General features: G+C 49.6%; 5 protein-coding genes, 1 non-coding gene and 1 pseudogene across 11 annotated transcripts in view; 6 read left to right on the top strand and 1 right to left on the bottom strand.

Moving 5' to 3' along the window:
* Positions 1-8,171, top strand: part of LOC112426908 (small integral membrane protein 30-like) — a 14,067-nt gene extending 5,896 nt beyond the window's left edge. Inside the window, exon 2 of the mRNA XM_071083688.1 lies at positions 7,874-8,171. Within this exon, the coding sequence (XP_070939789.1) occupies positions 7,874-8,071 (198 nt within the window). The 3' untranslated portion in view covers positions 8,072-8,171. The remainder of the gene's footprint in view (positions 1-7,873) is intronic.
* Positions 8,172-14,828: 6,657 nt separating this feature from the next.
* Positions 14,829-37,667, top strand: LOC105482921 (zinc finger protein 135). Its single transcript, XM_071083687.1, has 8 exons — positions 14,829-15,698; positions 16,009-16,122; positions 17,857-18,375; positions 26,159-26,284; positions 26,430-26,662; positions 30,264-30,549; positions 30,690-30,800; positions 32,427-37,667. The coding sequence occupies exons 1-8, from the start codon at positions 15,503-15,505 to the stop codon at positions 33,341-33,343; spliced, it is 2,502 nt and encodes an 833-aa protein (XP_070939788.1). The 5' UTR covers positions 14,829-15,502; the 3' UTR covers positions 33,344-37,667.
* Positions 37,668-65,105: 27,438 nt separating this feature from the next.
* Positions 65,106-66,194, top strand: LOC112426910 (ribosomal protein uL30-like; annotated as a pseudogene).
* A 2,091-nt stretch (positions 66,195-68,285) lies between these two features.
* LOC105482919 (zinc finger protein 747) lies at positions 68,286-73,253 on the top strand. Of its 5 annotated transcripts, none has more exons than XM_071084406.1 (3): positions 68,286-68,670; positions 69,363-69,476; positions 70,535-73,253. In XM_071084406.1, the coding sequence occupies exons 1-3, from the start codon at positions 68,307-68,309 to the stop codon at positions 71,182-71,184; spliced, it is 1,128 nt and encodes a 375-aa protein (XP_070940507.1). In that variant the 5' UTR covers positions 68,286-68,306; the 3' UTR covers positions 71,185-73,253. The 5 variants fall into 5 exon arrangements, with proteins under 5 accessions (XP_070940507.1, XP_070940506.1, XP_011741693.2 ...); XM_071084405.1 differs by having other exon boundaries at positions 70,532-73,253; XM_011743391.2 differs by lacking the exon at positions 68,286-68,670 and adding an exon at positions 68,749-69,222 and having other exon boundaries at positions 70,532-73,253.
* LOC139355281 (zinc finger protein 768) lies at positions 71,202-79,590 on the top strand. Of its 2 annotated transcripts, none has more exons than XM_071084404.1 (2): positions 71,202-71,404; positions 77,537-79,483. In XM_071084404.1, the coding sequence occupies exon 2, from the start codon at positions 77,542-77,544 to the stop codon at positions 79,069-79,071; it is 1,530 nt and encodes a 509-aa protein (XP_070940505.1). In that variant the 5' UTR covers positions 71,202-71,404; positions 77,537-77,541; the 3' UTR covers positions 79,072-79,483. The 2 variants fall into 2 exon arrangements, with proteins under 2 accessions (XP_070940505.1, XP_011741692.1); XM_011743390.3 differs by lacking the exon at positions 71,202-71,404 and adding an exon at positions 77,007-77,252 and having other exon boundaries at positions 77,537-79,590.
* Positions 79,591-80,424: 834 nt separating this feature from the next.
* Positions 80,425-133,927, bottom strand: LOC105483005 (integrin subunit alpha L). The gene is made up of 31 exons (XM_071084403.1): positions 133,714-133,927; positions 132,278-132,380; positions 131,220-131,314; positions 131,040-131,107; positions 127,984-128,101; positions 127,732-127,862; positions 125,326-125,471; positions 122,915-123,047; positions 122,611-122,761; positions 117,298-117,371; positions 117,067-117,199; positions 111,799-111,950; positions 111,318-111,455; positions 109,870-110,067; positions 109,598-109,728; positions 106,469-106,629; positions 106,212-106,363; positions 99,906-99,995; positions 98,525-98,578; positions 98,363-98,436; positions 97,270-97,411; positions 94,058-94,168; positions 93,569-93,648; positions 93,393-93,479; positions 89,705-89,780; positions 86,802-86,915; positions 86,180-86,236; positions 85,990-86,088; positions 85,170-85,265; positions 83,924-84,034; positions 80,425-82,112 (listed from the first exon to the last, which is right to left on the bottom strand). The coding sequence occupies exons 1-31, from the start codon at positions 133,772-133,774 to the stop codon at positions 81,939-81,941; spliced, it is 3,510 nt and encodes a 1,169-aa protein (XP_070940504.1). The 5' UTR covers positions 133,775-133,927; the 3' UTR covers positions 80,425-81,938.
* On the top strand, positions 123,675-123,735 carry LOC112426918 (U7 small nuclear RNA). The gene has a single exon (XR_003018307.1). It is a non-coding gene; the product is annotated as a U7 small nuclear RNA (small nuclear RNA).
* Positions 133,928-140,251: the final 6,324 nt, after the last annotated feature.

Raw genomic sequence — 140,251 nt, 5'->3', positions numbered from 1 at the left:
ATGCTGGTCTCGAACTCCTGATCTCAGGTGATCTGCCCACCTTGGCCTCCCAAAGTGCTGGGATTACAAGCGTGAACCACTGCTCCCAGCCCCACCCCATCTTTATTTATTTATTTATTTTTTTTTTGAGGCGGAGTCTCGCTCTGTCGCCCAGGCTGGAGTGGCGCGATCTCGGCTGCAGTGGCGCGATCTCGGCTCACTGCAAGCTCCGCCTCCCGGGTTCACGCCATTCTCCTGCCTCAGCCTCCCGAGTAGCTGGGACTACAGGCGCCGCCACCACGCCCGGCTAATTTTTTTGTATTTTTAGTGGAGACGGGGTTTCATTGTGTTAGCCAGGATGGTCTCGATCTCCTGACCTCGTGATCCGCCCGTCTCGGCCTCCCAAAGTGCTGGGATTACAGGCTTGAGCCACCGCGCCCAGCCAACCCCATCTTTAAAAAGGAAAAAAACAGCAGGAGCTTCTTGTTCCTCCCCTTTGATGCAACTCACTATGTGTCTAGCATCTATCTGGGTACATCTCACGTTGCCCCTGCAGGGGGCAGAAAGGAACCAATGCAGGCATGCTCATGCTGCCTGTTGTGCCCTGAACAGTAAGGTCTTTTGTCTCTGTTTTCTGACAGCATCCATGAACAGACCCATTTATTAACCTATAAGTAGGGCAGCCTCAAATTCCAGATCTGACAGTATGTATTGTTTTCCTTGACCAGATGAGGAAACAGGCACAGTGACATTAAATAGCTTGTCGACTGGGCACAGGGGTGCAGGCCTATAATCCCAGCACTTTGGGAGGCCGAGGTGGGTGGATCACCTGAGGTCAGGAGTTCGAGACCGGTCTGATCAACATAGTGAAATCCCATCTCTACTAAATGCAAAAAATTAGCTGGGCATGGTGGCACATACCTGTAATCTCAACTACTTGGGAGGCTGAGGCAGGAGAATTGCTTGAACCCGGGTGGCAGAGGTTGCAATGAGCTGAGATTGTGCCATTGCACTCCAGCCTGGGCAACAAGAGCGAAACTCCGTCTCAAAAAATTAAAAAAAAAAATAAATAAATAACTTGTCCAGGATCACATATCTGGATGATTGTAAAGTCAGCTGCTATGCAATGTTTTATTCTAAGACTGTCCTTTAAGATAACTGATGACCTACTTAACAAATCAGTGCTTCAGTTTTTATCTTATATACCTGAGTTTTCCTACTTAAACTCTCTTCTAACTTAGCTTTCATGCCCCACATTCTTCTAGTCTTCCTGGTGCCTCTTGTGGCTTCTGCTAGTGTGTACATGTGAGAATTCCTTCCCAGCAAGAATGAGTTTCTCTGTGGCCCAGGCTGGAATGCGGTCATGCGATCATGGCTCACGGCAGCCTCGACTTCCCTGAGCTCAAGTGATCCACCCACTTCAGCCTCTTGAGTAGTTGGGACCACAGGCATGCGCCACTACACCCAGCTAATTTTTTTGTATTCTTTGTAGAGATGAGGCTTCTCCACGTTGCCCAGGCTGGTCTTGAACTCCTGGGCTCAAGCCCTTTAATCCTCCTGCCTTGGCTTCCTAGAGTGCTGGGATTACAGGTGTGGGCCACCTCGCCTGGCCTTATGTTTTTTCCAAATCCCAAGAATAATCAGTAAAGAAATTGGGAAAATGCAGAAAAGTGATAATTATTTATCATTTGTTTGTTTATTCATGTATTTATTTATTTTTGAGATAGAGTCTCACTCTGTCACTCAGACTGGAGTGCAATGGCAAGATCTCAGCTCACTGCAATCTCTGTCCCCTGGGTTCAAGCAATTCTCCTGCCTCAGCCTCCCAAGTAGCTAGGATTACAGGCGTGCGCCACCATGCCCAGCTGATTTTTTTTTTTTTTTTTGTATTTTTAGTAGAGATGGGGTTTCGCCATGTTGGCCAGGCTGGTCTTGAACTCCTAATCTCAGGTGATTCACCTGCCTCAGCCTCCCAGAGTGCTGGGATTACAGGCATGAGTCACCACACCCAGCTCATCTGTATATCTTCTTTGGAGAAATGTCTATATAAGTCCTTTGCCTGCTTTTATCTTTTTTTTTTTTAATTCTTTTTTTTTTTTTTTTTTTTGAGCGGAGTCTTGCTCTGTCACCCAGGCTGGAGTGCAGTGGCGCCGTTTCGGCTCACTGCAACCTCCGCCTCCCAGGCTCAAGTGATTTTCTTGCCTCAGCCTCCTGAGTAGCTGGGATTACAGGTCCGTGCCACAGTGCCTGGCTAATTTTTGTATTTTTAACAGAAATGGAGTTTCACCATCTCTGTTGGTTAGGCTGGTCTTGAATTCCTGGCCTCAAGTGATCTGCCCATCTTGGCCTCCCAAAGTGCTGGGATTACAGTGTGAGCCACCGCGCCCAGCCTCTTTGCCTGCTTTTAAATTGGGATTTTTATTTTTTAGTGGTTGTTGAGTTACAGGAGTTCTTTATAAATTCTGAATATTAATCCCTTATTAGACACATGATTTACAAATATTTCCTCCCATTCTGTGGGTGTCTTTTCATTCTCAATAGTGGTTTTTTTTGTTTGTTTGTTTGTTTTATCTTTTGAGATGGAGTCTCACTCTGTTGCCCAGGCTGGAGTGCAGTGGTGCGATCTCGGCTCACTACAACCTCCACTTCCTGGGTTCAAGCGATTCTCGGGCCCTAGCCTCCAGAGTAGCTGGGATTACAGGCATAAGTTACCATGCCCAGCTGATTTCTGTATTTTAGTAGAGATGGGGTTTCACCATGTTGGCCAGGTTGGTCTCAAACTCCCGACCTTAGGTGATCCGCCCGCCTCAGCCTCCCAAAGTGCTAGGAGTACAGGTGTGAGCCACTGCGCCTGGCCACAATCCATTTTAAAAGTTTTGAAAGATACAATAAAGTTAAAGGACTTTTACAGAGAACACACATATACTCACCACCTATATTCTACAATTAACATTTAGTATATCTGGCCGGGCGCGGTGGCTCAAGCCTGTAATCCCAGCACTTTGGGAGGCCGAGGCGGGCGGATCACGAGGTCAGGAGATCGAGACCATCCTGGCTAACACGGTGAAACCCCGTCTCTACTAAAAATACAAAAAACTAGCCGGGCGCGGTGGCTGGCGCCTGTAGTCCCAGCTACTCGGGAGGCTGAGGCAGGAGAATGGCGTAAACCCGGGAGGCGGAGCTTGCAGTGAGCTGAGATCCGGCCACTGCACTCCAGCCTGGGTGACAGAGCAAGACTCCGTCTCAAAAAAAAAAAAAAAAAAACAACAACAACAACAACAACAAAAAACATTTAGTATATTTGCTTTATCATGTAACTATCAGTTTCTCTACCAGTATACTTTGTTTCTGGGTGCACGTAAAAAAAATTGCTGAAATCAGTACACTTCACCTGTAAACATTTCAACATGCATGTTATTAATTAAAGCTCCACGTTTATTTTACATGTTTTTTGAGTTAAAAGTACATAAAATGCACAAACTTTAAGTGTATATTTGCTGAATGTTGACAAAGATGTATACATCTGTAACTCAAACCCCTATCAAAATATATAACATTACCATCATCCCAGAAAGTTCACTCATGTGGCTGGGTGCAGTGGCTCACGCCTGTTATCCCAGCACTTTGGGAGGCCGAGGTGGGCGGATCACGAAGTCAGGAGTTCGAGACCATCCTGGCCAATATGGTGAAACGCCATCTCTACTAAAAATACAAAAATTAGCTGGGCATGGTGGTACATACCTGTAATCCCAGCTACTTGGGAGGCTGAGGCAGAAGAATCACTTGAATCAGGGAGTCGGAGATTGCAGTGAGCCAAGATCGTGCCACTGTACTCCAGCCTGGCGACAGAGTAAGATTCTGTCTCAAAAAATAAAAAAAAAGAAAGAAAAGAAAGAAAATTGCCTCATGCTCCTTCCTAGTCAATTCCCATCCCCGCTCCACCAGAGACAACTACTATTCTAATTAGTGTTTCTTGTTATAAAACTTCATATTATTGGAATCATACAGTGTGTATTTTTTTTGTCTAAAGCTTCTTTTATTCAGCATAATGTCTTTGAGTCCTGCTTCTTTTTAGACTTTCTTGAGTTCAGAGCTGGGAGACTGCTCCTACATCAATAGAGTAGTTGACAAAGCTCAGAAATAGCTCCTCAACAATGTTACCTGTGTTCATTTGTTACTGTAAGAAATTACTACAAACTGGTGGCTGAAAACAACACAAATTTATCATCTTATAGTTCTTCAGGTCTAAAGTCTGAAAATAGGTCTTATGGGACAATCAAGGTGTTGGCAGGGCTACATTCCCTCTCTAGAGCTCTAGGGAGAATCTGTTTCTTGCCTTTTCCAGCTTCTAGAGGCTGCCTACATTCCTTGGCTAGTGGCCCCTCTCCAGCAACTGCATCACTCCCACCTCTGCTTTTGTTGTCACATCTCCTTCTTGGACCTTGACCTTCTTGCCTCCCTTTTATAAGGACCATTGTGATTACACTAGACTCAACAGGATAGTGTTCTTAACTCAAAATCCTTAGTTTAATCACATCTGCAAAGTCCTATTTGCTAATATAAGGTAACACAATCACAGGTTTTGCAGATTAGGACATGAAATATTTGGGGTCCATTATTCTTAATTCATACATAATAACTGTACATAAATATGGGGTATATGGTGATGTTTCTATACATACGATGTGTACTGGTCAAATTGGGGCATCCATCATCTAAAACATTTATCATTCTTTGTGTTAGGAACATTCAATATCTTCTCTTCTAGTTATCTGAAAATATATAGTGTATTATTGTTAACTATAGTCATTCTACAGTGTTGTAAAACTCTAGAACGTATTCCTCCAATATAGCTAATAATTTTGTGTCCATTAACAAATTTTTCCCTATCCCACCCTTGCCCCTACCCTTCCCTTTCTAGCCTCTGGTAATATTTGTTCTGCCTTTTTTTTTTTTTTTTTTTTTTTTTTTGAGATGGAGTTTTGCTCTTTGTCCCTGGCTGGAGTGAACTGGCACAATCTCGGCTCACTGCAATCTCCAACACCTGGGTTCAGGCGATTCTTGTGCCTCAGCCGGCTGAGTAGCTGGAATTACAGGCATGTGCCACCACGCCTGGCTAATTTTTGTATTTTTAGTAGAGACAGGGTTTCACCATGTTGGCCAGGCTGGTCTCGAATTCCTGACCTCAGGTGATCCACCCACCTCAGCCTCCCAAAGTGCTAGGATTACAGGCATTAGCCACCACACCAGGCCTTCACTAACTTTTGACTCCCCAAAACTTAACTACTAATAGTCTACTGTTTACTGGAAGCCTTACCAATAACATCAATAGTGAATTAAAACATATTTTGGGGTTGGGTACCATGGCGCATGCCTGTAATCCCAGCTAAGGCTGAGGCAGGAGGATTGCTTGAGCTTGGGAGGTGGAGGTTGCAGTGAGCCGAGATCTCACCACTGCACTCCAGCCTGGATGACAGAGTCAGATCCTGTTCTGAAAAAAAACAAAAAAATCAGATAGTAAATATTTAAATATATATATATATATATATATTTTGGGGCCCATACCTGTAATCCCAGCACTTTGGGAGGCTGAGGTAAGAGGATTTCTTGAGCTCAGGACTTCAAGACCAGCCTGGAAAACAAGGTGAAACCCCGTTTCTACAAAAAATTAAACAATTAGCCAAGCATGGTGGCGTGTACCTGTATTCCCAGCTATTTGGGAGGTTAATGTAGGAGGAAGGCTTGAGTTCAGGAGGTGGAGGTTGCCAAGATGGTAGCCACTGCACTCCAGCCTGGGCGACAGAGCCAGACCCTGTCTCAAAAAGAAAAAAACAAAAACATATTTTGTATGTCATATACATCATATACTGTACTCTTTCCCCCTCCTCCCCCTGCTTTTTTTTTAGAGATGGGTCTTGCTCTGTCACGAAGGTTGGAGTGCAGTGACGTGACCATAGCTCAACTGCAGCCTGAAACTCAGCTCAAGGGATCTTCCTGCCTCAGCCTCCTGAGTAGCCAGGACTACAGGCGCATGCCACCACGCCTGGCTTATATAGTGTATTCTCATCATAAAGTAAGCTAGAGAAAAGAAAATGTTACTAAGAAAATCATAAGAGAAAATATATTTACTATTCATTAAGTGGAAATGGATCATCATAAAATTCTTCATCATCACCTTCACGTTGAGCAGGCTGAGGAGGAAGAGGAGGAAGGGTTGGTCTTGCTGTTTCAAGGGTGGCAGAGGCAGAGGAGGTGGAGAAGGGGGAAGGGGAGCAGAAGAGGCAGGCACACTGGTACAACTTTATGGAAATACATCATAGTTTCTGTCTGATTTTTTTGCTGCTTTTTCATTTCTCTAGACATTTCTATACAGTACCGATCCTTCTTCTACTGTTTACTTTAGTTTCAGTGCCCATATCATAGAAGGCTGTAAGTCATAAAAGAAGTCAAAAGCAGTCTTAAATGACGGAAACCCTCCTGCCAGATTGTCTAATGTCCATTTGTTTTCTGGCACTGCCCCTTTTCCATCTTCCTCATCATCTGACACTGGTTCAGAAGCACTCATCTCTACCAAGTTGTATTCTAATTCCTCTGGTATGGTGTCTGTTACCTCTTCAATTTCTCCAAAATCCATGTCTTGAAACCCTTCACCCTCTGCCTTTTTTTTTTTTTTCCATATCCACAGTCTCTTTCGTGATTTCCTTGATTGACTCTTGTCATAATTTCCTATGAAGTAATGCATAATATCTGGGTATAGTTTTCTCTAGTAGTCACACTATTGGATATAGTTTTCTCCTGTAGGAATTTGTTTCAGGTTTAATGGCTTTCACAGCTTTTTCTATAACAATGATGGTGTCTTCAATGGTGTAATCCTTCCAGACTTTCATGATGGGGTTCTTTTCCGTAGGGTTGACCATCCTTTCCATAGAGCACCATGTGCAATGAGTCTTAAAGATCTTTATGACAACCTGATCTATAGGCTGAATTGGAAGTGTTGTGTTTGGGGGTAAGTAGGCCACTTCAACACCAAAGGTGTTGAACTCATGGGGTTCTGAGTGGCCAAGGGCATTGTCCAACATCAAAATAACTTTAAAAGGCCGTCCTGGCTGGGCACAGTGGCTCACACCTGTAATCCCAGCACTTAGGGAGGCTGAGAAGGGTGGATCACCTGAGGTCAGGAGTTCAAGACCAGCCTGGCCAACATGGTGAAACCCTGTCTCTACTAAAAGTACAAAAATTAGCTGGGCATGGTGGCGTGCGCCTGTAATCCCCGCTACTCGGGAGGCTGAGGCAGGAGAATTGATTGAACCCAGGAGGTGAAGGCTGCGGTGAACCAAGATTGTGCTGTTGCACTCTAGCCTGGGCAACAAGAGCGAAACTCCACCTGAAAAGAAAAAAAAAAAGCTTCCAGATAGGTGAACATGTGAAGGTTCCTGGAGGGGTAGCATGCATACCCAAGGAGGGCGTGGAATCTCTGCTCCGCTTCCCCCATATCTCACCCACAACATCTCTTCATCTGTGTCCTTTGTGATATCCTTATAATAAACCAGCAAATGAAACGCAACCAGAGTTTGATAAAATTTGTCCAAATTGGGCAGAGTTGAAGTGACATGCCAGTGGCTTGTGCATCTCACCATCTGAGGGACCCCACCTGATAATGGTGTTGTGAGGAGCACAACAACTAGACTCTCTAGCTGCAGGCAGTGGATGCCTGGGAAGGAAGATCTGTGGCTGCAGACAGAAATCTACTGGCTCTAACCTGCCAGTCGTGGTCTGTATTTCCTTGTGCCTTCATTTCCCTTTAATCAAATAGGATGGTGGGCCGGGTGCAGTGGTTCACGCCTGTAATCCCAGCACTTTGGGAGGCCGAGGCAGGCAGATCACCTGAGGTCAGGAGTTCGAGACCAACATCATTACCTCAGTTTCAACACAGTTGTCCTTGGTCCTCATGTCACTGCTTTTGGTGCTGCCTGTTGTGGAAGCAGTAGAAGCCAGTGATGCAATCGCCCTTTTGTTAGGTGTGGTTCTCAGCATTACAGGCATTTGTGCCTGCTTGCAGGTATATGCACGAAAAAGAAATGGACGAATGTGATTTTGAAAGGCCTACTGAGTCAAACTTCACCTTGAAAACCTTTGTGCTATAGAGGCTAAACTTGAGCTCTGGTGTGTGAAAGGTTCCAAGGATCAGTAAATAAGGGAGTTTCACATTTTTCATTGTTTCCATGAAATGGGAACAAACATACATTTACAAATGGAAAAAAAAAATGTTTTCTTTACAACAAATAATGCACAGAAAAATGCAGCCTATAATTTGCTAGTTAGAAAGGAGGTCAAAGAAGTAAAATGCCTGAAATTTACAGAAGTAATATTTCATAATCTTAGAATTCTCTCAAAGCATGTGAAATAGGAAGAAGGAAGTTCTTGCCCAGAATCTTAGGAAATCACCACTGTTCGGTTATAATCACTGCCTCCTGAATCGCTGAGGAGTCTTTTCTCCTTTTTTTTTTTTTAATTAGATTGTTGTTTTGTTGTCTCCCAAGTTAATATTATATTTAGATATCAGAGAGTCAGCCAAAAAGGAAAACTTTTATCTCTGGGGAAAAAACATTTAGAAAAATGTATTCAGTATATCTAATACTGAAATGCAGAAAAAATTTAATGTTAAAAAAAAAACTATAAACATTGACATGGAAGAGATTTAATGTTTTGAAAAAAACTTTATATTAACTGAGTAACATCCTCCTGATGAGAAGTACTATATTAAATATAAACCCATTATGTTATTAAAAAAAAAAAAGACACCAAGAGCAGTTTTTTGTTGTTGTTGTTTCTTGAGACAGGGTCTCACTGTAGCCTAGGCTGGAATGCAGTGGCACAGTCACAGCTCACTGTAGCCGCAACCTCCTGGGCTCAGGTGTTTCTCCTTCTCATCTCAGCCTCTTGAGTAACTGGGACTATAGGCACATGCCACCATGCCCAGCTAATTTTTGTATTTTTTGTACAGATGGGGTTTTGCCCAGGCTGGTCTTGAATTCATGGGTTCAAATGTTCTGTCTACTTCCGCCTCCCAAAGTGGGTAGGATTACAGGTGTCAGCCACTGTGCCCAGCCAATTTTTATATTTTTATAATGAATGGCAGGAAAAACAACACATCAGCTACTTGGGATGGAACACTTTTAGTCTTACTTGAAAGTTTGTTTCAGGCCTGGCACTATGGCTCATACCTATAATCCCAGCACTTTGGGAGGCCGAGGATGGTGGATCATTTGAAGCCAGGAGTTTGAGACCAGCCTGGCCAACATGGCAAAACTCCATCTTTACTAAAAATACAAAAATTAGTAGGCTGTGGGCCGGGCGCGGTGGCTCAAGCCTGTAATCCCAGCACTTTGGGAGGCCGAGGCGGGCGGATCACAAGGTCAGGAGATCGAGACCACAGTGAAACCCCGTCTCTACTAAAAATACAAAAAAAAATTAGCCGGGCGCGGTGGCGGGCGCCTGTAGTCCCAGCTACTCAGGAGGCTGAGGCAGGAGAATGGCGGGAACCCGGGAGGCGGAGCTTGCAGTGAGCCGAGATCGCACCACTGCACTCCAGCCTGGGCAACAGCGTGAGACTCCGTCTCAAAAAAAAAAAAAAAAAAAAAAAAAAAAATTAGTAGGCTGTGGTGTTCCCAGCTACTTGGGAGACAGGCATGAGAATTGCTTGAACTCAGGAGGCAGAGGTTGCAGTGAGCCAAGATTGTACCAGTGCACTCCAGCGTTGGCCACAGAGTAAGACTGTCTAAACAAACAAACAAACAAACAAACAGGCCAGGCGCGGTGGCTCATGCCTGTAATCCCAGCACTTTGGGAGACCGAGGCAGGTGGATCACAAGGTCAGGAGATCAAGAGCATCCTGTCTCTGCTAAAAATACAAAAACTAGCTGGGTGTGGTGGCATGTGCCTGTAATCCCAGCTACTCAGGAGGCTGAGGCAAGAGAATCGCTTGAACCAGGGAATTGGAGGTTGCAGTGAGCCGAGATCGCGCTACTGCACTCCAGCCTGGCGACAAAGTGAGAATCTCAAAAAAAAAAAAAAAAAGTTTATTTCAATCTGTTTATTAACATTTTTATTGTTCAGCTTCATCTTCTAAAGTCTTCTGCTGCATACTTAGTTCAAAGAGAAGTGATTTACAACATAGGATCTGAAGAAACAAAAGTATTTTTGGTTCAAGTTGCTGCTCTGTTTAAAAGGAGAATCCAAATAGCCACTCACCTGTAGTCTTAGTTACTTAGGAGGCGGAGGTGGGAGTATAGATCACTTGAGCCCTAGAGTTCCAGGCTGCAGTGAGCTTTGATCGTGCCACTGCACCCCAACCTGGGTGACAGAGTGAGACTCTGTTTCAAAATAACAATAATAGGCTGGGCATGGTGGCCCACACCTGTAATCCTAGCACTTTGGGAGGCTGAGGTAGGAGGCTCACTTGAGCCCAGGAGTTCCAGACCAGCCTGGGCATCATCGAGAGACCCCATCTCTACAAAAACGAAAATTAGGCATGGTGTTGCACGCTTCTAGTTCCAATGACTTAAAAGGCTGAGGTGGGAGGATCACCTAAATCCAGGGAGGTTGAGGCTGCAGTGAGCTGTGATCATACCACTGCACTCCAGCCTGTGTGACAGAGTGAGAACCTGTCTCAATAATAATGATAATTAATAATAATAATAATATAAGGAGAATCAAAAGAAAACATGCAAATGGTTAACAGGTACATGAAAAACTGCTCAACACCACTAATCATCAGGGAAATGCAAATCAGAACTACAAGGAAGCTGGCATGGTGGCTCACGCCTGTAATCCCAGCAGTTTAGGAGGCTGAGGTGGGCGGATCACCTGAGGTCAGGAGTTTGAGGCCAGCCTTCTCAACATGGCAAAACTCCATCTCTACTAAAAATACAAAAATTAGCTGGGCATGATGGTGCACGCATGTAATCCCAGCTACTCGGGAAGCTGAGGCAGGAGAATCGCTTGAACCCAGGAGGGGGAGGTTGCAGTGAGCTGAGGTTGCGCCACTGCACTCCAGCCTAGGCTGCAGAGCAAGACTCTGACTCAAAAACAAAAAACCACACAATGAGATATTATCTTACCTTAGTTAGAATGGCTGTTATTAAGAAGACAAAACATGACAGGTATTGGCAAGGATGCTAAGAGAAGGCAACTCTTGACTGGGCACGGTGGCTCACGCCTATAATCCCAGCACTTTGGGAGGCTGAGGTGGGTGGATCACCTGAGGTCGGGAGTTCGAGAGCAGCCTGACCAACATGGAGAAACCCCATCTCTACTAAAAATACAAAATTAGCCAGGAGTGGTGGTGCATGACTGTAATCCCAGCTACTCAGGAGGCTAAGGCAGAAGAATCGCTTGAACCCTGGTGGCAGAGTCTGCGGTGAGTCAAGATTGTGCCATTGCAACCTGGGCAACAAGAGTGAAACTCCTTCTCAAAAAAAAAAAAAGAGAGAAGGGAACTCCTACACACTGTTGGTGGGAATGTAAGTTAGTACAGCCACTATTGAAAACAATATGGAGATGTCTCAAAAAACCCAAAATAGAACTACAATAGAACTACCATGTGGGCCGGGCGGTGGCTCACACCTGTAATCCCAGCACTTTGGGAGGCCGAGGCTGGTGGATCACCAGAGGCCAGAAGTTCACGATCAGCCTGGCCAACATGGTAAAACCCCGTCTCTACTAAAAATACAAAATTTAGCTGGGCCTGATGGAGGGTGAGGCCCACATGGTAGTTCCTACTCGAGAGGCTGAGGCAGGAGAATCACTTGAACCCGGGAGGCAGAGGTTGCAGTGAGCTGAGACCCGGGCATTGCACTCCAACCTGGATAACATAAGCAAAACTCAGCCTCAAAAAAACAAAACAAAACAAAACAAAGAACTACCATGTGATCCAGCAATCCCACTACCTGGAGTTTATCCAAAGGAAAAGAAATCAGTATATAAAAAAGATAACCTGCATCTCCGTGTTTACTGTAGAGCCATGTTTGCAATAGCAAATATATGGAATCAACCTAAGTGTTGATCAGTGGACAAATGAATAAAGAAAACATGATACATATACACAGTGGAATTCAGCCATAAAAAAATGAAATCATGTTTACAGCATGGATGGAACTGGAGGTCATTATGTTAAGTGAATAAGCCAGACACAGAAAGGCAAATATCACATGTCCTCACTTACATGTGGGAGCTAGAAAAGCTAATCTCACGGATGTGGAGAGTAGAATGATATCAGAGATTGGAAGGGTGTATGTGGGTGGGAGAGGTGGATGAAGAGAAGTTGGGTAATGGGTACAAACATATACTTAGGAAGAAGGGATAACTTGTAATGTTCAATAGCAGAGTAGGGTGACTGTAGTTAACAAAGTACTGTAAATTTCCATAGCTAGAAGAGAGGACTTGAAATTTTCCCAACACATAGAAATGTTAAATACTCAAGGTGATTGATACCTTAAATATCCTGACTTGATTACTGTACATTCTATGTATGAAGCAAAGCAAAACATCACATGAACTCCATAAATATGTAAAAATTTTGTGTATCAATACATTAATTTTTTTTGTTTTCCTTTTCTTTTCTTTTTTTTTTTGAGACAGAGTCTTGCTCTGTCGCCCAGGCTAGAGTGCAATGGCGCGATCTCGGCTCACTGCAACCTCTGCCTCCCAGGTTCAAGTCATTCTTGTGCCTCAGCCTCCTGAGTAGCTGGGATTACAAGCTTCCAACTCCACACCCAGCTAATTTTTGTATTTTTAGTACAGACGGGGTTTTGCCATGTTGGCCAGGTTGGTCTTGAACTCCTGACCTCAGGTGATCCTCCCACCTTGACCTCCCAAAGTGTTGGGATTACAGGCGTGAGTCACTGTGCCTGGCCCAATTTTTTTTTTCTTTTTGGGACAGGGTCTCGCTCTGTCGCCCAGGTTGGAGTGCAGTGGCATGATCTTGCTCACTGCAACCTTTGCTTCCTGGGTTCAAGAAATTATTATGCCTCAGCCTTCTGAGTAGCTGGGACTACAGGTGTGCACCACCAGACCTGGCCAATGTTTGTATTTTTAGCAGAGATTGGGTTTCACCATGTTGCCACACTGGTTTCTAACTTCTGGCCTCAAGCAATCTGCCCACCTCAGCCTCCCAAAGTGCTGGATTACAAGTGTGAGCAACTGGGCCGGGCCTAAATTAAATATTTTCAAAATTTAAAAAATACTGATTTCTAAGGGTATATTTTTCCTTATTCAATTTCTACACTATTCACCACGTGGAGTGCAGTGAAGCAGTTCCAGAACTCAAAGTAATAATATAAGCATATTAATATTTAATTATTAACAATTAATAATTAATTTGTGCATATGAGATCAGCAGGATCTCAAAAAAAGTATTTCAGGTGAAAAACAGCAAGGGTAAGCCAGAAAATACAAAGAAATCTTGACTGGAAAGTCAGCAGTAAAGAACACCATTGAATAAAAAGGAAGGCTTGATATACTAGGGCGGGCAGGGGAGCCAAGCAAGTAGATCCAGGGCCAGAAGGACAGCAGGGACCTGGTAGGCCTTGCTTGTTATCTCCAGCAAGCAGCCCCATGCTTAGCAAACAGTATTCTGCATCCTGTGTGATTGCAGGTATATTCCAAATGTGGGGATGAAGGCAACTAGTACTTATAGTCCAACGCCACGAGCCATGACGATGACCCATCTTGGCTGAAAAATAAATACCTTAAATCTAGGAAGCAGAGGATACAACCCAGGACAACAGGAAGGGGAGACCTCGTATGAGAAGAACTAAGGCCCAATCCAGTTTAGAGAGAAGACTGAAGGCTAAAGGAGGAAGGTTTCCAAAAAAAATTAGGATTCGAAAGTTGATGCTATCTTTGGTAATCTAGAACAACGTAAAGAAGTAGAAATGGCGGGGCCGGGCGCGGTGGGTCACGCCTGTAATCCCAGCACTTTGGGAGGCTGAGGTGGGAGGATCACCTGAGGTCGGGAGTTCGAGACCAGCCTGACCAACATGGAGAAACCCCGTCTCTACTAAAAATACAAAATTAGACGGGCATGGTGGCTCATGCCTGTAATCCCAGCTACTTGGGAGGCTGAGGCAGGAGAATCGCTTGAACCTGGGAGGCGGAGGTTGCGGTGAGCCGAGATTGCACCATTGCACTCCTGGGCAACAAGAGTAAAACTCCTTCCCCCCCCCCCAAAAAAAAAAGAAAAAGAAAAAGAAAAAAGTAGAAATGGCCGAGAACGGTGGCTCATACCTGTAATCACAGCACTTTGGGAGGCCGAGGCAGAAGGATTGCTTGAGGCCAGGAATTCCAAAGCAGCCTGGGCAACATAGCAAGACCCTGTCTCTGTTTTAAAAATTTAAAATTAGTCAAGCATGGGGTGTGCGCCTGTGGTCCCAGCTACTCGGGAGGCTGAGGTGAGAAGATCGCTTCAGCCCGGGAGGTCGAGTCTGCAGCGAGCTAGGATCGCACTGCTGCATTCCACCCTGGGCCACAGAACAAGACCCTGTCTCAAAACAAACAAAAAATAAATTTATGTATGTTAGCAACAACTACAATGTAATTTAAAACTTCCCCATTCCGATTCCATCCTCACCAAGCACGTTCTTTCGCCTGCAGCTTCAGTCTAGAGCCTGAGCGAGCCGAGCTGCGGATGCCAGGGGCTGGGTGGACTCCGCAGCTAAACTCCTATTGTAAAACACACACCTGCTTCTACCGCGGATGTACACATGGTTTGCCAGGTTGTGCGCGTCTTCCCAAGGGATCTGGGGACCAGATTCCAGCTCCTGCCATTGGGAGGCACGGTAAGAGCCCGTAGGGGACACAATTCTGAGCACCGCAGATACCGAGGTCCCCGCTGCGCTCCAGTCTGTCAACAGAGGCTTCAGGACCGCGGAGTCCTTTCAAACGCCCGCCAGTCCCAGGCCAATCACTGCGCAGATTCTTCCGGGATCGTCGCCAATCATCGGCCGTTGCGTCTTGCGAGTAAAGAGGGGTAAGTGAAGCTTCGGGCCCGTCCATCTTTCTTGAAGGCAAGAAGCCTCTCTTCTACTTCCCAGACATCCCGCCTTGCCCACCAGAAAAAGCATCCGAAGCAGGTTTATTTAAGGGCAAGTGGGACGATGAGGCCAGAGGAGTCAGAAAGGCTCCATATTTGATATGGTCAAAGAATGGCGCCCTTAAGAGCAGCCTGTGACAATTGAAGCTAGGTGGTCGCCATATTTTCTGAAGGCACCTTCCGGGTCCCTTAACCCGGGTGTCTATGTCCAAGCGGCCATGAAGTGAATAAACACTGAGGAATTATATTTGTCCCTATCAGAATCCTCGAATCCCTAGCAGCCAGTCCCTGCTAATTCGGTTGCCTCGGCTGCGTTCGGACGCCACGGCTGGGCGGGGCCGCCCTTCCTGTGGACAACGACAGCTGAGGCCGGGAGCGGGGAGACGGCGGCCCCAGGGACCTGGCGGCCGCCGATCGGGGCTGCAAGGCCCCATGGCGCCGCCCCCAGCCCCGCTCCTGGCGCGGAAGCCTGGGGAGACCCGGCCTGGTTGCAGGAAGCCCGGGGCTGTGAGCTTCGCGGACGTGGCCGTGTACTTCTCCCCGGAGGAGTGGGGCTGTCTGCGGCCCGCGCAGAGGGCTCTGTACCGGGACGTGATGCGGGAGACCTACGGCCACCTGGGCGCGCTCGGTGAGAGCCCCGGGTCCGAGCCCCCTCCTCCTTTACTGGGTTCACAGGGGAGATGATGTGGAAGGGCCGAGAGAACTGTGAGCCCTAACCCCGCACTCTTGCGCCAACACCAGCAGCCACCTCCCGTTCCCAGGGCTTCAGGTACCCCCTCGGGAGTGTTTTCACCCGCATCCACTTCATTCAGGCAGCAGCACTGCACCCCGGTCCAGGTTGAGTATAAGCTCCGAGGGGGTGCCCTCAGCCTGGAGGGGAATGCCAACTCCCCACGATGGCCTCTCAGGCCCGTGCTGTGATCCCTGTTCTCTCCCAGGATTCCCAGGCCCCAAACCAGCCCTCATCTCTTGGATGGAACAGGAGACTGAGGCTTGGAGCCCCGCCGCCCAGGATCCTGAGAAGGGGGAAAGACTGGGAGGAGCTCGGAGAGGTGAGGGATAGTCCCGGGTCCCCCCCCCCCCCCCCCACTTGATTTTCCAAGGCTTCCTGTCTAGCAGAGTTTCCTTTCAGGCCCCCACTTCCAGCATCCTTAAAGAAATTCAACTGTGTTGGGTACTAGAGGAGTAAAGAAGGCAGACCTGGTACAAAGTTTTCAGAACATAGGACAGCGGTCCTGTGGGGACTGGGAGCCCAGTCCAACACGCTTGTGCTTCCAGATTTCTCTCATTCTCTCTCTCTCTCTTTTTTTTCTTTTTTTTTGAGAGGGAGTCTCACTCTGTAGCCCAGGCTGAAGTGCAGTGGTGCTATCTCGGCTCATGGCAACCTCCGTCCCCTGGGTTCAAACGATTCTCCCACCTCAGCCTCCAGAGTAGCTGGAATTACAGGCACACGCCACCACGAGCAACTAATTTTGGTATTTTTAGTACAGACGGGGTTTCATCATGTTGGTCAGGGTGGTCTCGAACTCCTGATCTCCTGTGACCTGCCCGCCTCGGCCTCCCAAAGTGCTGGGATTAAAGGCCTGAGCCACTGTGCCAGGCCAGCTCATTCTCTCTCTTTCAGGAATAACTAAAACTCCCCAAGATTGGAAGTGCCTTCAGGTCTACCTTTCACATTCCTCAAGTGAGGCAAAGTGGCACGAGAAAAAATACCCAGTCATTGACAAGTTGGCTTTTCTCCCTTCACCATCCCCCAGTAGAGTGACCTTGAGCAAATGTTTCCTTATCTATAAAAGAGTCTTACCTTACAAAAAATGGAGAAACCACACTAATAATAGCCACTGCTTGGCCAGGTGCGGTGGGTCATGCCTGTAATCCCAGCACTTTGGGAGGCTGAGGCGGGTGAATCACCTGAGGTCAGGAGTTCAAGTGCAGCTTGGCCAACATGGTGAAACCCTGTCTTTACTAAAAATACAAAAATTAGCTGGGCGTGGTGGTGAGCTCCTGTAATCCCAGCTACTTGGGAGGCTGAGGCAGGAGAATCACTTGAACCTGGGAGGTGGAGGTTGCAGTGAGCTGAGATCTTTCCACTTCACTCCAGCCTGGGTGACAGAGTGAGACTCTGTCTCAAAAATAAATAAATAAATAAATAAATAAATAAATAAATAAATAAATGCCCCTGCTTCCTGAGCACTTACTAAGTGCTTAACATGCATCTACTAAGCTAACCCAGCAATGCTGTGAAGTGAAAAGCCGTTATTATTCCAATTTGATGCATAAGGAACCAAGGCTCAGATAAGTCACTTTCAGGAGATCGAATCCTGTTTACCTTGTTCTAAAGCCTGTGTGTTAATCACTGGACAGAACTTCTCTGGCACTGCCTTAAGTGAAAAGCATTCTATAACCTGAGACAGTCTGTGCAGAAGTGTTTGGTTTTTTTTTTTTTTTTTTTTTTTTTTGAGACGGAGTCTCGCTCTGTCACCCAGGCTGGAGTGCAGTGGCCGGATCTCAGCTCACTGCAAGCTCCGCCTCCCGGGTTCACGCCATTCTCCTGCCTCAGCCTCCCGAGTAGCTGGGACTACAGGGGCTCGCCACCTCGCCCGGCTAAGTTTTTTTTTTTGTATTTTTAGTAGAGACGGGGTTTCACCGTGTTAGCCAGGATGGTCTCGATCTCCTGACCTCGTGATCCGCCCGTCTCGGCCTCCCAAAGTGCTGGGATTACAGGCTTGAGCCACCGCGCCCGGCCCAGAAGTGTTTGTAAGTGTAACTTAATTCCGGTTTCCCAGGAGATGCCCCAAACAGGAAGGAAGAGGAACCCGAGGAAGTTCCAAGAGCCAAAGGGCCTAGAAAGGCTCCTGTGAAGGAGAGTCCTGAAGTGCTGGTGGAATGCAACCCTGACCCAGCTATCAGCGTGGCCCCGGCACGGGCACAGCCACCCAAAAATGCTGCCTGGGACCCGACCACAGGAGCACAGCCCCCGGCACCCATGCCCAGCGTGGATGCTCAGGCCGGCCAGCGGCGCCATGTGTGCACGGACTGCGGCCGCCGCTTCACCTATCCCTCGCTGCTGGTCAGCCACAGGCGCATGCACTCGGGGGAGCGGCCCTTCCCCTGCCCCGAGTGTGGCATGCGCTTCAAGAGGAAGTTCGCAGTGGAAGCGCACCAGTGGATCCACCGCTCCTGCTCTGGGGGGCGGCGGGGCCGGAGGCCTGGGATCCGGGCTGTGCCTCGGGCCCCCGTCCGAGGTGACCGGGACCCGCCTGTGCTCTTCCGGCACTACCCAGACATCTTCGAGGAGTGCAGCTGAGCAGCACCGCAGGCTGGAGTTGAGCCTGACCTTGGCACGAAGGACTGACGGAGCCCTGAGGTGGGCCACTGAGTCGGGGACTCCGAAACTGAAATTCATGCCCTGGACTTTCCTCAAGGATCCCTCAAGTTTCCAACTTGTAAAAAGAAAAGTGCCTGTAAAGATTCGAATAGATTAGACTTGCCACCCCTCTCCCCAGTCTTTTGTAAAAAAAGAAAAAAAAAAAAAAAAAAAGAAGAGAGTGAGATCCTGGACTCATTTCAAAGTGTTATCTGAAGATCAGGTGCAACAGAGACCTTTCCCCCATCTGAGGAACTAGCCACTCCTTATCTACTTCAAATGCAGACGCTGAGGGGGGACCAAGACCTGGGGAGGGGACCTACATGGAGGGCGTTGTCAAGCCCTGGCTAATTGTCATCAGCAGGGGACCCAGATACTGGAGTGGATGGGAATAGAATAAATGCAGGTGGCACAAGTCCAGCCTTTGTTGGGAGGCCAAGGTGGGAGGATCGCTTGAGGCCAGGAGTTCAGACCAGCCTGAGCAACATTGTGAAATCCTATCTCTAGGGAAAAAAAAATGAACCAGGCGTAGTGGCACATTGTGCCTGTGGTCCCAGCCACTTGGGAGGCTGAGGCAGGAAGACTGCTTGAGCCCAGGAGTTCAAGGCTACAGTAAGCTATGATTGTGCCACTGTACTACAGCCTGGGCAACAGAGTAAGACTTCATTTCTTTTTTTTTTTTTTTTTTTTGAGACAGGGTCTCACTTTGTCACCCAGAGTGGAGTACAGTGGTGCCATCTCAGCTCACTGCAACCTCTGCCTCCGGGGTTCAAGCAATTCTCCTGCCTCAGCCTTCTGAGTAGCTGGGATTACAGGTGCGTGCCATATGCCACTGCGCCTGGTCAAGACTCCATTTCTTAAAAGAAAAAAAAAAAAAAAAGCTGGCGTGGTGGCTCATGCCTGTCATCCTAGCACTTTGGGAGGCCGAGGTGGGCAGATCACCTGAGGTCAGGAGTTCAAGACCAGCCTGGCCAACATGGTGAAACCCCATCTCTACTAAAATACAAAAATTAGCTGGGCATGATGGTGGGTGCCTGTAATCCTAGCTACTCAGGAGGCTGAGATGGGAGAATTGCTTGAACCCGGGAGTTGGTGGTTGCAGTGAGCCGAGATTGCGCCACTGCACTCCAGCCTGGGCAGCTGAGTGAGATTCCATCTCAAAAAAACAAAACAAAACAAAACAAAAACTAGTCTCTGCAACTTCCCCCAGGCACAGCCGGTAAGACACGTGACCTCCCTGAGTCTCAGTGCCTCCTCTGTAAAATGAGGATGAATAATATCTACCTGAAAGGGTTACCGTGGAGGCTGACATTTTAACAAGATGTATAATATAGTAATTGTGCAATATACATTTGTTGAAAAAGTGAATTACTGTGGATGGTCTACACTTTAGAAAGTGTAAAGAGGCCTGCCAAGGAGCCAGGGCATGGATATCAATAACCATATTTGCAGATAAGTAAACTGAGACTCAGAGAGATGACGTGGTACTCTCAAGGTTTCACGGCCATATGGCAGCATGGCTGGAAATGAAAACAGAGCCCAGATGTCTCTACCACTTCCTCTGAGAAGTCAGATTTTGACAGAAAACGGGCTGGGAACTTAGGATGCGGGTCCCAGCCCAGCCTGGTCGGGGGAGTGTGAGCAGAAAACTGAGAGTCCCAGCAAGTGCCCCTTTTCTTGTCCTTTCCTTTTCTCTGTCCTTCTCTTTTCCTGAGATAGAGTATCACTCTGTCACCCAGGCTGGAGTGCAGTGGTGTTAACATGGCTCTCTATAGCCTTGACCTCCTGGGTTCAAGCGATCCTCCCACCTTGGCCTCCCAAAGTGCTGGGATTACAGGTGTGAGGCACCTCACCTGGCCAGTTTTTACTTAGAAGGCACAGTCAGGCTGGGTGTGGTGGCTCACGCCTGTAATCCCAACACTTTGGGAGGCCGAGATGGGAGGATCTCTTGAGCTCAGGCATTTGAGACCAGTTTGGACAACATAGTGAGGCCCCCATCTCTACAAAAACAAAAATCAGCCAGGTGTAGTGGCACGTGCCTATAGCCTCAGCTACTTAAGAGGCTATGGCAGGAGGATCACTTGAGCCAGGGAGACTGAGGCTGCAGTGACCCATGATTGCGCCACTGCACTCCAACGTGGGCGACAGAGTGAGACTCTGTCTCAAAACAAACAGAAAAAAAAAAGAAGGGCAATTGGCAGTTAGTGACTGTGTGTTGACTGCCTTCTGTTGAAGGGACTGTGCTAGGTAATAAGAGAATTCCAAGGTGAGGAAAGCTGACCCCATTCATTCATTCATTCAGTCATTCATTCAGCAAACACCCTCTTCAGGCTTCTGTGGGTTTTTGTGCTGGGCTCCAGTGATACAGCTGTGTCAGGGCCCACATTCAATGTGGGAAGAGAGTAACTGGAGCTATGACAGAGGAAGCCCAGAGGCACCACCTCACCCAGGCTGGTTGGTGATATGCCAAGAAATGCTCCTGGGAGGAGATGGCTGTGCTTCCCATAGCCTACAAATTGGTGTTAAGGGAGATTTTCAGGCAGAGGAAACAGCAAAGAAATCTTGCTTTATGGAACAAAAGACACTTTGGGAGGCTGAGGCAGGCGGATCACTTGAGGTCAGGAGTTCAAGACCAGCCCAGCCAACATGGTGAAACCCTGTCTCTACTAAAAATACAAAAATTATCTGGGCATGGTGGTGGGCACCTATAATCCCACCTACTCGGGAGGCTGAGGCAGGAGAACCGCTTGAAACCAGGAGGCGGAGGTTGCAGTGAGCTGAGATCGGGCCACTGCACTGCAGCCTGGGCAACAGAGTGAGACACTCTGTCTCAAAAAGAAAACAAAGCAAAACAAAAAAACAAAGAATGGGAGACAGATGCAGCCGAGAATTGGGGTCAAATATGGGAGGGCCACAGATTCCAGCAGAGGAGCTTGAGATCCATTCTGTAGCACTGAGGAGCCACAGAAAGTTCTTGAGCAAGTGCAGTGCTGTTTGCCAGGTGCCATCAGAAAATATCTTTGCAAAGCAATGTGGGTGTGACCTGGTTGGGGGACAGAGCTAGACACTAGAGATCTGTTGGGCATTTTTTCCTAAGTGAGGGTCATCAGGAGCTGGGACCAAGGTGGTGACCTCGGAATTAGGAAGAAAGACACTCATGAGAGCCTTCTGACATAGAATCTGCAGCTCAGTGACTGACAATATGAGCCAGTAAGACTCAGAGGTTCCAGTATGGAGAGCCGGAGCCAGGGGGCTCCGGTGCCCACCAAGGGGCTATCAAGGTGAAGGCCAAGGGTGACCCATTCTGGGGAGCAGTGGGGCCAAGGAGAAGGTGCAGCTGGAGAGAGGAGGCCCTGCCAGTGAGGGAAGAGCAGAACCAGGCGAAGTGTGTCAAGCAGGGTTCAGAGGCTTGGGGCTGGGGTTGGGGACAGTAGGGGGTAGAGACGTTTCCAAAGAGAGGAAACAGCAAGTGGGATGCTCCAAGCTAGGGATGAGTTCCCTCAAGGTGCAGAAAGGACATCTGTGGCTGTGCAGAGACACCAAGTGGAGAAGATTGACAGATGGGCTTAGGGAGAGGGAGGAGCTTCCATAAGGCTCTCGCTTCCCATGATGCTAAGTTTCTTTACTTTCTTCTCTTTCTAACCCCTGACCCCACACCACATCTTCTTTCTTTCTGATAGGGTCTTGCTCTGTTTTCTGGGCTGGAGTGCAACGGTGCAATCATGGCTCACTGCAGGCTTGATCTCCCAGGCTCAAGTCATCCTCCCACTTCAGCCTCCCAAGTAGCTAGGACTACAGGTGCACACCACCGCACTCAGCTAATTTTTTTTCCAGACAGGGTCTCACTGTGTTGCCCAGGCTGGTCTCAAACTCCTGGGCTCAAGAAGTCCTCCTGCCTCGGCCTCCCAAAGTGCTGGGATTACAGGTGTGAGCCACCGCACCCGGCTCCATGATTCTCAGTATGTTGGGACATCACTAGGTTGTCTTTGTTTTTGTTTTGTGGTCAAATATACATAATATAAAATTTATTGGCCAGGCATGGTGGCTCACACCTGTAATCCCAGCACTTTGGGAGGCTGAGGTGGGCGGATCATGAGGTCAGGAGATCGAGACTACCCTGGCAAACACATGGTAAAACCCTGTCTCTACTAAAAATACAAAAAAAATAGCCGAGTGTGGTGGCGGGTGCCTGTAGTCTCAGCTACTTGGGAGGCTGAGGCAGGACAATCGCTTGAACCTGGGAGGCGGAGCTTGCAGTGAGCTGAGATCGCACCACTGCACTCCAGCCTGGGCGACTGAGTGAGACTCCATCTCAAAAAAAAAATATATCTTTTAGACTATTTTTGAGTATACAGTACAGTTCAGTGGCAAAATGTGTAATAGTACTGTTGTAGAACCATCACAGCCCTTCATCTCCAATTTTTTTTTCTTTCTGAGACAGAGGAGTCTTACTCTGTCACCTAGGCTGGAATACAGTGTTGGCATCTCAGCTCACTGCAACCTCTGCCTCCTGGGTTCAAGCAATTCTCCTGCCTCAGCCTCCTGAGTAGCTGGGATTACAGGCGCTCGCCACCATGCCCAGCTAATTTTTTGCATTTTTAGTAGAGACAAGGTTTCACCATGTAGGCCAGGCTAGTCTCCATCTCCTGACCTTGTGATCCACCTGCCTCGGCCTCCCAAAGTGCTGGGATTACAGGCGTGAGATACTGTCTGGCCCGGAAAGATTTTTTAAATGTGAAAAAATTATTTTAGAGATGGGGTCTCACTGTCGCCCAGGCTGGAGTGCAATGGCATGATCGTAGCTCACTGCAGCCTCAAACACCTGGGCTCAGGCAATCCTCCTGCCTCAGCCTCCCAAAGCACTAGGACTACAGACATGTGGTACAGACATGCGCTACCGTGCCAGGCGGACTACATTTCTTTTTTTTTTTTTTTTTTTGAGACGGAGTCTCGCTCTGTCACCCAGGTGGGAGTGCAGTGGCCGGATCTCAGCTCACTGCAAGCTCCGCCTCCCGGGTTCACGCCATTCTCCTGCCTCAGCCTCCCGAGTAGCTGGGACTACAGGCGCCCGCCACCTCGCCCGGCTAGTTTTTCGATTTTTTAGTAGAGACGGGGTTTCACCGGGTTCGCCAGGATGGTCTCGATCTCCTGACCTTGTGATCCGCCCGTCTCGGCCTCCCAAAGTGCTGGGATTACAGGCTTGAGCCACCGCACCTGGCCTACATTTCTTTATTGAAGGCTGCCCTGAACCTTAAATTTGCCAAAGGGGACCGTCAAGGGGAATAGAGAATGCTGCTTTTTCTTTCCCCCATAGAGCGTTTCATGGGAATACTGTTCTGCAGAATACACCCTGAGAATGCTGAAGCCAGACATAATTTTTTTTTTTTTCCCAAGACAGAGTCTTGCTCTGTCACCCAGGCTGGAGTGCAGTGGCACGATCTTGGCTCACTGCAACCTCTGCCTCCCAGATTTAAGCAATTATCCTGCCTCAGCCTTCAGAGTAGCTGGGATTACAAACGCACACCACCACGCCCAGCTAAGTTTTGTATTTTTAGTAGAGACGGGGTTTCTATTAAACCCCATCACTGCACTCATGGCTAACACACAGTGAAACACACGGTTAGCCAGAGTGCAGTGTTGGCCAGGCTGGTCTTGAACTCCTGACCTTGATCCACCCACCTCAGTCTCCCAAAGTGCTGGGATTACAGGCATGAGCCACAGCACCTGACCCAAGGAGGAACATAATTAAGATCATGAAGCTGAGTCAGTGGCAGAAGTAGACCTGGAACCCAAATCTCCTATTTCCCAGGCACTGCCCTTCCTGTTTACAGTACACCAGGCTGCAGTGACAGATGGACGGCAAAGGCAAAAGGCTGGAGCCCCACAGGGCAGCTAGGAGGCCCCCGGCCTAACTCAGCAAGGGCCTGAGCAAGAGCGGATAGTGGTGAGAGATGCTACAGGGAACCGTTTGTGAAATGCCTGTCACCCATCCCGGACAATTTCATACACTTCCTAGATACCTGAACGACCCCCCATTACATGACCTCTAAACAACCTTCTTACTTATGTTTAGTACTTACCATCATCTGTCATTTATATTTTTCTTCTTTACATTTATTTATTTATTTATTTAGAGACTGAATTTCACTCTTGTTGCCCAGGCTGAAGTACAATGGCACAATCTCGGCTCACTGCAACCTCCGCCTCCCAGGTTCAAGCAATCCTCCTGTCTCAGCCTCCTGAGTGGCTGGGATAACAGGTGCATGCCACAATGTCCAAAAAAAATTTTCGTATTTTTTGTATAGACGGGGTTTCATCATATTCCTCAGGCTGGTCTCAAACTCCCAACCTCAGGTGATCCACTGGCCTCGGCCTCCCAAAGTGCTGGGATTACAGGTGTGACCCACTGTGACTGGCCTTATTTATTATTATTGTTTTTTGAGATGGAGTCTCACTCTGTGGCCCAGGCTGGAGTGCAGTGTGCAATCTCTGCTCACTGCAACCTCTGCCTCCCAGGGTCAAGCGATTCTCCTGCCTCAGTGTCCTGAGTAGCTGGTACTACAGACACATGACACCATGCCCATCTAATTTTTGTATTTTTAGTAGAGACAGGGTTTCATCATGTTGGTCAGGCTGGTCTCAAACTCCTGACCTCAAGTTATCTGCCTGCCTCGGCCTCTCAAAGTGTATATTTATCCTCTTTACATTTATGTGGCAGTGTGGTAACCTACCCTAAAATCCTACCTCTCTAGTTGATGAGGTTTTGCCTTCAATAATTTGAGGCATTCCAGCCTGGCTTCTGGGGTCAGTAAGCTGAGATCGCACCATTGCACTCTGGGCTGGGGGACAAGAGCAAGACTCCTTCTCAAGAGTAGAGAGTAGCCGGGCGCGGTGGCTCAAGCCTGTAATCCCAGCACTTTGGGAGGCCGAGACGGGCGGATCACGAGGTCAGGAGATTGAGACCATCCTGGCTAACACGGTGAAACCCCGTCTCTACTAAAAAATACAAAAAAAAACTAGCCGGGCGAGGTGGCGGGCGCCTGTAGTCCCGGCTACTCCGGAGGCTGAGGCAGGAGAATGGCGGGAACCCAGGAGGCAGAGCTTGCAGTGAGCTGAGATCCGGCCACTGCACTCCAGCCTGGGTGACAGAGCGAAACTCCGTCTCAAAAAAATAAAATAAAATAAAATAAAATAAAAAAATAAGAGTAGAGAGTAGAGGCCAGGTGCAGTGGCTTATGCTTGTAATCCCAGCACTCTGGGAGGCCCAGGCAGGTGGATCTCCTGAGGTCAGGAGCTCGAGACCAGCTTCGCCAACATGGTGAAACCCTGTCTCTACTAAAGATACAAAAAATTAGCCGGGCATGGCGGCAGGTGCCGTATTCCCAGCTACTCAAGAGGCTGAGGCAGAAGAATCGCTTGAACCCGGGAGGCAGAGGTTGCAGTGAGTCAAGATCGCGCCATTGCACTCCAGCCTGGACAACAAGAGCTAAACTCTGTCTCAAAAAAAAGAAAAAGAAAAAAAAAGAAAAAAAGAGAGCGAGAGAGTGTAGAGTGGAATAGAATAGAATCGAAAAAATTAAAAATAAAATAAATAAAACACAATAATAAAATAAAGACTGGGTCACTGAGTGGGCCTCCTCGAAGGGCCTCCTCTAAGGGACTGGGAAGGGGACGTCAAGCCCTTGGTCGAGAATCTTGGACCGGTTTCCCCTCCCCTGCAGCCCTTGCTGACAACTGCCTGAGCCCAGGTCGAAGCGGCTGCATCCATCTTAACTACGGCAAGAGGCGCTGCCAAGGCCGCCTGAGAGGAACAGCAAGAGGAGACGTTTCCAGCAGGAACAAACCAGGTCAGCAACACCAGATCGATATTCAAGCTATTCAATGCCTTTCTCTAAAATGAAGAGAAGCTGGACTATCGACAGCCATCTCTTCTAAGAGGGCCTTCATTTTTCTGGACTCTGGAACCACTGAGTTGCTCGCTGTCCTCTCTAGTCCCCACACGAAGCTACTTCCGGTCGTCGAGGCGTCCGTGGAGCCCCCTGCACCCCACTCCCAGGGCAAATTCCCAGTGTCCCTCCAGGAGCCGCCCAGTCACTGGCCACGCTCATGGCTCCAAGCCAATGTACCTGGGGAGGCGGAAGGGACGAAGACTGGGAGAGTCCGCGGGCCGAGAGCTCTGCGGAAACGGCCGACTGCCTCTTCCTGGCACAGTGGCGGTGTCTGCGGTATAGGGATGTTTGCGTCCTGATCCGGGATGCGATGCCGCGACCTGCGGCCTCCTAGATGCGCTCAGCGGCGCCCGCCCCACCCGGATCCCCGAAAAGGGAAAGAAGTGGCTCTCCTCACTTATGGGGCAGGTTAACCCGTTTCTTGAGATCCCCGCCAGATCACCATCCCTCCAGGCTCCTCCACAGGGCCTCCCCCGGACCTCCTGTAAAACGTTCACAGCCTGGTATACTGATATATTCTGAGTTAAAAACAGAGAAATTGTAGTTTCAGACGGAGCAATCCGACCTGTTTCTTCTGCATGCAGCATGCCAGAAACCTTACTCTGGGGGAATATCCTTCTGTACCAGGGCAAGAAAACAGCCTTCAGAGGCCACAAGGGACCAGAATAAACATACGTAACAAAGTAGTCTGTATGTTGCACCTACTTGACACCCCCCCATACATATTCTAGCTACTCACTGCCCTAGCTAAATTTTCTTTGTCCTGTCATTTATTTTTTTCCTTTTATTACTTCTTTCTTCTGAGAGGGAGTCTCGCTCTGTAGCCCAGGCTGGAGTGCAGTGGCAGGATCTCAGCTCACTACAACCTCTGCCTGCCAGGTTCAGGCTATTCTACCTCAGCCTCCTAAGTAGGTGGGACTACAGGCACGGGCCACCACGCCTGGCTAATTTTTGTATTTTCAGTAGAGATGGGGTTTCACCATGTTGGCCAGGATGGTCTCGATCTCTTGACCACTCATGATCCGCCCGCCTCGGCCTCCCAAAGTGTCGGGATTACAGGTGTGAGCCACCGGGCTGGCCCTCTTTTCTTTTTTTTCAAACGAAGTCTCTCTCCCACCCAGGCTGGAGTGTAGTGGCGTGATCTCGGCTCACTGCCACCTCTGCCTCCCAGGTTCAAGTGAGTCTCCTGCCTCAGCCTCCCGAGTAGCCGGGATTACAGGCACCCACCACCCCCTCGCCCCCAGCTAACCTTTTTAAAATTATTATTAGTAAGCACGGGGTTTCCTGACCTCAAGTGATCCACCCACCTTGGCCTCCCAAAGTGATGGGATTACAGGCATGAGCCACCACATCTGCCCACTTAAATTTTATTGTTCTTTGTCTAAGAAACATAAAAGCACCTGGCTTTGGGCACTTTTTCTGACTTCCCTCTCTTGTGAAGATCCCCATGTACATGTAAAACTAATACAATTTGTATAATTTTCTCGTTTGTCCACTGTCAATTCATTTTTTCTTATTTTACTTTATTATTTATTTATTTATTTATTTTTGAAGATAGGGTTTCACTAACTTGCCCAGGCTGATCTCATACTCCTGGGCTCAAGGGATCCTCCTGCCTTTGCCTCCCAGTAGCTAGGATTACAAGCGATTCTCAATCTGGGCCTAGATTCAACTAAAGAGCCCACTAAGAGCTAAAAGGCGGTTAGAGGCGACTCTTACTCCCATACACAGTAAGGGAGGAGACCACCCCTCATACTGTCTTATGCCCAATTTCTGCCTCCAAAGAATGAAGAAGTAAAAACTAAAAGGCAGAAATGAAATCCATAAGCAGACAGCCCGGCGCCAGACCCTGGGCCTGGTAGTTAAAGATCGACCCCTGACCTAATCGGTTATGTTATCTATAGATTATAGACATTGTATAGAAAAGCACTGTGAAAATCCCTGTCCTGTTCTGTTCCATTCTAATTACCAGTGCATGCAGCCCCCAGTCCTGTACCCACTGCTTGCTCAATTGATCATGACCTTCTCACGGGGACCCCCTTAGAGTTGTGAGCCCTTAAAAGGGACAGGAATTGCTCACTCGGGGAGCTTGGTTTTTGATACCTGAGTCTTGCTGATGCTCCTGGCCGAATAAAGCCCTTCCTTCTGGGCCAGGCGCGGTGGCTCAAGCCTGTAATCCCAGCACTTTGGGAGGCTGAGATGGGCGGATCACGAGGTCAGGAGATCGAGACCATCCTGGCGAACACGGGGTTTAGTAGAAACCCCATCTCTACTAAAAAATACAAAAAAACTAGCTGGGTGAGGTGGCGGGTGCCTGTAGTCTCAGCTACTGGGGAGGCTGAGGCAGGAGAATGGCGTAAACCCGGGAGGCGGAGCTTGCAGTGAGCTGAGATCCAGCCACTGCATTCCAGCCTGGCGACAGAGCAAGACTCCGTCTCAAAAAAAAAAAAAAAATAATAATAATAAAAGCCCTTCCTTCTTTAACTTAGTGTCTGAGGGGTTTTGTCTGCAGCTCATCCTGCTACATTTCTTGGTTCCCTGATCCCCCTTTGAGTTGTGAGCCCTTAAAAGGGACAGGAATTGCACACTCGGGGAACTTGGTTTTTGAGATGTGAGTCTTGCTGATGCTCCCGGCCGAATAAAGCCCTTCCTTCTTCAACTCGGTGTCTGAGGGGTTTTGTCTGCAGCTCCTCCTGCTACAACAGGACATGTATGAAGTCAAATGGAGCACAGAATAGGTCATCAGGAAGTGAGAGGGTGGTCTGGGGGAGAGTTGGCAACATTTACTGAGATAAAGACCCCAGGGGAAGCAGTTTGGGGCAAGAAAGGGATGAGTTGGGCTTGAGCAGAGGAGCCTTGGGCCATCCGCCCAGCGGCAGGATGTGAGGGGAGCTGAGAGCCCGGCTGCAGCTAGAGGGAGACCGGCGACTGGGAGACGTCCTGCACAGTAAATGGGAGAGGCTCCTAGAAGAGAGGACCCTCTGACTTTCTCAACCTTACCCTACTCTCCCCACTGCCTCTGCCATCAGGAAGATTCCAGAATTTCAGGCTCCAAGAAGCCTACAAGAGAGGAGGTTCTCCTGTATCCACTCCTTTTTCTTTGTTTCTTTCTTTTCTATTTTTGAGTCGGAGTTTCGCTCTGTCGCCCAGGCTGGAGTGCCGTGGCGCAATCTTGGCCCACTGCAAACTCCGCCTTCCGCGTTCAAGCGATTCTCCTGCCTCAGCCTCCCCAGTTACTTGGATTATTTAGTCGAGACGGGGTTTCACCATGTTGGTGAGGCTGGTCTCGAAGTCCTGACCTCAGTTCCTCCGGCCTCGGCCTCCCAAACTGCTGATTACAAGCGTGAGCCACTGCGCCACGCCCACTCCATTGGTTTTTACACTCAACATTAGGAAGAGACTGCTGTCGCCCTGTTTCAGAGATAACAAGGACAAAACGAGAGAGTGATGAGCTGGAGACCAATTATAAAACGGTCTAGAGACGAAAACTAATGCCTGAGTTCAGTAAGGCCGAGAGGCCAGCTCCCTCCCAGGAGGCGCTTTCTTGTTCTTGCAGACCCGGGCGGAGCTCTCTGCTGCACCGCCTCGCTGGGCCGGGGACTAAACAAACGCGACTAGTTTTCAAGGCCGGCCCCTGTAGTCACCGTGGCCATTTTGGATGAGGGTACGGAGAGAACGCCGCCTGTACATACCGGGGGCGTTGTCTTGGGCACGATTGCGTAGGGGCAAAGGTCAAGTACCCGCACCGCCGCCATTTTTTATGAGGGCATATTCCATTTCTGATTATACACCCGCTGCCATCGGCACCGTTAGTTTCCATGCTCTCTAGTGCGCCCTCGGGGGGCCCTAGAGACCTTCCTCCTTCCCTTGGGCCTAGCCGCGTAGGCTTTCTCGGACGCAGGAGGTTCCGAAGGCCCAAGCCAGGCCAACGGGAGGCAGCCGATCCGTAGTCGGGTTGACAGTCACCATGGTGCCGCCTCTGGCCCCGCTCCCTCCCCGGGACCCAAATGGGGCCGGACCCGAGTGGAGGGAGCCAGGGATTGTGAGCTTCGCGGACGTGGCCGTGTACTTCTGCCGGGAGGAGTGGGGCTGCTTGCGACCCGCGCAGAGGGCCCTGTACCGGGACGTGATGCGGGAGACCTACGGCCACCTGAGCGCGCTCGGTGAGAGCCCCACCTGCTCACCTGGGCCCTGCGCCCCCACAGGCCCTGCCGCGCTTCTGGGAGCTGCGCGTGGAGTTGGGGACCCCGGGGCCGGGCAGGCGGCTTCCCCTCAGTGTGGGGTTTGCGTTCTTCTCCCCTAGGAATCGGAGGCAACAAGCCAGCTCTCATCTCCTGGGTGGAGGAGGAGGCCGAACTGTGGGGCCCCGCTGCCCGGGATCCGGAGACGAAATGTCCGACAGAAACAGACCCAGGTGGAGTATAGGGTGCTACTTCTCTGTTCCTGTCCCATCCCGGTATCCTCTGCCACCTGCAGCTACCTGCTTAGCAGTTTCCTCTCTCAACTGCCTTCTCAACTGCGACCAGGAGGCTGAGCCCCTGCCTGGCTCCCGGATGCAGTCTAGAAAGGAGCAGTGATGGGGTTCTGGCCCTGCCATAACCCGCCCCTGAGTCCTCACCTCTGTGTGGTCACTACACTCTTGGGGCTTTTTTTGGTGTTTTTGTTTTAGAGACAGGGTCTCGCTCTGTTGCCTAGGCTGAGTGCAGTGGCAGCCTCATAGCTCACTGTAGCCTGGAACTCCCAGGCTCAAGCAGTCCTCCCGCCTGGGCCTCCAGAGCAGCTAAGACTGTACAGGTGGTCACCACGAAGCCTGGGTAATTTTTTTTTTTTTTTTTAAAGACAAAGTTTTGCTCTATTGCCCAGGCTGGAGTGCAGTGGCGCCATCTGAGCTCACTGCAACCTTCCCCTCCCAGTTTCAAGTAATTATTCTGCCTCAGCCTCCCAAGTAGCTGGGATTACAGGTGCCCACCACCACGCCTCGGTAATTTTTAATTTTTATTTTATTTATTTTGTGACGGAGTCTTGATCTGTCGCCCAGGCTGGAGTGCTGTGGCGCGATATAGGCTCACTGCAAGCTCCGCCTCCTGGGTTCACGCCATTCTCCAGCCTCAGCCTCCCGAGTAGCTGGGACTATAGGCACCCGCCACTACGCCCGGCTAATTTTGTTTTTGTATTTTTAGTAGAGACGGGGTTTCACTATGTCACCCAGGCTGGTCTCGATCTCCTGACCTTGTGATCCGTCCGCCTCGGCCTCCTAAAGTGCTGGGATTACAGGCATGAGCCATGGCGCCCGGCCAATTTTTTGTATTTTTAGTAGAGACAGGGTTTCACTATGTCACCCAGGCTGGTCTAGAACTCCTGGGGTCAAGTGGTCCGCCTGCCTCGGACTCCCAAAGTGACCCACTGCGCCTGGCCTAATTTTTAAAAATTGTCATGTAATATATTTTAGAGACGGGGTCCTGGGTCTTGGTGTGTTGCCCAGGCTGGTCCTGAAATCCTAGACTGATGCTCCTTCTCTGCCTCCGAAAGCGCTGGGATTACCGCCTTGAGCCCCCACGCCCAGTCTCTTAAGCTCTGTTGACTCTACCTCCACCTCAGGACCCACCCCTGCCGTTCACCTGCAGGCTGGTTCCTCTCTCCCCGCCCGCCCCCCTTTTTTTCCTTCATTTCTTGCCCTCAGCCTTTGCGGAGTGTCCAGCCCCACTGAAATTGGCCATGCCCACCTGGTTCTGCCTTTCTTGGTGCTGTTCCTGATGCCTGGAACATCCTCAGGTGTCCGCTCCTCCTTCTGGATCAGGCCCAGATGTTCATGTCATCTCTGCCTTTCCCCCGCAGTGACATTTCCCCAGCCCCAAGGCCGAGTGGACTGTTCCTTCCCTCCCTCCCGGCTCTGTCTGGCTCAGCAGCCGAGGAACAGGTGTCACTCCTCCATCTCCCAGGGGCAGCCGGGGGTCCAGCAGGCCTGTCCCTGCCCACGCGGGCTGTGGGATTCAAGGACCAGGATGAGCTGAGCCTGAACTGTCCCGTCTTTATCTCCTAGCAGATTCCAGAAACAAGGAAGAGGAAAGACAAAGGGAAGGGATGGAAGCCCTGGAGAAGCCTGTCCCTGTGGCCACCGGGTCTCCTGGACTGAAGGCTCCCCAAGCCCCCTTGGCCGGGCCCCCTTATGGTTGGGAGCAGCCGTCCAAGGCACCGCACCGAGGACGCCCCTCGCTCTGTGCCCACCCCCCTGTCCCCCGAGCGGACCAGCGTCACGGCTGCTACGTGTGCGGGAAGAGCTTCGCCTGGCGCTCCACACTGGTGGAGCACGTCTACAGCCACACTGGCGAGAAACCCTTCCACTGCACTGACTGCGGCAAGGGTTTCGGCCACGCTTCCTCCCTGAGCAAACACCGGGCCATCCATCGCGGGGAGCGGCCTCACCGCTGTCCCGAGTGTGGCCGGGCCTTCACGCAGCGCTCAGCACTGACTTCGCACCTGCGCGTCCACACCGGTGAGAAGCCCTATGGCTGCGCCGACTGTGGCCGCCGCTTCAGCCAGAGCTCTGCCCTCTACCAGCACCGGCGTGTGCACAGCGGCGAGACCCCCTTCGCCTGCCCGGACTGTGGCCGCGCCTTCGCCTACCCCTCGGACCTACGGCGCCACGTGCGCACCCACACCGGCGAGAAGCCCTACCAGTGCCCGGACTGCGGGCGCTGCTTCCGCCAGAGCTCAGAGATGGCAGCCCACAGGCGCACCCACAGCGGCGAGAAGCCCTACCCCTGCCCGCAGTGTGGCCGCCGCTTCGGCCAGAAATCAGCAGTGGCCAAGCACCAGTGGGTTCATAGGCCCGGGGCCAGGGGCCACAGGGGCCGGGTCACTGGGGGTCTGCCTGTGACCCTGACCCCTGGCCCTGGAGATCTGGAACCGCCCGTGGGCTTCCAGCTGTACCCAGAGATATTCCAGGAGTGTGGGTGACGGCCTTAAAAGTGACTATCTAGACATTACAGAGGCCCGAGATGGGCTCAGGGGCCCGAACCTCTGCGGCGGCCTGCAGGGAGGTCCCAGAATCTACAAGACCTGGCCCCGGGGTGCGGACAGTCTGATCTTGGACCCTCAGCAGCCTCCTCTGCCAGCACCTTGCTCTCAACTGCCCAGGGGTCTCCAAGGCCCCTTTTACTGAGGCAGGGCTGAGGTGAGAACCCCCAGACCTACATAAGGGGAACCAAAAGGTGTTTCTCAGCCCAGAGATGCTAAAAGCACTGAGGTAGAGGAGAACCTTGTTTTACCCATTGTTTTTTTAAAAAAATTTTAAATTATTTTTTATTCTTGTGACCCTCCCAGAACACAATACTCATTGTCTTTTTATTTATTTATTTATTTATTTATTTATTTATTTATTTATTTTTGAGACAGCTTCCTGGCCTGTCACCCAGGCTGGAGTGCAGTGGTGTGAACAGGGCTAACTGTAGCGTCAACCTGCTGTGCTCAAGGAATCCTCTCCCCTTAGCCTTCCAAATATCTGAGACTACAGGCGGGCAACACTACGCCCAGCTAAGTTTTAAATTTTACATAGAGATGAGGTTCTCACTGTTGTCCAGGCTGGTCTCAAACTCCTTGGCTGAAGCAATCCTGCCATCTCGGGCTCCCAAACTGCTGGGATTACAGGCGTGAGCCACCACCATGCCTGGCTTCCATTGTGTGTGTGTGTGTGTGTGTGTGTGTGAGATGGGGTTTTGCTCTTGTTGCCCAGGCTGGAGTGCAGTAGCGCAATCTCAGCTCACTGAAACCTCCACCTCCAGAGTTCAAGCGATTCTCCTGCCTCAGCGTCCCAAGTAGCTGGGACTACAGGCACTCACCACCTCCACTGTCTTTTTACTGCCCAAGTTAAAATCCTGTGACTCTACTGGATCTGGCCTGCAGTTGTCATATTTATTGACCTGAGCCCAGGCAGTGTTTTTAAGTGATATGAGTTAGTGGTGAAGATTGAAGAGGATATTTTGCACCCAAATACAGGTTTTCTGGCGTCTTTTGAAAAATCCAAAGATTTGGCAACTCCACCTAGGCTCCCACAAAACCACAGTTGTTGGAAGCTGAGCCAGAACTCACAATTCACCGTGGCCCGGCCACCCATCCCCACCACTCTCATGGGCTCCTGACCAAGCACCACGTGCCATTCATCATGGCTTGCTTTTAGTGTTTTTGGTGTTTATCTTAAAGTACAGCAAAGAAGAAAGGAAAGTATTTCTTAGACCCATGTCTCTGTCCAAACAGTCCTTTCCATCTGGCATTTCCCGTTCATTTATATGACTTGCTGAGCTCCTAAGGTCATTTGAGTTTGCAAACAGTGGTCTGTAGCACTCAGGTTTTCTGGAGTTGGAGAGAAAGGATGGCAGGAGAGAAGTCAAAGTCGGCTTTGTTTTAGATCTTTGCTTGTATTGCATTTTATGGTTTACAAAGTACTGTCTCCTCCATTGACTCATTGCACCTTCATAAGTGCTGAGAGAAGCCCCTTGGTTGAAGAGGGCAGCCTGGTCAGGAAGAGGCAGTCAGGACTGCCTTTCATCCCAAACCAAGGGGTGTGACCGCCATCAGCCAAAAGGCAGTTCCTGTTTTTGAATGGGAAGGTTTTGAGAGCTCCCTCCAGTCTTCTTTGGGCCTCCCTGAGACGGCCACGTGCCTCAGGCCTTCTTAACCCTCCTAGACCCTGCCAGGAGGGCCTCATCACAGTTTTGAACTGGAAGAGATCTTCACTTTCCCAGGCTTTTGCAGTTGGGGGCACTGAGGCCAAGGAGGGCTAAGCAGCCTGTCCAGGATCACACAGAGACCCCAGGGTTCTTAGTTGACTGCTGACTTTCCCCGTCACTCCTGAGACCTTCACTGGTGTCTCAGCCAGGGTTCTGCAGGCATCTGCCTCTCCCTGTGATAACACTCAGCCCTGACCTGAACGAGGTCAGACTAGCCCAGCATCAGTGAAGCCCACGTACCAGATGAGTTCTGACAAAGCAGCCATGTGACAGACCAGGTCAACTCAGAATCCAGGCAACGAGGAGAGTCCCAAGGCACACAGACCTTGCATTTTTCCTCTGTACCATCATGGGCAGGGGTGGGTAGACCAGGAACACCAGGTGTTAGGTTTGTAACCAGGGATGACTACCCATCTGTATCCGCAAGCTCTGCAGAGAATCCATCTACCACTAATTCCTTTGTGGGCAGAGTCTAGCCATGGGCAGCCGCTGCCCTGCTCCTGGTCAGGATATCTCCCCGAGGAGAGCAAGGGCCTGTGATCTCTGCTGGCCTGTGCCCCCTTGCCTGTCACCCAGCTCAGCCCTGTGTCTGGCCTACCCAGGGAGGAAGAAACCAGATTTATCAACCTGGAAGGAGGTAGAAGTTTTGGAGACAAGACACTGTTTAGGTGTCAAGTGAAGTAATGAACTGACTTTATTCCAACCTCATCTCCAATCCGACCCCACCAAAATCTCTCTCTCCTTCAGCTTTTCTGGGGCAGGTTGACTCGTGTACCATCTTTTTTTTTTTTTTTTTTTGAGACGGAGTCTCGCTCTGTAGCCCAGGCTGGAGTGCAGTGGCCGGATCTCAGCTCACTGCAAGCTCCGCCTCCCGGGTTCACGCCATTCTCCGGCCTCAGCCTCCCAAGTAGCTGGGACTACAGGCGCCCGCCACCTCGCCCGGCTAGTTTTTTGTATTTCTTAGTAGAGACGGGGTTTCACCGTGTTATCCAGGATGGTCTCGATCTCCTGACCTCGTGATCCACCCGTCTCGGCCTCCCAAAGTGCTGGGATTACAGGCTTGAGCCACCGCGCCCGGCCGACTCATGTACCATCTTATCACAGGGGCATATTGGGGTCAGAAGAGGCACCTTGGCAGTAGGAGATACCTTTGTACCAGGTTTTTTGTTTTTTGTTTTTTGTTTTGAGATGGAGTCTCTCTCTGATGCCCAGGCTGGAGTGCAGTGGCACGATCTCGGCTCACTGCAACTTCTGCCTCCTGGGTTCAAGTGATTCTCCTGTCTTGGCCTCCTGAGTAGCTAGGATTACAGGCGTGTGCCACCACACCCGACTAATTTTTGTATTTTTAGTAGAGACAGGGTTTCAGCATGTTGACCAGGCTGGTCTTGAACTCCTGACCCCAAGTGATCTGCCTGCCTTGACCTCCCAAAGTGCTAGGATTACAGGCATGGGCCACCGCGCCCTGCTATTTTTTGTATTTTTAGTAGAGATGGGGTTCCACTATGTTGGTCAGGCTGGTCTACATTTCCTGACCTCACGTGATCCTCCCGCCTCAGCCTTCCAAAGTGCTGGCATTACAGGTGTGAGCCACTGCGCCCGGCTTTTGTACCAGGTTTTAATTCCCCATGTACAACCCAGTTCCCTCCCCTACCCCTCAGCACAGCCTTGGGGAGGCCCAGCTTGCAACACCAGTTCTCAGCCCAGACTGACAGCCAGATCTGGGCCCTCCGCTTGCCAATTAAAGGTGCCATGATTATTAGCTGGAGGTCTCTGAGTGCTTTGAAGTTTGTAAAGTTATTTAGGCCCTAGAAACCAGACCTGACTCCTCTGCTTCCTGCCTTCATGACCCAACTTTCCAGCATCTCATCAATTTTTTTTTAGTGTCCTGAAACCCTTCAGCCTCAGCCCCACCCCATTCTCAGCTCCTCATTTCTTTTTTTTCTTTTCTTTTCTTTTTTTTTTTGAGACAGGGTTTCACTCTTGTTGCCCAGGCTGGAGTACAATGGCATGATCTCGGCTCACTGCATCCTCTGCCTCCCGGGTTCAAGCAATTCTCCTGCCTCAGCCTCCTGAGTAACTAGGATGTGCCACCACACCTGGCTAATTTTGTATTTTTTGTTGGGAGCAAACTTCCCAAAATCTGGCCATAAACTGGCCCCAAGACTGGACATAAACAAAATCTCTGCATCACTGTAACATGTTCATAACAGCCCTAACGCCTGTACTGGAAGGTTGTGGGTTTATGGGAATGAGGGCAAGGAACACCTGGCCCACCCAGGTCAGAAAACCACTTAAAGGCATTCTTAAGCCACAAACAATCACATGAGCGATCTGTGCCTTAAGGCCGTGTTCCTGCTGCAGTTAACTAGCCCAACCTATTCCTTTAATTTGGCCCATCCCTTGGTTTCCCATAAGGGATACTTTCAGTTAATTTAATATTTATAGAAACAATACTAATGACTGGTTTGCTGTTAATAAATACGTGGGTAAATCTCTCTCTGGGGCTCTCAGCTCTGAAGGTTGTGAGACCCCTGATTTCCCACTTCACACTTCTATATTTCTGTGTGTGTGTCTTTAATTCCTCTAGTGCTGCTGGGTTAGGGTCTCCCCAACCGAGCTGGTCTCGGCAAGTGGCATCCATCGTGGGGGCTCGAATCCAGGTCGAAGGGTCGCCGGAGCAACAGTTGGAACAGAAAACCAGCTGGAGGACACCCGAGTACTCTTAAAGCAATCCCCCTGGTGAGTAAGAAGGGGATCTCGGAAGCATCAGGGTAACAATGGGACAGGTATGGGGTCTGGTTCATTTCACCTTGGAGCTTTTTCACACTGATAATGAGGAGGAACTAGTATAGCGAAGTAACGCAGGAGGTTACAGAGCATGTTTATTTACCAGCTAAAGCTAAAGTGGCAAAGGAAGGAGAGGTTCATCCCTACCCTTCTGTGCCCCCTCCTTATTATTTTGAAGAAAATGACCCTCCAGATCTTTCTTTTCTGGAGTACACTGGGCGAAAAGTAGTCGCCCCAGTGACTGTTCAAGCAGTGCCTCAAGCGACCGCTCTTAGTTCTATTCAGGCAGGAATTCAGCAAGCTAGACTAGAGGGTGATTTGGAGGCTTGGCAATTCCCTGTTAGAACACCCCCCAGGTCAACAGGGAAATATTATAGCTACATTTGAGCCTTTTCCTTTTAAATTCAGGAAAGCACATTTAGTTGATTATATCAAGGCCTGTGATGGTATCGGAGGTAATCTGCATAAAGCTACTTTGTTGGCACAGGTTATGGCAGGACTGAGAGTGGATAAAGGAAATACTCCATTTCCAGGAGCTTGTTTTTTTTTTTTTTTTTTTTTTTTTTGAGACGGAGTCTCGCTTTGTCGCCCAGGCTGGAGTGCAGTGGCGCGATCTCGGCTCACTGCAAGCTCCGCCTCCTGGGTTTACGCCATTCTCCTGCCTCAGCCTCCTGAGTAGCTGGGACTACAGGCGCCCGCCACCGCGCCCGGCTAATTTTTTTTGTATTTTTAGTAGAGACGGGGTTTCACCGTGGTCTCGATCTCCTGACCTTGTGATCCGCCCGCCTCGGCCTCCCAAAGTGCTGGGATTACAGGCGTGAGCCACCGCGCCCGGCCCAGGAGCTTGTTTTAACTGTGGGAAGCATGGTCATACTAAAAAAGAATGTAGAAAAAATCAGCGAGTCAGGCTGCCAGATAGGCGAAAAAAGAAAACTGTTGAGCCTGAAATATGACCAAAATGTAAAAAAGGAAAACACTGGGCTAGTCAGCATCACTCTAAGTTTGATAAAGAAGGGAACCCGATTTCGGGAAACGCCGTGAGGGACCCGTCCCGGGCCCCATTCTAAACCGGGGCATTTCCAGCTCAGGCCATTCCCTCACCCCTGTACAATGTCTGTCCCCTACCACAGCCAGTAGTGCCGCAGTAGATTTATGCTGCACAAAAGCTGTGAGCTTCTTCCTGGGGAACCCCTGCAAAAGGTCCCAACAGGAGTCTGTGGACCCTTGCCAGCAGGGACAATAGGATTACTTTTAGGAAGGTCTAGTGTAAATTTAAAAGGGGTACAAATACATACAGGAGTCGTTGGTTCAGATTACAATGGGGAAATTCAAATTGTTACATCTACTTCTGTTCCCTGGAAAGCAGAGCCAGGAGAGTGCACAGCACAGCTCCTGATTGTGCCGTATGTGGGAATCGGGAAAAGTGAAATTAAATGAACAGGAGGATTTGGAAGCACAAATAAACAAGGCAAAGCAGCTTATTGGGTGAATCAAATTATTGATAAACGTCCTACCTGTGAAATAACTATTCAAGGAAAGAAATTTAAAAGTTTGGTAGATACAGGAATAGACATTTCAATCATTTCTCTACAGCACTGGCCGTCCACATGGCCAATTCAACCTGCTCAATTTAACATAGTTGGAGTTGGTAAAGCCGCTGAAGTATATCAAAGTAGTTATATTTTGCATTGTGAAGGGCCCGATAGACAACCTGGGACTATTCAACCAATTATAACTTCTGTACCTATAAATTTATGGGGCAGACATTTATTATAACAATCGGGAGCACAAGTTCTAATTCCAGGGCAATTATATAGCCCTCAAAGTCAACATACAATGCATGAAATGGAGTACGTCCCTGGTATAGGACTAGAAAAAAATTTGCGAGGTTTGAAAGAACCAATTCAAGCGGAAAAACAAAGTTCCCGCCAAAGATTAGGAAATAGTTTTTGATGGCGGCCATTGTTAAGCCTCCAGAACCTATACCTTTAAAATGGTTAACAGATAAGCCAATTTGGATAGAACAATGGCCACTAAGTAAAGAAAAACTGGAGGCTTTAGATAAATTAGTTGCTGAACAATTAGAAAATGGGCACATAGCTCCAACATTTTCTCCTTGGAATTCTCCAGTTTTTGTAATTAAGAAAAAATCAGGTAAATGGAGAATGTTAACTGACTTAAGAACCATCAATTCAGTTACACAACCTATGGGAGCATTACAGCCAGGATTGCCTTCTCCTGCTATAATTCCAAAAAATTGGGTAAATAGTCATAGATTTTGTTTCTTTACTCTCCTTTTAGCTGAGCAAGACTGTGAACAGTTTGCATTTACAATTCCTGCAGTAAACAACCTGCAGCCTGCTAAGCATTTTCATTGTTTTACAGATGGGTCTAGTAATGGTAAAGCTTCTTATTTTGGCTCAAAAAGTTTTTCTAGGCCGGACGCGGTGGCTCAAGCCTGTAATCCCAGCACTTTGGGAGGCCGAGACTGGTGGATCACGAGGTCAGGAGATCGAGACCATCCTGGCTAACATGGTGAAACCCCGTCTCTACTAAAAAATACAAAAAACTAGCCGGGCGAGGTGGCGGGCACCTGTAGCCCCAGCTACTCGGGAGCCTGAGGCAGGAGAATGGCGTGAACCCGGGAGGCGGAGCTTGCAGTGAGCTGAGATCCGGCCACTGCACTCCAGCCTGGGCGACAGAGCGAGACTCCGTCTCAAAAAAAAAAAAAAAAAAAAGTTTTTCCAGATGTCCTATACTTCAGCTCAAAAAGCAGAGCTTGTAACTGTAATTGAGGTATTGACTGCTTTTGATATACCTATTAATGTGATTTCTGATTCTTCATACGTGACTCACTCCACACAGTTAATTGAAAATGCTCAGTTATGATTTCATACAGATGAACAACTGATGACTTTATTTACCCAATTGCAAACAGCAGTTAGGAGTAGAATGCACCCTTTTTACATCACTCACATTAGAGCTCATACACCTCTTCCAGGACCTTTGACTAAAGGGAATCAAAAGGCTGATCACCTAGTTGTTAATGCAATATCTAATGCTAGACACTTTCACAATTTAACCCATGTTAATGCCTCTGGTCTCAAACGCAGATACGGCATTACCTGGAAAGAAGCTGAAGCTATTATCCAGCAATGCCCAACTTGCCAAATGGTACATTCCTCATCTTTTACAGAAGTAGTTAATCCTCCAGGACTGGAACCTAATTCTATTTGGCAAATGGATGTCACACATGTTCCCTCGTTTGGGAGACTAGCTTATGTACATGTATGTGTGGGCACCTTTTCTCACTTTGTTTTTTTTTTTTTTTTTCTTTTTTTGAGACGGAGTCTCGCGCTGTCACCCAGGCTGGAGTGCAGTGGCCGGATCTCAGCTCACTGCAAGCTCCGCCTCCCGGGTTCACGCCATTCTCCTGCCTCAGCCTCCCGAGTAGCTGGGACTACAGGCGTCCGCCACCTCGCCCGGCTAGTTTTTTGTATTTTTTTTTTAGTAGAGACGGGGTTTCACCATGTTAACCAGGATGGTCTCGATCTCCTGACCTCGTGATCCGCCCGTCTCGGCCTCCCAAAGTGCTGGGATTACAGGCTTGAGCCACCGCGCCCGGCCACCTTTTCTCACTTTGTGTGGGCTACAAGCCAAACAGGAGAGTCTTCTGCCTGTGTTAAATGTCATCTTTTGCAGTGTTTTGCAGTGATGGGCATTCCAGCTTCTATTAAAACAGATAATGCCCCAGGCTATACTAGCCTAGCTCTAGCTACATTTTTCTCTATGTGGAATATTTAATGGTAGCTATGATAGTGGTTATCACCACTGCCATGAGTATTCCTTCAATAAGGGCTGGTAATAATGCCTGGATGCAATCACTCTATGACACAGTTATACACGCTTTCTGATCTCAGTATTTACCATAATAAATCTGCTCCTATAATTGAGGCATACTGCCCTCAAAAACCTATTTGTAAACAGGATTGGACCCAGTTAGAAAAAATGAACGTACTTGTTTAGGAAGATTGCTTTGCAGAACAGGCAGAGGTGCTGCACAATGATTCCTATGGAATCATTATTAATTAGTCCCCTAAGGGGATGATTAGCTTAAATTGCACCTCTCAGTCTGTGTACCACGGTCACACTATGTTCAGATGATCTGAACAAAACTGTCAGATGGTAGAAATGATAAGAAGTACGGCAAAAGTTCCTATTATCTGGAACCATGGTGGTATAGTGGCACCTCAACCTCAAATGATATGGCCTGCTCTAGGAGCTAAACATAAGGATTTGTGGAAGCTATTAAATGCTCTTAATAAGATCAAAATTTGGAAAAGAATAAAAAAGTGTCTAGAAGGATACTCTACAAACTTGTTTTTGGATATAGCAAAATTAAAAGAACAAATATTTAAAACATCCCAGGCACACCTGACATTAATGCCAGGAACTGGAATGCTTAAAGGAGCTGCAGACAAATTAGCAGCTAGTAACCCATTAAAATGGATAAAAACGGCCGGGCGCGGTGGCTCATGCCTGTAATCCCAGCACTTTGGGAGGCCGAGACAGGCGGATCACGAGGTCAGGAAATCGAGACCATCCTGGCTAACACGGTGAAACCCCGTCTCTACTAAAAAATACAAAAAACTAGCCGGGCGAGGTGGCGGGCGCCTATAGTCCCAGCTACTCGGGAGGCTGAGGCAGGAGAATGGCGTGAACCTGGGAGGCGGAGCTTGCAGTGAGCTGAGATCCGGCCACCGCACTCCAGCCTGGGTGACAGAGCGAGACTCCGTCTCAAAAAAAAAAAATAAATAAATAAATAAATAAAATGGATAAAAACATTTGAAAGCTCTGTGATTTCAATGATGACTGTGCTTTTAATCTATGTTGTTTGTCTTTGTATAGTCTGCAGATGTGGATCCCAACTCCTGCTAGAAGTAGCTCACCGTGACAAAGCTGCCCTTGCTTTTATCGTTTGCAAATCAGAGAAGGGGGACATGTTGAGAACAAGCTCCCCAAAATCTGGCCGTGAACTGGCCCCAAGACTGGCCATAAACAGAATCTCTGCAGCACTGTAACATGTTCATAACAGCCCTAACGCCTGTGCTGAAGGTTGTGGGTACCGGAGTGAGGGCAAGGAATACCTGGCCCGCCCAGGGCAGAAGACCGCTTAAAGGCATTCTTTTTTTTTTTTTTTTTTTTTGAGACGGAGTCTCGCTCTGTCGCCCAGGCTGGAGTGCAGTGGCGCGATCTCGGCTCACTGCAAGCTCCGCCTCCCGGGTTCACGCCATTCTCCTGCCTCAGCCTCCCGAGTAGCTGGGACTACAGGCGCCCACAACTGCGCCCGGCTAATTTTTTGTATTTTTAGTAGAGACGGGGTTTCACCGTGGTCTCGATCTCCTGACCTTGTGATCCACCCGCCTCGGCCTCCCAAAGTGCTGGGATTACAGGCGTGAGCCACCGCGCCCGGCCTTAAAGGCATTCTTATACCACAAACAATAGCATGAGCAGTCTGTGCCTTAAGGCCATGTTCCTGCTGCAGTTAACTAGCCCAACCTATTCCTTTAATTCAGCCGTCCCTTCGTTTCCCATAGGGGTACTTTTAGTTAATTTAATATCTATAGAAACAATGCTAATGACTGGTTTGTTGTTAATAAATATGTGGATAAATCTCTGTTTGGGGCTCTCAGCTCTGAAGGCTGTGAGACCCCTGATTTCCCACTTCTCACCTCTATATTTCTGTGTATGCATCTTTAATTCCTCTAGCGCTGCTGGGCTAAGGTCTCCCCAACCGAGCTGGTCTGGGCAATTTTTTAGTAGAGGTGGGATTTCTCCATGTTAGTCAGGCTGGTCTCAAACTCCCGACCTCAGGTGATCCGCCCTGAGCCTCAGCCTCCCAAAGTGCTGGGATTACAGGTGTGAGCCGCCGTGCCCAGCCAGCTCCTTGTTTCTTGGCACAGATATTTCCTCCAGCGGTAGGGCCTCCTTTTCTCTCTGCTACCCCAGGTGTTTGAAGGTCAGCCCCAGAGGCAATTGAAGCCAGGAAGGGGCTTTCCTAGGCTTCACTGTGCATTGGGGATATGCTTGTCTGCATCAACAGAATAAGCCACATCCAAGTGGCCAGCCAGAGTGAGAAGTAAAGGCCATGGCCACATGCCCATCCCTCTTCTGTCTAGGCCATTTAAGGGTAGGACACCGGGCACAGTCGCTCACACCTGTAATCCCAGCACTTTGGGAAGCCAAGGCAGGTGGATCACCTGAGGTCAGGAGTTCAAGACCAGCCTAGCCAACATGGTGAAATCCTGTCTCTACTAAAAATACAAAAGTTAGCCAGGCGTGGTGGCGGGTACCTGTAATCCCAGCTACTCAGGAGACTGAGGCATGAGAATTGCTTGAACCAGGGAGGTAGAGGTTGCAGTGAGCCAAGATTGTGCCACTGCACTCCAGCCTTGGTGACCAGAGTGAAACTCCATCTTGGACCAGGTGTGGTGGCTCACCCCTGTAATCCCAGCACTTTGGGAGGCCGAGGCAGGCAGATCATGAGGTCAGGAGATTGAGACCATCCTGGCTAACATGGTGAAACCCCGTCTCTATTAAAAATACAAAAAAATTAGCTGGGCAAGGTGGCAGGTACCTGTAGTCCCAGCTCCTTGGGAGGCTGAGGCAGGAGAATGGCATGAACCCGGAAGGCAGAGGTTTCAGCGAGCCGAGATTGCACCACTGCACTCCAGCCTGGACCACAGAGCAAGACTGTGTCTCAAAAAAAAAAAAAAAAAGAAAAAAGTAAAACTCCATCTCAAAAAATAATAATAAAAAAAAAGGGTAGGTGTTGATCTGAGCTCCAAGACCCCTAGAACTCTTTGGAATGTTTGTGTATGTGTGTCTCTAGGAATAGGACATGCAAAGATGTGTATGACCCAAAGAAGCGAATACTCGGCTAGTTTTTCAAATGAGGCCTCCCTGATGCAGAGTCACTAGGTTATCTTTTATTGTCATTATTATTACTTAGAGGCAGGGTCTCCGTGCCACCCAGGCTGGAATGCAGAGGTGTGATTTTAGCTCACTGTGACCTTGAATTTCTGGGCTCAAGCTATCCTCCCACCTCGGTCCTGCATAGCTGGGACTACAAGCATGCACCACTACACCTGGCTAATTAAAAAAAAATTTTTTTTTAGAGAAAGGGTCTCACTATGTCACCCAGGCTGGTCTTTCTTTTGTTGTTGTGGGTTCTTATTTTTGGAAGCTGTCTCAGGAGCCCAGGCTGGTCTCAAACTCCTGACCTTGAGTGATCCTCCCATCTCAGCCTCCCAAAGTGCTGGGATTACAGGTGTGAACCACTGTGCCTGGCTGAGTGTCTTTTAAAAATGTAGGTTGTACGCCGGGCCCGGTGGCTCATGCCTGTAATCCCAGCACTTTGGGAGGCTGAGGCGGGTGGATCATGAGGTCAGGAGATCGAGACCATCCTGGCTAACACCGTGAAAACCCATCTCTACCAAAAATACAAAAAAAAAAAAATTAGCCGGGCGTGGTGGTGTGCGCCTGTAGTCCCAGCTACTCGGAGACTGAGGCAGGAGAATGGCGTGAACTTGGGAGGCGGAGCTTGCAGTGAGCCGAGATCGTGCCACTGCACTCCAGCCTGGGTGACAAAGCGAGACTCCGTCTGAAAAAAAAAAAAAAATGTAGGTTGCCAGGTGCAGTGGCTCACGCCTGTAATCCCAGCACTTTGGGAACCCAATGGGAGCAGATTAGTTGAGCCCCAGAAGTTTAAGAGCGGTCTGGCCAACATGGCGAAAACCCATCTCTACAACAATTAGCTGGGCACGGTGGCTCACACTTGTAATCTCAGCACTTTGGGAGGCTGAGATGGGTGAATCACGAGGTCAAGAGATCAAGATCAGCCTGGCCAACATGGTGAAACCCCATTTCTACTAAAAACACAAAAATTAGCTGTGTGTGATTGCAGGCACCTGTAGTCTCAGCTACTCGGGAGGCTGAGGCAGGAGAATCACTTGAACCCAGGAGGCAGAGGTTGCAGTGAGCCGAGATCATGCCACTGCACTCCAGCCTGGGCGGCAGAGCAAGACTCCATCTCAAAAAAAAAAAAAAAAAAAATGGTAGAGGCATGTCAGGCCAGGCAGTGACTCATGCCTGTAATCTCAGCACTTTCCTGACTGACAGAAGACTGACCCTGTCTCCAGAAAAAAACGGGCATGTTCAGAGAACAGATTCCATCTGTTTAGCTGGAGCTAAGTGGGATCGTTTTCCTGTAGGAAAAGATGGGGGGTTTGACTTTGAGAAGGTTGGTTTGTCACGGGCCTGGAAGGCCATGGGTGTACTAGCTATGAATGCTTTTTTGAGACAGGGTCTTGCTCTGTCCCCTGGAGTGCAGTGGCATGATCTGGGCTCACTGCAGCTCAATCTCCTGGACTCAAGTGATCCTCCCACCTCAGCCTCCCAAGTAGCTGTGACCACAGGCACTTGCCACCACGCTCAGCTAATAGAGCCCATGCCTCTATCTTAATGAGTCTTTGTTCTAGCTATTCTGTTCTATATAGGCTACACTTCCAAATTGAATTCATCTGTCAGTGCCCTTTGGCGCTATCTCCAAGAAATTCCTCCAGGAGCCTGTCTGTCCCATGTTAGAAGCCTCAGAATTGTGCCTCTGTGTTTTTGTCCTGGACACAATCTGCCTAGAAGGTCTTCCCCAAACTTGTGTCAGCTGAATTCATACTTGGTATCTCTCTCCCCCAGCCTAGTGTAAACTTAGTGCAGGGACTTTATCTTGCCTCAACAATGTCTTCACCACCCAGAACATCTAGAATAATGCTTGGCACACGAGGGGGCCAATACATTTTCATGAAATGAATGTAGTCGTAGGATATGTGTCTATTTTTTTATATGTTTCCTGAGTGGTCAGTATTCTTCCCCAGGATTCCCTGACTCCAAACCAGTCCTTTGTTAGGGACAAACTGCCCAAGAAAGCTTCTTGGTGCTGCCCACCCTTCCCCCAAGCCTCTTTATATTTCTAAGCCCTTATCTAGGTGCCACAGTGAAGCCAGCAGACTTCACTTATCAGACCTTGCTGCAATAAGCAAACCCCAATTGCAAACCACCCACATCGGACAGGGGAGTTCGTGGGAACATAAACAAACTTTACCTGCACCCTCCTGTAATAAACATCACAAGGTAATACGTAGCGAAATTAACCAACAAACAACCCCGGGATGTGGCCATACGAAAGAACTCCCTCAAACTCCCCTCCCCAATATAAACCCCTCATTCTGTAAGCTTGGGGCTGCTGCTTCTCTATTAGGGGAGCAGCTGGCAGGTTAATAAAAACTTGCCTGCCTAACTTTGGGTCTATTTTTGCATTCTCTTGGCTGACCTTACATTCTGGTGCTGAAACCCGGGAAGGGGATAGACCCTCCCCCTCCTCCCTCTCTCTCTCTCTCCCCCCCCCCCCACCCTATCACCCCTCTCCCGGCCAATCTTCCCTTCCCCAAACCTGCCAAAGACCCAGAGAATCTCCTAGACTCTGCCATTGCTGGCAACTTCATCCACCATCAAAGCCTCCACCAGGGTGAGTAAAAAGAGACTGTTGCCATTCCCTGGAACCCTTGACTGCCCATCTCTCCATTTCCAAAAGACCCAGCGCTGGGCCAAGGTCTTCCTCTGGCCTCTGGCTCTTCCATTTCAGGGATGCCTGACACGGCAGTTACCTCCTCTATTCCGGACAAGTTCCACAAGAAAAGGGATGCCCGCTCCTGCCATTCTTGTCACTGGCAGTCTCTTCTTCCTCTACCCCCACCTCCTCCATTCCACAATCTCAGTGCTCTTGGGCTCTGTTCAGAGGTCCCTTCTAAGAGGCTTATCTTTTACTGTAATACCACATGGCCTCAATACCAACTGGACAATGGTTCCCAATGGCCCCAAAACAGCACTTTACAACTATTACCATCACAATGGGAAATGGTCTGAGATTCCTTATGTTCAGGCCTTAAGGGAGGAGACCACCCATCACATTGTCTTATGCCCAATTTCTGCCTCCAAAGAAAGAAGTAAAAACTAAAAGGCACAAATGAAATCCACAAGCAGACAGCCTGGTGCCACACCCTGGGTCTGGTAGTTAAAGATTGACCCCAACCTAATTGGTTATGTTATCTATAGATTACAGACATTGTATAGAAAAGCACTGTGAAAATCCCTGTACTGTTCTGATCTAATTAACGGTGCATGCAGCCCCCAGTCACATACCTCCTGCTTGCTCAATTGATCATGACCCTCTCATGTGAACCCCCTTAGAGTTGTGAGCCCTTAAAAGGGACAGGAATCACTCACTCAGGGAGCTCGGTTGTTGGAGACATGAGACTTGCTGAAGCTCCCAGCTGAACAAAGCCCTTCCTTCTTTAACTTGGCATCTGAGAGGTTTTGTCTGCAGCTTGTCCTGCTACATTTCTTGGTTCCCTGACTGGGAAGCGAGGTGATTAACGGAAAGTTGAGGCAGCCCCTTAGGTGGCTTAGGCCTGCCCTGTGGAGCATCGCTGTGGGGGACTCCAGCCAGCTTGAGTGACTAGGATCCTGAGAGTGCCCCAGGGTAGGCAATTGCCCCGGTGGAACGCCTTGCCAGAGTAGTGCATGACAGGTCCCCATGGAGGATCAACGCAGTGGCTGAACACCGGGAAGGAACTGGCACTTGGAGTCTGGACATCTGAAACTTGGTAAGACTAGTCTTTGGAATTTGCCCACTGCATTTGAGTGGAAGTGTGGCCTGATCACCCATGACGTGCCTGTACCGGCACTTTGGTTTTTGTTTTTGACTTGACTTGGATTGCTTAATACTTTGGTTTTGGTTTTGACCTGGCTTGGATTTCTTGATACTCTGATTTTGGTTTTGATTCTGGTTTGGTGTAAACTGTAAAAGTGTGTGTGTGCCCTTTTTACCCGGTCTTTGTTTTGTGGTGTGTGTGTGTTGTGAGTGTGGTGTTCTGTCTCAAAGAAGCATGGGTGAGGCACAAAGTAAGCCCACCCAACTAGGAACTATGTTGAAAATTTTCAAGAAAGGATTTAAGGGAGACTACGGAGTACTATGAAACCAGGAAAACTTAAAACTTTGTGTAAGATAGACTGGCCCACATTAGAGATGGGTTGGCCATCAGAAGGAAGCCTGAACAGGTCCCTTGTTTCAAAGGTATGGCACAAAGTTACCTGTAAGCCAGGGCACCCAGCACAGTTCCTGTATATAGACACTTCATTACAGCTGGTTTTGGAAACTGACCCCCCCTTCCCCCACCACAGTGGTTGAGAGAACAGCAGCATAAGCTGTTGGCAGAGGCAGGAAAGACCAGCAGAGAGAGAGAGAAAGAGACAGAGGCAAAAGGAAAGTCAAAGAGAAAAAGAGACAGAAAATCAGAGAGAGAAAGAAAGAAAGTGATATACAAGTAGTTAAGAAAAAAAAACAGTGTACCCTATTCCTTTAAGAGCCAAGGTAAATTTAAAACCTATAATTGATAATTGAAGGTATTCTCCATAACCCTATAACACACCAATACAACTTTGTTATCAGTGTAAACAAGGGCATATCCCAAAAGCACTGAGGCCTTCCTATCAAAAATCCTTAACCCAGTAAACCACAGATGGCCCAAATGCATTCAATCTGTAGCAGCAACTGCTTTGTTAACAGAAAAAAGTAAAAAAATAACTTTTAGAGGAAACCTCATTGTGAGCATACCTCACCAGTTCAGAAGTATCCTAAGGGCAAAAAAACCGAAAAGGATGATTTAACATTAAGCACTGAAAATTCCCTTTAACCCAGCAGGTTTCCTAACAGGGGATCTAAATCTTAATTACCATACAAAGGTCAGACCAGACCTAGGAGGAACTCCCTTCAGGACAGGACAATCGATGGTTCCTCCCAGGTAACTGAAGGACAAAAAAATAGCCATCTCTACCAATTGTCATGTGCCTCCAAGTGAAGAGACCACCAAACAGGCTTTGTGTGAGCAACAAGGCTGTTTATTTCACTGGGGTGCAGGCAGGCTGAGTCCAAAAAGAGAATCAGCAAAGGGTGGTGGATTATCATTAGCTCTTATAGGTTTTGGGATAGACAGTGGAGTTAGGAGCAATGTTTTGTGGGCAGGGGGTGGATCTCACAAAGTTCATTTTCCAGGTGGGGAGAATTACAAAGAACCTTCTTAAGGGTGGGGGAGATTACAAAGTATACTGATCAGTTAGGGTGGGGCAGAAACAAATCACAATGGTGGAATGTCATCAGTTAAGGTTATTTTCACTTCTCTTGTGGATCTTCAGTTGCTTCAGGCCATTTGGATGTATATGTGCATGTCACAGGGGATACCATTGCTTAGTTTGGGCTCAGAGGCCTGACACCAATTCTAAGTTAATTTGGACAAAACAAGGTCTCATTAATAGCAAAGGATAATTAAAAAACCAGACTTACAAGGTTTTCAACAAAAGTAAAGTTTGCTAAAAGTTAACAGTGTAACATGTATTATAGTAACTTCTAATCTTGTGGCCCTAGACAGTCTAGTCCACAGACATAAAAGAAGTTCGCTTTGGAAAATAATAGTTATCATCTTCGGGAAAAAAAAAGGAAAAAAGGGGGGGAGCAGAATTTATGTCAAAAGAGTGTTCTATGGTAAATTTTTGACCTGAAATAAATTAACTGGTTGTTTAAAGAAATAAATGTTTGTAATAAGTCAGAAAGTTGAGGCACGTTGGAGAGTTGTCTGTGAAAGTCGTGAAAGAGAAAAATGTTATTAAAAAAAGAGTTTATGCAAGAAATGTTGTATAATTTAAAAGTAACTAGGCCTCCTGAATGTAAAACTACTGGAAAAAAAAAAACAACAGTTTATGTGCAAGGTGTATAAAGAAAGTAAAATATACGTTTGGTAAAAGGATTTTAAGGAGGTTTAAGAACGTAAATTTTTACCTACATTAAAAGGTTAAAAATTTTTTTGTTTTGAAGGTTTAAACAAGTTTTAAAATGTTAATTATATTTTTAAAAATTCTGTGTGTAAACACATTAGCTAAAGTTAAAGGAGTATCATCCAGTTTTTCTGTGAACTGGACATTAAAATAAAGACACAGCAGATTTTTCTTAAATCACTAATCTGCTCTTTAACAAAGATTATAAAAAGTTAAAAAGAGTCTATAAAAATCTTACCTTATGGTCTGACATTAAAAATTGAATAAATATGTAAACAAAGTTTTATTAAAACTAAGTTTAACATTAATAGCACACTAATATAAAGGTGAAATTTAGTTTGTCTGGTATAAAAATCATAGAAGAAGCATTATTAAATATAAAATGGTGTTTGGCTTTCTTTGGTCTAAAAACTAATAAAAATCAGTGCTAAAGGAAACTTCTCAGTAAGAAGGCACCAAAGACTACAAAGTCCACTGTTGATGTCCCCACATTTAAAACAAAAAGTCAATTTCTTAGAAATTATATACTTGGTTTATCTTCCAATTTCCTTTCCCTCAAAACTAAAAGTCTTTTAGCACAGGTACTTCCCCTAGAATTTCCAGTAAACCAGCACCAGCCTGAACATCACCTTCTTATCAAAGGGTAGAAAGAAGATAAACTCGAGCCAGCCTAGGAAAGACCCTACCTTGTGCTGCTAACCACCAAGACTGCTCCTTGTATAGCAGAAAAAGGATGGACTCATCACACCCAAGTCAAAGCACCACGCTCTCCAGAGTCTTGGGCCACAATCCCAGAGAAAAACCCTACCAAACTAAAGCTAAGAAAAATTTAACTCTTTCATCTATTCTATTATTCTTCCTTCTTTCCTCACTCTATTGCTGACCATCTGGTTATTAACATAACCAAGTCAATTTTTGCCTCAAACTATCGCATTTAATGCTTGCCTTGTTGTACCCTGTGCAGGCTTGCCAAGTCAAAGACAGCTCTCCACTTCAGAAATGTACCTCTGTCCTTCCTGACTCTCCTCAGACTGGGCATTATTAAATTAGGACCATTTAATCTGGGGAAATTTCACTAAAGACTCCAGTGTCAACCAGGAGTCTTGCTCCCCAATGTAGAGATTTTATGCTGTAGTTGGTCCAACATTCTGTGGACCACTAAAGAGCAAGGATGGACTGCCTCAACTGGTTTTTATAATTTCCCAAAATCATACATTCATTTTACTAGAGGATCATAGAAGTTAAAGACTTAAAACAAACTTTGACAATTAAGACGGCACACCAAGATGCAAATGCCTGGTTAGAACGGATCAAATATTCCATCTGCAAGTTAAGCAAAAGCAATTGTTATGCTTTGCACGTGGCAGGCCAGAGGCCCAGATTGTCCCCTTTCCACTAAGGAGGTCCTCCAGTCAACCAGGCATGGGCTACATGGTAGCTGTTTTCCAGGATTCTACAGTCTGGAGTAATAAGTTGTGCCAAGCTCTCTTGGCTATATTCTGAAGTCTGGCACCCTGCGGGTCAGCCCCCAAGGGCCATCCAGCCTTCGTCTCCCAACACTTAAGTTCATTTTGTGTCTCTCATGACAGGGAGGACAGTTAGCATTCCTTGGAGACCTGAAGGGATGCAATGAGCTTAAAAATTTTCAAGAGGTTTTCAATTAGTCAGCCCTCGTTCATCCCCAAGCAGATGTGTGGTGGTATTGTGGTGGACATTTACTGGGCACTCTGCCGAATAAATGGAGTGGCACTTGTGCTTTAGTCCAATTGGCTATCCCTCTCACCCTGGCATTTCATCAACCAGAGGGAGGAAAAATAAGACGTCGTAAAGTGAGAGAAGCCCCTTATGGGTCTTTCAACTCTCACATCCATTTAGACACAACTGGAGTCCCATGGGCAATACCAGATCAATTTAAAGCCTAAAATCAAATAGCTGCAGGATGTGAGTCAATATTTTGGTGGGTAACAGTTAATAAAAATGTAAATTGGATAAACTACATCTATTACAACCAGCAACAAGCTTTTCATGAATTAAAAGAAAAACTCATGTCGGCCCCAGCCCTGGGGCTACCTGACCTGACAAAATCCTTTATGCCCTATGTGTCAGAAAGATAAAAAATGGCAGTTGGAGTTTTTTTTTTTTTTGAGATGGAGTCTCGCTCTGTCACCCAGGCTGGAGTGCAGTGGCTGGATCTCAGCTCACTGCAAGCTCCGTCTCCCGGGTTTACGCCATTCTCCTGCCTCAGCCTCCAGAGTAGCTGGAACTACAGGCCCCCGCCACCTCGCCTGGCTAGTTTTTTGTATTTTTAGTAGAGACGGGGTTTCACCGTGTTAGCCACGATGGTCTCGATCTCCTGACCTCGTGATCCGCCCATCTTGGCCTCCCAAAGTGCTGGGATTACAGGCTTGAGCCACTGCGCCCAGCCTGCAGTTGGAGTTTTAACCCAGACTGTGGGGCCCTGGCCAAGGCCAGTGGCCTATCTCTCAAAACAACTAGACAGGGTTTCCAAAGCCTGGCCCCCATGTCTAAGGGCCCTAGCAGCAACGGCCCTGTTAGCACAAGAAGCAGATAAATTAACCCTTGGGAAAAACCTGAATATAAAGGCCCCCCATGCTGTGATAACTTTAATGACTACCAAAGGACATCATTGGTTAACAAATGCTAGATTAACCAAGTACCAAAGCTTGCTATGTGAAAATCCCCACATAACCATTGAAGTTTGCAACACCCTAAACCCTGTCACCTTGCTCCTGGTATCAGAGAGCCCAGTTGAACATAACTGTGTAGAGGGGTTGGACTCAGTTTATTCTAGCAGGCCCAACCTCCGAGAACATCCTTAAACATCAGTAGACTGTGAGAGGTATGTGGACGGGAGCAGCTTCACCAACCCCTGCAAAGTGACTCTGAAGAAGACAATAAGCCATGCTCCAGTCACACCTGGAAGCTGACTGGTCCACACACAGCCGAAGCATGAGAAAAGTCATCGCAGGACTCATTTTCCTTAAAATTTGGACTTGTACAGTAAGGACTTTAACCGACCTTCCTTAGACTGAGGACTGTTCCCAGTGTATACATCAAATCAGTGAGGTAGGACAAAAAGTTGCTACAGTCCTATTATTTTATGATTATTATAAGTGTATCGGGACTCTAAAAAAAAAACTGGTTGTGAAACCCCGTCTCTACTAAAAAAATACAAAAAACTAGTCGGGTGAGGTGGCGGGCACCTGTAGTCCCAGCTACTCGGGAGGCTGAGGCAGGAGAATGGTGTGAACCCGGGAGGCGGAGCTTGCAGTGAGCTGAGATCCGGCCACTGTACTCCAGCCTGGGCGACAGAGCGAGACTCCATCTCAAAAAAAAAAATAAAAAAACAAAAAAACAAAAAAAACCCCAAAAAACTTGTTTGTATAATGCTATTCTATGCAAGGTATGTAGCCCAGGAAATGACCAACCTGATGTGTGTTATGACCCATCTGAGCCTCCCATGGCCACAGTTTTTAAAATAAGATTAAGGCCTGAGGACTAGTGGGGGCTCATAAATGAAACGAGTAAAGGGTTAGCGAAAACAAAAGAAAAAGGGGTGTCCAAACAAGTCACGTTGAAGTTTGATGCTTGTGCTGTCATTAATTGTAATAAGTTAGGAATAGGATGTGGTTCTCTTTAATTAGGAAAGAGGCTATATGGCAGAAAATAAGTACATTTGTCATGAATTAAGACTGTGTGGAAAAGAATGTGGATAGTGGTCTTGTGTCATTTAGGCTACTTAGATAAAAAATAAAAAAGATCCTGTCCACCTTCAGAAAAGGAAAAGTAGCCCTTCCTGTACCAGTGGTCAGTGTAACCCCTTAGAACTAGTAATAACCAACCCCCTTGATCCTCACTGGAAAGAAAGGGAGCATGTAATCCTAGGAATGGATGAGGCTAGACTAGATCCTTGAGTAAATATCGTGGTTTGAGGAGAAGTTTACAAATGCTCTCCTGAGCCAGTATTTCAAATCTTCTATGATGAACTGAATGTGTCAGTACCAGAAATTCCAGGAAAAACAAGAAATTTGTTTTTGCAATTAGTTGAGCATGTAGCCCAGTCTCTCAATGTCACTTCATGTTATGTATGCAGAGGAACTGTAATGGGAGATCAACGGCCATGGGAAGCCTGAGAATTAGTATCTACAGACCCAGTTCCTGATGAATTGCCAGCTCAAAAGAATCACCCTGATAACTTCTGGGTCCTAAAAGCCTCAGTCATTACACAATACTGTATAGCAAGAGTAGGGAAGGACTTCACCCTTCCTGTGGGAAGACTCAGCTGCCTTGGGCAAAAACTGTATAATACTACTACAAAAACAGCCACCTAGTGGAGTTCAAACCACACTAAGAAAAACCCATTTAGTAAATTCCCAAAGTTGCAAACTGTGTGAACCCATCCGGAGTCCCACCAGGACTGGACAGCCCCCACTAGATTACACTGGATATGTGGGCATAGAGCTTACACCAAATTACCCAACCAGTGGGCAGGTAGTTGTGTTATTGGCACTATTAAACCATCTTGCTTCCTACTGTCCATAAAAACAGGTGAACTCCTGAGCTTCCCTCTCTGTGCTTCCCGCAAAAAGAGAAGCATAGCTATAGAAAATTAAAAAGATGATGAATGGCCCCCTCAGAGAATCATACAATATTATGGGCCTGGTACTTAGGAACAAGACGGTTCATAGGGATACCCGACTCCCATTTACATGCTCAACCAAATCATACGGTTACAAGCTATCTTAGAAATAATCACTAATAAGACTGGCAGAGCCTTGACTATTCTGGCCTGGCAAGAAACTCAGGTGAGAAAGGCTATCTATCAAAATAGATTAGCTCTCGACTACTTGCTAGCCCTGAAGGAGGGGTCTGTAGAAAATTTAACCTTACTAATTGCTGTCTACACATAGATGATCAAGGGCAAGTAGTTGAAGACATAGTTAGAGATAAGACAAAACTGGCACATGTGCCTCTGCAAGTGTGGCATGGATTTGATCCTGGGGCCATGTTTGGAAAATGGTTCCCAGCACTAAAAAGGTTTAAAACTCTTATAATAGGAGTTATAATAGTGACAGAAACCTGCTTACTGCTCGCTTGTTTGCTACCTGTACTTCTTCAAATGATAAAAAGCTTCATCGCTACCTTAGTTCACCAAAATGCTTCAGCACAAGTGTACTATATGAATCACTATCAATCTGTCTTGCAAGAAGACATGGATAGTGAGAATGAAAGTGAGAACGCCCACCAATGAGTGAGCATCTCAAAGGGGCGGAAGGGAGGAGACCACCCCTCATATTGTCTTATGCCCAATTTCTGCCTCCAAAAAAAGAAGTAAAAACTAAAAGGCAGAAATGAAATCCATAAGCAGATAGCCTGGTGCCAGACCCTGGGCCTGGTAGTTAAAAGATCGACCCCTGACCTAATCGATTGTTGTCTATAGATTACAGACATTGTATAGAAATGCACTGTGAAAATCCCTATCTTGTTTCATTCCAATCTAATTACCGGTGCATGCAGCCCCCAGTCACGTACTCCCTGCTTGCTCAGTCAATCACGACCCTCTCATGCGGACCCCCTTAGAGTTCTGAGCCCTTAAAAGGGACAGAAATTGCTCACTCAGGGAGCTTGGTTATTGGAGACATGAGTCTTGCCGAAGTTCCTGGCCAAATAAAGCCCTTCCTTCTTTAACTCGGTGTCTGAGGGGTTTTGTCTGCGGCTTGTCCTGCTACATCTTCACTCTCTGCAACCACCCTTCCCTCTGTCAGTCTTGTTCTACTTTCCAAATCCTCCTCTGCTCCAAACCTGACTCATCTCCTGTCCCCCTCCCCACAGCCCCAGCGGATGATTCCTCTTCCCTTGACCCCGCCAATTTTCCCCCTCCCCGACAGCATCACGATCCTCCACAGGAGCATCCTAATCCTCCACTGTATGCCCCCGTTCCGGCTCCACCCCTTTCCCCTCATCTCTCAAACCACCCCCTTTCTGACTCTGAGTCCTCTCCGTCTCCGCCCCTCACCCGCTCTTGGGCCCAACATGCTCAGCAACCAGCTCCTTTACTTCCCCTTCAGGAAGCAGCAGGAGCTGAAAGTATTGTTAGAGTTCATGTTCCCTTCTCTTTTGGTGATCTCTCTCTAATTAACAAAAGACTTGGTTCATTTCCAGAAGACCCTACCTCTTCTATTAGGAAGTTCCAGCACCTTTACCTAGTCTTACGAACTAACCTAGCACAACCTCTACATTATCCTCTTTTCCATCCTCACCCCAGAAGACTGAGACTGTATCTGGACCCTAGCTCAGGCACATGCTGATACCATTCATCACCAGGCTCCTGCCCAGCCTACTGGTGCAAACGCAGTCCCCAACCAGGACCCCTCTAGGATTATCAAGACAGGGCCTCTGCAAGCCACCATCAAGACCACATGATTGTATGTCTTCTTGCAGGACTCAAAAAGGATGTGTATAAAGCAGTAAACTATAAAAAACTTTCAGAAACCACCCAAAGTCCTAATGAAAACCCAACCCTTTTCCTCTCTGATTTAACTGAAGCCATGAGAAAATATACCAACCCAGACCCAGCCAGCCCAAAAAGAACCACTATTTTAAACCTTCAGTTCATCTCCCAATCCACCCCCAATATTTGATGCAAGTTTCAGAAGCTTGACAAAGGCCCTCAAGCCCCACAATGAGACCTTCTTAATTTAGCCTTCAAAATCTTTAACAATCATAATGAGGAAAATAAAAGGCAAAAACTGGCAAAGTTTCAAATGCTTGCCTTCACCATCAGAGGCCCTGCAGGCCCACGGGGCCACAGCTCCACATGGACGCCTCCTAACAATTCACCCCATCTGGCACCTATTTCAAGTGTGGCAATAAAGGCCACTGGTCCAGACAATGCCCAAACCCAGGAAAGCCCACCAGGCCGTGCCCCCTCTGTGGAGGACCCCACTGGAAGTCAGACTGTGAGAGGCCCCAGCAAGGGCCACCCCCATCCCCTCCTGAGCCGGCCAAAACCTCCTACTCAGATTTCATCGGCCTTGCCACTGAAGACTGACGGTGCCCTGGAACGAACGCCCCCCACAACTACCATCTCTTCATTCAAGCCAAAAGTAACCCGAATGGTGGCAAGTAGGCCAGTATATATATATTTTTAAATTAATACCAGGACAACCTACGCTGCTTTACCTAATTTTTCGGGACCCACCCAGTCCTCCCAGGTCTCTGTTGTAGGAATTGATGGACAAGTCTCCAAACCCCGAGCCACCCCTCCACTCTTCTGCTCCCTGCACAGCTTTTCCTTCACTCACTCTTCCTTAGTCCTGCCCTCATGTCCAACTCTGCTCCTGGGCAGAGATATCCTTTTCAAACTCCCACTACTCTCCACCTCCATGGTAACCTACTTAGAAATTCAGCTTTCCCCTGGGGCCCGGGCTATGACCCCAGCCCGAGCAGCATTAATAAATAATCTATCCCCGCCCTCCTCCAAAAGAGAAATCCATTCCTTCCTAGGGTTAGCAGGCTTCTTTAGAATATGGATTCCCAACTTTACCCTCCTAGCTCACCCCCTTTATAAAGTGGCCAAAGGCCCTCTCAATGAACCCCTAAACTCCTCACATAACATACTCCCCAGCTTCTGCAAACTCCAAACCGCTCTTGTCACTGTATCAACTCTGTCCTTACCTAATATCTCCCAACCTTTCACTCTATACTGCCAAAAACCGAGCAATAACCCTCGATGTCTTAGGACAACCGGAAAAAATTCCTCCTTTTTTTGCCCCTGTAACTTAACTCTCTAAACAACTAGATAACAGTCAAAGGGTGACCAACCTGTCTTAAAGCACTAGCAGTGGTGCCCATTTTAGCTCTAAAAGGCAGGAAACCAACTTTCAGCCAGAATACCACTGTCCACAGTCGTCATAATCTACAGGATCTCCCCTCCTCCTGAGCATTAGGCTCTCTTCCTCCTTCATGGATTCAATTACTCCATGCCTTTTTTTTTTTTTTGAGATGGAGTTTCACTCTTGCCTCAGCGTCTTGCGTAGCTGGAATTACAGGCGTGTGCCACCACACCCAGCTAATTTTTGTATTTTCAGTAGAGACAGGGATTCACCATGTTGGCCAGGCTGGTCCTGAACTCCTGACCTCACATGATCCACCCGCCTTAGCCTCCCAAAGTCCTGGGATTACAGGCATGAACCACCGCGCCTGGCTTACTCCATGCCCTCTTTATGGAAAACCCCAAATTCAGTCTTGTCAAAAGTGCTCCCCTCAACACAGCATCCTCACTCCCTGTATATTCTTCGCCTCCTACTCATTCTTGCACTAGCATCCTAGATCATCTGCAACCACACTTTCCAAACATTTCCTCCCAGCCTCTCACCAACCCCAATGACCAGCCATTTATAAATAGCTCCTCTTCCGTGCCCACTGGCTCCCCCAAAATTGCTGGGTATGTGGTTGTTTCCCTTGACTGAGTAATTGAAGCTAAGGCCCTACCTTCAGGAACCTCTTCTATCCCTCCTCTCCACAATATACAATGCAATCCCTGCCTCAGCCTATAACTGGACTTCCAACCAAGTAACCTACCATCCCGAAATCCTCATTAACAGCCCCCACAAACTTGACATACAGGCATTAACAGAAATCTCCCCCCAGTTAACTAATGAGTTTGGTCCAGCTGTTACAACCTTACATCCCTATTTACACAACCTATCCCCCTACTGCAGCCGTGATAAACCCGTATTAGGAGCCATAACAACCCACACAATCTTATTCTATCCAGCACTACTGTGCGTACAACGACATCTACCCTCTGGCATTCCCCTCAGCCACCTGAATTCCAAACTGCAACTTTACCCTACAACTGAAACCTCCCACCGAACATACTATTCTCAAAGCCGCCAACAATAAAGACAGGCTTCGTTTCTCTAGCCTCCACCTCCTTAACAAAAATTAAGGGTACTATAATGGCCACCACCTCCCCTGTTTATCCCTCTTCCCTTGACTCCCCTCTCCCTGCACCATCCCTACCCTACACCCACCACCCGCGACTGTCTCCTTATCCCAACATTAAACAACACGCCCACTTGAATCTTAGTGGACACAAAACGCTTCCTCTTACACTGAGAAAAAAAGAACCCCACAGCCTCCCAGCCTAAACCAAACACCCCTTTACAACCACTTACAGCAGCAGCCCTCGCCGGGACCCTAGGAGTATAAACGCATGAAAATAACAAAATAGTATATATTTTTAGCATACACAACCAGTTCTGTCTACCAGACCAAGGCATACTTTTCCTATGCAGTACCTTAACTTATATTTGCCTCCCATCTAACTGGATGGGCACCTGCAGCCTGGTTTTCCTCAGTCCAAAAATCAACGTTGCCTCAGGAGACCAACCCCTACCAATCACCGTTAATACCCCTGTCTGACACCACCATGCTATACAACTCATACCTCTATGAGTAGACCTCAGAATAACTACAGGAGTTGGAACTGGGGTTGCAGGATTAACCACCTCCGTTTCCTATTACCAATCCCTCTCCAAAGACCTCACAAATAGCTTGGAAAAAATAGCCAAATCCGTTACAACTCTCCAATCACAAATAAATTATTTAGCAGTGATGGTTCTTCAAAATCACAGAAACTTACACCTACTCACAGGCGAAAAACGAGGATTCTGCCCTTTTCTAGATGAACAGTGTTGCTTTTATCTTAACTAATCTGGCTTAGTACAACATGCTGTAAAAAGACTAAAGGACCAAGGACAAAAAATTAAAGAAAACATCCCTCGATGGCTAGTGTGGCCCTCCTGGTCTTTTAACACCTAGTTTCCACGGCTTGACCCACCTAGGCCCGGCCATAACCATTTTTCTTTTTCTAGCATTTGGCCCTTGTCTCTTACACCTTCTCGCCCAGTTTTTATAGGACCTTATCAGAGCCTTTACCTACGGGGACAAGACAAGATATAATGCTGCTCCGGGAATACCAATGGCTCTAAAAACAGCAATCCCTACCATCCAGCCTTCCCCAACAACCGTCGCCCCTTCCCAGCAAGAAGCAGCCAGACAATGGCACTCCTCTTCTATTACCTATTAAAAGGCTGGAATGTTAGGGACAAAATGCCCAAGAAAGCTTCTTGGTGCTGCCCACCCTTCCCCCAAGCCTCTTTATATTTCTAAGCCCTTATCTAGGTGCCACAGTGAAGCCAGCAGACTTCACTTGTCAGACCTTGCTGCAATAAGCAAACCCCAATTACAAACCACCCACACCTGATGGGGGAGGTCGTGGGAAACATAAACTTTACCTTCACCCTCCTGTAATAGATGTCACAAGGTAATACATAGCAAAATTAACCAGCAAACAACCCAGGATGTGGCCATACCAAAGAACTCCCTCAAACTCCCCTCCCCAATATAAACCCCTCATTCTGTAAGCTTGGGGCTGCTTCTTCTCTATTAGGGGAGCAGCTGGCAGGTTAATGAAAACTTGCCTGCCTAACTTTAGGTCTATTTTTCCTTTCTCTCAGCTGACCTTACATCCTCATCTCCTGAGAGCAGGAGGAGGCCCAGCTGTGAGGTCAAAATGCCCAGCATCCCCAGGAAGGAGGAAGCCTGAGAGAAAGGCAGAAAGGGGACAAAAGCGGCTGACGTCTCAGTCCCAGCTGAAGAGGACTATTTTGTTTAGGAAGAAACGCTACTTATATGTTCCTTGGTCCTGGTGTGACTCATTTTTGCTGACCTGAATTTATTACATTTCCTGGAGCCTGGGATCTTGACCTTTTCTTTCTCACTTTAAGGGAGGAGACCACCCCTCATATTGTCTTATGCCCAGTCTCTGCCTCCAAAAAAAGAAGTAAAAACTAAAAGGCAGAAATGGAATCCACAGGCAGATAGCCCAGCACCGCACCCTGGGCCTGGTAGTTAAAAATCAACCCCTAGACCAGGCGCGGTGGCTCACGCCTGTAATCCCAGCACTTTGGGAGGCCGAGGCGGGTGGATTATGAGGTCAGGAGATTGAGACCATCCTGGCTAACACAGTGAAACCCCGTCTCTACCAAAAATACAAAATATTAGCCGGGCGTGGTGGCGGGCGCCTGTAGTCCCAGCTACTCAGGAGGCTGAGGCAGGAGAATTGCTTGAACCTGGGAGGTGGAGGTTGCAGTGAGCCGAGATCGCACCACTGCACTCCAGCCTGGGTGACAGAGCAAGACTCCAACTCAAAAAAACAAAACAAAACAAAACAAAAACCCTGACCTGACTGCTTGTGTTATCTATAGATTCCAGGCATTGTATGGAAAAGCATTGTAAAAAAATCCCAGTCCTGTTCTGTTCCTTTCTGATTACTGGTGCATGCAGCTCCCTGTCACTACCCACTGTTTGCTCAGTCGATCACGACCCCCTCATGCAGACCCCCTTATAGTTGTGAACCCTTAAAAGGAACAGGAATTGCTTACTTGGGGAGCTCGGTTTTTGGAGATGTGAGTCCGCTGATGCTCCCAGCTGAATAAAGCCCTTTCTTTCACAATTCGGTGTCTGAGGGGTTCTTGTCTGGCTCGTCCTGCTACAAAATTTTTTTTTTTTTTTTTTTTTTTTTTTTGAGACAGTCTCGCTCTGCTGACCAGGCTGGAGGGCAGTAGAGCGATCTCTGCTCACTGCAGCCTCCGCCTCCCAGGTTCAAGTGATTCTCCTGCCTCAGCCTCCCGAGTAGCTGGGATTACAGGCACCTGCCACCACACCTGGCTAATTTTTATTTTTATTTTTAGTAGAGACACGGTTTCACCATGTTGGCCAGGCTGGTCATGAACTCCTGACCTCAGGGGATCTGCCCCAGCTCAGCCTCACAAAGTGCTGGGATTACAGGTGTGAGGCACCACACCTGGCCCAGACTGGGCTTCTTTTTCCTTTCCTTCTTTCTTTTTTTCTTTCTTTTCTTTTTTTTGATGGTGTTTCGCTCTTGTTGCCCAGGCTAGAGTGCAATGGCACAATCTTAGCTCACCACAACCTCCGTCTCCTGGGTTCAAGTGATTCTCCTGCCTCAGCCTCCTGAGTAGCTGGGATTACAGGCTTGCGCCATCACGACTGGCTAATTTTGTATTTTTAGTAGAGATGGGGTTTCTCCATGTTGGTCAGACTGGTCTCAAACTCCCGACCTCAGTTGATTGGCCTGCCTCAGCCTCCCAAAGTGCTGAGATTACAGGTGTGAGCCACCGTGCTCGGCCTTTTTTTTTTTCTTTCTTTTTAAAGACAGGGTTTCACTCTGTCACCAAGGCTCGGGTGCAGCGGTGTGATCTCGGCTCACTGCAACCTCTGCCTCCCGGGTTCGTGCCATTCTCCTGACTCAGCCTCTGGTGTAGCTGGGATTACAGGCATGTGCCACCACACCCAGCTAATTTTTGTATTTTTAGTAGAGATGGGGTTTCACCATGTTTGCCAGGCTGCTCTTGAACTCCTAATCTCAGGTGATCCACCCTCCTTGGCCTCCCAAAGTGCTGGGATTACAGGCATGAGGCACCACGCCCAGCACTTAATTTGACTGGTGACATTCCATGGGACTACAGTCAGGCCATGCTATGAATCGGCCCATTCAGTGGCAGTGCGTGAATTCAAGTTTAGGATGAAGAAAGTTCACCTTTCTCTCTCCAGGCCCCTGGGCCCTGGAACAGCTGTCTGTGTGGTTGATGGCGGCTCCTCCGGTTGGCCTTGAGGCATGCGGGAATGTCACTGCCTGGTGAGCTCCTCAGTTGGCCAGCACTGTCTGGGGGTGGGGGATGAGGGTGGCTCTCAGGGGTACCCATCTGAATGCTGCTGTTGTGAAGGTTGAATATGAGTAGGCCTTGGGGAGTTGACAAGGCAAGAGGTAAGTTTTGAATCAGCAGTTTCCCAGTGGCCGCTCAGAAAAATAACACATTTGGAAGGGACCAGCAGGAGTCTCTTTGGGAGCTGTCATAAGCCCTTGGCGTCAGAAACACTGACCTGGTCTCTGAGCTTTTGGCCAAGGCTCCCTGCAGCCAGACCTTCCCCAAACCTGCAGTCTCTGCCCGGCATCAACATCTGGCATTCACCCAGTACCTCATTCCCGTCCCCAGTGCAGCCACACTTCGCCAGTACCTTCAGCCAGGCCCCAGGTACTCCGGGGAGTGACCTTTTTCCTGCAGCTGGTACAGCACCCACTTCTCCCACAGCGAGGTCCACACCTGCTTCCTGCTGCCCAGTGGGCCTGTGCTCCTTCGCCTGTCCCCACTGCTGGCAATGCTTGAGCCAGGGGCCATTCAGTGGATCCACTGGCCTGGTGACATGGGCCTCAGAGGCTGACCTCCAGGATTGTGAACTCTGCCCCTGGTTCTTTCCCAGGAGGGTCCAGACCCCCACGGGAGCTTCCAGCACCTCCCAGAGCTCTTCCAGACTGTGGGTGATAGGTACCACGCTGAGGGGTGGGCACTGTAAGAGAAGAAATGTCATTGCTCTTAAGGGAAGTTTTCAGTTTTCTCTTGTGTCCTTCAGAGGCCTGAGAGCCTGGGAGACCTAGGGCTGGGACCACACCCCCTGGGCAACACTGAATCCTTATGCCCCTCCCAAACTTTTTGCCTCTGCTCCCCAGGGTGAGAAAATAGCCCTTAGAGTCCACAAGGGACCAGAATAAACACACTTAACAAAGTAATCCATATCTTCTACCTGTTTCACACCCTCTCCCCAACATAGATCTCCCCTTGAAAATTTTACTGCCCCAGCCAGATTTTCTTTGTCCTGTCATTTCTTTTAAAATTTATTGTCCTTGGCAGGGCGCAGTGGCTCACACCTGTAATCCCAGCACTCTGGGAGGCCAAGGTGGGTGGATTGCCTGAGGTCAGGAGTTCAAGACCAGCCTGACCAACATGGTGAAACCCTATCTCTACTAAAAATACAAAATTAGCTGGGTGTGGTGGTGCATGCCTGTAGTCTCAACTATCCAGGGTGCTGAGGCAGGAGAATCCTTTGAACCCGGGAGGCAGAGGTTGCAGTAAGCCGAGATCGCGCCAGTGCACTCCAGCCTGGGCAACAAGAGCGAAACTCCATCTCAAAAAAATAAAAAAAAATAAAAATTATAGTTCTTTAAGAAATATAGGCCGGGCGCAGTGGCGTGGGCGACAAAGCGAGCCTTCATCAAAAAAAAAGAAAAAGAAAGAAAAGAAAAGAAAAGAAAAGAAAAGAAAAGAAAAGAAAAGAAAGAAAGAAAGAAAGAGAAAGAAAGAAAGCAACAAAAGAAAGAAAATGATCAGTAGCTGCACCACTAGAAAGATGGCGGAGCAAGAGCAAAGAAAAATCCTTTTGGTTCCAGAAAATCTCCTGAAAAATAGGAGGTCTTATCAAGCCCTCAAAGCCACCCAGGCAAAGCAGGCACTTTTGGCAAAGCAGGAGCAGAGGAAAGGAAAAGGGCTCAGGTTTAAGCGACTGGAATCATTCCTACATGATTCCTGGCAGGAGAAACGTGACAAGGTGCATCTCAGACGACTAGAAGCGAAACCTCATGCCTTGGAATTGCCAGATAAACATTCCTTGGCCTTTGTTGTATGCATCAAAAGGATTGATGGTGTGAGTTTACTGGTGCAGAAAACCATTGCAAGACTTCGCCTAAAGAAAATTTTTAGTGGTGTCTTTGTAAAAAGTCACCCCCTAGAACCTAAAAACGCTACGTATAGTGGAACCTTATGTGACCTGAGGATTTCCAAATCTGAAGTCTGTCTGGGAACTCATTTTGAAACATAGACCAGCCAAGGTCAAGAATAAGACCATCGGCCAGGTGTGGTGGCGCATGCCTGTAATCCCAGCACCTTGGGAGGCCGAGGCGGGTGAATCACGAGGTCAGGAGATCGAGACCATGCTGGCTAACACGGTGAAACCCCATCTCTACTAAAAATACAAAAAATTAGCCAGGCATGTTGGCGGGCACCTGTAGTCCCAGCTACTCGGGAGGCTGAGGCAGGAGAATGGCGTGAACCCGGGAGGCAGAGCTTGCAGTGAGCCGAGATCACGCCACTGCACTCTAGCCTGGGCGACAGAGTAAAACTCTGTCTCAAAAAAAAAAAAAAAAGAAGAGGAAGACCATCCCTCTGACAGACAACACAGTGATTGAGGAGGACCTGGGGAAGTTTGGTGTCATTTGCTTGGAAGACCTCATTCACTAAATTGCCTTCCCAGGGAAGCATTTCCAGGAGCTCTCATGGTTCTTGCGTCCTTTCCACCTCTCAGTGGCCCAAGATGCTACCAAAAATAGAGTGGGCTTCCTCAAGGAGATGGGCACGCCTGGTTATCAGGGTGAATGCATCAATCAGCTCATCTGTCAGCTGAACTAGACTCAGGTGCCAAACTGCGATAAATTTTTATCAATGAAGTGGAAGCATGTGTTTTTGTTGTTTTGGGAATTTTTATCAAGTACTTCAGAGATTATTTCCTGCTTTATCTTCAAAAACTGAAAAGAAAAGACAGTAGCTGGCCAGGCGCGATGGCTCAAGCCTATAATCCCAACACTTTGGGAGGCTGAGGTGGGCGTATCACCTGAGGTCAGGAGTTTGAGACCAGCCTGACCAACATGGAGAAATGCCGTCTTTAGTAAAAATATAAAAATTAGCTGGGCGTGGTGGCGCATGCCTGTAATCCCAGCTACTCGGGAGGCTAAGGTGGGAGAACCGCTGGAACCTAGGAGGCGGAGGTTGTGGTGAGCAGAGATCACACCATTGCGCTCCAGCCTGGGCAACGAGAGCAAAACTCCATCTCAAATAAAGAAAAGAAAAGACAGTAGTTTATGTTCATGGCAAGCACTTCTCATCACAGTGCAGTTCCAAGGAAAACTTCCAGCATTTTCTACATTGGGTGCCACGTCATCTGAAATCAGCACATTCCATGGAGGAAGGAGTCTTGCTCTGTTGCATCTATCCTAGGGTTTAATGTTGATAAATGAGTAACTCTAGCATTTGTAAAAGGCTCCTTAAGGCTCCTGCAGCAGCCGACCAAGCCCAAGGACATAACTGAATCTGGAGAGTCCTGGGGCCTTGTTTTGAAAAAGACTTGAAATACACATAGGAAGAAAGCCATAAAAATAAATGTTCACTTGTCTCTGAAAAAAAAAAAGAAAGAAAAAAAAAGAAATATAAAAGCAAAACTTGGCTTCAGCCATTTTTTCTGACTGCTATGTCTTGTGAAGATCCCTGAGTACATGTAAAACAGATACAATTTGTATTCTTTCCTTTTTTCTTATTTATTTTTGAGACAGGGTCTCCTAAGTTGAGCAGGCGGATCTCATTCTCTTGGACTCAAGAGATGCTTGTGCCTCGACCTCCCAGTAGATAGGATTACAGATGATTCTCAATCTAGGCCTAGATTCAACTGAAGAGCCCACTAAGAGCTAAAAGACGCCTTGGAGATTACTCTGACTCCAGTACACAGGACATATATGAAGTCAGGTGGAGCACAGAGTAGGCCATCAGGAAGTGTGAGACGGAGGTCTGGTGGGAGAGCTGGCGACATTTACTGACATAAAGATCCCAGGGTGGCCGGGCGCGGTGGCTCAAGCCTGTAATCCCAGCACTTTGGGAGGCCGAGACGGGCGGATCACGAGGTCAGGAGATCGAGAGACGATCCCGGCTAACACGGTGAAACCCCGTCTCTACTAAAAAATACAAAAAAATAGCCGGGCGAGGTGGCGGGCGCCTGTAGTCCCAGCTACTCGGGAGGCTGAGGCAGGAGAATGGCGTAAACCCGGGAGGCGGAGCTTGCAGTGAGCTGAGATCCGGCCACTGCACTCCAGCCTGGGTGACAGAGCAAGACTCCGTCTCAAAAAAAAAAAAAAAAAAAAAAAAAAAGATCCCAGGGGAAGCAGGTTGGGGTAAGAAAGGGATGAGCTGGTTTTGAGCGGAGGAGTCTTGGGCCATCCGCGTAGGGGCAGGACCTGAGGGGAGCCGAGAGCCTGGCTGCAGCTAGAGGGAGACCGGCGGTCGGGAGGCGTCCTGCACAGCACATGGGAGAAACTCATAGAAGAGAGGACCCTCTGACCTTCTCAACCTTACCCTACTCTCCTGGCTGCTTCCGCCATCTAGAAGCTCCAAGGATTTCAAGCTCCAACAAGCCTACAATAGAGGAGGGTCTCCTGTATCCACTCCATGGCTTTTGTGAAAGGAAAATAAATCTTGGGGCCCCCAAATCACTACCCTAAAGGTAAAAGTCAAGCTGGGAACTGCTTAGGGCCAACCTGCCTCCCATTCTATTCAAAGTCACCCCTTTGCTGGCTGACATAGATGGATATCTGATTGCATCCTCTGGAAACGCTAATCAGAAACTCCAAAGAATGCAACCGTTTGTGCCTCACCTTCAGTTTCCTGGAAGCCCCTCCCTGCTTCGAGTCTTCCTGCCTTTGCTTCAAGTTGTCCCGCCTTTCCAGACAGAACCAATGTACTTACATACACTGATTGATGTCTCATGTCTCCATAAAATGTATAAAACTAAGCTGTGTCCCGACCACCTTGGGCACATGTCGTGAGGACTTCCTGAGGCTGTCACGCGCGTGTCGTCAACCTTGGCAAGAAATTGAGATCTATCTCGGAATTTCTGGGTTCACACTTTTTGCTCTCAACATTGGGAAGAGACTGCTGCCGCCGTTCCTGAGGACAAAAGGAGAGGGTGATGGGCTGGAGCCCGATTCTAAAAAGGTCCAGGGACGAAAACTAACTTCTGAGTTCACGACGGTTCCCTTCCGTGGGAGGCTCCTTTGTTTCTGCAAACCCGGGCTGAGCTCTGAGCTGTGCGGCCTCACCGGGCGGGGCCAGAGCATACTCGGTTGGTTTTCAAGGCCGGCGCCTGTAGCCGCAACGGCCATTTTTGATTAGGGCACGGAGAGACCGCTGCCTGGGGGTGGGGGCGGGGGGCGCCGTCCTGGGTACAATTGCGCAGGGGCAAAGGTCGAGAGGTCGCGCAGCCGCAGTTTTTTTTGAAGAAATAGTCCAGTTCTGACTATGGACTCGCAGCCATCGGCCCTTAGTTTCCATCCCCTCTAGTGGGCCCTCGGGGGTTATAGTGACCTCCCTCCTTCCCTTGGGACTGGGCCGGGGAGGTGTTCTCGGGCGCGGGAGGTTCCGTATGCCCAGGCCCGGCCAGGGGAGGTGACCGATTCGTCGCTGGGGCTGACAGTCCCCATGGCGCCGCCTCTGGCCCCGCTCCCTTCTCGGGATCCAAACGGGGCAGTACCCGAGTGGAGAAAGCCCAGGACCGTGAGCTTCGCCGACGTGGCCGTGTACTTCTCTCGGGAGGAGTGGGGCTGCCTGCGACCCGCGCAGAGGGCCCTGTACCGGGACGTGATGCGGGAGACCTACGGCCACCTGGGCGCGCTCGGTGAGAGCCCCACCTGCTCACCTGGGCCCTGCGCCCCCACACGCCCTGCCGCGCCTCTGGGAGCTGCGCGTGGAGTTGGGGGTCCCGGGGCCGGGCAGGCGGCCTCCCCACAGCGTGGGGTTTGCGTTCTTCTCCCCCAGGAGTCGGAGGCAGCAAGCCGGCGCTCATCTCCTGGGTGGAGGAGGAGGCCGAACTATGGGATCCAGCTGCCCGGGATCCGGAGGTGACGAAGTGTCCGACAGAAACGGACCCAGGTGGAGTATCGGGTGCTAAGTCCCATGGGGACTTCTCTGTTCCTGTCCCATCCCGGTTTCCTCTGCCACCTCCAGCTACCTGCTTAGCAGTTTCCTCTCTGAACTGCCTTCTCAACTACGGCCAGCAGGGTGAGACCTTGCCTTGGCCCCGGATGCAGCCTAGAAAGGGGCTGTGATGGGGGCTCTGGCCCTGCCATACCCGCCTCTAAGTCCTCACCTCTGCGTGGTCACTACACTCTGGGGGCTTTTTTGTTTTGCTTTAGAGATAGGGTCTCTGTTGCCCAGACTGAGGTGCAGTGGTGCCATCATAGCTCACTGCAGCCTCGAACTCCCGGGCTCAAGCAATCGGATCAAGCAATCCTCCCGCCTGGGCCTCCAGAGTACCTAAGACTGTAAAGGCACTAGGCACCACGCCTGGCTGTTTTTTTTGTTTTTTTTTTTTAATTAAAAATTTTTTTTAAAGAGGTGGAGGTCCTGGTGTGTTGCCCGGGCTGGTCTCGAATTCTAGCCATCCTCTATCTCGGCCTCCCAAAGCACTGGGATCACAGTCATGAGCCACCGCGCCTGGCCTCTAAGTTCCGTTGGCTCTACCTCCACATCATGACCCCCGCCCCAGTCGTTTTCCTGCAGGATGGTTCCTATGCCCCCTAGGCGCCCCCCCACCCCGCCCTCCCATTTCCTTCCTTCAGTTCTTGCCTCAGCCTTTGCAGAGTATCCAGCCCCACTGAACTTGGCCATGCCCGCCTGGTTCTGCCTTTCTTGGTGCTGTTCCTTCTGCCTAGAATATCGCCAGGTGTCCGCTCCTCCTTCTGGATCAGGCCCAGATGTTCATGTCATCTCTGCCCTTCCATGCGGTGACATTTCCCCAGTCCCGAGGCGGAATGGACTGTTTCTCCCTCCTGGCTCTGCCTGGCTCAGCAGCCGAGGAACAGGTGTCACTGCTCTATCTCCCAGGGGCAGTCGGGGGTCCAGCAGGCCTGTCCCTGTCCACACGGGCTGTGGGATTCAAGGACCAGGATGAGCCGAGCCTGAACTCTCTTGTCTTTATCTCCCAGCAGATTCCAGAAACGAGGAAGAGGAAAGACAAAGGGAAGGGATGGGAGCCCTGGAGAAGCCTGTCCCTGTGACCGCCGGGTCTCCTGGGCTGAAGGTTCCCCAAGCCCCCTTTACCAGGTTGGAGCAGCTGTCCAAGGCGCGGCGCCGGAGTCGCCCCCGCTTTTTTGTCCACCCCCCTGTCCCCCGAGCGGACCAGCGTCACGGCTGCTACGTGTGCGGGAAGAGCTTCGCCTGGCGCTCCACGCTGGTGGAGCACATCTACAGCCACAGGGGCGAGAAGCCCTTCTACTGCGCAGACTGTGGCAAGGGCTTTGGCCATGCTTCCTCCCTGAGCAAACACCGGGCCATCCATCGTGGGGAGCGGCCCCACCGCTGTTCCGAGTGTGGCAGGGCCTTCATGCGCCGCACGGCTCTGACTTCGCACCTGCGCGTCCACACCGGCGAGAAGCCCTACCGGTGCCCACAGTGTGGCCGCTGCTTCGGCCTGAAGACTGGCATGGCCAAGCACCAGTGGGTCCATCGGCCAGGGGGCGAGGGGCGCAGGGGCCGGCGCCCTGGGGGGCTGTCTGTGACCCTGATCCCTGGCCGTGGGGACCTGGACCCACCCGTGGGCTTCCAGCTGTACCCAGAGATGTTCCAGGAATGTGGATGAAGGCCTCAAAAGTGACTATCTAGACATTGCGGGAGGCCCGAGATGGGCTCAGGGGCCCGAACCTCTGCAGCGGCCTGCAGGGAGGTCCCAGAATCCACGGCAAGAGCTGGCCTGGGGTGTGGACATTCTGAACGTGGGCACTCAACAGCCTCTTCTGCCAGCACCTTGCTCCCCGCTGCCCTGGGCTCTCCAAGGCCACCTTTGCTGAGGCAGGGCTGAGGTGAGAACCCCCCAGACCTCCATACCGGGAAGCAAAAGCTGTTTCTCCTCCCAAAGGTGCTAAGAGGATTGAGGTAGAGGAGAACCTTGTTTTCTCTGTTTTTTCTTTTTACTTTTTTAATTTTTTGAGATGGAGTTTTGCTCTTGTTGCCCAGGCTGGAAGTGCAATGGTGCAATCTTCGCTCACTGCAATGTCCGCCTCCTGGGTTCAATCGATTCTCCTGCCTTAGCCACCTGAGTAGCTGGAATTACAGGCACACTATGCCTGGCTAATTTTTGTATTTTTAGTAGAGATGGGGTTTCACCATGTTGGCTAGGCTGGTCTCGAATTCCTGCCCTCAGGTGATCCACCCACCTCTGCCTCCCAAAGTGCTGGGATTACAGGCGTAAGCCACTTCACCTGGCCTTTTCTTTTTTATTCTTTGACCCTCCCACAGCACAATACCCATTGTCTGTTTATTTATTTACATATTTTTAAGACAGCATCTTGCTCATCACCCAGGCTGGAATGCAGTGGTGTGAACTGGGCTCACTGCAGCCTAGACCTGCTGGGCTCAAGGAATCCTCCTGCCCCAGCCTCTCAGATGGCTGAGACTACAGGTGGGCTACACTACGCCTGGCTAAGTTTTAGTTTTTTTTGCAGAGATGGGGTTCCCACTATGTTGATCAGGCTGGTCTCAAACTCCTGGGTTCAAGCAATTTGCCCACCTTGGCCTCCCAAAGTGCTGGGATTACAGGGGAGCCACCGCACTGGCCTCCATTGTCTTTTTGCTGCACAACTTAAAAAACCAGTGGCCCTGTACTGGATCTGGCCTGCAGTTGCTGTATTGATTTGGGCCCAGGCAGTGTTTTTAAGTAATAACAATTAGTGGTGAAGATTTAAAAGGTTATTTTGCACCAAAATCCAGGTTTCTGGCATCTCTAGAAAAATCCAAAGATTTTGCAAGTCCACCTAGGCTCTCAGAAAGTCGCTGTTGTTGGGAGCTGGGCCGGAGCCAGAACTCCCAACTTACCGTGGCCACTCATCCCATCAGCTCCTGACCAAGCACGCGTTGCCATTCATCATTGCTTGCTTCTAGTGTTTTTGGTGTTTAAAGTACAGCAAAGAAGAAAGGGAAGTATTTCTTGAACCCATGTCTGTGTCAAAACAGTCCTTGCATCTTTCCTGTCTTTAGGTACGCGCCATCTTTGCTGTCTTTAAGTATGTGCCATCTCGGGCAGAGAGGACTAGGCCAGGAACACCTGGTGTTAGATTTGTAGCCAGTGGCAACTGTACCCATCTGTATCCCCAAGCTCTACACAGAATCCCCCCAGCACTTCACGACTCCATTATCCATCTACCACTAATTCCTTTGTGGGCAGAGTCCAGCCATGGGCAGCACCTGCCCAAGGAGAGCAAGGGCCTGTGACCTCTGCTGGCCTGTGCACCCTCGCCTGTCACCCAGCTCAGCCCTGTGTCTGGCCTACCCAGGGAGGAAGAAACCAGATTTGTCAACCTGGAAGGAGGTAGAAGTTTTGGAGACAAGACACTGTGTCAAGTGAAGTAATGAACTGACTTTATTCCAACCTCATCTCCAATCCAACCCCACCAAGGTCTCTCTCCCTCAGCTTTTCTGGGGTGGGTTGACTCATGTGTCACCTTATCACAGGGACACATGGGGTGAGAAGAGGCACCGTGGCAGTAGGAGATACCTTTGTACCAGGTTTTAATTCCCAGTGTACATCCCAGTCCCCTCCCCTAACCCTCAACGCAGCCTGGGGAAAGCCCAGCTTGCAACACCAGTTCTCAGCCCAGACTGACAGCCAGATCTTGGCCCTGAGTATGCCAATTAAAGGTGCCATGATTATTACCTAGAGGTCTCTGAGTGCTTTGAAGTTTGTAAAGCTTATTTAGGGCCCAGAAGCCAGACTCCAACTCCTCTGCTTCCTGCCCTCATGACCCAACTTTCCAGCATTTCATCAACTTTTTTAGTGTCATGAAACCCTTAAGCCTTAGCCCCACCCCATTCTCAGCTCCTTAGTTCGTGGTGTAGATATTTCCACCTAGAGGCAGGGCCGGGCTGAGTATCTTTTAAAAATGTAGCTACTCTCGGCTGGAGTTGTTGCTCACACCTGTAATCCCAGCACTTTGGGAGGCTGAGGCGGGCAGGTCACGAGGTCAGGAGACCGAGACCATCCAGGCTAACATGGTGAAACCCCGTCTCCACTAAAGATACATTTAAAAAAAAAAAATTGCCAGGCATGGTGGCACGTGCCTATAGTCCTAGCTACTCAGGAGGCTGAGAGGAGAACCGCTTGAACTCAGAGGCGGAGGTTGCACTGAGCAGAGATAGCGCCACTGCACTCCAGCCTGGGCAGCAGTGAGACTCCATCTCAAAAAAAAAAAAAAAAAAAAAAGTAGCTACTCCCTGGGCCCAGTTCCTCATCTATTGAATGAGAATCTCCAGGGATAGAATTTGATGCCTGTGAAAGTTTGAGAGAACCACTGCTGGGAACAAAACATTATTTTCAAACTGCTCTTAGTTTTGCAAGAGTAGTGGTTGATCCCGGGGCCTGTCCCCAGTGTCAGGCATACACAAAGACTTCCATTTCTTTGTTCTTTCCAAAGGGCCCTGTACCGTGGCCGCTGTCTTCCTGGGTACCTAGGATCATGTTCAGTACACTGGGGCATCTCCTGTAGCATCAGATGGAAGGCCTTTAAGAGGGCTTGTGCTTTGCATGAGGGGAGGGAGCAATGCACACGGAATCTCCTCTCACTGCGAACGTCTGTGAGGGCTCGCTCTATCCTGCAGCACTGGCCACGTTGGCTCGACCATAAACCTTGGCTGCACACTGAATGGCTCTGCCCTAGTGCTGTGCATGCCAGGAGACAATGCTGTGAACAAAGTGACCACCCGACTCAGGACATGCGCAGGGTTCATCCTCATGGATGCAGAGGTAGGACAAGGCCAGTGGACTCCCAAGTTTCTCCTGCCTTGGATTAGCTGGTGTTGGGTCACTGGGCTTGGAGCCTCTCACTGCTGTGGCTGTGTGTCAGGTGGAGGCTGGCTTCCTTGTGAAGTCCCTATGCCTAGATGGCACCCTGGTCCTGGAGGAGGCTGGCTGGAACTTAGCCACTCTTACTCCAGGTGCCAGTGAGGCTGAATTTGCACGTGGAAATGCGGGTGCCTGGGCAGCGTGAAGTCTTGGCCCAGCTTCTGCTACACCTGGGACTTGTGGCTCATAAGAGTGCAGGCAGCGGACGGTGTCAGAGCTGTGGTTGGAGGTCTCACCACTCATTTTTAGGGTGTGGCTGCTCTCCTGTGTGAATTTTCGTGGATCAGCAAGTTGGAGGTCAGAGAAAAATATCTTGTGGAGATTTGTTTCCTACCTGAGTGCTTTGGGGATGACCAGAGAGTACCCCATGTCCAGCTCTTCCCAAAACTTGTCCTCTTGTAGGCTGTCCTGACTGTGGACTCTAGTACTGGACCATGTAAGCCATTCTTAGCAAAGGTTTCAGGACAAACACATTGGGATGGGAGAGAGCTGTGGAGCTGGAAGTTGTTCCTCTGGAGGGCAAAAAGTTTTCCCCGCTTCATTTGTGGGATGAGCTCTTGTGATTTTATTTGTAAGCCTTTATATTACTATTATTATTAGAGATAGAGTCCTGCTCTGTCACTCAGACAAGAGTGCAGTAGCGAGATCTCGGCTCACTGCAACCTCTGCCTCCCCGTTTCAAGGGATTCTCCTGCCTCAGCCTCCTAAGTAGCTGGGATTACAGGTGCCCGCCATCGCGCCTGGCTAATTTTTGTATTTTTTAGTAGAGACGGGGTTTCACCAATTTGGCCAGGCTGGTCTCGAACTCCTGACCTCGTGATCCACCTGCCTGGGCCTCTCAAAGTGCTGGGATTACAGACATGAGCCACCGCGCCCCGCCTGTAAGCCTTTAGATAGTTTCTCTCCACTTTTTACCACTTGGCATTCTCCAAGTTCTTGTTCTCATCCCTTTTCATGAAGAAGAGGCCATCCTTCTTCCCAAACATTCTCTTCCCTTCATTTGTCTGGGTAGGCGACAAGAAAACACGATCCATGGCTCCTGCATGCTCCTAAGGGGCATCGGGCTCATTAACTGTCAAGAACGCTGCCAAACTTGTTTCAGCACGAAGCGTAGAAAAAAAGACAATAATTGGATGATATTAAGTTGTCTGTCCAGGCTCACTTCCTCAATTCAAAGCTGCACCCGAGGCAGTGTTTCTCAGGTTCCCTTCCTCTGCAAGCCTCCATTCGAGTCAGACAAGACTGGAGAATTGTTAGATGATGCCTCGAAGGCCAGATGGTTCTCTCAGTCCAATTCTCCTCTGTATCACCCTCACCTGGAAGGAATCCTGCCTCCCTGTGAGGAAATCCAGCAACCAGGGACAAAGGCTGCCAGGGATTGAGTTAAACTCAGGCGCTGGGGAAGGTGGAGGGGAGAGGCAAGGGGTGTGAGGCTGACGAGGAGGAAGGGTGTCTGTTCTCAGATCTTCTGGCTTTCATAAAACATAATAGAGGTTAAGTAGGGGCGGGAAAAGTTTTGAAGGCACAGGCCCGGCTGGATGGGAGACGCCTGACACCTCCTCCCATTACCTCCTGCAGGGGCTTCTGGCCGACAGGGGAGGCGGACCCGACCAGAGCGCCCCCGGCCAATCAGGAAGGCGCCTGGCGTTCCCTGGCGACCATTAACGCCCCGCCGTCCGCGGGGTTGGAGGAGGCGGGGCGGCTAGAGCACGAGCCCCATCGGCCAACCGCCAGGCTTCCTGGCGCGGAGAAGCGGTGCCTCTGGGAGCCGGGGCGGGGCTGTCTCCTTGGCAACTATCCTAGCCCTCTAGGAGGGAGGAGGGGGATCAGGAGAGCCGAGCGGGGTGGGGACCGGAGGAACGGGAGCGGGCGCGCAGGTGCGGGGGAGCGGAGTTCCAGGAGGGGGTCCCAGGCTCCAGGACCTCGGCGAGGCCAAGGGTAGTCCGTCCCGGTTCCCGAGGCGCTGCCGGAGCTGACCCGGAGGCCCGGGAGGGGAGGGAGAGAGACACCGCCCCCGCTGGCGCCGGGAAGCGTCGCTCCTTCTCGCTGACCTTGGTCTCGCTTGTCGCCTCGCCCTTGGCCACACGCACCGACAACGCGGGGCCAGGGAGATGGACAGACGGGCCTTTGGAGGGACGGGGACCTAGAACATAGGCACACATACTGCCCCGGTAGCCCAGTGGGCTCCCGGGTGTCAGGTCCTTGCCCACCCCGAGGCCGGGCCCCTCCAGCCCAGGGTTAATGCCAACGAGTTTCCACCTCCAGCGGCTCCTAGAGAGGCCGCGGCGCGAGCCGGCGGGGGGACCTGGCCGCGGACGGACACTTCCTGTGCGGGGGAGGGGGGCCGGGCGGCCGTTGGACAGCGCAGCCCAGCCCGGGGCCGGGGGCCAGACGGTGGGGGCTCGGGCGGGAGCGGGGCCGGGGGCCGCCGGGGTAGTCGCGAAGCCCCTCATCCCCGAGGCCGCGACGCGCGGGGGCCGGTGAGGGCCACGGGGAGGCCGAGACCTTGGGAGGGGGCGGGGCCGCGGGCAGGGGAGGGGCCCGGCGCGCTGGAGAGGCGCGGGGTCAAGACGTCCGGCCTTGGGGGCTCGGGCTGGGCCGCCGCGTCCCTTGGGCGGCGCTGAGCGGGCGGGCGGGCGGCGGGGCCCCGGGGCTCAGGGCAACCCAGGCCGGGTCGCAGGATCGGCCGCCATCGCCGCCGCCGCTGCACGGGGAGCCCGCGGGGATGGAGCGGGAGGCGTCGCCGTGGGGCCTCGAGCCCCAGGATGTGCAGAGTTCTGACGAAATGAGGAGCCCCGAAGGGTCCCTCAGAGGTGAGGAGGGAGCGCCCGTCCGAGGAGTGGACCTGCGAGCAGGAGAAGGGACTGTGGCTCCAGGGAGGGAGCGAGGGCCCGGGGCTGGGACACCTGGGACTCGGAGGAGGGGCAGGCGGGGACTGGGGTGTCCTGGGTCCGCTGAGGGGGGCGTGGGAATTTCAGCACTTGTCTAGGGGCCAGCAACCCTGCTTGTGAGGTGGGAGGTGTGTGGTTGCTAATAGACCAAATGACCTTCCAGGTCTCACTCGATCTGGATTTTCTGTAATTCTCTGATCCTGCAGGCAACATGAGTGAGAATGAGGAAGAGGAAATTTCTCAGCAAGAAGGCACTGGGGACTATGAAGTCGAAGAGATACCATTTGGGCTTGAACCCCAGAGCCCTGGGTTTGAGCCACAAAGCCCCGAGTTTGAACCCCAAAGCCCCAGATTTGAGCCTGAAAGCCCGGGATTTGAGTCCCGAAGCCCTGGGCTGGTGCCCCCAAGCCCTGAGTTTGCACCCAGAAGCCCTGAATCAGATTCTCAGAGCCCTGAGTTTGAATCCCAGAGCCCTAGGTATGAACCCCAAAGCCCAGGCTACGAACCCCGGAGCCCCGGCTACGAACCCCGGAGCCCTAGCTATGAATCTGAGAGCTCTAGATATGAATCCCAGAACCCTGAGCTCAAAACCCAAAGCCCAGAATTGGAAGCTCAAAGTTCCAAATTCCAGGAGGGTGCAGAGATGCTTCTGAACCCCGAGGAAAAGAGTCCCTTGAATATCTCTATAGGAGTTCACCCCCTGGACTCCTTCACTCAGGGGTTTGGGGAGCAGCCCACAGGAGACCTGCCCATAGGACCACCTTTTGAGATGCCCACAGGGGCCCTGCTGTCTACACCACAGTTTGAGATGCTTCAGAATCCCCTGGGTCTCACAGGAGCCCTTCGAGGTCCAAGCCGGCGGGGTGGCCGGGCCAGGGGTGGGCAGGGCCCTCGGCCTAACATCTGCGGCATCTGCGGGAAGAGCTTCGGGCGGGGTTCCACCCTGATCCAGCACCAGCGCATTCACACCGGTGAGAAGCCCTACAAATGTGAGGTCTGCAGCAAGGCCTTTTCCCAGAGCTCTGACCTCATCAAACACCAGCGCACCCACACTGGCGAGCGACCCTACAAATGTCCCCGTTGCGGCAAGGCCTTCGCTGACAGCTCTTACCTGCTTCGCCACCAGCGCACTCACTCTGGCCAGAAGCCCTACAAGTGCCCACATTGTGGCAAGGCCTTCGGCGACAGCTCCTACCTCCTGCGACACCAGCGCACCCACAGCCACGAGAGGCCCTACAGCTGCACCGAGTGCGGCAAGTGCTATAGCCAGAACTCGTCCCTGCGCAGCCATCAGAGGGTGCACACCGGTCAGAGGCCCTTCAGCTGTGGCATCTGCGGCAAGAGCTTCTCCCAGCGGTCGGCCCTTATCCCCCATGCCCGCAGCCACGCCCGGGAGAAGCCCTTCAAGTGCCCTGAGTGCGGCAAGCGCTTTGGCCAGAGCTCGGTGCTGGCCATCCACGCCCGCACCCACCTGCCAGGCCGCACCTATAGCTGCCCCGACTGCGGCAAGACCTTCAATCGCTCCTCCACGCTCATCCAGCACCAGCGCTCCCACACGGGCGAGCGGCCCTACAGGTGCGCTGTGTGCGGCAAGGGCTTCTGCCGCTCCTCCACGCTGCTGCAGCATCACCGGGTGCACAGCGGTGAGCGGCCCTACAAGTGCGATGACTGCGGAAAGGCCTTCTCCCAGAGCTCCGACCTCATCCGCCACCAGCGGACCCATGCGGCGGGCCGGCGCTGACCCATGGCCCCAGCAGGGGTGGGAGGTTTGGGCAGAAGATAAGGGGCCAGGGAACTAGAAGAACCTTTAGGGAGGATAGTGGAGAAGCCGCAGCAGGATGGAGGAGCTGAGGATGCTGGAAGAAGAGGGCCAGGGTGGAGGAAGTGACATGCCCTGGAGACTTGTGGGAAGTGGGTTGGAGGGAGGCCAGGCCGGCAGCGGGAGGCCCTGGGAGAAATGGAGAGAGGTCAGTGGAGGGCTGGCCTCGCAGTGGTGGCTCCTCGGTGGGTGCCTGGCTTGGCAACGTGCTAGAGCAGGGAGGGGGGAGGGCGGGGGATTACCTAATTAGAGTGGGTTAGCTTAGATTGGTAGCTGCTGAAACCCTTGTTGAGTCAGGAGCAGATAAAAGGGTAGGTGGGGTGGGGAGTGGGGCCTCGGGGTGGGGCCTGGGCCTCTGCGTGCAAACCCCAGCCTCCCTCTTTTTCCTCAGGCTTTGGAGCCCCTGAGTTTGAGTTCAATAAAAACTTTTATGTGGTAAACGAGACTTGTCCTTAAAACATGTGCGTGGACAGCGCCCTGGGAAGTGGGAGACACCAGTAGTAGCCAGGGGCCTTATCTGGGTAGTGCGTTGCTGCTGCTGCTGCTAGAAAACAGGTCTGGCTGTGTTGCAGCGCGCCACCGCGCCTGGTTGGAAGTGCTATTTTTTTCTTTATTTTTTTTGAGATGGAGTCTTACTCTGTCACCCAGGCTGGAGTGCGATGGTGTGGTCTCGACTCACCGCAATCTCCACCTCCTGGGTTCAAGTGATTCTCCTGCCTCAGCCTCCCGAGTAGCTGGGATTACAGGTGCCTGCCACCGCGCCTGGCTAAATTGTTTTGTATTTTTAGTAGAGATGGGGTTTTCACCATGTTGGCCGGGCTGGTCTTGAACTCCTGACCTCATGTGATCCGCTCACCTCAGCCTCCCAGAGTGCTGGGATTACAGATGTGAGCCACTGCGCCTGGCTTTTTTTTTTTTTTTTTGGAGGCAGTATCTTGCTCTGTGGCCCAGGCTGGATTGCAGTGATGTGACCATTGCTCACTGCAGCCTTGACCTCCTGTGCTCATGTGATCCTTCTGTCTCAGTCTCCTGAGTAGCTGGGACTACAGGTACGTGCAATCAGGCTCAAATAAGTTTTTATATTTTAATTTTTTATAGAGACAAGGTTTTGCCATGTTGCCCAGGTTGGTCTCAAACTCCTGGCCTCGAAGGATCCTCCCGCCTTGGGTTCCCAAAGTGCTGGGAATACAGTTGTGAGCCATAGAACACAGCCAGACATGTTCACTTAATTGAGTAGGGCTGCAATATTGCACCAGCACAAAAACACCACAAAACTGGACAGAATTTCACATTTATTGGATAAATACACGCAGGCACAGTGCTTGGCACTGGGGCTCCAAGTGAACAGACGTGGTTCCCACTTTGAGCTCAGTCTTTCTGTGGGAGCCATTGCACAGGTGTGATGGGTCCTGGGAGAGGGTGTGGAGCCAGGGCAGGGACAGAGCCTGGGAAGACGGCCTCCAAGGATGGGGATGTCACAGGCCCATGCCTTCTTTTTATTTTTTCCTCCAGACGGAGTCTCGCTCTGTTGCTGCCCAGGCTGGAGTATAATGGCACAATCTTGGCTCACCACAACCTTCACCTCCCGGGTTCAAGCGATTCTCCTACCTCAGCCTCTTGAGTAGCTGGAACTACAGGCGTGTGCCACCACGCCTGGCTTTTGCATTTTTAGTAGAAATGGGATTTTGCCAGGCTGGTCTTTACCTGACCTCAGGTGATCCACCCTCCTTGGCCTCCCAAAGTGCTGGGATTACAGGCATGAACCACCACGCCCAGTCCATCCCCTCTTTTTCTGTATCTTCCCACAGGCTTTGTCATTAATTCAATGAAATTGTGTCAAGCACCTACTAGATGTCCCACGCCCTGACATATCACGAGGCATCCCAAGGTGAACAAGACAAGTATGACCTTTACCCTCAGAGTTCACTGAAAGATAGCTGCTAAGTATGTCAATCATTAAACAGGGAAAAACATCCAGGCTGCTGGATGAAGAAACATGACGTATGCTTTGAAGGAGTAGTGCAGGCTGGAGGAAGTGTGAAAGACGTGGGGACCCAACCGAGTCTGACATGTGAGCTAGGATCTGCCAGCCGAGGAAGGAGGGGTGGCCAGGTGGAAGGTTCAGACAGAGGGAGCCGTCTGGGTGAATGCAGGAAGACAGGAAGGAGCCTGGCCTGGGAGAAAGGCTGGTGTCACTGGAGCTTCAACAAGGAGGCAGCATGGCTCTAGAATAGGTTGGGGAAGGCCACAAAGGTCTCATTTTGCAGGGTGCTGAAAGGCATGCCAAGGAATTTGGTCTTTGGCCAAGAGCAAGGCATGTGCCGCAGTCATGTAGTGAGACAGGTCACATTTGCTCTCTGCCAGCAGAAGAGACTGGACTCCAGTGCAGGGGAGTGGGCAGGGAGAGGTTCTGCGGAGGGGGAGGCATCTGTGGACATCTCAGGGAAGGTGTGAGGGCCAGAACATCCCTAGGTCCTGAGACTACAGTTTCTCCACATTTAGATCAGACATTCTCTTCCAAGGAAGGAAACCAAGAAAGGCTGGTGGACCGTCTGGTAATGACAAACCCTCACTTTTGCAGCCCTCCTGGCTGGTCCCTCAGCAGGTCCTCCCTATGAGCCTGCAAAGGAGACAGGCAGGCATGAGCTCCATGTTCAAGATAGGGAAACTGAGGGCCAAGGAGGGGCAGTGACTCGCCCGAGGGCACACAGCGGAATGCAGGCGGAGGCAGAGTGGCCCTGGGCGTCCTGAGTTCAGTTCTGGACCCTCTGCACATCACAGGCCTGGACTCAGTCCTTGCCACCACCACTCTCAGAGTCCTCCTCGTGGAGGGGTTTCAGGCAGCCCGGATCCCCAGCCTCTTCCCCAGACGCCGGCTGCCCAGAGTCTTCTGCAGGGATTCCATTCGGGACACCTCCGCCAGCCTCCATCTTCTCCTTCAGGTTCCGTTTGAAGAAACCAACCTGTACAAAGACAAAATTTGAATGAGCAAAAAATTCACTGAGCACTGGCCCCAAGAAAATGTGAGAACACGTTTTTCTTTCTGTCTCTTTTTTTTTTTTTGAGATGGAGTCTCACTCTGTTGCCTAGGCTGGAGTGCAGTGGTGTGATCTCGGCTCACTGCAGCCTCTGCCTCCCAGACTTAAGCAATTCTCCTGCCTCAGCCTCCTGAGTAGCTGGGATTACAGGCATCTGCCACCATGCCCGGCTAATTTTTGTATTTTTAGTAGAGACAGGGTTTCACCATGTTGGCCAGGCTGGTCTCAAACTCCTGTCCTCAAGTGATCTGCCCTCCTTGACCTCCTAAAGTTCTGGGATTACAGGCATGAGTCCCCGAGCCAAGCGAGAACACTTTATTTTATTTTATTTTTGAGATGAAGTTTTGTTCTTATTGCCCAGGCTGGAGTACAATGGCACCATCTTGGCTCACCGCAAGCTCCGCCTCCCAGGTTCAAGCAATTCTCCTGCCTCAGCCTCCTAAGCTGCTGGGATTACAGGCATGAGCCACCATGCCCGGCTAATTTTCTATTTTTAGTAGAGACAGGGTTTCTCCATGTTGGTCAGGCTGGTCTCGAACTTGCGACCTCAGGTGATCCACCTGCCTCTGCCTCCCAAAGTGCTGGGATTACAGGTGTGAGCCACCGTACCTGGCCTTCATCTGTAACTTCTTTTTTTTTTTTTTTTTTTTTTTTTTGAGACGGAGTCTCGCTCTGTCACCCAGGCTGGAGTGCAGTGGCCAGATCTCAGCTCACTGCAAGCTCCGCCTCCCGGGTTTACGCCATTCTCCTGCCTCAGCCTCCCAAGTAGCTGGGACTACAGGCTCCCGCCACCTTGCCCGGCTAGTTTTTTTGTATTTTTTAGTAGAGACGGGGTTTCACCATATTAGCCAGGATAGTCTCGATCTCCTGACCTCGTGATCCGCCCGTCTCGGCCTCCCAAAGTGCTGGGATTACAGGCTTGAGCCACCGTGCCCGGCCTTTTAATCTGTAACTTCTACTTAGCCTTCAAATCCCACCTCAAATGCCACCTTTCCTGGGAGGCCTGCCAGGCCTTCACAGCCTAAGTAAGTCTCCTGGGTTCTAGGCCCCAGGCCACACAGACCCTTTGCAACCCTCATTCTGCTTGCTCCTGCCTGTGTCCCCTCTTAGACTGCGAGCGCCACAATGGCAGGGAGCATGTTTGTGGCATGTGCCTCCTGGGACAGTGCCCAGCAGCCAGAAGGACCTCCATATTTGGGGTACTTCCTTTTCCTCTCCCAGGGTGCCTTGTCTTGGCTCTGCCAGGGATGGGCTGAATGACAGTGGAAAAGTCTCTCTTGCTCTTTGTGTGTGTGTGAGACAAGGTCTCGCTGTGTCACCCAGGCTGGAGCGCAGTGGCATCATCATGGCTCACTGCAGCCTTGACCTCCTGAGCTCAAGGGATCCTCCCACCTCAACCTCCCGAGTAGCTGGGACTATAGGTGGGTGGCATCACGTCCCCCTAATTTGAAAATTTTTTTGTAGAGGCGGATGCTTGCCATGTTGCCCAGGCTGGTCTTGAACTCCTGGGCTCATGTGATCCATCTGCCTCGGCCTCCAGAGTGCTGGGATTACAGGTATGAGCCACTCCACCTGTTCTTTGGACCTCAGTAGCCTTCTCTGTCAAAGGAGGGAGTAAGCTGAGGCTCCCTGGCTCTAATGCCCTCTGGCTTGGTATTCTCCTCCCTGGCTCCCACCAGATACCCTTCCCCAGCCTGGCTGTCTCAGCAATGCCAGTGGCCCCCGGAGGCACCCACCTTGTACAGCACTATGAAAATTAGCAGCAGCAGCAGAAGCCCCCCGATGCCGCTCAGCACATAGAGGTAGAGCATTTGCTTCTCATACACAACGTCAATCTTCATGACAACCTGGGGGTAGGGGAAGGAGAGTGTCGGAAAATGCCTTTTCCACCCCCGAAAGTCCCTGTGAACCTGGTGCATTCTCCATCTCCTCCTATCCGGACTGCATCACCTGCCTGGAGTCTCCTGCTGCAGACCCTCTCCCTTCAACGCATCACCTATTGCAGTCGCTGCCGTGACTTGGCCAATACACACCTTAGGCAGCCCTAGGCCTTCAATGGCTTCCCTGGAATCACACGCAGCTCAGCATTCAAAGCTGTCCAGAATCTGGCTTCTGCTTACCTGTTAGATGCATCTTCCCTCCTCCCCTCTGCCTGCCAGCCACACTGAACTTTCTGCTCTTCAAACCTGCCCTGCCCACGCTCACCACAGAGGCCCCTGAACTTGCCGCTGCCGCTGCTTAGAGCACCCTTTCTTCACTGTCTGACTCTTGGCTTGGTAGCTCCTTTGCTAAGTTGCCATCAGATTGATTTTTTTTTTTGAGGTAGGGTCTCACTGTGTTGCCCAGGCTGGAGTGCAGTGGCATAATCATAGCTCACTGCAGCCTTGAACTCCTGTGCTCAAACGATCCTCCCATTTCAGCCTCCCAGAGCGCTAAGTACAGGCATGAACCACCATGCCTGCCTCTGACAGATCCTTTTGAGATGAAGTCTCACTCTGTTGCCCAGGCTGGAGTGCAATGGCAGGATCTCAGCTCACTGCAGCCTCTGCCTCCCAGGTTCAAGTGATTCTCTCGCCTCAGCCTCCCGAACAGCTGGGGTTACAGGCACCCACCATCATGCCCGGCTAATTTTTGTATTTTTGTAGAGATGGGGTTTCACCATGTTGGCCAGGCTGGTCTTGAACTCCTGACTTCACATGATCTGCCTACCTGACCTCCCAAAGTGCTAGGATAACAGGTGTGAGCTACCACACCCAGCCTCGATTGATCTTTACTTGACACATAAGTCCACTACATCTCAGGTGACTTTGGGGTTGTGAGCCCACCAAGGGAAGAAGCAGCTTCTCCCAGGCTGATGGCTCTGGCAGTGGGGAAGCTCTGACTGGCACAGAGCCCAGGAGCTGTCCTACATCTCGGTCTACCCTGGGGCTCCTGGACTCCCTCTGTTGCCTGTTCCTGGGGCTTCCGAGGAGGTAGAGATACCTGGGCCAGGGAGGCGTTGCTGCCATAGAGGTGGAAATGCCTGCTGCTGTTGAAGGAGATGGAGAGGGAGCTGCAGACGCTGAACATGGAGGAGGCCTGCGGGAGTGGGGAAAGGCGTCAGAACCCGGGAGAAGGAGGACAGGACCCACTGGCCTCTGCCCCCATCACAACACAGTGGGGAAGGGCAGAGAAAGGGGTTCCAGTGGGGTGCACCCATCTCTACTCAACTTTCTAGTGTGGCATTCTTTCCTTTCAATTTTTTTTTGAGATGGAATCTTGCTCTGTCACCCAGGCTGGAGTGCAGTGGTGCCATCTTGGCTCACTGCAACCTCTGCCTCCCGGGTTTAAGGGATTCTCATGCCTCAGCCTCTTGAGTAGCTGGGATTACAGGCATGTGCCACCACGCCCGGCTAAAGTTTTATATTTTTAGTACAGACCGGGTTTCACCATGTTGGCCAGGCTGGTCTCGAACTCCCGACCTCAAGTGATCCGCCCACCTCAGCCTCCCGAAGTGCTAGGATTACAGGCATGAGCCCTGCCTCAGCCTCTACTGTGGCACCCTAATATGTCACTCCCCATTGTTGTAAGGAAAGCTTTTCTATAAAGAACACATAGGAACTATCCATAGGCCCATGGAAACAGCATTGCACATTTCACAGAAATCATGGTTCTCTTTCACCTGTAACTGTGTAAACAGGGGATATTTCATGAAGATGGAAAAGAAAAATGGAGGCAGACTGTCTGGTGGGAGCCCACCCCCAACAGCCCCAGGCATTGGGGCCCCCACAGCGATTCCACATCTGTTAGGAGCAGGAACTACCTCAATCTCTCCCACCAGCTCCAGGGTCCCGATCACTTGGACGAGGATCTCCTGCCTGAAGACAACAGGGCAGCGGAACAGGGCTCCGGGGAGACAAGGCTGACGAGGATGAGGAAAGAGGGGTCAGGGAGGCCTCGTTCTGAACCGTGTGCCGCCCAGCCCCACCGTCTCTCAGCTCACACGCCCATACCTCAGCCGTATCCGGCAGCCACTCCAGATCCTCATAGTGGCAGGGCACAGGAGGCTCCTAGGAATGAGCAGCAGGTCTTCAGTTAGAGCCTTCACAACCCAGGTAAGACCCTGGCATCCCAGCTTTCCCCTACCCTGGCCCTAGTCCTGGGTGAGTTCAGACATCTCTGAGTCCAGCAGGATCTGAATTAATCCATCCTCACTCCCCACACACCCAGCCTTGCCCCCCTTGAATTTCTCTTTTTCTTTGTTAGCGACAGGGTCTTGTTCTGTCGCCGAGGCTGGAGTGCAGTGGTGTGATCATAGTTCACTGCAACCTCAAACTCCTGGGCTCAAGTGATCCTCCGGCCTCTGCCTCCTGAGTAGCTGGGACCACAGGCACGGGCCACCATGCATGCCTGGCTAATTTTAAAATTTGTTCGTAGAGACTGGGGTCTTGCTGTGTTGCCCAGGCTGGTCTCAAAATCCTGGCCTCAATCGATTCTCCCACTTGGCCTCCCAAAGTGCTGGGATTTGGGAGGCAGAGCCACCGCACCTGGCCAAGCCCTGCTCTCTGTACCCTCAAATGCACTCACCCCCAAGACCTGGGGAGGGCAGCCCCGCCCTCTCCAGGCAGCACTCACCATCTGCACGCTCCACTGTTGTGTGATGGGCCCCTCGCTGGGAGGCTGTGGCACCCCAACCACGGCCTCCAGGGTGGGGATGTTGTGGTCATGGATGGAAGGCTGGATCCTCACCTGGCACAGATGACAAGGGATGCAGAGCCCTAAATGCCAGCCACCCCAGCTGCTACCCAGACCCTGTGTGCCCTTGCACGCCTCTTCCAGTCCTCATCAGCTGAGTCCCCAGGGCCCTTGGTGGTTAGGCAGTGTCCAGTGACTGGGCGTGGCCAGCTTCCATCCTCAGGGCCTTGCAGTGTGGCTTCCATGCTCTTCCAGCTTTCTCCACCCGGTACGCTTTCACACACCCTGCAACATTCTGCTCTAATATTATCTCTGAAGGATTTGCTGACTCCCCAAGGACAGGGCAGCTCCCCTTACTGGGCTCCCACAGAGTCCTCTGCGTCCCCAGCAGGACAGCGAAGGATCTGCTTGGATGTCTGCATCTCCACTAGACCATGAGCTCCCTGAGGACAGGAGCCATTCTTACGCCACTTCCAATCCCCTACTGCTTGACATGGTGCCTAGTGTGGTGACTCACACCTGTAATCTCAGCACTTTGAGAGGCCAAGGTGGGCGGATCACTTGAGGTCAGGAGTTTGAGACCAGCCTGACCAAGATGGTGAAAAACCCTGTCTCTACTGAAAATACAAAAATTAGCCAGACGTGGTGGTGCAATCATATAGTGCTGGGTACTTCAGAGGCTGAGGCAGGAGAATTGCTTAAACCCAGGAGGCAAAGGTTGCAGTGAGCCAAAATCATGCTACTGCACTCCAACCTGGGTGACAAAAAAAAAAAAAAAAAAAAAATTCTGAGCACCATTTGTTAAAAAAAAGAGCTACCTGTGTTAAGGCTGGGAGACCCAGATATGTATAAGAAAGTGACACAGAAGTGGCACTAACAATGTCTTAGGAAGCAAGAAAATGTGTGTCAAATTAGAAGGATTCTATCATTTATTCATTCAACAAACATTTGTGGACACTTGAAATACCAGTTAAATTAAAAAGGCCAAATGTCAGGGACAGGATTTGAATTTGACTGTGAAAGATGGACAGGATTTTTATTTTTATTTTTTTTTGACAGAGTCTCACTCTGTCACCCAGGCTGGAGTGCGGTGTCACGATCACAGCTCACTGCAACCTCCACCTCCCAAGTTCAAGCGATTCTCCTGCCTCAGCCTCCCCAGTAGCTAGGACTACAGGCACACACCACCACACCTAGCTAATTTTTGTATTTTTAGTAGAGACAGGGTTTCACCATGTTGGCCAGGCTGGTCTTGAACTCCTGACCTCAGGTGATCCGCCCACCTGGGCCTCCCAAAGTGCTGGGGTTACAGGTGTGAACCACCACGCCCGACCAGATGGACAGGATTTTAACAGATGAAGGTGGGAGAGGGCATCCAGGAAGAGACATGCAGGGAGCCAGGATGACTCCAGATGAGAGTGATGTGGCTGGAAGGAGGGTGCCTGGGAAGGAGAACAGGAGCTGAGGCTGGAAAGGAAGCCCAAGATCAGACTATGGGGGCCTGGAAGGCTTGAGAGTGAGGAGTTGGAGCAGCATCAAGGAGGCAGTGGGAAGTCACGGAAGATGGCAGAGGAAGAGAGTAGCTCCAGGGAGGTCCATCCCCTGCAGGCATGAGCTGGAAAGAGGCTGGGAGAGGCGGGTCATGGCCCACGTTGGGAGCCTCTCTCTATAGTCCAGTTGCAAGAAGGTGAAGAACTGGGTCTGGGCAGTAGCAGAAAAAGGACACAGACAACCAGACTCCAGGAGGCAGTGGGACAAGGCAGAAGGGAGGAGAAATTCACCCAGACACGTAAGTTTTCCTTGAGGAAGAGAGGGTGCTTTCAAAAGATTCCATGCAAGCCAGAGGAGATGCTGGCTTAGGGGAAGACAGCAAATTTGGTTTAGAATGTGTTGAGACGAGGCCAGGCACAGTGGCTCATGCCTGTAATCCCAGCACTTTGGGAGGCCGAGGTGGGTGGATTTCTTGAGGTCAGGTGTTTGAGACCTGCCTGGCCAACACGGTGAAACCCTGTCTCTACCAAAAATACAAACGTTAGCCAGGTGTGGTGGTGTGCACCTGTAATCCCAGCTACTCAGGAGGCTGAGGCAGGAGAATCGCTTGAATCCAGGAAGCAGAGGTTGAAGTGAGCTGAGATTACGCCACTGCACTCCAGCCTGGGTGACAGAGCAAGACTCTGTCTGGAAAAAAAAAAAAAGTAAAAATAAAAATAAAGCACCAGGCACAGAACCTGGGTTTAGAGACTGGGCAGGGTGCCAGCACCTAGCTGAATACCTAACTTAGAATAGGCCAGGCGCAGTGGCTCATGCCTGTAGTCCCAGTACTTTGGGAGGCTGAGGTGGGTGGATCACTTGAAGTTAGGAATTCCAGACCAGCCTGGCCCACATGGCGAAACTCTGTCTTTATAGAAAATACAAAAATTAGCTGGGCATGGTGGTGGATGCCTGTAACCTCAACTACTTGGGAGGCTGAGACGAGAATTGCTTGAACTTGGGAGGCAGAGTTTGCAGTGAGCCGAGATCCCACCACTGCACTCAAGCCTGGGTAACAGAGCAAAGAATAGCAGCTCATTCAATGTGAGTATGAAAAAGTAGGTTCTCTCTCAGCATCCTCCTTGCTCTCAAACCCTGTGATTCTTGAAATAATGTATCCAGTGGCAGAAAGGAGTTAGCATATGCTGCTGCTGGAAGCCTATAAGTGGAGGCTGTGACGCTCTAGAGAAAGGATTATTGAACAGGTGGACGGCTAGGATGAGGACTGTGTCTATTTGGTGCCTGCATCCTCAGTCCCCAGGATAAGGAATGAATGTGTGACCTATAAGGACCTTCCACATTGGGGTTCATACCTGGTAGATGTGCTTGACTTGGTGGATCTTGGGGCCTTTGGGGGTGAAACTGACATAGAGTGTGGAGTTTTCCTGGCTGTGGAGAGAGAAGGGCAGTGATGGAAGAACGAAGTGACAGCAACCTGGGCTCCAGGAAGCTTCTGAGCACCCAGCCACTGCGCTAGGAACTGCACAGACACCATCTCATTCAATCCCTACCACAACCTGTTCTTTCCCAGAAACTAAGGCTCCTGGACAGGGCCAGCCTCTTGTCCAAAGCCCCACAGTAGAGAGACAGGACTGGAGCCCAGGGAGGTGTGTCCAGTGGAGGCTATGTCCTTCCCACTGTGCGCCACCTCATTGGTGTCCCTGCTCATCTCCTGAATAATCATATCCACTGCTGATGCCCCTCACACCCATCCTTCCAACACACACTGCTGGGTGACCTTCCCGACATCACTCTCTAGTCCTGCAACTCACCTGCTCAGCATCTGCCAACTGCCCCCTACTGCGAGGGAGGGTCAGGTCCAAAGCCTCCCACGTCCAGGCTGTCTCCCCACTGCTCCCCTGCACACACCTGCCCTCGGGTAATCCTGCCCACTCCCCGTCCCCCATGTCTGCCCCACTGCTTCCTCCCTCCTTGCCTTTGTCTGGGCCATGGTTTCTGATGAGGACACCTAGGTTCCTTTTTAGCTCTTCCCCTAATGGCCTCATCCTCCAGACCCCAATCCAAGCCGCACTTTCTCCACAAACCCTTCCATTTGTCCCCCAACCCACACTCATCTTTCCTGGCTCTAATTTCATGTCAGTATCATACTGTGTGGCATTGATGTTCAAAAGTACTGCAGGCCAGGTGCGGTGGCTCACACCTGTAATCCCAGCACTTTGGGAGGCTGAGGCAGGTGGATCACCTGAGATCAGGAGTTCAAGACCAGCCCGGCCAACACGGTGAAACCCCATCTCTACTAAAAATACAAAAATTAGCCGGGCGTGGTCATGGGCACCTATAGTCCCAGCTACTTGGAAGGCTGAGGCAGGAGAATTGCTTGAACTCGGGAGGTGGAGGTTGCAGTGAGCCGAGATTGTGCGACTGCACTCCATCCTGGGCAACAGAGCGAGACCCTATCTCTTAAAAAATGAAAAAATTTGGCCAGGCGCGGTGGCTCACGCCTGTAATCCCAGCACTTTGAGAGGCCGAGGCAGGCGGATCATGAGGTCAGGAGATCAAGACCATCCTGACTAACTCGGTGAAACCCAGTCTCTACTAAAAATATAAAAAATTAGCCGGGCATGGTGGCAGGCACCTGTAGTCCCAGCTACTCGGGAGGCTGAAGCAGGAGAATGGCGTGAACCCAGGAGGCGGAGCTTGCAGTGAGCCGAGATCACACCATTGCACTCCAGCCTGGGCGACAGAGCGAGACTCCGTCTCAAAAAAAAAAAAAAAAAAAAAAAAAAAAAAAAAAAAAAAAAAAAAAAAGAAAAATTTAAAAAGCACTGGAAACCTGGACTCAGACACTGTCCTCATCCTTCTTTTTCCTTCTGTAACTGAGCCAACTGGAAAAAGCCACTCGACTTTGAGTTTCCTTTTATTTTTCCAGACAGAGTCTCACTCTGTCACCCAGGCTGGAGTGCAGTGGTGCGATCTCAGCTCACTGCAATCTCCTCCACCCGAGTTCAAGTGATTCTCCTGCCTCAGCCTCCCAAGTAGCTGGGATTATAGGTGCCTGCCATAACACCCAGCTAATTTTTATATTTTTAATAAAGACAGGGTTTCACCATGTTGGCCAGGCTGGTCTTGAACTCCTGACCTCAAGTGATCCACCCACCTTGGCCTACCAAAGTGCTGGGATTACAGGTGTGAGCCACTGCACCTGGCCAAGTTTCCTTTTCTATAAGCGAGAAGACCTTTAACAGGTTTTTTTTTTTTTTTTTTTTTTTTTTTTTTTTTGAGACGGAGTCTCGCTCTGTCGCCCAAGCTGGAGTGCAGTGGCCGGATCTCAGCTCACAGCAAGCTCCGCCTCCCGGGTTCACGCCATTCTCCGGCCTCAGCCTCCCGAGTAGCTGGAACTACAGGCGCCTGCCACCTCGCCCGGCTAGTTTTTTGTATTTCTTAATAGAGACGGGGTTTCACCGTGTTAGCCAGGATGGTCTCGATCTCCTGACCTCGTGATCCGCCCGTCTCGGCCTCCCAAAGTGCTGGGATTACAGGCTTGAGCCACCGCGCCCGGCCAGGTGTTTTTGAAATAGCAAAAAATTGACGTAACTCCCTCTATTTTTGTTGAAGAGGCCCTTCCCCATTCCTGCCCATAGGTTAGGATAATTTTAGAGCACTGAGATAACATGCAAAAACAGCAATCATGTAGTTTTTAAAACTAAGTCTGGCATTAAAGGGGACGTATGTAAACAACTAACTACGTTTTGTTAAAGATTTATAGAAGCACGGCCGGGCGCGGTGGCTCAAGCCTGTAATCCCAGCACTTTGGGAGGCCGAGGCGGGCAGATCACGAAGTCAGGAGATTGAGAACATCCTGGCTAACATGGTGAAACCCCGTCTCTACTAAAAATACAAAAAAAAAAAAAAAAGAAATTAGCTGGGCGTGGTGGCGGGCGCCTGTAGTCCCAGCTACTCCGGAGGCTGAAGCGGGAGAATGGAGTGAACCCGGGAAGCGGAGCTTGCAGGGAGCCGAGATTGTGCCACTACACTCCAGCCTGGGCGACAGAGCGAGACTCCGTCTCAAAAAAAAAAAAAAAAAAAAAAAAAAAAAAAAAGATTTATAGAAGCACTGTGACCTGACCAAGGACCAAGAAGTTCCCAACCTCCTTGTATCATCTCTGGTGCCCGGATGTCTGTGCTGCTAAGTTACCTCTTGATCTCAACCTCTTTCTCTTCCCCCTACCCTTAACATTAAAGATGGTCCTTTAGAACACTAGTTCACTATCTTCTCAATTGCCTGGCTTTCCAGATAAACCTGCCTTTCCTCCCACCAACTCTTGCCTCTTAAGTCTGGCTTTCAAGTAACAAGCAGCCAGACCATGGTTCAGTTACAAACCCAACTAGTGATCCCCATGGTTCCTTCCTGCTACTGCGTTCTGAGAGTCACTGACTATGTGTGTGCATGAGTTTGGTCTCTCCAACTTGACTGTAAGCTCCCTGAGGGCAAGAGGTATTGTGATAACTTTTCTCCTGTCTCTCCTGACATTATCAGCCCCCAGGAGGGGAGAGAATCTAGGTGACCGAAACAGTCAGGAGTTTGGCTGGGCATTTGGAGTCAGACAGGCTGAAGCTCAGACCCTGGCTTTAGTACTTCCAGCTATTGGACCTCGGGTAAGTGCTGGCCTTCTCTGAGCCTCAGCTTGTTCATTGGTAAAACGGAGAGAGGCACAGCTGCCTCACAGAGGTGCTGAGGGCTCCAGGCAATGTCAGCAACCGCGCAGTGCAGCCGGCCCTCAGTCTGATATAAGATCAGTGTTCAATGAGCCTTTTCTTCCATCAGTAAATGCTGATCCTTCCCCGAACTCTTCCAGGGCCCTCACATTTTGGAACGTGGAAAACTGTTGGGGCTGTGGCTGGAATCAGTTCGAATTACCCCAGGGGGCTCTGGGAAAGGAAGGAGGTTCAGAAGGGGAGCCCCAGGGGGCAAAGTCGGGGCCCTGGGTTGGGAGGCTGCGGTGGGAGGAGAGGTTTGGCTATCTGCTGGGAAGGACTTACTCCTGGATGAGGACGTTGATGGGGTACAGGACGGGGATGCTGGTAGTGGCCGAGTTGTCCTTCAGGAGGCCTGAGTCCTCATTGTTACTGCATTGAGGCAAGAAAGAGGCCAGTGTTAGGAGAAGGGCTTGGCCAGGTCTGAGACCAGGGCAGGGATGTGGGCGGGGCCTGCTCACCAGGTCACATTGGCGTGCAACTCGACCAAGTCCCCCCAGGAGCTGTTTACCAGCGTATTAAACATCATCTGCAGAACAACCTGGCAGGGAAGGAGAGGGGAATGGAAATGGAAGGGGCGTGAGGAGCAGCCCCACGGCCCCCACATCCAATCACCATCATCTCAGGGACCCCTTATCAAGTACTCACTGCACCCCAAGCACTGAGCTAGGATTCTACCCAATGCGAAGATGAGGCAACCAAGGCTCCAAATGGTTAAGTCATGTCTATAAGGTCACAAAATGAATAACCCAATCCCAGCTTTGCCTGATTCCAAAGTCCAGGCTCTCAAACATGACACAAAACAGATTCACAAACATTTCTCTTGGGTAGGGGCAAAGTACACCCTTCCTGACAGTCACCTACTCCCTCCTCCTGAGCCAAGAGCTCCCTGCCCTCTGCCAGCTCAGGGTCCCTAGGCTGCTTGGTCCCTGGAGACTTGAAGCACTCACTGAGTGGCCTGCTTTGAAGATGGGAGAGCTCACGTTGCAAGATAACGCCCTGGACAGAAGCTTGGACGCTTCAGGAAGCTCCTCACAGCTCACAGGCATCTGGCTATGGGGCTGGGAGTGAAAGGAGGGAACAGGTTTGTTAATGAACAAGGCCAAGGTTCCCCCAGAGGCCACCAGCCCTCCTGGCCTACGTCCCCCAGGGGCTCTGTCCCTGTCATGGCACCTTCTCAGAGAGAAAGGGCCCAAGAATCAGGGCTGCAGACAGAGGCTTAGTACAAAATAGTCACTGCAAGGCCAGGAAAGGTAGCTCACACTGGAAATCTCAGCATTTTGGGAGGCTGAGGTGGGAGGATTACTTGAGGAGTTCAAGATCAACCTGAACAGCAGTGAGACTCCATCTCTACAAAATAATCTTTTTTCTTTTAAATACAGGATCTTACTCTGTTGCCCAGGCTAGAGTGCAGTGGTGCGATCTCGGCTCACTGCAACCTCTGACTCCCAGGCTCAAGCAGTCCTCCTGCCTCAGCCTCCCAAGTAGCTGGGACTACAGGGATGTGCCACCATGTCCGGCTAATTTTTGTGTTTTTAGCAGAGATGGAGTCTCTCTATGTCACTCAGGCTGCTCTTGAACTCCTGGGCTCAAGGAATCTGCCTGCCTTGGCCTACCAACGTGCTGGGATTACAAGTGTAAGCCGCCATACCTGGCCTACAAAAGATTTTTAAAAATTAGCTGGGCAAGGCCGGGTGCGGTGGCTCAAGCCTGTAATCCCAGCACTTTGGGAGGCCGAGGCGGGTGGATCACGAGGTCAGGAGATCGAGACCATCCTGGCTAACATGGTGAAACCCCGTCTCTACTAAAAATACAAAAAAAAAAAACTAGCCAGGCGTGGTGGCGGGCGCCTGTAGTCCCAGCTACTCGGAGGCTGAGGCGGGAGAATGGCGTGAACCCGGGAGGCGGAGCTTGCAGTGAGCCGAGATCGCGCCACTGCACTCCAGCCTGGGCAACACAGCGAGACTCCGTCTCAAAAAAAAAAAAAAAATTAGCTGGGCCTAGTGGGGTATGCCTGTCGTCCCAGCTATTAGACAGGAGAGTCACTTGAGCCCAGGAGTTTGAGGCTGCAGTGGGCCATGCTTGCGCCACTACACGTTAGCCTGGGCAACAGAGTGAGACCTTATCTCAAAAATAAAAGTTGGGTGTAGGGGGGTAATTGCAACACTATAATGCTGAAAAACCGGAAGTGCTCAAACAGGTCAAAGAGATAATAACGGCTCAGGAAAGTGTGGCATGATCAAAGAGGAGACTATTGTGAAGTTTTTAAAATGCCACTACCTCTATGCATTCAGTAACCATTTACAAAATGAGCCTTATCGTGGGCTAAGCATTATTAAACCATTCATCCCAATTTTGTAAAGGACAGATTTCAGTCTCAGCCTGGGAAGGAAACATATAAGGAAATAGAGGTTCAGGGAGGTTAAGGAACTTTCCCAAGGTGTCATAACTGGGTAACAGTAGGGATCCGTAAGAACTTGAACACAGAACTGTTTGATTCCAGTTATTTTTTTTCTCTCTTTTTTTTATTGTTGAGATGGAGTCTTGCTGTTGTCACCCAGGCTAGAGTGCAGTGGAGTGATCTCGGCTCACTGAATCTCCATCTCCTGGGTTCAAGTGATTCTCCTGCCTCAGCCTCCCAAGCAGCTAGGATTATAGGACAGGCTACCACGCCCAGCTAATTTTTGTATTTTTAGTAGAGATGCAGTTTCAACATGTTGCCCTGTCTTGTTTTGAACTCCTGACCTCAGGAGTGAGCCACCGCACCCAGCCCAGTTTTTTTGTTTCTGTTTTTTTTTTTGTTTGTTTGTTTCTGAAACAAGGTCTCGCTGTGTTGCCCAAGCTGGTGGCCAATGGTGTGATCATAGCTCACTGCAGCCTCAAACATGACTCCAGCGATCCACCCACCTCAGCCTCCTGAGTAGCAGGACTACAGGCACACCCCACCACACCTGGCTAATTATTTAATTTTGTGTAGACACAGAGTCTTGCTCTGTTGCCCAGGCTAGAGTGCATTGGCACGATCATAGCTCCCTGTGGCCTTGAACCCTTTGGCGTAAGCACTTCTCTACCTCAGCCCCCCAGGTAGCTGGAATTGTGCCACCACATCCAGCAAAGAAGCATTTAATGTTGTTGTATAAGAATAATTCGGCTGGGCATGGTGGCTCATGCCTGTAATCTCAGCACTTTGGGAGGCCGAGGTGGGCGGATCACCTGAGGTCAGGAGTTTGAGACCAGCCTGGCCAACATGGTGAAACTCTGTCTCTACTAAAAATACAAAAATTAGCCAGGCATGGTGGCGGGCGCCTGTAATCCCAGCTACTCAGGAGGCTGAGTCAGGAGAATCACTTGAACCCCGTAGGCGGAGTCTGCAGTGAGCCGAGATCGCGCCATTACACTCCAGCCCGGGGGACAAGAGTGAGACTTCGTCTCAAAAAAAAAAAAAAAAAAAAAAAAAAAAAAAAAAAAAAAAAAAATTCAAGTGTTCATCAACAGATAAATAGATAAAATATGGTCTGTACATAAAATGGAATATTATTCAACCTTAAAAAGAAAGGAAATTTGGTGGGGCGCACTGGTTCACACCTGTAATCCTAGCACTTTGGGAGGCTGAGGTGGGCAGATTGCTTGAGCTCAGGAGTTTGAGACTAGCCTGGGGAATATAGTGAGAGCCTCTCTCTATTTAAATTTTTTTTTGAGATGGAGTCTTGCTCTGTCACCAGGCTGGAGTGCAGTGGCACAATCTCGCCTCACAGTAGCCTCTGCCTCACAGGTTCAAACGATTCTCCGGCCTCAGCCTCCCTAGTAGCTAGGATTACAGGTGCACACCACCACACTTGGCTAATTTTTGTATTTTTTAGTAGAGACAGGGTTTCACCATGTTGGCCAGGCTGGTCTTGAACTCCTGGCCTCAGGTGATCCGCCCGCGTTGGCCTCCCAAAGTATTGGAATTACAGGCGTGAACCACGGCACCCAGCCTGAGAGGGTAAACCTCGTACCTCAGATCATACAGCTCAAGGCTGGGAACCCAGATATGACCCTAAGACCCCTGTCCACCCGCGGCTGCCCACGTGTTCAGGCTGTCCTGGCTGCCTGGGGCTCAGAGAAGGGAGTAGCGGCTGCGGAACGCACGCCCGTAGGCAGGCACTGTACTCTCACCCACCTTCAGCATCTCCACCTTGCGGAAGGAGAGTCCCCGTGGGAAGTGCAGGTCCAGCTGGACCCAGTAAGCATCTTCTCCCAAGTTACTCAGGCTCAGCTCCACAGCGAGGCTGGCAAAAGCAGTCAGACGCAGGGCTCTGGATCTGTGGGGGATGATCAGGGAAAAGTTAGGGGCCAAGATGGAGGAGGGAGGATCAGGGTGGGGAATATCAGAACTGAAGGATCTGGTGGGCCTGAAAGAAATAAATCAAAACCAATCATCTTTTATGCTCAGTCTTTTTTTTTTTTTTTTTTTTTTGAGACAGAATCTCACTCTGTAGCCCAGGCTGGAGTGCAATGGCACAGTCTCGGCTTACTGCAACCTCTACCTCCAGAATTCAAGCAACTAAACTGCCTCAGACTCCCAAGTAGCTGGGATTACAGGCATGCGCTACCACGCCCGGCTAAGCTTTGTATTTTCAGTAGAGACGGGGTTTCACCATGTTGGCCAGGCTGGTCTTGAACTCCTGAACTCAGGTGACCCGTCTGCCTTGGCCTCCCAAAGTGCTGGGATTATAGGTGTGAGCCACGCTGCCCAGCTATGCTCAGACTTTCAGTTTTGCAATACTTGCAATCTTATTTACTGCTGACTGATGGGAGTTATATGAGGGATTTGCTTTCTATTTTATTTACTTTTTATTTTTTAGAGATAGGGTCTTGCTTTGTCACCCAAGCTGGAGTGCAGTGGTGTTTACTGCAGCCTCGAACTCCCAGGCTCAAGCAATCCTCTTGCCTCAATCTCCCAAGTAGCTGGGAATACAGGCATGAGCCACCACGCCCAGTTAATTTTTAAATTTGTTGTAGTGACAGGGTCTTGCTATGTTGCCCAGGTTGGTCTTGAACTCTTGGCCTTAACCAATCTTCCCACCTTGGTTGGCCTCCTGAAGTGCTGGGATTACAGGCATGAGCCACTGAGGTCAGCCTCGAATTTCTCAGAAAAGGAAACTAAGGCCCAAGAGAGGGAAGTGGCGTCTCCAAATGACATATCTGGTGAGTGGAGCAGGGGGTCTTAAACCAGAGTGGATGGAGGCTGGAGGGCGGGAGGCCTTACTGACCTTGCAGGAGAGAAGGACACTCTCAGGTTTGCCTCACACTTCTTGTCCTCCCCACAGTTCTTCTCAAAAGGGATCTGAAAGGCCAAGAAGAAAGGAGTAAGAGGCTCAGACCAGGAGGGACCTGACCCCAGGCCTCTCTGCCTGCCCCTCCTCCCCTCTTACCTCCCAGGTTTCTGAGTGCAGGGAGGGCCTCAGGATGGGCGGTATGTCCTTGCTCTGCCGGGCGAGGGGTAGTGGGCAGGATGGAGAGAAGAGAGATTAGCTGAGGCAGCAGACCTCATGAATGAATGAGAGCTGGTGGGGCAGGGGCTTAGCTTAACTGAACTGGCTGTGGTTGGCCCTGCCCAGGAGCCAGCTGCCTTCCCAGGGCTGCCCCACTCTGCTGCCTCAGCCCACTGCCACTTGTGCAGTCACACTCTGCTGGCAGCTCCTTTTTTTTTTTTTTTTCTTTTTTTTTAAGACAGAGTCTTACTCTGTTGCCCAGGCCCAGGCTGGAGTGCAGTGGCATGATCTCTGCTCACTGCAACCTCTGCCTCCTTGGTTCAAGCGATTCTCATGCCTCAGCCTCCTGAGTAGCTGGGATTACAGGCATCCATCAGGCATCCACCACCATGCCTGGCTAATTTTTTTTTTTTTTTTTTGAGACGGAGTCTCGCTGTGTCTCCCAGGCTGGAGTGCAGTGGCGTGATCTCGGCTCACTGCAAGCTCCGCCTCCCGGGTTCACGCCATTCTCCCGCCTCAGCCTCCCAAGTAGCTGAGACTACAGGCGCCCGCCACCACGCCCGGCTAGTTTTTTGTATTTTTAGTAGAGACGGGGTTTCACCATGTTAGCCAGGATAGTCTCGATCCCCTGACCTCGTGATCCACCCGCCTCGGCCTCCCAAAGTGCTGGGATTACAGGCTTGAGCCACCGCGCCCGGCCCTGGCTAATTTTTAAAAAATATTTTTAGTAGAGACAGGTTTTCGCCATGTTGGCCACGCTGGTCTTGAACTCCTGGTCTCAAGCAATCCACCCCCTCTCAGCTTCCCAAAGTGCTGGGATTATAGGTGTGAGCCACCAAATCTGGCTGGCTCTTTTTTTGTTTTTTTGTTTTTTTCTTATTTAGAGACACAGTCTCACGTTGTTGCCCAGGCTGGAGTGCAGTGGTGCAGTCACAGCTCAATGGCTCACTGCAGCCTCACTCTGGGCTCAAGTGATCCTCCCTGCTTAGCCTCCCAAGTAGCTGGGACTATAGGGGCGCACCATCATACCAATTAATTTTTTATGTTTTGTAGAAAGGGAGTCCCACTATGTTGCCCAGGCTGGTCTCAAACTCCTGGCCTCAAGTGCACCATCACACCTGACTAATCTTTGTATTTTTAGTAGAGACGGAGTTTCACCATGTTGGCCAGGCTGGTCTCGAACCCCTGACCTCAAGTCCACCCATTTCAGCCTCTCAAAGTGCTGGGATTAAAGGAGTGAGCCGCCTGGCCATGGGTGGCTCTTCTTGCCAAATGGATTTCTCTGATAAACTCCCCACCGTCCCTAGCCATCTCTTCTTACCGCCCTTTGGTCCCTCGGTGTCCCTTCCTCCTCCCAAAGAGAGAAATTCAGGGAAACATTGATGGGGGAGATGAGGTCTTGAACACATACCTGAGGGTGATAAGAATACAGCCTATGTCATGAATCTAACCTTTACCACGCTTCTGATGAGATGTATACTTTGTCAGCATTTTACAAGTGATGAAATTCTGGTATTTCACTGTCTAAGACTCTACCAGTAGTGAAAATCCATTGACTACATAGCAGGTGTGTATAGCACACCCAGGGGGTTCTCAGCAAAGTTATCATCCCTGAGCCCCAGTTCCCCAGCAGACATCACTAATCAATCCCAGCACTTTTTCCCACTGCGTCATAACTGAAGCCCCTGAATTTTGACCTAGGCAGCCATTATCAAAGTTTGCATAAGAAAATTTCAGAATAACTAGAATATCCTAGTTCTAGAATTTTGTTCCTTGAGAACAGGGCTGGGTCTTAGTCACTTGTTATTACCAATGCCTGACACTGGCATTCTGTAGGTACTCAAATAGTTTTTCACCTGAAGGTTCTACTAACCCTAAGAGGTAGGTATTATTACCCCAACATTTAAAATAAGGAAAATGAGCTCTCCCTTCCTTCCTTTTCTTTTTTCTCTTTTCCTTCCTTCCCTTCTTCTTTCTTTCTTTTCTTTTTTCTTTCTTCTTTTCCCTCCCTCCCTCCCCCATTCCTTCCTCCCTCCCTCTCTCCCTCTCTCCCTCCCTTCCTTCCTTCCTTCCTCCCTTGTCCTTCCTTCCTCCCCTCCTTTCTTTCTCTTTCTCTTTCATCTTCCCTCCTTTCACCCCACTCTAGAAAAGAAAAAGAAGAAAATGAAAACTAAAAAGGTGGCACAATTGTCCTAAGAACTTGGAGTGACAGAGTCAAGATTTGAACCCAAATCTGTCCAAATACAAAGTCCAGGATCTTTCCACCATGTCACACTGCTTTCTTTTCTGGCAAATTTATGTTTAAAATGTCTAAATCTTTTTTTTTTTTTTTTTTTTTTTTTTGAGACGGAGTCTCACTCCGTCACCCAGGCTGGAGTGCAGTGGCACAACGTCGGCTCACTGCAAGCTCCACCTCTCAGGTTCACGCCATTATCCTGCCTCAGCCTCCAGAGTAGCTGGGACTACAGGCACCCGCCACCGTGCCCGGCTAATTTTTTTGTATTTTATTAGTAGAGACGGGGTTTCACCTGTTAGCCAGGATAGTCTCGATCTCCTGACCTCGTGATCCACTCACCTTGGCCTCCCAAAGTGCTGGGATTAAAAATGTCTAAATCTTATAAGAGGTGGAATGGGAGGAGGCAGAGGGGCACTGAGTAGAGGTTTGAATGAAATAGAGGGTGAGTCGGTAATTGTTGAAACTGGGTGATGAGGACCTGGGGATTCATTAAACTATTTTTTTCTAGTTTTGTATGATTCACATTCCCCATAATAAAAAGTTTAAAACAGGCCAGGTGTGGTGGCTCACACCTGTAATCCCAGCACTTTGGGAGGCTGAGGTGGGTGGATCACCTGAGGTCAGGAGTTTGAGACCAGCCTGGCCAACATGGTGAAACCCCGTCTTTATTAAAAATACCATAATTAGCCGGGTGTGGTGGTGCACACCTGTAGTCCCAGCTACTCGGTAGGATGAGGTAGGAGAATTACTTGAATCCAGGAAGCAGAGGTTGCAGTGAACCCAGATCATACCAATGCACTCCAGCCTGGGCAAAAGAGTAAGACTCCATCTCAAAAAAAAAAGTTTAAAACAAACTTCAAATTTTCAAATTCTTATGTCCCAATCCTATACTGTCTTATATGATTTTGTTTTGTTTTGTTTTGTTTTTTGAGACGGAATTTCACTATCGTTGCCCAGGCTGGAATGCGATGGCACGATCTTGGCTCACTGCAACCTCTGCCTCCCGGGTTCAAATAATTCTCCTGCCTCAGCCTCCTGAGTAGCTGGGATTACAGGCATCTGCCACCCATACCTGGTTAATTTTTTGTATTTTTAGTAGAGATGGGGTTTCACCATGTTGACCAGGCTGGTCTCGAACTCCTGACTTCAAGTAATCCGCCCACCTCAGCCTCCCAAAGTGCTGGGATTATAGGCATGAGCCACCACGTCTGGCCTTTTATGAAATATTTAAGAGAACAAAACAATTTTATATCAATCTCTTTTTTTTTTTGAGATGGAGTCTTGCTTTGTCACCCAGGCTGGAGTGCAATGGCGCAATCTTGGCTCACTGCAAGCTCCGCCTCCCGGGTTCAAGCCATTCTCCTGTCTCAGCCTCTCAAGTAACTGGGACTACAGGCGCCCGTCACCACGCCCGGCTAATTTTTTTGTATTTTTAGTAGAGATGGGGTTTCACCGTGTAAGCCAGGATGGTCTCAATCTCCTGACCTCGTGATCCACCTGCCTTGGCCTCCCAAAGTGCTAGGATTAGAGGTGTGAGCCACCGTGCCCGGCCATATCAATCCCATTTTTATACAGGATTGCTTATAAGCAACTAAATCTGGGTATTTCAACAGTTGTTTAAACTTTATTTTTTTGGAGACAGAGTCTCATTCTGTTGCCCAGGCTGGAGTGCAGTGGCACAATCACAGCTCACTGCAACCTCCACCTCCTGGGTTCAAGCAATCCTCCTGCTTCAGCCTCCAAGATAGCTGGGACCACAGGTGTCTTCCACCAAGCCTGGCTAATTTTTTTGTATTTTTTGTAGAGAAGGGGTCTCGCTATGTTGCCTAGGCTGGTGTTGAACTCCTAAGCTCAAGTGATCCACCTACTTCAGCCTCTCAAAGTGCTGGCATGAGCCACCATGCCTGGCCTGTTTAAACTTTTTTAAAAACTTTTTTTTTTTCCTCCATGTACCATACATGAGACTTAATTTAAAAACTTTAAAAAAATACCCCAACTTTTTTCTGGGATGCATGATATGTACCCGGCAAATAATGACATACCATGATGATTGAATATTCTGTAAAAATTAAATATTTTAATATTTCTTTTTTTTTTTTTTTGAGATGGAGTTTCACTCTTGTTGCCCAGGCTGGAGTGCAATGGCATGATCTCAGCTCACTGCAACCTCCACCTCCTGGGTTCAGGTGATTTTCCTGCCTCAGTCTCCCAAGTAGCTGGGATTACAGGCATGGGCCACCACTCCCGGCTAATTTTGTACTTTTTTTAGTAGAGATGGGGTTTCTCCATGTTGGCCAGGCTGGTCTTGAACTGCCAATCTCATATAATCCGCCTGCCTTGGCCTCCCAAAGTGCTGGGATTACAGGTATGAGCCACCGTGCCCAGCCAAATTTTTTCGGGTTCACGCCATTCTCCTGCCTCAGCCTCCCAAGTAGCTGGGACTACACGAGCCCGCCACCACACCCGGCTAATTTTTTTTTTTTTTTTTTTGTTATTTTCAGTAGAGATGGGGTTTCACCATGTTAACCAGGATGGTCTCAATCTTCTGACCTCATGATCCACCCACCTCAGCCTCCCAAAGTGCTGGGATTACAGATGTGAGCCACCGTGCCCGGCCCAAATATTTTAATATTTCATAATTTAAAATTATGAAAGCTGTGTAGCAGCATTAATATATAATGTATGAAAAGAGTAGGGAAAAATAGTAACTACATTGCCATTGTAATCGTGTTAAAAATGCCCATAAATATATTAAAAAGTAGAAGCTGCTGGGCACGGTGGCTCGAGCCTGTAATCCCAGCACTTTTGGAGGCCAAGGTAAGAGGATTACTTGACACCAGGGGTTTTATTATTATTTTTTATTTATTTATTTTTTTTTGAGACGGAGTCTCACGCTGTTGCCCAGGCTGGAGTGCAGTGGCGCGATCTCGGCTCACTGTAAGCTCCGCCTCCCGGGTTCCCGCCATTCTCCTGCCTCAGCCTCCTGAGTAGCTGGGACTACAGGCGCCCGCCGCCGTGCCCGGCTAATTTTTTGTATTTTTAGTAGAGACGGGGTTTCACTGTGGTCTCGATCTCCTGACCTTGTGATCCGCCCGCCTCGGCCTCCCAAAGTGCTGGGATTACAGGCTTGAGCCACCGCGCCCGGCCAACACCAGGGGTTTTAGACCAGCCTGGGCAATACAGCAAGATCCTGTCTCTACAAAAACTTTTTTTTTTTTTTTTTTTTTGAGATGGAGTTTCACTCTTGTTGCCCAGGCTGGAGTGAAATAACGCGATCTTGGCTCACTGCAACCTCTGCCTCCTGGGTTCAAGCAATTCTCCTGCCTCAGCTTCCCAAGTAGCTGGGCTTACAGGCATGTGCCACCACGTGAGGCTAATTTTGTATTTTTAGTAGAGACGGGGTTTCACCATGTTGGCCAGGCTGGTCTCGAACTCCTGACCTCAGGTGATCCGCCCACCTCAGCCTCCCAAAGTGCTGAGCCACCGTGCTCAGCCTACAAAAACATTTAAAAAAATTATCCAGATATGGTGGTGCATGCCTGTAGTCCTGTCTACTCGAGAGGCTGAGGTGGGAGGATCATTTGAACCCAGAAGTTGGAGGCTGCAGTGAGCCATGATTGCATCACTCCACTCCAGCCTGGATGATAAAGTGAGGTCCTGTCTTTAAAAAAAGAATTTTAATACAAAATTTAAAAAATTAAAAAACTAGAAGGAGCCAGGCACAGTGGTGTGCACCTGTAGTCCCCACTATTCAGGAAGCTGAGGCAGGAGAACCTCTTGAGGCCAGAAGTTAGAGTCCAGTCTGGGCAACACAGTAAGACCCCCATCTCTAAAAACATAAAATGTGGCCAGGTGCAGTGGCTCATGCCTGTAATCCCAGCACTTTGGGAGGCTGAGGTAGGAGGATCACCTGAGGTCAGGAGCTCGAGACCAACCTGACCAACATAGTGAAACCCCAACTCTACTAAATATACAAAAATTAGCTGGGCATGGTGGCACATACCTGTAATCCCAGCTATTCGGGAGGCTGAGGCAGGAGAATCGCTTGAACCTAGGAGGTGGAGGCTGTAGTGAGCCAAGTTCATGCCATTGCACTCCAGCCTGGGTGACAGAGCAAGACTCTGTCTCAAATAAATATATAAATAATATAAAATAGGCCAGGCGTGATGGCTCATGCCTGTAATCCCAGCACTTTGGGAGCCAATGCAGGTGGATCACCTGAGGTCAGGAGCTCGAGACCAGCCTGACTAACATGGTAAAACCCTGTCTCTACTAAAAATACAAAAATTAGCTGGGCGTAGTGGCAGGTGCCTGTAATCCCAGATACTCGGGAGACTGAGGTAGGAGAATTGCTTGAACCCAGGAGGCAGAGGTTGCTGTGAGCAGAGATCATGCTGTAGTGAGTGAGACCGTGCCACTGCACTACAGCCTGGGCGACAGAGCAAGACTCTGTGTCAAAAAAATATATGTAGCCGGGTGTGGTGGCTCACACCTGTAATCCCAGCACTTTGGGAGGCCAAGGCAGGCAGATCACCTAAGGTCGGGAGTTCGAGACCAGCCTGACAAACTTGGTGAAACCCCTTCTGTACTAAAAATACAAAAATTGTCGGGCATGGTGGTGCATGCCTGTAATCCCAGCTACTCAGGAGGCTGAGGCAGGAGAATCACTAGAACCCAGGCGGCGGAGGTTGCAGTGAGCCAAGATCGCGCCACTGCACTTCAGCCTGGGCAACAAGAGCGAGACTCCATCTCAAAAAAAATATATGTATAATTTTATATATAAAAATATATATTTATTTAAAATTTATGTAAAATATATACATTTTTATATAATTTTATATACAATTTAAAGTTTAATATATATTTAAAATTAAAATATATATTTAAAATTTATATAAAATATATTTTTTATATATATATATTTTTTGAGATGGAGTCTCGCTGTGTCGTCCAGGCTGGAGTGCAATGGCATGATCTCGGCTCACTGCAACCTCTGCCTCCCGGGTTCATGCCATTCTCCTGCCTCAGCCTCCCGAATAGCTGGGACTATAGGCGCCCGCCACCTCGCCAGGCTAATTTTTTGTATTTTTAGTAGGGACGGGGTTTCACCATGTTAGCCAGGCTGGTCTCGACCTCCTGACCTCGTGATCCGCCTGTCTTGGCCTCCCAAAGTGCTGGGATTACAGGTGTGAGCCACCGCACCTGGCCATATATATAATTTTTAAAAAACACTAGAAGAAAATATGCTAAAGGTGTTATTACTACCATTGCGCAGAAGAGGAAGTGACAGCACAGAGGGATGAAAGTGACGTGTCACCCACTGGACAGTGACGGAGCTGAGCCTGCCCCTGCAGGTAGCTCATCCCAGAGCACTGGCGCTGGCTCCCTTACCGGGAAATGAAATGAGAAGTCAGTGCAGGACATGGTGGTGGTGACAGCTGTGTTCCTTCTGAGTTCATGTCTCCCTCCTGGGAACAAGCCCCGTCTTCTGGTCCGGTGGCCATCCAGCTGCAGAGTGTAAGTGAGATTGGCAACCAGGTGGCCTGGGCAGGGCGGAAAAGGCAAGAGTTGAATGGTGGGGGATCCCAGGGCCATAAGCCTGGATTTGGGGCAGCAGCTACCCTGGGGAGCAGGAGGAGAGCTCTGACCTTGGAACTGGGGGATGAGAGACTTGATCTGGAAACAGATTGTGATATTAACACCTTCTTTCATCTTGTTACTTGTTGAATAGGAGCACTCCACTTCATGCACTGGGATCTCGGCTGGAGAGAAGGACATCAGGGTGACCACATCCACCACGGGCCGGGAGCTGCAGGGCAGAAAGCAACCAATTCTCTCCCACCAACCCAACTGCACGTCCCCCCTCAGATGTGGGGCTCCCGCCAGCAGAGCCCAGATAACTCTCCTTCCCTAAAGCAGACCTCAACATGTCACTGCCTCCTCTTAAGGAAAATAATAATAACACTTTTTATTTATTTATTTTGAGACAGGGTCTCACTCTGTTGCCCAGGCTGGAGTGCAGTGGCATGATCACAGCTCACTACAGCCTTGGCCTCCCAGGCTCTAGTGATCCTCCCACCTCAGCCTCCCAAGGATCTGGGACCACAGGCACGTGCCACCACACCTGGCTAACTTTAAATAAATTTTTGTAGAGAAGGGATCTTCCTGTGTTGTCCAGGCTCATCTTGAACTCCTGAGCTCAAGCAATCCTCCCATCTTGGGCTCCCAAAGTGCTAGGATTATAGGTGTGAGCCACCATGCCTGGCCAATAATGATGATAACTAATTAGGGTGTCCAGTTCATTCTAGCACCTCTGACCCATTTTCTATGAAGAAGAGTAAGCTCTTAGGAAGAGAAATCATGAGTTACTTTCTTGCTTATGTTTAAGCCTTCAATGATGCTTGCATGAATTTTATTATGCTTCATAATAAAGTTGCAGCTTTTGTTGTTGTTAGAGCCTCGCTTTGTTGCCCAGGCTGGAGTGCAGTGGTGCAGTCATAGCTCACTGCATCCTCACACTCCTGGCCTCCAGTGATCCTCCTGTCTCAGACTCCTGCATAGCTGGGATTACAGGAGTGAGCCCCAGCACCTGGCTCCTTTTTTTTTGAGATCCGCCTCCTGAGCTCAAGCAATTCTCCCGCCTCAGCCTCCAGAATAGCTGGGATTACAGGCGCGCACCACCACGCCCAGCTAATTTTTGTATTTTTAGTAGAGATGGGGTTTTAACAGGTTGGCCAGGCTGGTCTTGAACTCCTGACCTCAAATGATCCGTCCGCCTCAGCCTCCAAAACTGTTGAGATTACAGGCATGAGTCATCACACCCTGCCTATTTATTATTATTTTTTTTTTTGTGATAGAATCTCACTCTGTCGCTCAGGCTGGAGTGCAGTGGCATGATCACAGCTCACTGCAACCTCGACCTCCCAGGCTCAAGTCATCCTCCTGCCTCAGCATCCCAAGTAGCTGAGCCTACAGTCACGCACCACCGTACCTGGCTAAAAAAAAAAAAAAAGGCTGGGCACGGTGGCTCACTCTGTAATCCTAGCACTTTGGGAGGCCAAGACGGGCGGATCACTTGAGGTCAGGAGTTCAAAACCAGCCTGGCCAACATGGTGAAACCCCGTCTCTACTAAAAATACAAAAAAATTAGCAGGGCATGGTGGTGCACGCCTGTAATCCCAGCTACTTGGGAGGCTGAGGCAGGAGAATCACTTGAATCCAGGAGGTGGAGGTTGCAGTGAGCCAAATTCCCACCACTGCACTCCAGCCTGGGTGATAAGAGCAAGACTCTGTCTCAAAAGAAAAAGAAAAAAAAAAAAAAAGCTAAGTGACTGGGGTAACAGCATCCCAGAAGCAAACGGCAGAGCTTTAACTTGAATCCAGATCACCATGTTCTAAAGCTATGCTTTTCCCAATCCCATGATATTGCTTCTTTTTGAGTTTTAGTGTCAGGTAGGCCTGGGTGCACATCCCAGTTCCATCACTGATGGCAGCTGTTCAACCTGGAGTAAAACATGAAGACTCTATAAAAAGCAAACCTATTTAACAGTGCTGGGTGAAGACCCAACGAGCTCATGCCCATGAAACATCTGCATAGGGCCTGGCACATAGTAACTGCACAGAGGATGTGGCCAGGTGCGGTGCTCATGCCTGTAATCCCAGCTACTTGGGAGGTTGAGGCAGGAGGATCCCATGAACCCAGGAGTTTGAGACCAGCCTGGGCAAAGTAACAAGACTGTATCTTTTTTTCTTTTCTTTTTTTTTTTTTTTTTTGAGACGGAGTCTCGCTCTGTCGCCCAGGCTGGAGTGCAGTGGCCGGATCTCAGCTCACTGCAAGCTCCGCCTCCCGGGTTTCCGCCATTCTTCTGCCTCAGCCTCCTGAGTAGCTGGGACTACAGGCGCCCGCCACCTCGCCCGGCTAGTTTTTTTGTATTTTTTAGTAGAGACGGGGTTTCACCGTATTAGCCAGGATAGTCTCGATCTCCTGACCTTGTGATCCGCCCATCTCGGCCTCCCAAAGTGCTGAGATTACAGGCTTGAGCCACCGTGCCCGGCCTTTCTTTTCTTTTCTTTTTTATTTTGAGATGGAATCTCACTCTGTCACCCAGGCTGGAGTGCAATGGCGCGATCTCGGCTCACTGCAACCTCTGCCTCCCGGGTTCAAGCAATTTTCCTGCCTCAGCCTCCCGAATAGCTGGAGTATAGGTGCCTGCCACCACGCCTGGCAAATTTTGTATTTTTAGTAAAGACAGGGTTTCACCATGTTGATCAGGCTGGTCTTGAACTCCTGACCCCAAGTAATCCACCTGCCCTGGCCTCCCAAAGTTCTGGGATTACAAGTGTGAGCCACTGTGCCTGGCCTGGAAGACCATATATTAAAAAAATAAAAATTAGGCCATGCATAGTGGCTCCTGCCTGTAACCCCAGCACTCTGGGAGGCTGAGGAGAAAGCATAGTTTGAGACCAGGAGTTTGAGACCAGCTAGGGCAATGTAGCAAGTCCCCATTGCTACGAAAAAAAAAAAAAAAAAAAAATTAGCCAGCTGTGGTGGCGAGCATTTGTAGTCCCAGCTACCTGGGAGGCTGAGGTGGGAGGATCACTTAAGCCCAACAGTTTGAGGCTGCAGTGAGTTGTGATCACGCCACTGCACTCCAGCCTGAGCAACAAAGAGAGACCCTGTCTCTAAAAAAACCCAACATAAATAAATAAATAAAATATAAACAAAACATAGGATAAGAGCTGGGGTCATCAGGTATGACCCGGGAGCCCCATCTCACCTCAGCACGATCATCTGGCTCTCAGCCCCCACAGCCACGTCTGCCAAGCCGTCCCCTTCAAGGTCCTTCACCCCATGGATGGAGCGTCCAAACCACCGAACTCCTGAGAGCACCTGGGTCCCTTCTATCCGCTGAGAGCAAGAAAGGAATTATCACTAAGTTGAGGAGAGGTAGGTTGGAGGGAGGGAAGGGTCGGGCTGGGGAGTGGGGTCTGGGCTTGGGGGCTTAGGGCACCCGAGAATGGAGTGTGATTGGCAGGCAGGATACCTCACCTGACTTGACTGGGGGCTAAGCCCCCCATGCCTCCCATTGAAGATGTACACAGCTCCCTGCTCCTCCAGAGGGGCCCCCACAGCCACGTCCACCAGCCCATCGCCGTTGATGTCTGTCAGAGCAGTGATGGCTTCTCCAAAACGCCCGAGTGGGTAGCCAGGGTCCCCCTGCAGCTCTGAGACCTCTTCAAACCCCAACTAGGAAGTAGCAAGAGACAGGTCACACCCAAGTCACTCAGCAAGCTGTCACAGAGCAACTGAGTGAAGAACGCTAAAAATGGTAAGACGGGGTCCCTCCAAGAATTGGAATGGAGCTGTCAGACTAACCAGGGTTCAAGCACCAGCCCAGCCTCTTACTGTCCTCTTACTGTGACCTTGTGGTTTCAGACATCCCCCTGCTGAGCCTTGGGGTTTCCCTTTATATATATACATTTTTTGGATAATTTTTTTTGAGATGGAGTCTTGCTCTGTTGCATTGGCTGGAATACAGTGGCGTAATCACAGCTCACTGCAGCCTCGAACTCCTGAGCTCAAGCAATCCTCCCACCTTAGCCTCCCAAATAGCTGGGACTACAGGCATGTACCACCACATCTGGCTAACTTTAAATTTTTAATTTATTTATTTTTATTTTTGTAGAAACAGGATATTATCATGTTGCCCAGGCTGGTCTTGAACTCCTGGCTTCAAGCAATCGTCTTGCCTCAGCCTCTCAAAGTGCTGGGATTACATGCATGAGCCACTGCACCCCAGGGATTTCCATTTAAAAAATAAAGCTTGTAGTATCTCAGCAGGTAGTTATGAGGAAAGTGAGGTCGTGTCTATAAAAAGTTTGGCGCCGCCTGCCAGGTGCAGCTGTTCACGCCTATAATCCCAGCAGTTTGGAAGGCCGAGGCGGGTGGATCACCGAGGTCAGGATTAGAGACCAGCCTGGCCAACTTGTCAAAATGCTGTCTCTACTAAAAATACAAAAATTAGCTGGGTGTGGTGGCGGGCACCTGTAATCCCAGCACTTTGGGAGGCTGAGGCGGGTGGATCACCTGAAGTCAGGAGTTCAAGACTAGCCTGACCAACATGGCAAAACCCCGTCTCTACTAAAAATACAAAAATTAGCTGAGCATGGAGACACACACCTGTAATCCCAGCTACTCGGGAGGCTGAGGCAGGAGAAACCCTTGAACCCAGGAGGCAGAGGTTGTGGTGAGCACTGATTGCACCACTGCACTCCAGCCTGGGCCACAAGAGCGAGACTCTGTCTCAAAAGGAAAAAGAAATATTGGCACTGGACCCTGCACACAGTCTTTCCCCAGTGAGGATTCGCTATTGCCTCTCTGTCATTCTAAAAGTTTGATCACCACATGACCAGACAGAGAAAGCCTTCAGAATAACTGGGAGCTGCGAATCTCTGCTGCTCCGCCTCCTCCCTCTCAGCCCCAGGTCCTGGCCCCACCTGTTTTCTCTGGTAGATAAACACCCGGCCTCCTCTCTGCTCCCCGTAGAACAGTGGGGCGCCAATCAGCAGCAGCTCTGTCTCCCCGTCTTGGTCCACGTCGACGCCGCACAGCTCGCCACCGAAATAAGAGCCAATCTGTGGGGAGAGGCAGGTGTTTGGGGAGACGCCTGTGGGAACAGCAGAGGCTGGCAGGGAGATACCTGTACCGAGTTCATCTTATGCCACTCCCTCAAATGCAGGTTCCAATCCTGGATCCACCCCTAGTCTACGTGCATTAAGACAAGGTGGGCTCTTTGAGGTTGTCTCTTAAACTAGAGAGGGAGATGACAGGGCTTACTTCCGCGTGTTATGAGGGACAAATGTGATGGTGTTTAGCACAGGGTAAGCACGTAAGTGGATGAGCGTTCAAAGGACAGAAGGGAGTGTGACATGTGTCCCTCCAGTCCCTGGTCTGCAGATGCCCTTGGACTGTACGCACCTGGGTCCCATGGATTGTCTGGATCTGGCTCCAGCGTCCTCCGCCCTGTGGCTCTTGGAACAGCAGCACTTGGCCCACGTGCTGGTATCGAGGGGCTCCTGAGGCCAACAACGAAGTCTTTTCCCCGGAGGGCAGCCAGGTCACGGTGTAACCTGAGGAAAGTGTGCGGGGCGTGGAGTTAGGAACAGAGGATGCTGGAAGAACACCCAGCAGGAGAGGGGCAGGGGCCCCAGGGAATTGGGTTAGTAGCAGAGATGCATCAAAACAGCTGAAGACCTTCTCCTGAGAAAAGCAGCCATGTGCTCCCAGCCGACCAAATCCTGCCATCTTGGGGATGGCATTTCTTCAACTGTGGGTGACATGCACACCCAGGGAAAAGCAGCTATGCACCACAAGTGGAGTGTGGAGCCTCTTCTGAGCCTCAGTTTACCTGAGGATTCGTAAGGAAAACTCCATTCTTTCTTCTTTTTTAGAGACAGAGTCTCGCTTTCTTGCCCAGGCTGGAATGCAATGGCGTGTTCTCGGCTCACTGCAACCTCCGCCTCCCGGGTTCAAGCAATTTTCTGCCTCAACCTCCCAAGTAGCTGGGATTACAGGTGCCCAGCCACCACACCCAGATACTTTTTTGTATTTTTAGTAGAAACAGGGTTTTGACATGTTGGCCAGGGTGGTCTCGAACTCCTGGCCTCAGGTGATCCACCTACCTCAGCCTCCCAAAGTGCTGGGGTTACAGGTGTAAGCCACCATGCCTGGCCTCTTTTTTCTTAAATAATAAAATAAAACGGGAGGCTGGGTGCAGTTGCTCACACCTGTAATCCCAGCACTTTGGGAGGCTGAGGCGGGCGGATCACGACAGGAGATTGAGAGAGCATCCTGGCTAACACAGTAAAACCACATCTCTACTAAAAATATGAAAAATTAGCTGGGCATGGTGGCAGGCGCCTGTAGTCTCAGCTACTTGGGAAGCTAAGGCAGGAGAATGACGTGAACCTGGGAGGCGGAGCTTGCAGTGAGCCAAGATCGCGCCACTGCACTCCAGCCTGGGCGACATAGTGAGACTCTGTCTCAAAATAAATAAAATAAAATAAAATAAAATGGGATATATTAGAAGAATGCAAAGTTGGCATGGATATTAAAAATAAAGCATGTCGTCCAGGTGCAGTGGCTCCCGCCTGTAATCCTAACATTTTGGGAAGCCGAGGTAGGAGGATCACTTGAGGCCAGAAGTTTGAGACCAGTCTGGGCAACATAGTGAGACCCCGTCTCTACAAAAAATTACAAAAACTAGCCAGGTGTGGTGGTGCACACCTGTGATCCCAGGTACTAGAGAGGCTGAGAGGCAAAAGGATTGCTTGAACCCAGGAGTTCAAGGCTGCAGTGAACTACGATGGTGCCATTACACTCTAGCCTGGGTGACAGAGTGAGACCCTGTCTCTAACAAAATAAAATAAAGCAGGAAATTTGAAAAATTTTCATGCTTACAGATATCATGCTGGCCAGGCGTGGTGGCACACGCCTGTAGTTCCAGCACTTTGGGAGGCTGAGGTGGGTGGATCACCTGAGGTCAGGAGTTCGAGACCAGCCTGGTCAACATGGTGAAACCCCGTCTCTACTAAAAATACAAAAAATTGACTGGGCATGGTGGCACGCACCTGTAGTCCTGGCTATATGGGAGGCTGAGGCAAGAGAATCACTTGAACCCGGGAGGCGAAGGTTGCAGTGAGCTGAGATTGCACCACTTCACTCCAGCCTAGGCAACAGAGACTCAGTCTCGGAAAAAAAAAAAAAGATATCATGTCAGTGTCAGGCTGTCTTCATCTTCAACTTCCGGTAACAAGGTTCTTTCCTCTAAGATACCAGGACAATCACTATTGAATGTTCTAGGAAACACTGCAGGAAATTGGACCCAGGCTTGGGCTAGAGACAGGAGCCGCCAGCAGGAATCCTCTGGGATGAGTCACTGACCCCATCTGATGGTCTCTGTGCAGAGAAGTTGAAAGTGAGTGAAGAAAACAGAGCTGGCCAGGGCTCTACAGCACATGGAAGGAAGAGTGAAGAGATGGAACCACTTCCCTATTGTCGTATGGAGTCTGGAAGCACAAGGGTTAAGAACTTCAGATCCTTGAACTCAGTGAGACAAGGTTTAAATCCTAGTGCTACTGTTTCCTAGCTGTGTAGTCTTAAGTACATTGCTTCATGCCTCTGCACTGCCTCAGTTTTCTCATCTACAAAAAGGGAAGAGGCTGGACATTGTGGCTCATGGCTGTAACCTCAGCACTTTGGGAGGCTGAGGCAGGAGGCTTTCTCAAAGTCAGGAGGTCAAGGCAGCAGTGAGCCAAGATGGCGCCACTGCACTCCAGCCTGGGTGACAGAGCGAGACCCTATGTCTAAAGAAGAAAAAAGGAACAGTACCAATCTCATGGGGTGTGTTTTGAGAGTTAAATAAGATGCATATATAAAATGCTTAGTGCTATGCTAGTGATAGCTAAACTGAGATCTGAAGGATAGTAGCATAGTAGACACTCAGGATTCTGTTTATTTATCTATCCACATATATGTATATATTTACGTGTGTGGATAGTGGGGTGGGTGTCTAACTAGAGATTAAACATTTTTTCTTTTTTTTTTTTGTTTGAAACAGAGTTTTGCTCTGTCACCCAGGCTGGACTGCAGTGGTACAATCTCAGCTCACTGCAACCTCTGCCTCCTGCGTTCAAGCTATTCTCCTGCCTCAGCTTCCCGAGTAGCTGGGATTACAGGTGCACGCCACCATGCCTCGCTAATGTTTTGCATTTTTACTAGAGACGGACTTTCACCATGTTGGCCAGGTTGGTCTCGAACTCCTGACCTCAAATGATCTGCCAACCTCAGCTTCCCAAAGTGCTGGGATTACAGTGTGAGCCACCATGCCCAGCTAGAGATTAAATTTTAGAGTTATTTTTTCTTTTTTTTTTCTTCACCACAGCCTTAACCTCCCAGGCTCAAGTGATCCTCCCATCTCAGCCTCCCAAGTAGCTGGGACCACAGGCATGCACAACCATGCCCAACTAATTTTTTTTTTTTTTTTTTTTTTTTTTTTTGAGACAAAGTCTGTCTCTGTCGCCCAGGCTGGAGTGCAGTAGTGTAATCTCGGCTCACTGTAACTTTCGCCTCCCAGGTTCAGGTGATTCTCCTGCCTCAGCCTCCCAAGTAGCTGGGACTAGAGGTGCGCGTCACCATGTCCAGCTAATTTTTTTGTATTTTTAGTAGAGACAGGGCTTCACCATGTTGGCCAGGTTGGTCTCGAACTCTTGACCTCAGGTAATCTTGGACAATTTAAGAGGAGGAAGCCTCAAAAAGGAGTAGCCAGTCCTCTTACTAATAAGGCAGGTTGTTTAAAAATGTGCCTGGGATTTAATATATAGGTGTGACTGGTGGTATAGAGAGTCACTGTCATTGAAAGAAGTTTACTAGTCACAGTTCCAAGAGGCAGGAGGCACTGGATGCCACGCAGGGCCAGACAGAGAAACACCAGATTAGTGGAGAGGCAGGAGGAGCCAGGGAAGAGCATGGCCCAGAGCTCTTCTTGTGGTTTCCACAAGGAAGGGTGGTAAGTTAGGTTGGCAAGTTCAAGCAAGTTTAGGATTGCACAGTTTGAATAATGGCTGACTCTGGGCTATAGTGGTGGCCTCTGGTTGACTGATGCCTGGCCCTGAGCTGATTTAGGGCAGAGGAACTATTGGTTTGGTGTGTATGGATTAGACAAAGGAGGTGGCTGGGGATATGGGCTTGGAATTGTTGGTTTGCATATAAAAGGCCTTTTTTTTTTTTTTTTTTTGAGACGGAGTCTCGCTCTGTCGCCCAGGCTGGAGTGCAGTGGCCGGATCTCAGCTCACTGCAAGCTCCGCCTCCCGGGTTTATGCCATTCTCCTTTCTCAGCCTCCCGAGTAGCTGGGACTACAGGCGCCCGCCACCTTGCCTGGCTAGTTTTTTGTATTTTTTAGTAGAGACGGGGTTTCACCGTGTTAGCCAGGATGGTCTCGATCCCCTGACCTCGTGATCCGCCCGTCTCAGCCTCCCAAAGTGCTGGGATTACAGGCTTGAGCCACCGCGCCCGGCCTTTTTTTTTTTTTTTTTTTTGAGACGGAGTCTTGCTCTGTCATCTAGGCTGGAGTGCAGTGGCGTGATCCTCAGTCACTGCAACCTCTGCCTCCTGGGTTCAAGAGATACTCTTGCCTCAGCCCCCTGAGTAGCTGGAATTAAAGACACCCGCCATCATGCCCGACTAATTTTTGTATTTTTAATAGAGATGGGGTTTCGCCATGTTGACCAGACTGGTCTCAAACTCCTGACCTCAGGTGATTCACCCACCTCACTCCCAAAGTGCTGGGATTACTGGTGTGAACCGCTGTGCCCGACCCTGTTTTTTGAGACACAGTCTTGCTCTTTTGCCCAGGCTGGTGTGCAGTGGCGTGATCTCCGCTTGCTGCAACCTCCACCTCTCGGGTTCTAATAATTCTCCTGCCTCAGCCTCCAGAATAGCTGGGACTACAGGCATGCACCACCACGCCTGGCTAACTTTTGTATTTTTAGTAGAGACAGGGTTTCACCATGTTGGCCAGGCTGGTCTTGAACTCCTGACCTCAGGTGATCCACATGCTTCAGTCTCCCAAAGTGCTGGGATTAAAGGCGTGAGCCACCATGAGCAGCTACAAGGTATATTCACAGGCAAGTTATTTACTATCTCTAGGAATTCGCCAACCCTGGGAGGCATAGTCTCTTCAGGATGAGCACAGCCCCAAGATGTTAAAGCATCAGAAAATACAGGCCGGGCGCGGTGGCTCACGCCTGTAATCCCAGCACTTTGGGAGGCCGAGGCGGGCGGATCACAAGGTCAGGAGATCGAGACCACGGTGAAACCATGTCTCTACTAAAAATACAAAAAATTAGCCGGGCGCGGTGGCGGGCGCCTGTAGTCCCAGCTACTCAGGAGGCTGAGGCAGGAGAATGGCGTAAACCCAGGAGGCGGAGCTTGCAGTGAGCCGAGATCGCGCCACTGCACTCCAGCCTGGGCGACAGAGTGAGACTCCGTCTCAAAAAACAAAAAAAAAAACAAAAACAAAAAAAAAGAAAATACAGACAATAAATTATGAATGTTATAGCCATATTTAAACTCTGACTTTGTTCATGCTGGTTGCTTAACTGCTTTCATTATTGTTTTGGAAGCCAGGCTGAGCGACCGTCTGACCCTACAACCAGAAGAACCCAGCAGAAAAGAGAAGTACTCACCCAAATAGCCCGCTCTTACTTCTGGTGTCAACGGTTCGTTCCCAATAAATGTGTCATCTTGCATGTCTGCCTTCAGGTAGAGAAGGCCCCCAGCCCAGTCCTTGGCTCCTACGGCCCCCACGACTGCATGGCCCTGCCCAGGGAAGGAGATGAGCGGGTCAGCTACCCACCGATCCACCCCCCGGAGTCAGCTGCACTCCCTGCAGCTCATTGCTCCAGACCAGCACGCACCCTGCTGAGGTCAGCACTGATGCCGCTGGAGGACAGCTCCATGTTGAAGGAAGTCAGGTCCTGTTTGCTTGTGCCTGGGGAACAAAGCAGAGAACAGGTGAGACCCAACAGGCGTAAATGCAGTGAAAAAAATTAATGGCAGGACAGGGAAGAAGTGAGGTATTTACCTCTGGGTTAAGGTAGAAGGCATGCATGTGAGGGTCAGGCAGACCCAGGGAGTGACTTAATGCTGAGTTGACTTTCTCATGTAATACCCTGGGAGTCCCAGATTTGTTTGTTTTTTGTTTTTGAGACAAGGTCTTGCTCTGTTGCCCAGGTTGGAGTGCAGTGGCGCAATCACAGCCTACTGCAGCCTCAACCTCCCAAGCTCAAGCAATCCTCCCGGCTTAGCCTCCTGGATAGCTGGGACTACAGGCACACACCATCACGCCTGGCTAATTTTTTTTTTTTTTTTTTTTGAGATGGCATCTCTCTCCGTGGCCAAGGCTGTAGTGCAGCAGCGCAATCTCAGCTCACTAAAGCTTCTGCCTCCTGGGTTCAAGCGATTCTCCTGCATGAGCCTCCCAAAGTAGCTGGAATTACAGGTGCACCACCATGCCCAGCTAATTTTTGGATTTTTAGTAGAGATGGGGTTTCACCATGTTGGCCAGGCTGATCTTGAACTCCTGACCTCAGGTGATCCACCCGCCTCGGCCACCCAATGTGTTGGGACAATGACAGGTGTGAACCACCGTGCCCAGCCTCCAGATTTGAATATCCAATTACTCATCTCCGTGTGTCCAAGACTCAGCTCTTGGTTTCTGCTCTAACTCAGGCTTCTCACGTCAATGAATGGCACTCCCACTCACCTAATGAACCATGCTAAGAAACCAAATCCACCTGCAGTCTTCTCTTTCCCCCATCTCGTCTCCAACACGTCACCAAATCATGATATTCCTGCCTTTGAAATACACCTTCTTTCTGTTTTTTGAGACAGGGACTCGCTGTGTTGCCCAGGCTGGAGTGCAGTGGTGTCATCATAGCTCACTGCAGTCTCAAACTCCTAGGCTCAAGAGATACTCCTGTCTCAGCATCCCAAGTAGCTGGGACTACTGGCATGCACCACTGTGCCTGGCTTATATAGCTTCTCCTTAAGAATGCTTCACTGGCTGGGCGTGGTGGCTTAGACCTGTAATCCCAGCTCTTTGGGAGACCAAGGCGGGCAGATTACCTGAGGTCAGGAGTTCGAGACCAGCCTGGCCAGCATGGTGAAACCCTGTCTCTACTGAAAATACAAAAATTAGCCAGGCATGGTGGGACACGCCTGTAATCCCAGCTACTTGGGAGGCTGAGGTAGGAGAATTGCTTGAGCTTGGGAGGCTCAAAAACAACTGGAGGTTGCAGTGAGCCAAGATCACGCCACTGCTCTCCAGCCTGGCCGACAGAGTGAAACTCTGTCTCAAAAAATAAAAAAGGTCAGGCACAGTGGCTCACACCTGTAATCCTAGCACTTTGGGAGGCTGAGGCGGGTGGATTACCTGAGGTCAGGAGTTCGAGACCAGCCTGGCCAATATGGTGAAACCCTATTTCTACTAAAAATACAAAAAAATTATCTGGGTGTGGTGGCAGGCACCTGTACTCCCAGCTACTCGGGAGGCTGAGGCAGGAGAATTGCTTGAACCCAGGAGGCTGAGGTTGCAGTGAGCCAAGATCACGCCACCGCACTCCAGCCTGGGTGACAGAGCAAGACTCTGTCTCAGAAAAAAAAAAAAAAAAAAGAATTCTTCATGGACTGGGCGCAGTGGCTTATGCCTGTAATCCCAACGCTTTGTGAGGCTGAGGCAGAAGAATTGCTTGAGCTCAGGAGTTAAAGACCAGCCTGGGAAATATAGTAGAAACTCTGCCTCAGCCAGGCACAGTGGCTCATGCCTGTAATCCCAGCACTATGTGAGGCTGAGGCAGGAGGATTGCTTGAGCCCAGAAGTTCAAGACCTGCTTGGGCAATATAGTAGAAACTCTTGTCTCTACAAAAAAATTTAAAAATTAGCCAGGTGTGGTGGTGTGTATCTGTAGTCCCAGCTACTCAGGAGGTCGACGTGGGAGGACTGCTTGAGCCCAGGAGTTTGAGGCTGCAGTGAGCTGTGATCGCACCACTGCACTCCAGTCTGGGCAACAGAGTGAGTCCTTGTCTCAAAACAACAGCAACAAAAAACTCCTCATGATTTCTCATCAATCTTCACACTGAAATCGAAACTCTTTCTGAGGGTCTGGAAGACACTTACCTCCTTGCCAACCTTCTCTCTCCCTTCCTCACTGCGCTCCGGTCACACTGAACTTTTTCCATTTTCCTGGCATGCTGAGCCCTTTCCCTGCCCCTGGTCTTGCACCTGTGCTTCTCTCTGCCCTCATTCCACCTTCCTCATGTTGCTGTTTGAATCTCATCTTTCATATCTGAGCTTAAAAGCCAGTTGAGAGTGAATTTTTTTTTTTTTTTTTTTTTTTTTTAGACAGAGTCTCTGTCACTCAGGCTGGAGTACAGTGGCTGTAACCTCCACCTCCAGGTTCAAGCGATTATCCTGCCTCAGCCTCCCGAGTAGCTGGGACTACAAGCACACACCACCACGCCTGGCTAATTTTTTTAGTAGAGACGGGGTTTGGGATTTCACTGTGTTAGCCAGGATGATCCTGATCTCCTGACCGCTTGATCCGCCCACTTTGGCCTCCCAAAGTGCTGGGATTACATGCGTAAGCCACCGTGCCCGGCCAGAGAGTGAATTTTTTAAAAAAACATTTTTTAAAAATTCACTTTTCATTTTTATTATTTATTTAGACATGGGGTCTTGCTATGCTGCCCAGACTGGACCATTGCTCTTTTTTTTTTTTTTTTTTTGAGACAGAATTTTGCTTTCGTCACCCAGGCTGGAGTGCGGTGTCACAATCTCAGCTCACTGTGACCTCTGCCTCCTGGGTTCAAGTGATTCTCCTGCCTTAGCCTCCCAAGTAGCTGGGATTACAGGCACCCGCCGCCACACCCAACTAATTTTTGTATTTTTAATAGAGACTGGGTTTCACCATGTTGGTCAGGCTGGTCTCAAACTCCTGACCTCAAGTGATCCGCCCACCTAGGCCTCCCAGAGTGTTGGGATGACAGGCATGAGCCCCCGCTCTCAGCCCATTGCTTCTTTTTTTTTTTTTTTTTTTTTTTTCTGAGACGGAGTCTCGCTCTGTCACCCAGGCTAGAGTGCAGTGGCATAATCTCGGCTTACTGCAAGCTCCACCTCCCAGGTTCACACCATTCCCCTGCCTCAGCCTCCCGAGTAACTGGGACTACAGGCGCCCGCCGCCACGCCCGGCTAATTTTTTGTATTTTTAGTAGAGACGGGGTTTCACTGTGTTAGCCAGGATGGTCTCGATCTCCTGACCTCGTGATCCAGCCGCGTAGGCCTCCCAAAGTGCTGGGATTACAGGCGTGAGCCACCGCGCCCGGCCAGCCCATGCTTCTTTAACTGAACTGAACACCAAGGCTGTGTCCTAGCAAAGGAGACTTTCCTGTAGGAATCACATATCTTTCAGCCAAGTAAGCTTCCTGGGGAAATGCCCTCCATAACCAGTCCTCCATCTGGTGACCACAATACAAATCTTTTCTTATTCTAGGCCAGGAAAGAAGACTTGTGGGTTCTTCACACTGGCCCCTGCCCGTCTGCCCTTCTGAAGTAATGTGGAGCCTCAGATAAGTGACAGCAAGACATTGAGCAAGAAGGGGGAGGAATTATATTCACTCTGCAGGGCTCAGATCACACCAGCAAGACATAGGTCAGTCCTGGATCAACCTGAGCTCCAGGAGAAGATGGAATTTCAGAAAGAAATATCACAGAGGGCCGGGTGTGGTGGCTCACGCCCATAATCCTAACACTTTAGGAGGCCGAGGCGGGCAGATTGCTTGGGGCCAGGAATTCGAGACCAGCCTGGGCAACATAGTGAGACCCCTGCCTCTACAAAAAGTACCAAATGAAAAAAAAAATTAGCCAGGTGTGGTATCATACACCTATAGTCCCAGCTACTTGGGAGGCTGAGGTGGGAGGATCACCTGATCCTGGAAGGCTAAGGCTGCAGTGAACTGTGATCATGCCACTGTACCCCAGCCTGGGTGACAGAGTGAGACCCTGTGAAAGAAAAGCAAAAAAGAAAAGAGGCCAGGTGCAGAGGCTCTACTAAAAAATACAAAAATACAAAAAATTAGCTGGGCGTGGTGGTGGGCGCCTGTGGTCCCAGCTACTCGGGAGGCTGAGGCAGGAAAATGGCGTGAACCTGGGAAGTGGAGCTTGCAGTGAGCTAAGATCGTGTGACTACACTCCAGCCTGGGCAACAGAGCGAGACTCTGTCTCAAAAAAACCCAAAAAGAATAGAAAAGAAAGAGAAGAGAAAAGAAGAGAAGAGGAGGGGAGGGGAGGGACAGGGAAGGAAGGGAGGAAGGAAGGAAGGAGAGAAAGAAGGAAGAGAAAGGAAGATCACAGAGGCTGCTCCCAAATGACCCTCTCCTAAATTCCTTCTAAAGGTCTGTTTTATTTAGGTAAGCCCTTAGCACAAGATCAGATATTCAGTAAGTGCTTATTATTCTTTGTGTTTCTAATATGATGTCCTAGGGGAGGTCTTTTGTTCTTTTTTTTTTTTTTTTTTTTTTTTTGAGACTGAGTCTCACTCTGTTGCCTACCAGGCTGGAGTGCAATGGCGTGATCTCGGCTCACTGCAACCTCCGCCTCCTGGGTTTAAGCAATTCTCCTGCCTCAGCCCCCTGAGTAGCTGGGATTACAGGCATGTGCCACCATGCCCAGCTAATTTTTGTATTTTTAGTAGAGACGGGGTTTTGCCACGTTGGCCAGGCTGGTCTCGATCTCCTGACTTCAGGTGATCTGCCCGCCTCGGCCTCCCAAAGTGCTGAGATTACAGGTGTGAGCCACCGCGCTCAGCCGTTTTTGTTTTTTGTTTCTTGAAATGGAGTCTTCCTCTGCCACCCAGACTGGAGTGCAGTGGTGCAATCTTGGCTCACTGCGTCCTCTGCCTCCTGAGTTCAAGAGATTCTTGTGCCTCAGCCTCCTGAGTAGCTGGGATTACAGGCACTCACCACCACACCTGGCCATTTTTTGTATTTTTAGTATAGATGGGGTTTCTCCATGTTGCCCAGGCTGGTCTCAAGCTCCTGGGCTCAATTGATCCACCTGCCTCAGCCTCCCAAAGTGCTGGGATTACAGGCGTGATCCGCTGAGCCTGGCCTGATGTCCCAGGGGAATTTCTGTATTCAGCCTCCCGAGCCCTCTCCCAGGGCCTGTCACTCACCCTCAATGGCATAGATCTTCTTCTGCAGCTCAGTGAATAGATCTTTCAGCTTCTCAAATGTGTCCAGAATTTTTACAAACTCGCTCGCAGGTTTTGAGGCAAATTTGTGAAGTGTCTCCTGACTCTCCTTGGTCTGAAAATGCTTTCCAATCTGTGAGGGAGAGGAGAGTGAGGAGCTGAAATCCCCCAAACCTCAGTCCAGTTTGCCATTATTTTCACAAGAGTTTGGCTCCAGGAAGAAAGGGGCCTGGGGTTCAGAAAGAGGAGAGGGAAGGCGAGATGTAGGAAGCAGCCGGGACCCTACCCCGATGATGTAGCGGATGATGTCTTTGGCCGCATCGATGTCGCCACTGTCAGTGGCCTCCCCATCCGTGATGATGATGAGCACTTTGGTGGCATCTGGCCGGGCCCCCAGCTCCTCCCGGAACACCTCTGTCCTGTGTCCAGGAAAGGAGGAGGTGAGAGACTCCCCAAAACCAGGGCCTGAGGTCTCCTTCCCCACCTGCTCATCAAGTCACCGCCATACTGGTTACGCAAAAGCCCTTCCTGGATCTCCCAGGCCGGGATTCCAAGCCTGCAGCAGTCACCTCTAAACCTCCTTGCTGCCACCCCTTTCCTTCTGGACCAGTGGTCCTCACATTGCATCCTGGGCAGTCCAGAGAGTGTCCCAGAGCCCATGGGCAGGAGGAGGAGGTTTTGTGAGGAATGACTCTGGGCTTCCCACCCTCCATTGCAACCACATGGCCACCACTCTTTAATCAGTTACAGATGTTGATCCAAGTGAGATTTCAATGTGGAAGAGAGGGTCCCACAGCTTAAGAAAATTGGGGAGTCACTCTTCCAGAGCAAACTCTTTCAGCACCTCCTCTGCCTTCCCATAGTACCCAGCCCGCCTCCGGATCTCTACTATAGCAGTGAACCCAATGAATTACCAAGACTTCTCTATCAATTTTCCCCCTAAACCATGAGCTCCTCAAGGAAAGGACCATGTTGGATTTGTTGCTGTATCTCTGGCTCCCAGCACAGAGGAGGTGCTTGTGCATGTGAGATGAAGGAGGGAGAACTACTGTTAGAGCTCTTTTAGATTTTGTCTAGCAGGCTTTCTGTTTTTTGCTAAAATCCTCCACCCTCAAAAAAATTTAAAAAATAAACAAAGAAGGGAGAACTGAACACCAGATGGGCCAAGGCTAAAGTTTTCTGTCCTGGGAGTTCCAGACCAGTCTGGGCAACATAGCAAGACCCCAACTCTACAAAGATGAAAACAATTAGCCAGGCATGGTGGTGTGTGATTGTAGTCCCTACTCAGGAGGCTGAGGCAGGAGGTTCGCTTGAGCCCGGGAGTTTAAGGCTACAGTGAGCTAGGATCACGTCACTGCACTCCAGCCTGGGCAACAGAGTGAGACTTGACTCTAAAAAAAAGAAAAAGAAAATTCCTGCCTTGTCCACAACCTCCCTCTGAGTAAGCTGGGTTGGCCGTAGCTCTTGCTGAAACAGCAGCGAGATGTGAACTGTCTTACCCACGAACACCTGCTATCAAGACCTCTGGTTCTATCTGGATGCAAAATGCTTCTCCAATCTCCATCCACACAGACATGGGCCTATTGCGGGTCCTGTTCATGGATTTCCACCCTGGCTTAGACAACCATTGTCTCTATCTGGATTTTTCAATAGCGTCCTAACTGGACCTATCACTTCTACCCGCCTTTGTCCCCTCTACAGTCTAATATCAACCCCGCAGCCAGAGGGATCTTTTAAAAAACATAAATCAGATCATCACTCTTCTACTCAAAACCTTTAATGACTTCTCATCTTACTCAGAGGAAAGCCAAAGTCCTCACTATGGCCTCCAAGTCACTAACCCATCCAGACCCTCATGATCTCTTCGACCTCATCACCTACTATTTTCCCCCTCTCACTTATTTCTCTCCAGCCACACTGGTGTCCTGGCTCTTCATTTTTAAATTATTTTTTATTTTTTAGAGATAGGATCTTGCTCTGTTGCCCAGGCTGGAGTGCAATGGTGTGATCATAGCTCACTGCAGCTTCAAACTCCTGGCTCATAGGCCCGGTGTGGTGACTCACACCTGTAGTCCCAGCCTCCGAAGTAGCTGGGACTACAGCACTCAAAGTGCTGTAAATCCCAGCACTTTGGGAGGGCAAGGCAGGTGGATCACCTGAGGTCAAGAGTTTGAGACCAGCCTGGCCAACATGGTAAAAGCCCATCTCTACTAAAAATACAAAAAAAATTAGACCGGTATGGGAGCACAGGTCTGTAATCCCAGCTACTTGGGAGGCTGAGGCAGGAGAATGGCTTGAACCTGGGAGTCGGAGGTTACAGTGAGCCGAGATCGTGCCAATGCACTACAGCCTGGGCAACAAGAGCAAAACTCCGTCTCAAAAAACAAAAACAAAAATCAACCAACCAAACAAAAACTTCTGGGCTCAAGAGATCCTCCCACCCCAGCTTCCCAAAGCACTGGGATTACAGATTGTGCACCTGGCTTAGAGTTTCTCTTTTGGATTTAATTAGTACAGAGTAGATTTCTGTTATGTACAACCAAAAGAACCTGCAGTAAAATTGTTCCACTTTAATTCAGACAATAAACTGCCCCTTGCTGTACCTACCTACTGAGTTCCCGTGCCCTGCAGCTGGAAGAGGGTAGATCACCCAGAACAAATGACTGGACACGCGCTCTCCTGCAAAAGGGAACTCACGCGACATAGTTGATGGCACCAAAGGTGTTGGTCAATAGCAACATGTGCTTTACATGCTCCAGCAGAGTATCAGGGTCCTTCTGTTTAACATAATCTGAGAAATCAAATTCCGTTTTGTAGCTTGTGGAAAACTGAACAGCAGCAAACTAGAAAAGGAAGGAAGAAATGATATTCAATTATATATCCCTTTCCATTTGTCTGTTCCAAACTTTTCTTTTCTTTTTTTTTTTTTTTTTTGAGATGGAGTTTCGCTCTGTTGCTCAGGCTAGAGTGCAGTGGCATGATCTTGGCTCACTGCAACCTCTGCCTCCCGGGTTCCAGCGATTTTTGTGCCTCAGCCTCCCAAGTAGCTGTGATTACAGGCACGTGCCACCACACCTGACTATTTTGTGTGTGTGTGTGTGTATTCTTAGTAGAGACGGTGTTTCACCATATTGGTCAGGCTGGTCTTGAACTCCTGACTTCAGGTGATCCACCTGCCTCGGCCTCCCAAAGTGTGGGATTACAGGCGTGAGCCACAGTGCCCAGCCCCAAACTCTACTTCTTCTTTTTCAAGACAGGGTCTTGTTCTGTCTCCCAGGCTAGAGTGCAGGGCACAACCATAGCTCACTACAGCCTCAGCCTCCCAGGCTCGAGCCATCCTCCCTCATCAGCCTCCGAAGTAGCTGGGACTACAGGCACATGCCACCACACTGGGCTAGCTTTTATTTTTTGTAGAAATGGGGTCTTGCTATGTTGCCTAGGCTGGTCTCGAACTCCTGGCTTCAAGTGATCCTCCCGGCTAAGCCTCCCAATGTGCTGGGATTACAGGTGTGAGCCACTGTGCCTGGCTCAATGTCTTCTTATGCAGGACCTGGGCAACTCAACTCCACATCCTTGCCTTAGATAATTCTTTTGAAAATGAGGCAATGTACAAATAAGCACAGAAATAAAACGAAATAAACCTTGCTCCCTCATGTAATACTGTGTGTTGAGCTCCTATTCTCTGGGTCCACCTATGTCACTGACAGGGATGGGTTCCAGTAGCCATATTTCTGCTGAGTGACCCTGCTTAACTAGACACAGTTGGCTGGGCCAGGGATCAACACCTGACTGAAGCTAGGTCAGCCAGAGCTTCTTCTCTGAGAACTGGGAATTTGCAAAGGGAGGCGCTGGCTGAGGGAAAGGTAAAAAGCCCTCTTGGAACTTTAACATGTGAACTTAGGAGCTTTCCATAGGTCCATGTGGTCTAAAGGTGCTAAGGGAGCCAGTCTACAGAGACTGAGAAAAGAGAATAAGGAAGCAAAGACTCAAAAAGAAACAGAAATGAGAACTAGCTGGGCACAGTGGCTCATGCCTGTAACCCCAGCACTTTGGGAGGCCAAGGCAGGAGGATCTCTTGAGATGTCCAGGAGTTTGAGATCAGTCTGGGCAACACAATGATAAACCATCTCTACAGAAAATTTAAAAATTAGCCACGCATGGGCCAGGCGCAGTGGTTCATGCCTGTAATCCCAGCACTTTGGGAGGCCGAGGCGGGCGGATCACGAGGTCAGGAGATCGAGACCATCCTGGCTAACACGGTGAAACTCCATCTCTACTAAAAATACAAAAAAATTAGACGGGCATGGTGGTGGGCGCCTGTAGTCCCAGCTACTCCAGAGGCTGAGGCAGGAAAATGGCGTGAACCCGGGAGGCGGAGCTTGAAGTGAGCCAAGATCGCGCCACTGCACTCCAGCCTGGGCGAGAGAACGAGACTCCGTCTCAAAAAAATAAATAAAAAATAAAAATAAATAAAAAATAAAAATTAGTCACACACAGTGGTGCACACGGGTAGTCCCAGCTACTTGGGAGGATCATTTGAGCATAGGAGTTTGAGGCTACAGTGAGCTATGATTGTGTCACTGCATTCCAGCCTTGGGGACACAGTGAGACCCTGTCTCAAAAAGAAAAAAAGGCCGTGCACGGTGACTCATGCCTGTAATCCCACACTTTGGGAGGTCAAGGTGGGTGGATCACAAGGTCAGGAGTTTGAGACCAGCCTGGCCAACATGGTGAAACCCCGTCTCTACTAAAAATACAAAAATCAGCTGGGTATAGTGGCAGGTGCCTGTAATCCCAGCTACTTGGGAGGCTGAGGCAGGAGACTCGCTTGAACCTGGGAGGCGGAGGTTTCAGTGAGTTGAGATCGTGCCATTACACTCCAGTCTGGGCAACAAGAGTGAAACTCCATCTCAAGAAAAAAAAAAAGGAAATGAGAACTAGAGAGACTCCTAGAAGCCTTCAACTCCCTGGTTCTTATCCCTTCCAGAGGCCCAGTTATAGCCATGCCCATAGGCTCTGAGGATACCACATACTAAAATTTCCTTTCATGGTTTAAGCCATTCTTGGTTGCCTGCAACCAAGAATCCTAACTAGCATTTTTACCTGGTAGGAAGTGTTGCTGAGTTTCTTCATCACATCCTTCATGAAGTCCAGAATTTTCTGAAATTCATCTGGCTGCAAGCTCATCGAACCATCAAACAGAAATACCAGGTCTACGTTGCCCTTGATACATTCTGCAGAGGCCAGACGCAAGGGACCCAATGAAGCATCTCTGGTGTTTGACCGCCCATGCTGGTTCTCCCTAGGGGCAGCCACTTGGAGGTATTTTTACCCACTGAGTCCCCAGTTCCTTACCCTGAAAACCAGGGCGCCCCTGCAGCATGGCACCCTGCAGATTCTGGTGGAAGAGGTAACACAGGCCACTCAGATAGGTGTTCTGGTCACATGTTCGAGACAGCCCAGGGTCACAGGCCTAAAGGAAGCAAAGGCCAAAGATTTGGGTCTCCTATTTGCTATGTGTCTTCCGGGCACCATCAACCAAGAATAAGAACGTTCAAAGTCCTTTCACACTTCCTCTATCCAACTGGTTACCAAGGCAAGGAATGTGCACCTCCACAGTCTCTAGTGTCCATCCCTCCCATCCTACCAATGCTCTATGCCAATGGATCCTCACCGCCTGTAGGATAAAGTCTGGACTCCTTAGCGGGGCTTACATTGGGCACGACCCCACATTTCCAGGCCTATCTTCTCCTGGTCTCAATCTCTCTTTCTGTGTTCCAGCCGAATCAAATTATCAAGATTCCCAGAATAAACGGTGTCTCTTTCTTTCTTTTTCCCTTCCCTTTCCTTCCCCCTCCCCTCATTTATTTATTTGTTTGTTTGTTTATTTATTTCTTCTTTCTCTTTTTCTTTTCTTTCTTTTTCTCTCTCTCTTTCTTTCTCCGTCTTTTTTTTTTTTTTTTTTTTTTTTGACAGAGTCTTGCTGTGTCGCCCAGTCTGGAGTGCAGTGGCGTGATCTTGGCTCACTGCAACCTCTGCTTCCCAGGTTCAAGCGATTCTCCTGCCTCAGCTTCCTGAGTAGCTGGAACTACAGGTACCCACCACCATGCCCAGTTAATTTTTGTATTTTTAGTAAAGACGGGGTTTCACCATATTGGCCAGGATGGTCTCAAACTCCTGACCTTATGTCTGTCCACCTCGGCCTCCCAAAGTGCTGGGATTACAGGAGTGAGCCACTGCACCCGGCCTTTTCTTTCTTTCTTTCCTTCCTTCCTTCCCTCCTCTTTCTTTTTCTTCTTTCTTCCTTCCCTTTTCTTTCCTTCCTCTCTCTCTCTCTCTCTCCTCCTCTCCCCTCCCTCCCTCCCTTTTTCCCTCCCTCCCTCCCTCCTTTCTTTCTTTCCTTGCTTTCTTTCTTCTTGGGTCTCACTCTCATCACCCAGGCTGGAGTGCAGTGGCACAATCATGGCTCACTGCAGCCTCAACTTCCTGGGCTCAGGTGATCCTCCCACCTCAGCCTCCCAAATAACTGGCACTACAGGCACACGCCACCATGCCCAGCTAATTTTTTTGTAGAGCTGGAGTTTTCCATGTTGCCCAGGCCAGTCTTAAACTCCTAGGCTCAAGCGATCCACCTGCCTCGGCCTCCCAAAGTAATTTCTTTCATTTATGACCCTTTCCTGCCAGATTGCAATTTCTTCAAAGTCTGGGCTCGTATCATGGTCATCTTTTTGTTTTGTTTTGCTTTTGTTTTTTTTAGACACAGGTCTCACTCTGTCTCCCTGGCTAGAGTGTAATGGTGTGATCATAGCTCACTGTAGCCTTGAACTCCTGGCCTCAACTGATCCTCCCGAGTAGCTGGGACTACACACGTGTGCCACCATGCCCAGCTAATGAAAAAAACATTTTTTTTTTTTGTAGGGACAGGGTTGACCAGGCTGGTCTTGAACTCCTGGCCTCAATCAATCATCCAGTTTTGGCTTCCCAAAGTGCTGGGGTTACGGGTATAAGCCACCGGCCTGGCCTCATCAACTTTGTGTTTCACTCCCCTTCCCCTGTCAGAACCTAGCCTGATGCCTGGCATATAATAGCTAAATAAACAAGTTCTACTTAAACACCGGATCAGTATTTCATTCAGTTTTCTATCTCTCACACAGAAGGATGCTGGCTGGAAACAGCAATGAACTTGGGATCAAATGAGAATTTTATTCAAATCCTGACTTTACCACTTTACAACCACGTGACCTTGGTCAAGTCTCTTAATCCTTTGGTCCTGTTTCCTCGTGTGTGAAATGTGTACACTGATCCCTATCTCATATGAGTGTCTTGCGGGGTTAAAAGAAATAAAGTGACAAGGTGTAGTAGCTCATGCCTGTAATCCCAGCACTTTGGGAGGCCGAGGTGGGCATATCACCTGAGGTCAGGAGTTCGAGACCAGCCTGACCAACATGGTGAAATTCCATCTCTACTAAAAATACAAAAATTAGCCGGGTATGGTGGCATACGCCTGTAATCCCAGCTACTCTGGAGGCTGAGGCAGGAGAATCATTTGAACTCGGGAGGCAGAATTTGCAGTGAACCGAGATCATGCCACTGCAATCCAGCCGGGGTGACAAGAGTGAAACTCTGTCTCAAAAAAAAAAAAAAAAAAAAAAAGGCAGTGTTTCCTAAACTTTAGGCATTTGTGTAATACTTCACAATATCTGCCATATGAGCATACTTTTATTTTCTTAATAGTTTCCTTTAAATTTTTGTTTAACTTCAGCCTTCCTAAGCAATATGATGTAGGAAATTATAAATTTGATGTGCTTGTCATAGATTTTTTTCTAATAAGCCACTAAAGAAATTCATAACCATGAAAACATTAAAAGCTTGTATACCACTAAAAATCATATTGCATATCAATGATCACAGATATTTCATATCTGGAAGAAAACTGAGGTAAGTTCTTGAAAATAGCTGGCTCTGCTGGGTGTGGTGACTCACACCTGTAATCCCAACACTTTGGGAAGCTGAGGCAGGAGGATTCTTCAGCTCAAGACCAGTCTGGGCAACATGGTGACACTCTCTCTCTACAAAAAATATAAAAATTAGCTGGGCATGATAGCATGCACCTATAGTCCCAGCTAATTGGGAGGCTGAGGCGGGAGGATTACTTGAGCACAGGGAGGTTGAGGCTACAGTGAGGCTGTGATCACGCCACTGCACTCCAGCCTGGGCAATAGAATAATAGAATGAGACCTTGTCTCAAAAACAAAAAAGCTGGCTCATCATTGGTTCTCAATAAACACTAATTGACTCTGATGCCTTTGACTGTCTGTGGGAACTTTTGTCCACATTCTTCCTCTTTTCTTCTCTCATTACTTGGATCGAGCTTCACAGGCTCTGATAACACCACTGTACAAAATTCTTACCAAAACGCTTCCATCTGTGGGATCTGTTGCCAAGGTCATTCCCAAGTACTTGGAGGTATAGTTGGAACCTGTAGGCACCAGAAAGTTGGTCTGGAGGAGCTCAGGCAATCTAGGTGGGCTGGGGCCAGCCTCAGATTCCCCAAGATCCCATTCTTCCCAGCTCACCCCCCAGTTACTCACCTCTCAGGCTGACTGGCAGGCAGTGTCCTGTGCCCGACTGGCACTGATAGAGGCTTCCCGTGCTGTTCCCCTCCCCTGGAGCTCCCACGATGACCCTGGGGAGAAATCTCACCTGTGAGAGGGAGTGGCCCAGATCTGTACCCACCTCCTCCTGCCTGCTCAGGAGGTTCAGATTTCCCGCCTCATCTCTCCAAGCACTGCAACCATTCCCCTTCAAGAAGGTGCCTGCGGCCGGGCGGGGTGGCTCATGCCTGTAACTTTGGCATGAGGCCAAGGTACTTTGGGAGGCCGACATGGGCAGATCACCTGAGGTCAGGAATTTGAGACTAGCCTGGCCAATATGGTGAAACCCTGTCTCTACTAAAAATACAAAAATTAGCCCGGCATAGTGGCGCATGCCTGTAATCCCAGCTATTCAGGAGGCTGAGGCAGGAGAATGGCTTGAACCTGGGAGGCAGAGATTGCAGTGAGCCGAGATCTAACCGTTGCACTACAGCCTGGGTAACAAGAGCAAAACTCCGTGTCAAACAGGAAAAAAAAAAAAAAAAAAAGGAAGGTGCCTCCATCCTCACCTCTTCCCTACAGAATCCCAGAGAAATAATTCCAAATGCCAAAATCCTAGAAAATTAAGGTTCCTTTGCATTTACAGTCTTTGAGGCCCAGAGAATGATCCGCCAGAATGTCTCATGACAGGTTCATTCATTCAGTGCTTGATTCAAAAGCCATTCGTGGCTTACCTACTGTGTGCTGGGCGGTGGTATATCTAAGAAGGGTTAGTAAGAGAGAACAAACTCCTGGCTTCCAGGCACTCGCAGGGAAGTAAGGGAGTGTCAGGAACCTACTGGGCAATGCGAAGTGTTTGCGGGCTGGGATCCTTCCCTGTTCTGCACTTCCATGGCCTCCCTGATCGCCTGTGTCCCGCTTTTTGATCCCTCACTCCTATCTCTGAGGATTCCCACCCACCACAGGCTCCTCCAGACGGGAACCCCTGGAGAGCCGCCCCTTGGGGGCTGCCCCAGGGCGGGCATCAGGAGGAGGATTTGCGGGGCACAGCTCACCCGTTTCCGACCTGCAGGACGCGGTATCCAAAGTGCCTCCCGGCGCGCGGTGGGGAGAAGCTCCGCGCGCCCCGCACGTCCAGGTTGTAGCTCGAGGCCGGCGCTGAGGAAGGCAAGGGGCGTCAGCTGCGACCCACGGACCCCCGCCCTGCACGTGCCCGGCAGGTGGCCGATCCCAGACCCACCTGGCTCTCGCTCCCCAGGCCGCCCGCACCCAGGCGGGCAGAGCGGACCCGCGCCCTGCGCTTCCCCTCCAGGGCGTTAACTTTGGGGAATATGGAAGGAGCAACTCCCGGCCCCTCTAGAGCTCTGAAAGCTCTTCCCAGGGCCTGAGAACACAACTTCCCGTTTGGCCTCTCTGCAAAGAAGGAAGGATGAGAAGTTAGAGGCTCCAGAGAGAGGAGCAGACCCAAGGGGCCCCAAGGCAGAGGGTGGCCAGGTTCCCAGGCAGAGGCCAAGATGGGGATGCCCCAGGGCCGGGTGCGCCTCTGCCACCTACTTCTGCGGTCATGGGGCCCAGGCGCCTCCTCCCACAGTCTCAGATTGTAGCTCCCCTGATCCCTGGGGGGCTGCCTTCCCACCCCACAGGGCCAGTCTTTCGGAGCGCGGGTAGATCCCAGACCCCTTCCCCCTCAGTCGGCCTGCCCAGGCGCCCTGGCACACCCAGGCTGTCCTTTCCGCCCTGCTTTCTCTCCCGCCGTGGAGTTTAGTTCAGAGCATCCTAGAATGTCATGGAGGCCAGGCCTTCATTTGTTTAGATGAAGAGTGTGGGGCTGGAAAGGGGAAAGGACTTGCCTAAAACGCACAGAGGTGGTACCACGGGTGGCCCCAGAACCCAGCACCCTCCTCCCAGCTTTAGCTACTCATTAACTATCTGCCTTTTGTTTGTTTGTTGTTTAAGAGACAGGGTCTTGCTCTGTCATCCAGGCTAGAGTGCATTGGCACAAGCTTGGCTCACTGCAACCTCCGCCTCCTGGAATCAAATGATTCTCATGCCTCAGCCTCCCAAGTAGCTGGGATTACAGGCCTGTACCACCAGGCCCAGCTAATTTTACTGTATTTTTAGTAGAGATGAGGTTTTTGCCATGTTGGCCAGTCTGGTCTCAAATTCCTGGCCTCAAGTAATCTGCCCACCTTAGCCTCCTAAAGTGCTGGGATTACAGACGTGAGCCACAGCACCCAGCCCCATTTGCCTTTTTAAAGAACCCACTGCCCCTTCTTATGTTCCCTTCTCTATCTTTGCCTCCACCCCTTGCCTATTTATTTCTTTTCTTTCCCCATTCCCCACTTTCTCCTTCCAAGATCCCTGGGCCCCGTATCCCTAAGGCCAATTCCACTTTTAGGGGGGAGCTCCTTGTTTTCTCCAGCTCCACCAAGCTCTGCAGTTTCTCTGGTCACAGACACATGTCCCTTCCCCTGCCTCCTCCCTTGCCTACCGAAGAAAAAGAACCCAGACAGCAGCGCCATGGTCATCACGGTGATGCAGGAATCCTTCATCCTTCCAGCACTCAAGGGACCTGTGTCCCCAGGGGCAGCGTCAGGAGGCCCGTGGGATTTGCTGGCAACCTAGACAGGGTGAAAGAGGAAAATGATCATGCCCTTTGGCCTCTTACAATGGTACTTTCTCACAGAAGCACTAGGCTGGTGACACTGGCAGGCGGGGAGGGAGGCGTGCCTGCAGGAGTTGTGAAACCGCAAGGGTTCAGGGAGGAAGTGTAAGCAAGTTAGAGACATTTCCTGTGCCTGCTTGCATTTTCACATCATCCAAAAGCTGACAGCATAGCAGGGAGATGACTATCTCCACTGCTGACATGGTTTCTCACTAACATCCCACCTAAGGGCTCTGTAAAGCTCAGCAGAGGACTAGTCCAATAAACGGTGGCAAAATTACAATGGAATGCTATGCAGCAGTGAATAAGAATGAGGGAAGGAAAATAAAACAGGGGGAGAAAGATGTACGTGAACCACTATTAAAGAAAAGAATGGATTACAGAACAGTGTATTTAGTGACCCATTTTGGTTCTAAAATGCAAAATCTAAAGAATTGGAGGCTGGGTTCAGTGGCTCACTGACTGTAATCCCAGCACTGTGGGACTTCAGGAGGTGGAGGTAAGAGGATCGCCTGAAGCCAGGAATCAAGACCAGCCTGGGCAACAAAGTGAAACTTTGTCTTTAAAAAAAAAAAAAATTGGAGAAAATATTTGCAAATCATATATCTAATAAGGGATTTGTCTCCAGAATATATTTTTTAAAACTCTTATAATTCAACAATAAAAAGACAAATAACCACTTTTTTTTTGTTTTGTTTTAAATTTTTTTTAGGCCGGGCGCGGTGGCTCAAGCCTGTAATCCCAGCACTTTGGGAGGCCGAGACGGGCGGATCACGAGGTCAGGAGATCGAGACCATCCTGGCTAACACGGTGAAACCCCGTCTCTATTAAGAAATACAAAAAAAACTAGCCGGGCGAGGTGGCGGGCGCCTGTAGTCCCAGCTACTCGGGAAGCTGAGGCAGGAGAATGGTGTGAACCCGGGAGGCGGAGCTTGCAGTGAGCTGAGATCCGGCCACTGCACTCCAGCCTGGGTGACAGAGCGAGACTCCGTCTCAAAAAATAAATAAATAAATAAATAAATTTTTTGAGACAAGGTCTTGCTCTGTCACCCAAGTGAGAGTGCAGTGGCGCGATCACAGCTCACTGCAACTTTGAACTCCCAGAGTCAAGCAATCCTCCCACCTCTGCTCCTAAGTAGCTGGAACCACAGATGCATGCCACCACGCCTGGCTAATTTTTCTTTTTTGAGATGGTTTCTCACTATGTTGCCCAGGCTGATCTTGAACTCCTACGCTCAAGTAATCCTCCTGCCTCAGCCTCTCAAAGTGCTGGGATTACAGGTATGAGCCACTGTGCCCAGTTTATTTTTATTTATTTGTTTTAGGCTAGTGAAGTGAAGCAGAGGCAGTGCAGAAGGAACAAAGATATTAGTAACTGGTTGTGCTCAATTAGTTTTAAATGGCCGGGTGCGGTGGCTCACACCTCTAATCCCAGCCCTGTGGGAGCCCGAGCCAGGTGGATCACCTGAGGTCAGGAGTTCGAGACCAGCCTGGCCAACATGGTGAAACCCCCGTCTCTACTAAAATTACAAAAATTAGCCAGGCGTGGTGGCACATGCCTGTAATTCCAGCTACTTGAGAGGCTGAGGCAGGAGAATTGCTTGAACCCAGGAGATGGAGGTTGTAGTGAGCCAAGATCTCACCGTTGCACTCCAGCCTGGGCGACAGAGTGAGACTCTGTCTCAAAAAAAAAAAAAAATTAGTTTTAAACACGACTGCACTCAGACCAACCTACCTAAGTTTCTAAATGAGCAAAGGGGTTGAGTAGACATTTCTCCAATGACATATAAATGGCCAACATGCACATGAAATGATACTCAACATTATTAGTCATTAGAGAAATGCAAATCAAAACCACAGTGAGATACCCTTTATACCTACTTGGATGGTTAGAGTTTAAAACAAAGGAAATAAGAGTTAGTGAAGATGTGAAGAAATTGGAGGCCAAACGCATTGCTGGAAGAAATGTAAAATGGTGTGGATGCTGTGCAAAACACTTTGATGGTTCTTTTTTTTTTTGAGAGAGGCTTGCCTAGGCTAGAGTGCAGTGGTGTGGTCTCGGCTCTCTGCAGCCTCAACCTTACTGGTTCGAGTCATTCTCCCACCTCAGCCTCTTGAGTAGCTGGAACTACAGATGCAGGCCACCACACCTGACTAATTTTTTATTTTTTGTAGACATGGGGGTCTCTCTACCTTGCCCAGGCTGGTCTTGAATTTCTGAGCTCAAATGATTTGCCCGCCTCAGCCTCCTGAAGTGTTGGGATTGCACCTAGCCCAACAGTTCTTTTAAAAAGTTAAACATAGGCCGGGCATGGTGGCTCATCCCTGTAATCCCAGCACTTTGGGAGGCTGAGGTGAGAACTCCTGAGTTCAGGAGTTCGAGACCAGCCTGGGCAACATGGAAAAACCCCGTCTCTACTAAAAGTACAAAAATTATCTGGGTGTGGTGGTGCATCCTGTAGTCCCAGCTACTCGCGAGGCTGAGGCGGGAGAATTGCTTGAACCTGGGAGGCAGAGGTTGCAGTGAGCTGAGATCACACCACTGTACTCCAGCCTGGGAAACAGAGTGAGACTCCATCTCAGGAAACAAAAACAGAAAGTTAAACATAGAGTTACTATATGACCCAGAAGTTCTCCTCCTAGGTATATACCCCAAAGAATTGAAATCATATGTTCCTACAAAAACTTATACATATATGCTCATAGCAGTATCAATAATGACTCATACTAGCCCCAAACTGGAAACAACCCACATGTCTATCAACTGACAAATGGATGAACAAAATAGGGCATAGCCATGCAATGTAATATTATTTGCCTATAAAAAAGAATCAGGCCGGGCGCAGTGATTCATGCCTGTAGTCCCAGCACTTTGGGAGACCAAGGCGGGTAAATCAGCTGAGGTCAGGAGTTTGAGACCAGCCTGGCCGACATGGTGAAACCCCGTCTCTATTAAAAATACAAAAATTAGCCAGGGGTGGTGGCACGGCCTATAGTCCCAGCTACTTGGGAGGCTGAGGCAGGAGAATCGCTTGAACCCGGAGGCAGAGGTTGCCATGAGTGGCGATCATACCACTGCACTCCTGCCTGGGTGATGGAGTGAGACTCCATCTCAAAAAAAAAAAAAAAAAAAAAAAAAAAGAGTACTAGTGCATACTACTATATGAGTAAGCCTTGAAAATATGCTTAGTGAAAGAAGGCAGCAAAGAAAAATCACATATGGTCTGACTCCAATAAGTGAAATATCCAGAACAGGCAAATATAGAGAGACAGAAAGCAGGTTGGTGCTTGCCGTGAAAATGGAGGCTAGGGAGTGAGTACTAATGGGCATAGGGTTTCATTTTAGGTGATGAAATGTTCTGGAAATAGACTGTGGTAATGATTGCACAATTTCGTGAATCTATTTAAAAACCACTGAATTCTATACTTTTTTTTTTTAAATTTTTGATATAGGATCTTGTTCTGTCACCCAGGCTGGTGTGCAGTGGTGCAATCATGGCTCACTGCAGCCTCGACTTCCCTGGCTCAAGCAATCCTCCCACCTCACCCTCCCAAGTAGCTGGAACTACAGGTGTGTGCCACCACACCCAACTAACTTTTGTATTTTTTGTAGAGACAGGATTTCACTATGTTGTCTAGGCTGGTCTCAAACTCCTGGGCTCAATTGATCCTCTCTCCTTAGCCTCCCAAAGTGCTGGGATTACAGCCACTGTGCCTGGTGAATTGTATACTTTAGAATGGTGAGTCTTATGGTATGTGAATTGTATCTCAATAAAAAATAAACATGAAATTATATATGTATGTACATATTTGTTAAATTGGAAAGGATATACAACTGTACTTTAAACAGTGGTTAGCTCTGCAGAATGAGGTTTATACATTTCTATATGGTCTGCATATTTTTTTACAACGAGGACGTATAACTTTACCATTTAAAAAAATTAGCTAGGCGTGGTGGCTCACACCTGTAATCCCAGCACTTTGGGAGACCGAGGCGGGCGGAACCCCTGAGGTCAGGAGTTTGAGACCAGTCTGGCCAACATGGTGAAACCCCGCCTCTACTAAAAATACAAAAATTAGCTGGGCGTGGTGGCGTGTGCCTGTAATCCCAGCCACTTGGGAGGCTGAGGCAGGAGAATAGCTTAAATCTAGGAGGCGGAGGTTGCAGTGAGACGAGATCGCGCCATTGCACTCCAGCCTGGGCAACAGGGCAAGACTCTGTCTCAAAAAAAAAAAAAACAAAAACCCTGGGCACCATGGCTTATGCCTGTAATCCCAGCACTTTGGGAGGCCAAGTTGGGTGGATCATCTGAGGTCGGGAGTTCAAGACCAGCCTGACCAACATGGAGAAACCCTGTCTCTACTAAAAATACAAAATTAGCCAGGTGTGGTGGCGCATGCCTGTAATCCCAGTTACTCGGGAGGCTGAGGCAGGAGAATCACTTGAACCCAGGAGGTGGAGGTTGCAGGGAGCCCAGAGTGCACCATTGCACTCCAGTCTGGGCAACAGGAGCGAGACTCTGTCTCGGAAAAAAAAAAAAAAATTAAACTACCTTTAAAAAGCATAAAAATATTAGCCAGGCATGGTGGCTTACACCTGTAATTGCAGCCCTTTGGGAAGCCAAGGTGGGAGGATTGCTTGAGCTCAGGAGTTTGAGACCAGCCTGGGCAACTTAGCAAGACCTCGTGTCTACTAAAAATAAAAATAAAAAATTAGCCAAGCGTGCTGGTGTATGCCTGTAGTCCTAGCTACTTGGGAAACTGACGTGGGAGGATCACTTGAGCCCAGGTGGTAGAGGCTGCAGTGAGCTGTGATCAGACCACTGCACTGCAGCCTGGGTGACAGAGCGATACCCTATCTTTATACACAAACAAGCAAACAAACCAAAACATAAAAATATTTAAAACACAACAGAGTAAGGAACTGTATTCGTTTATAAGAAATTGGGAAGGATCTTCAGATTCTGCCTGTGCTATGAGGAAATCCTGTTCAACCTGCAAAGACGTCATTGCCCTGAGGAAGCCTTTTTCAGGCAGATTATCTATTATCTGTACTGCTAGGTGGTTGGAACGGAACAAGCTGGCTTGTGGTAATTAGAAGGTATTAGAGAGTCTTTTGAAAATTCAGTTAAGATCAGATAATTCAGGCTGATTTCTTTGATTCTCTGTAGAGCAGTTCCAACCAAATTCTTTTGTTTTGTTCTGAAATTACAAAAAGAATATACATTTTTAAATTCAAGCACTATGGAATGTGTAAAGAAGAATAAGTATTGTCTTAACGTCCACTCTCCATCCCTAAACCCCAGGAGGAATCATTGTTAACAATTGAAGCCATATATTTTTCATGAATTAAGAAAAACTTAGGCCGGGCACTGTGGCTCAAGCCTGTAATCCCAACACTTTTGGATGCTGAGGTGGGCAGGTCGCCTGAGGTCAGGAGTTCAAGACCAGCCTGGCCAACATGGTGAAACCTCGTCTCTACTAAAAATGCAAAAATTAGCCGGGCATTGTGGCGCGCGCCTATAATCCCAGCTACTCAGGAGGCTGAGACAGGAGAATCACATGAACCTTGGAGGCACAGATTGCAGTGAGCCGAGATCAAGTCACTGCACTCTAGCCTGCGCAACAGAGCGAGATTCTGTCTCAAAAAAAAAAGAAAGAAAGAAAAAGAAAAGAAAAAAATTGAGTTGTTAGTTAACCATACAGGTTTGACCTGTTTGGAAAAACTGTAATTATCTCACCACAGAACATCCAACTGAGAATTAATGGCTAAGTCAGCCGTCTCCTGTGTGAAGGTTTTCCCTCAGGCTATCTTCAAAATTTAGATACTTGAATTAGGGTTTAAGTTGCAGCAGGCAAGCTTATACATATTTATCACATTATGTTTTCAGATTTAAAATAAGCAAGGCTGGGCATAGTGGCTCATGCCTGTAATCCCAACACCTTGGGAGGCCAAGGCGGGTAGATAATTGGAGATCAGGAGTTCGAGACCAGCCTGGACAACATGGTAAAACCCTGTCTCTACTAAAAATACAAAAATTAGCTGGGCATGGTGGCACATGCTTGTAATCCCAGCTACTCGGGAGGCTGAGGCATGAGAATCGCTTGAACCCAGGAGGCGGAGGTTGTAGTGAGCCAAGATCATGTCACTCCAGCCTGGATAACAGAGTGAGACTCTGACCCAAGAAAGAAAGAAAGAAAGAAAGTGAGGGAGAGACAGGGGGAGAGAGAGAGAGAGAGAGAGAGAGAGAGAGAGAGAGAGAGAAAGAGAGAAAGAAAGAAAGAAAGAAAGAAAAAGAGAAAGGAAGGAAGGAAGGAAGGAAGGAAGGAAGGAAGGAAGGAAAAGGAAGAAAAAGAAGAATGG

The sequence above is a fragment of the Macaca nemestrina genome, chromosome 18 (genome assembly GCF_043159975.1).
Source record: "Macaca nemestrina isolate mMacNem1 chromosome 18, mMacNem.hap1, whole genome shotgun sequence".
NCBI lineage: Eukaryota > Metazoa > Chordata > Mammalia > Primates > Cercopithecidae > Macaca > Macaca nemestrina.
The sequence above is the reverse complement of the archived record's forward strand: the minus strand, read 5'-3'. Positions and strand labels throughout refer to the sequence as shown.

Excerpts from the sequence above, each read along its gene's own strand:
- LOC105482921 (XM_071083687.1), top strand. The coding sequence starts at position 15,503 with ATGGCGCCGCCCCCAGCCCCGCTCCTGGCGCGGAAGCCTGGGGAGACC. Across the intron at positions 15,699-16,008 it reads CGGCCACCTGGGCGCGCTCG|GATTCCCAGGCCCCAAACCA; the intron begins GTGAGAGCCCCG and ends GTTCTCTCCCAG. Across the intron at positions 30,801-32,426 it reads TCCGACAGAAACAGACCCAG|CAGATTCCAGAAACAAGGAA; the intron begins GTGGAGTATAGG and ends TTTATCTCCTAG.
- LOC105482919 (XM_071084405.1), top strand. The coding sequence starts at position 68,307 with ATGTCTCATGTCTCCATAAAATGTATAAAACTAAGCTGTGTCCCGACC. Across the intron at positions 68,671-69,362 it reads GCGGGGCCAGAGCATACTCG|GAGTCGGAGGCAGCAAGCCG; the intron begins GTTGGTTTTCAA and ends CTTCTCCCCCAG. Across the intron at positions 69,477-70,531 it reads TCCGACAGAAACGGACCCAG|CAGATTCCAGAAACGAGGAA; the intron begins GTGGAGTATCGG and ends TTTATCTCCCAG.
- LOC139355281 (XM_011743390.3), top strand. The coding sequence starts at position 77,165 with ATGGAGCGGGAGGCGTCGCCGTGGGGCCTCGAGCCCCAGGATGTGCAG. Across the intron at positions 77,253-77,536 it reads CCCCGAAGGGTCCCTCAGAG|GCAACATGAGTGAGAATGAG; the intron begins GTGAGGAGGGAG and ends CTGATCCTGCAG.
- LOC105483005 (XM_071084403.1), bottom strand. The coding sequence starts at position 133,774 with ATGAAGGATTCCTGCATCACCGTGATGACCATGGCGCTGCTGTCTGGG. Across the intron at positions 99,996-106,211 it reads ACTTCTCATTTCATTTCCCG|GTATGTGTTCAAGACCTCAT; the intron begins GTAAGGGAGCCA and ends TATCACCCTCAG. Across the intron at positions 84,035-85,169 it reads GCAACGCCTCCCTGGCCCAG|GTTGTCATGAAGATTGACGT; the intron begins GTATCTCTACCT and ends CCCTACCCCCAG.